Genomic DNA, 136,628 nt, shown 5'->3' on the forward strand with positions numbered 1-136,628 from the left:
TGTGAAAACGCGTTTGAAAGAACCAAGCAGAGCACGCAAGCATCCTGCAGACCGTCCGCCCGATGCTGCCCCCTACAGCCGCTGGACGCAGGCGGCCGGGCAGAGCGCGCAGGTGTCACGCCCCACCCTCGCGGTAGACCAGCGGGCTGGGCAGTGCCCGGTCTCTGGGCAGCGAGCCCTCGGCTGGAGGCGGGGACGCGCGGCCTGGCGGTGGAGGGGACCGCGAGCAGCGCCCGCTCGGCCGCGTGGGGGACGTGCTGGCGGAAGCGCGGCCTTAGCCCGCGAAGGTCGATCCAGGCCGCTTCTGGGGGGTGGGGAGTGGGGTGCCGCTGCACCTGCGGACGCCGTGGTCCCCCAGCCCTTCCAGGACGCTGTCGGCCGCATCCCTCGGAATCTGGGGCAGGGGGAAGGGTCCGGGGTTGAGGGAGGACAGAGCAGCCGAGCCTCCTCCGCAGACCACGTGGGAGAGGGGGCGACCCCGCTGCCGAGCCCGACGGTCCCTTTAAGAGGCCGGGCCGGCTCTGCGGCGGTTCCCGCAGAACCCTGGTACTGCTCTGCGGTCCGCGTCCCCACGCAGAGAATCCGAGCCCCGCGTAGCGGCGGGACCCAGCGCAGGGGAGGGCGTGGCCCCGCCGGGGATCTGGGCGGGGTCAGAGCTGCCGCGGCCAGTCAGCGCGGCGCAGAGAGCGGAGGCCCCCCCTGGGAGGGCGGAGCCAAGGGCCCGTGGGCGTGGCCCGGCGCTGCGGGCTTCGGGGCGGGGCCTCGGGCGCCGGGATCGCCGCAGAGGGAGGAGGAGGGGGCGGGGCCCGGAGGGGGCGGGGCGCGTGTCTGCAGTGGGCGGGGCCACCGCAGAAGGGGCAGTGCCGGCGGAGAGTCCCCTGCGTGCGGCTGCCGCGGCCCCTCCACAGCGCCTCTGACAGCCCCGGCGCCCGGACTCGCGACCCTCAGCGTCCTCGCGCGGCCGCCTCGGCCTCCACCGCGTCCCGGAGCGGCCGGACCCCTCCCTCGCCTGGGCGCCCGCATCCGGGGGGCAGTCGGCCCGCCGCCGCGAAGGCCGCATCTGGCGCGCATCTGGGGCCGCCCGGCCGGCCGCGCTGGAGCCCGCGCCCGCCCTGGCCCGGCCGCGCCGGGATCCCTGCCCGGAGCTGGAGCCGCACCTGGAGCCGCGGGCCCGGGGCCCTGAGCCGCGCAGCCGGCGCATGGTCAACTCGCTGCTGTTCGGGGAGATGGCCTTGGCCTTCGGCTGCCCGCCGGGCGGCGGCGGCGGCGGCGGCTGCCCCGGCGGGGGCGGCGGCGGCGGCGGCGGAGCCGGGCCCGGGCCGTCGCCCGTAACGGCGGCGCTGCGGGACGACTTGGGCTCCAACATCCACCTTCTGAAAGGACTCAACGTGCGCTTCCGCTGCTTCCTGGCCAAAGTGCACGAGCTGGAGCGGCGCAACCGGCTGCTGGAGAAGCAGCTGGAGCAGCAGCAGAGCGAGCGCGAGCGGCGGCTGCGCTACAAGACCTTCTCCCGCGAGCAGGCCGTGCAGACCGGGCCCGAGCTGCTGCGGCCTCCCGCGCCGGGCGGCGGGCCGGGGGTCGGCTGCGCGGCGCCGGGCGCCAACGCCAACGCCGCGGCCCCGGTGGCCCCCGGCGGCGGCTCGCACCCGCAGCACTACGGCCGCCTGCCCGGGACCATCTGGAGCTACACGCAGGTGCGGCGCACGGGCGGCGGCGGCGTGGAGACGGTGCAGGGCCCCGGCGTGTCGTGGGTGCACCCCGACGGCGTGGGCGTGCAGATCGACACCATCACGCCCGAGATCCGCGCGCTCTACAACGTGCTGGCCAAGGTGAAGCGGGAGCGCGACGAGTACAAGCGGAGGTGAGCGCTCCCCGGGAGGGGCGGGCGGGTGGCGCCGGCGGCAGCTGCTGCGGGCAGATGGGCCCGGGGCTGGGGGTGGGTGCTGCGCGACCCTGGGCCTGGCCCCGGAGTCCGCTGATGCGGGGTGTGCGACAGGCCCATCCCTGGCCTGCAGATGAACACATTGTGGGGCACGGAGCCCAGTGACTTGCCTGGGGCTGCCGGGCCGCTCGCTGGTGAAGCTGGGATCTGAACCGGCCTTGCAGCCACTCCTGGCTGGCTGTCTCCCAGCCGAGAAGTCGGGACTCTGAGCCAGCCCCCTTGAATCCCTGAGGTCCTGTGTTTGAAGATGCATGGCCCTGGCGTCACCCCCTGGAGCCAGGGTCTGCGTCTTGCTATGGCTCTGTGGTCCAGCTGCCTGCTTCAGCCTGGCCACGGCCTCCCTGCGCCCCTCTGCTCCCCACTCTGCGCGAGTTCATGGTTTATTGAGCCCCATCAAAGGGAGCCCTGAGCCCCCAGCCCACCGTGTGGGGCTAGGGGACTGGACATTGAGTGGACGCAGACCACCGTGTCTGGCAGGGCGGCAGATCACCCACAGGCCTGGCTACATGCTGCTGTGCGGCCTGGTGGACAGTCCTGGCTGCAGGGGATCTCTGATAAGGGGACAGGGGTCTGTCTGTGGCATCTCTGGCCCGAGTGAGGGAGGGACCCCAGGCCCTGGCGGCTGCCGTTCCAGGCACAGGCACCCGTCCGTGCCTTTGGAGACGTGGTTCTGAACTGAGAGGGGCCTTGGCTCCCATCCTGCACCGCCTGCCCAGGGAGCGTGGGTCTCCTCCCTCCGTCTCGCACGGGGCAGGTGGGTTCAAGTGTCCGCTCCGTCACTTGCTGGGGGCGGGGGGATTGTTGGAGGCCCTGGCACGTGTGTTTGCCCACAGTTGCTGGAGGGGAGGATTAGTTATCTCCTTGAGGACTTTGTCTCCAAGTGCAGTCGCATTGGTGATGGGCACTTCAGTTCAGTCCCACCCCAGGGAAGAAGGAGACGCTTGGGAGGGTGGTGCCTGGGGGAAGGGTTCAGGTCCTCAGCCGAGGTTACCGTGTGGAACAGCTGGGAGCAGAAAGGCTGGAGTGTGGCCTTCTGGGGCGGGTCCTGCCTGCCTCTCCTGGGGCACCTGCCCCACCGGAGGACTTGAGAGTGGCCTGGAGCCTTGCCGTGGGGAGACCACCCGTCTGCCCCTCGTGGTCAGCCTCATTGGTGCGGGTGAGGGAAATGGGCATTTGTTTTGGCCTGGACTGGGCCTCCCCTCTCCGCCGCCGTTGACCGTGTCGTCATGCCGCAGGCGTTTGTTCTGTGTTTATTTTATTGTGTGTGTGCTTTCTGGACCTGGCTGCTAAGCAGATGAAAAAACCGTGCCCAGTCTTAATGGGAGACGGGCTGGCCTTGCGCAATGGTCTGTCCACGCTGCACCCGGGCGTGGGGTGTGATGTCAGCTTCTGGTGCTGGCCCGGCCTGAGCTGGTGCTGCTGAGGCAGGTGGGGGGCAGGTGTCTCTCTGCCCGCCCTCTGGGGTGCACACGCACCTTCTTTCCCCTTCAGTTGTTGGTTCTGTGCGTGCACTGGAGGGGCCTGTCTTTTCCAAAGTTGGTTCAGGGCAGGCACATGCTGGATTTTTCTAAATTGAGCGTACGGTTTCCTGGGTCTCAGTCTCCCTCCCTCTCTGTGGAATGAGGCGCCTGGGCCAGAACCGTGCTCCTGAAAGACCAAGGCTTCCTCGGAGATGCCGTGGGGTTCCGTGAACACTTAGCAAAAGTTATAATTTAGAAATACATTGGGCCGGCGGGCTCCTAAAAACGTGCTCGGTTCTGAGTACGGACCCCCCGGATCTCACTACCAGGCTACCTGGTTAGCAGCCGGCCTCCAGTGACAGCCCCCTCCTCTCCTTTGTCTGAAGAGGGTTCTGGGTTACCGAGCAAGCTCCTGCAACGGCTCCCATTTGTAGCTGCTTAGCTGTGCGCGTCAGGCCCTCCTTGATGTCCTGGAGCCGGGTCTGGAGATAAATTTAACCGGGATGTGGCTCTGTCGTCAGAGTGGCCGCATCCGTCTCGCTGATTGGAGTTGGATAGGTGGGATAGGTGGTGGGAGCCCACGGTACGGTTATAAGAGTCCCATTCTCTTTTTGTTTGTTGTGCATTTGGGCTTCTTAGAAGAACTGTTTTGGGCGAGGAGAGTGCGCAGACAACTTTGAAAAGTGTTTAAAAACTGCCGGTGAGGCGAGGGTTGTGGCGCAGCGGGGTAAGCCAGGGCCGCCAGCATCGCATATCTGGAGCCTGCTTCCAGGTCTGGCCGCTCCACTTTCCACCCAGCCACCCTGACGGAGTTCCTGGCTCCTGGCTGCTGTGGCCATTTGGGGAATAAACCAGCAGATAGAAGATCTCTCTTTCTCTTTGTCTCTCTCTCTCTCTCTCTCTCTTTGTCTCTCTCTCTCCCCCTCTTTCTCTGCCTTTCAAATAAATAAATAAATAAATACAATAAACCTGAGAACCACCACCGGCCAGCTGCTCTGTGAGCTTAAGGGGACTCCCCAGCCCGGCTCCCCTCTGACCCCACCTGTGAGCCTGTCAGGCCTGAGAGCGTGTGCCCGGGCTCCTGAAGCCTGATCCTTGCAGGACGTCTCGCTGGCACCCCGGGCATTGAGCAATGGACGGGGCCTGGCCAGGGAAGGAAACTCCCAGGGTTTCCCCTGGTCCACCTGGATGCGCTCCCAGCCTGAGAGACCCCCTGTGTGCACCCCCAGGGGCAACCTGGGCTGTGGTGGCTCTGTGTCCTTCCAGCTGGAGGCTTCGGGGTCCTGCCTCCATGATTTGGGGCCGTATCCATGCACCCCTGCACTATTCCCTATGTAAAACTCTCACAGCTTCCTTGAGGTGTAGCTTCCGTGCCATGCAAGCCACTCGTTTTGGTGTCTCAGTGATTTTTGGTCATTCACAGAGTTGCACAACTGTCACCACTGTGCGGTTTTAGAGCCACACATCCCCTCCCCCAACATGTGCCCAGGTGCGGGCGCTGTCTCACATCTGGTCTGTTCTCCAACTCCGTACACTGGCTTTCTCTGGGCACTTCCTGTCAACGGGACCCACGGCACCCCGTCTTAGGTGCCTGGCTGCTTTCACTTTGCTCGTCTTTGAGGCTGCTCTGTGTCGTAGCCCGTGTGTCCCCGGTGTGCCCTGCCTACCACGGCCTCCTGTGCTGTCAGTGGGACCCGGACAGACCCCGCGTGGAGCCCCTGGCTGGGGTGCCCAGGCCCCGGCCCCGCCCACCACGGCTTCGCTCTCCCCTCCGCCGAGCCCACTCTTCACCACGTGGCCATTGTGGTTACTGAAACCCTCCAAAGGCAAGGTTGTCAAGCGTTGATTTGGAAACCAAAACAAACAGCTCTTCTCTGTCACCACCCAGTGCCACCGAAGCGTCTTGTTCTGAGTGTGCAAGCGGGGGCTCTTCCCCGGGGCATTCCTGCCGAACCCCCGGACTTTACACACCTGCAGGGTTCTCTGCGTCGGGCGGCCTGGCTGCAGGTTTAGCTCCGCTGTCAAGCGCTGTGCAGCCTCCAGCCGTCCCCTGCCTTCTCTGGGCCTCGGGACCTCCACCTTCACCTGAGGGGCTTCCTGGGAGATTCCTCCCAGCTCGCTCCACACTTCAGGTCTGGGACCGGAAGGGGCTTGGGGCACAGCCGACCTTTCTGCCTCCCGAGACCACAGTGGCCTGCCTCTGTCCTGGGGCCCTCGGGCCTCTGCCTCAGACGGCTCAGGGTCGGGCAGGGCTTCCCTGCCATCCCCAGGCAGGACTATGTCAGGACTTTCTTCTCTCTTCATTGGCCCCAAAGGAAGCAGGGACGCATTGAGCTTGGCAGGCGTGAGGTCCCGTAGCTTGGTGCCTGGGAGGAAGCTGCCGTGGTTGGTGGAGGAAGTTACCCCATGCTGGCTGTGCCGGCCTGGCTGCCGGGGGCACGGGGTGGTGCCCTGGGTGCAGCAGCCCCTCTTGGTCCCCGCAGGTCCAGTGTGCTATGAGCTGCTGGCACTCCTGGTTAGTCACCTGGTACCCAGCTGACGGGAGGGTCTCTCTCTCTTTTTTTTTTTTTTAAAGATTTATTTATTTATTTGAAAGGCAAGGGGTGTGTGTGTGTGTGTGTGAGAGAGAGAGAGAGAGAGAGTCAGTCCATCTGCTGGTTTACTCCCCAGATGGCTGCAGCAGCCAGGGCTGGTCCAGGCCAGAGCCAGGAGCTCCATCCGGGTCTCCCACGTGGGTGCAGGGGCCCCAGCACTTGGGTCATCTTCTGCTGCTTTCCCAGGCGCGTTAGCAGGGAGCTGGGTCTGAAGCCAAGCAGCCAGCACTGATACAGGATGCGGCCCCCACAGGCTGCACCACAGTGCCGCCCCCCGGGGGTCCTTTGAGAGTGTGGCGGGACCACCACGATCGGTCAGCCTGGTGGTTTTCAAGTGAGTTCTTCATCCTGGAACCCATGGCTGGCTGCCTTGGGGCCATTTGGGGACCGTGGGAGACTGAGCACCTGGGATTTGTCCCGTGCCTGTCCCGGCCCAGCCCCCACCCAAACCCAGCTATTGCGGGCAGCTCCGTTTCTGCCGAGCCCCCAGATTGAGATTCTTAAGGGGATTAGAAAGAAAGGAACAAAGAACTGCTGATTTGGCATAGTGCGTTCATTTCAGAGATGGGGAAACTGAGGCCCAGAGGGGCGGATCCACAAAGCTGAGCTGGGCAGACCTTCATCCTGCCCGCCCCAGCGTGGTGCTCGCACCGTCTGCCTGCAGCCGGCGCTTGGCAAAGTTCTCGCCACCTCTTTGTGTCTGTTTTAAGCATTTTCTAAAAAGCCACTTCTGGGATGGGAGGGATTTTGCCACAGCTGTTTCTGACCGGGAGCCGGAAGGGGCTGGGCTGGCGGCGACATGGAGGTCTCCCAAAAGGGATGGTGGGGGGTGGGGGCGGTCAGCTGGAGTGTCCCCTGCCTTTTCCGGTCACACCCAGTGGAGGCCTGGGGCAGGTGGGCGCTGGCCCCTGAGAGCTGGCCCAGGCGACGGACACTTCTGTGGTTCCTGAAGCGGCCAATCACGGGGACTCTTTGTTTCTGACTCCCGAGCAGGCAGCCCAGGATGGTGGGAAAAGGGTTCGGATCCTGGCTCTGCCGGTCTCTGGGGCTGGGGGCAGCGTGCCGAGCCCTTCTGGGCTGCCGAGCCCCCTCTTCCTCCTTGGTGAGAGAGGGACAGGAAGGTCGCCCTCCCAGGGATGGGGCAGGAACCAGCGAGGCACCTGGGCTGGCCGGCGCCCTTCCCCCCACATCTGATCCCTTCATTCTCGAGGATTTGCAGGCGCAGCCCTGGACTGCCCAACAAATCCATTTCGGGACACGTTGCGGCTCCCTCTGTCCCGTGGAAGGTGCCAGGGATGGCACTGGGGGCGGAGGGAGAAACACGGCTTCTTTGTCCGGCATCTGCGAGGCGGGTTTGAGCCGCCCTGAGCGGGTGATTTGTGCCTGCGGAAGTCTCCTGCCACCCCAGCCGCCTTCAAAAGAAAGCCCCCTCCCCGCCACCCCCAGCCGGGTCCTGGGTTCCCTGGAGAACCGGATCAGCAGTCCTGGGCCTGGCTGGGTTCTCACTGGGGACAGGCTTGGGGGAGGTTCTCAGAGCCTCAAGAGGGAGGGAGGGGAGTGAGGTCCCAGAAAAGAAAAGGAAGCAGGGAGACAGCTGACGCCTGCTTGGGAAATTCCTTCTCCGAGGAATGCGGGGCGGGGCTTTGCCCGGGCCCACCGGATGCCCCCCAGCGTGTATACACACACACACACACACACACACACACACACACACACACGTGCACGGCACGCGCATGCACACTCAGATGCGCGCGCACCCCGGCTCCCCGTCCAGGCTCACAGCCTGCATCCCCACGTGTCCGGGTTTGAAGGCCGCCCAAGGGTAAACCCAGAATTTGAACACGCCCTTTGCCGCAATGAGATGCATCTGCTGGGAGAACTGATGTGTCCGCGGTGCTGGAGCCCCGGCTTTGGCTGGCTCTGGGGAGGTGGGAGCCTGGCCACCGTGCCCTTTATTCCCCACGTCTGGATGGCAGAAGGCCCGGGATGGGGAAGGGTACAGGGTACAGCCCCGCTGGCCCCTTGTGCTTGGGGCTGCTGATGTGTGGCTGTTCCCTGAGCGCCCACTGCCTCCCTACCCCAGCCTCCCACGCCCTGAGTGGGAAATTGCCTGGGGTTGACGGAGCTCTCTGGGGGCGGCTCTGGGGCTGGCTTTGTCTGGTGCCTGCACAGTCCAGCCCGGGCCTGCCAGAGTCCAGGCTGTGTGAACTTTGTGCAAGGGGGGGGGGGTACTCTGGCCGCCCAGGGGGCTGGGGCTATACAACAGATGACGTTGATGGCACTGACACTGACCACCCCCCCCGCCCTGTTTCCAGGGAACCGTCTGTGTGTGGAGGGAAGGGGCTGGACCTGACATCGGAGGACTTCGTGCTGAAGACTCGGGCCCGGAATTAAAATTTCTAGTTCACTAAGCCAAAAATTTTGATAAAATTGTAAATGCTTTTGTTGGGGCAAAAAGCGGGATGAGCTTGGACTGACCCCTTTGTCTCTCTGAGTCTCAGTCTCCTCGCCTGCAAAATAGGGTTGTGGGAGGGGTAGATGGGCGGACACAGGAACAGCACAAGCGTGAAATTCTAGGGGAGCTGCCTGGAAAGTCTCTGGGGGCCCAGGGTGTGAGCCCGGCCACCTCCCGAAGGCAGGCAGAGACGGGGCGGGGGTGGGGGGGGCCGGCAGGGGTCCGGGGAAGGTGGTCGCTGCCCTTGGCTGGAGGCCAAGGTCATGGGGCCGTCTGGGCGTGGTCAGAGTGTGAGAGGCTGGTGGAGACTTGTGATGCTTCTGCCCGCCCACCTGGGGCGTGGCCTCCGCCCTCGCTGGGCACGACGTGGTCGCCCAGTCCCTTCCCTGGGACAGACAAGGTGGCTGTCACCCAGCAGTAACCCCAGCGAATGCCTCCGGCTCCCTCAGTGGCTGTGCAGTTGCTGACCCCCGTGGGTGGTGGCACAGGAGTGCGGGAGCCTGGCCGAATCCCCACCCTTGCCCAGGTGGAGCTCCACTTTGCCCCCTTGGGAAGGGGAGCTTGGCGGGGTGGACTTGCCCGTGCCCTGTGAAGACTTCGCTCTGTGGCTTTCCTGGAGTGGTTGGATTCTGGGCATGCCATTTGATCTCACACCTCAGTTTATTGGTCTGTAAAATGGGTGTAACGTTTCTTATGAGTTCAATCAGTTGATAGAATGTAGCTGAGAGCCAGCAGTGAAGACGCTGCTTCAAGCACACGCATCCCGTATCAGAATGCCTGGGTTCAGGTCCCGCCTCTGCCCCCGCTGCCAGCTTCCTGCCGATAACGGTGCATGCTGGGAGGCAGCAGGTGAGGGCTCCAGGAGCTGGGTCTCTGCCACCCACGTGGGAGACCTGGGTTGAGTTCCCAGCCCCTGGCTCAGCCCCAGCTGTAGCACTGGGGGAAGGAGCCTGTGGATGGAGATCTCTGTCTGTCTGTCTCTGCCTTTCAAGTAACTAAGTTTTTGAAACATGGGATGAAGAGCTTCGGGAAAAGGGTTTAAAAAGAAGTCAATGCCGTGTAGCAGCAGCGATCATTAAGCACCTACTATGCGCCAGGCTCGACTGCCATCTTTAAGGAAGTGATAATTGTTTAAGAGCCCCAAGAAGTAAGACTTGATTCCGCTCATCTCACAAAGCAGAGGTTCACAGGGGAAACAGTGTGTCCCAGAGCGCGCAGTGGGCCCCGTTGGGGTCTCCAGACCCCACGTGCAGGGGTGGCCTTGTCCCATGCCACCCGACAGCTGACCACGGGTGAGGAGGCAGGCAGGCCGAGTGCGGGGTCTCCCCGGTGTGTGTCACCATATTGCCACGGCGGGTGGCAGGACAGGAGACTTGCTGCTGTCATGCTGTGGTAATTATTTCTTGAGAGGCAAATGATTCAGCGGCAGCACAGGCAGATGAGGCTCCGGGCCACCGGGGCAGCTCTGCACAGCTGTGCCCCAGAGAAGATCCCAGGTGGGGGCCGGCGGGACCGGCAGGAGCGCATGGGGAACCGGGAAGGCGGATTGGTGCCCGCCCAGAGCTTTCCTGGTGGTCTCTGGAACCCTGTGGCGAAGCCGGGGCTAGCTGTGGGTCTTGAACTCCAGGAAATGGTCCTTTGATGCTGCCCAGGGCGTGCCCGGAGGTCGCCATCGTCGTAACAGCAGCGGAGAGCATGGGGCAAGCCGGGGACAGGGCGGAGGCTGGCTCCGCCCTGGGCCAGGTCGCCCCCACTTTTGCTTTCGGTCGGCGCTGTGAACTGTGCCTGGGCACAGGGAACTCAATGCTGTTGTGTTGTGCCTCTGGTGTGGGGAAGAGGAGACCAGGGTTCCCCCGCCTCTCCCTGTGCCAGGTCCCCCTGCTGGGCCCCGCAGGGCGGCACACAGAGTCCCGGTCCTCTGGAGCCCAGAGTCCGGGCACATGGGCAAATGCACCCTGCCGTGACAGGTGCCTGCCGCAACAGTGCTGTGCTCATTCCAGGAGCACAATAAACATGTAGTAGTTGATTAATAAAAGTAGTTATACCGGCTCCATCCAAAGCAGCTTACAGATGTTTAATTCAGGGAGCCCGGCTGTCAGTGCGTGAGCCCCAGCGTCTCCTTAGCCCACCGTGGAAATCCTGAAACTGAGCCCCGGAGACCCCGAGGGAATGGGGTTGCATCACAGCTCCAAAGAGGCAAGTCCCGATTCGAACCCAGGAAGTCAGGCCCCAGATCCAGTCTCCCCGTGCAGGGGCTGGAAGGGAGCATAGTCGGTGCAAGTAGCCGAGCCTCGAAGTTTGCTTCTGTGAAATGGGGCTACGCTGACCTCACGAGGCTAGAAAGGAACCGATGCCGGTGGAGACGCTTTGTGAACTGAGGGTGCTGCCCGTGGGGACTGCCTCTCAGGAAGCCCAGGCCTCACCCACACTGCAGCTACCCAAAGCCCCATGGAACGCCCGGGGCCAGCCGGGGTGGGGCGGTGGACAGAAGCCTGCTCACTAACTTAGCTTGGGGCAGAGCATCCGTGTGGCACTCGGAAATTGGGGAGCGAGGATGCCACAGGGCGCTTCTGCTTCTTTTCAGCTCTGAGACCTTGGGACACGCACTTTGCCTTTCCGAGCCTCAGTTTCCTTATCTGGAGAATGGGACAGTCGTGCTGCCTGGACTGTGTGAGGAAGCAGATGAAGTGTCGGTGCTCAGACACCGGCAGCTGCTCTGTGCTGTGAAACAGGGCTGGGCTTCTGGGGGACCGGGGTAGGGGCGAAGAGTGGGCATGGGGTGGCCGCTGGGACAGGGGCTGGCTCTGCACTGTTCCCGGCCTGCGTGCCTCGACTTCAGGATGTGCAGGTTCGCACGGCCCCCCACTCTTCTGCTCTCCATGGAGAGAGGCCCCTGCAGCCGAGACACTGCCTTCCGCCCTCTTAATTGGCCATTTTTATTACTCAGGGTGTTTAAGACAGTTCTTGGCTCGCTGCCCTGGTTTGCTGCCGGGGGGAGGGGCAGAGCCGCTGGGCTAAGTGCACCTTGTGATTCCCCGGCACACAGCTCCTCTCCGGGCCGGGGCCGGACACCCCCGTTTCGCCCCAGCCCCTGTTGTAATGGGCAGAAGGCCATCGTGGGGGCAGGCGGTGGAATAGCCTTGGGGAGGGGTGGGGGAGCTTCTTGCAGTCAGGACCAGAGCTCGGTGAGACCCCGGGTGCCCCAAGACCCAGGGTTCTGGAAGACACCGGATCCAGTTCAGGGCTAGGCAAGGAGGGCTTCCTGGAGAAGACGTTATCTTTGTTGTGTTTTGAAGGCCAATGAGAGTGGAAAGAAGGGGGCTGGGTGCTCCCAGCAGAGGGAGGAGCTTGTGCGGGGCCTGGCTGCAAGGCAGCTGTGTCAGGGCAGTCCGCAGCCTGTGGCCGTGCCCACCTGTGAAACGGGCACACGACAACCTGAAGTTGTGACAACAACTCGGGGAGACAGAGGCTGCTGGGTGCCAAGTGTGGTGCGGTCACCTTAGCTGTCCCTGCCCTGTGCCCTCTGCCCCGGGCCTCCCAGGCCCCCAGGCTCCAATGCGATGAGACCCACCTCCCGCGTCCAGCTGCAGAGTGGCCTGTTGTGCTCTGGGCACAGCGTCCAGCGAGGAGCCTTGGAGGCTGTGTCCCGCACAGGGGTCGCCTGGAGCCTGCAGCTCCCAGGTGGGCTTGGCGGAGCCCAGGTGGTGAGACGGTGCCTCTGTCCTTGTCCCTGCCCTCCTGGGGGTCAGAGAGCGGCCGAGCCGCCTCGATGTCCGGGTCGTGAGTCTCCTGCTGTGTGGTGTCCGTCCCAGGAGGTCCCTCTTAAAGGCAGGAGCAGAGCCGGGATTCGAACCCGCCGCCAACAGTGTTCACCCAGAGTGTTTTCCCCCTGGTCGTGGACTCCATCTGCCGGCTGCAAAGTGGCCTGTGTCTTCCTGGGCCTGAGACCCAGGAGTTGGAAGTCGGGGGTCCAAGCCTGCCCTGCCCCCAGCAGTAAGCAGCGAAGCAGCTCCAGTTCTCAGAGTGGGTGCCAGGCTCACCGGGCAGAGGGGTGCCGCTGAGGGCTGGCCTGGCATTGTCTCTCCACGGCTGACGTCAGGGCGGCTGGTTTAGGGTTTCCTCGGTGAGACAAAGGCTGCTTTGTAGCTTCTGTTGCATCCGGGCACTTCACCCCCCACGGGGGGAACGAGGTGGAAGGGACTACAGGGACCAGGCTTTGCTCGGCTCCTCCAGGAAGGCAGACGGGATCTCACATCCGAGGCGCTGCCACGGCAGGAGCGTCCCATGTCCCCCCGCAGTGCCCCTGCAAGGCAGCTGTGACCATACCCATTGTGTGGATAGGAAGACTGAGTCTCAGCAGGTCACATGACCCGTGGCGGGGCTGGATGGGAGCGCGGGCCTCTGTGGCTTCAAAAGTCAGCACTGAGTTCACTCCTGGTGACTCATTTCCCACCCAGCCAGGGGAGGGCACCTCAAACGCCCAGAGACCCCAGGGCGAGGCTGGGCGCCATGGCTTAGACCCTTCTCTCCGCAGGAGTCAGAGCTGGGTCTCCGTGCTCGGAGCACGTGCTGCACACGTGTGTCTGTGTGGGTGGGTGTGTGCATGCGTGGGTGCACGAGTGGAGCCGGAGAGGCCTTGTGGCAGGTGGGAGGAGCTGTCCCGCGGAGCCTGGACCCTGTCTCTCCCCGGGTCAGCTGCTTGGTCATTCACGCCACACTTCCTGGGCCCCTGTGCTCAGGCCCCTGTGTGGGCTTTGGGGGCAACACTTAGGAACCCAGGACTTGCCGGTCCGTGGAGCCCGGGGGCTCTCCTGGCCCCATTAATCAGAGAGGGCTGGTGACTCACCTGAGGCTGCACAGCAAGCAGGGGGGCTGTGCATCCGGCCTTGCTCCTGGGCGGCAGCCCCCGCCCCCAAGCCCTTCCCTGCTCGCGCTCTTGGACTTTTCGGGAGCCTCTGTCCGGAGACATCCAGAGACGCCTGGAGGAGCAGCGCGCAGGCCCCAGGCAGGGACTGAGCCTGGCCGTGCTCTGCCCACCTAGAACCCCGGGCCGGCCGAGCCCTTGGCGCACGTGCCCTGGCCAGACGCTGCTTTGCTGTCTGTGGCCCTCACCTCCTCCTCCCTGGCCTTCAGCCTGGGGCTATTACAGAGCCTGCTTGGAGGCCTCACTGCCAGCAAAGAACATTCCAGAGCCTCCTCTGGACGCGACTGGCAGTGTGTTCGTGGCCTGTCCCATTGGGAAGTGCTTCCTGATGTCTAGCCACGATCCCGACGGCTGCACCTTCTCGTTTAGCCGTCCATGGAGCGTGGAACAGCCTGGCTGTTCTCCAGCCCCAGAAGCACTCCCTCTGCCCCCTAAAATCCCTCTTTCTTCCTCCTGAGAGGCCCGGATCTTGACTCAGACACGAGTCGAGGCTCGCGCCCCACAGAGAAAGGATCGAGCGGTCCCTGAAGGACCCGGCACGTGCCGGGAAAGGAAGCAGGTTCCTTGTCCTGGGCCCTCTGAGCCGGAAGTGGCCCTGGGTCCCAAGGATCGGTCCAGCCCCCTACTTTCCTGGTGGGGAGACTGAGGCCCCCAGGGGCTGACAGCGTGTGGTGGCCTCCCTGGCCCCCGGAGGTTGGGGGCCTCCTTCACGGGCCTGGCTGTTTCCGTGGCCTGGGCCCCGGGCTAACAGCTCCGGCCTCCTAGCCTGGTGGTGTCCACCCTGGTCAGGTGTCCTGGAAGCAAAGCCCCAGCCCCGGGTGGCACCACAGGGCTTCCTGGTCCACAGCCCATGGCCGTGTGGATTCCTGGCGGCTCAGGGCTGCCCTTACCTCCTCCACTCCCCATTGGCCTGAGGTCGCTCTCCCCTCCCCCTGTAGCCCCGGGGACAAGGCTGGAGGCTGGGGGCCTGGCTTGCCAAGGACAGGAAGGGGTTAAGCCGTTCTGTCTGCCAGGGCTGCACTCCCAGCTGGTGTCCCCCAGGCCATCTGGCCTGACAGCCGCCCCTCTCTGACCCATCTGTCCCAAGGCAAAGTCCCCAGCTTGTGCCTTTGTGGGCCTGCCAGGGTGGGCTAGGCCGGGCCAGCCGGTCCTCTGACCCGCTGTCCCCGCTGCCCTGGGGTGGCCCCGTCTCCCCGTGACAGGAGGAAGCAGAGTTGGAGCTTCCTGTAGGGGTGGCTTCCGGGTCACCAGGCGTCAGAGCAGGACTCACACCCGGGCCCCCGGGGTCCCTTCAGCCGCGGCCCCCAGAATTCTTCCCAGAAACGAGTGCAGCCTAGGCCATCGCACAGACGAGGTCCTACTCCAGCGCCCACCCCTTTGTTGGGGGAGCGGAAGCAGGGGGGTCTCTGCAGAGCTAGACTCCCGGCACTCAAGTCCTGGCTCTGTGCCCTCGGCCTCAGTTTTCTCATCTTTACAACGGGCATCATGGTAGTGCTACCTCACACTTGTCGTGAGGACTAAATGAGTTACTGGAGCCTGTGCGTGCTGTCAGTTCATAACGTGACCTGGCACGGTTAGGTGGCCCTGGACCCGTCACCGCAGCTCCGCGAGCCTCGCTCTCCCCATCTGCAGAATGGGGACGAGGAAACAGGAGCTGCCGGTGGCTTCCCCCTCACAGAGGGGCCTCTGGGGTCTCTGTGCTCTCGCGGCCCCTCCCCAGAGTCGAGGGGACTGGCCTCTGTCTCCCCTGAGTAGCCCGGTGACAGGCAGAGCGGATGTGTGTTGGGGTGGGGGGTGCCCGGTGAACACCGGTGGGGGCTGGTGCCAAGCTGAGAGTCCTACCCCGGGGCCGTGTTCAGTGGCTAATCACACTGCCGTGCGAGTCCTTCGAAGCCGGGTAGGCTAACGTTGGGGCTGCCCCGGGACCGCTCACAGCCGCACCGACCTCGCGCTGGGTCCGGGTCACTCCTTCCTCCGTGCCCCTGGCGACTGCTCAGGGGTGCTCCCTCCCCTACCCCGCTGCGCCTGGTGGGGTGGGTGACCTTGGGCACTCCCTGGGCCCCTCGGACTCCTCATCTGCAGATGGCCCGGACTTCTGAGCGTCTCCCCGTGGGCTGGGATCCCGGGGTCTGTGCCTGTAGGCACCAGCGTGGGCATGTTGTCCAGCTCATTTCTCCCCCATTTCACAGATGAGAAGACTGAGCCCTAGGAGATGACTTGGCTCAAGGCTGCAGTTTTGAACCAGGGCAGGGCGGGGGGTGTCCCAGGTCTTGCCTGGTGGGCTCTGCCTGGCTGCTTGACCCCCTCATCTGTTGAGGGACATTTGAAATGCATGGCAGTCGGCCCCCAGGCTTGGTCATGGTGACAGACGGACAGATGGACGGACAGACGGATGCACGTGGCCTGGCTGGGAGATCGCCCTGAGCCGCGGCCACAGTGCCCTGCGTTTACCTGCAGGGCCGCCCATGGCCAGGAATAAACAGAGAGACCCAAGTGCATATTAGTTTTCCAAAATAGCCCGGGGAGCTGCTGTTTTCCTCAGAGCTGTAAACACAGCTCTGGGCGGGGCCCCACCCCTCCTGGGCACAGACCCCTCGGGCCTGGGCACGTGGGCCTGGGCGCGGGACCCTCTGCCGCCCTCTGGGTCTCACAAGAGCTGGCGCCCTGGCGGCTGAGAGCTGGCTGACGCTGGTGAAGGGGCAGAGGGGGAGGCTCCCTGGCAGCTTGGGCAGAGCGGTGGGCTCCCAGGGACAGAGAGCGTGGCGCCAGCCTTCCCACTGTGCGCCCCGACGTCCAGGGGGACACTGAGAGCTGGCCTGCCCTGGAGCTTGTCTGGGGAAACTGAGGCTGGCAGGGAGGGGCAAGGAGGGGGCCATCTCCAAGGCCACAGTGGGTCAGCGCTGCGCCCGCTGCAGACCTGGAGGTGGATGAGTCGTTGCATCCATTGAGCATTCATTTGGCGCCTGCTGTGTACCGGGCTCCGGGCTGGCACTGGAGTGGCAGCTGTGACCCCGAGATGGGCCTGACCTTGTGAAGAGCTGGGTGGAGCGGGGGGACCGGCAGGTAGGAGGAACCTCAGTGCCAGGCGGCCTCAGCCTGTGCAGTCAGAAGAGGGGCATTGACTCTGACCGAGGGCTCAGGGCCTCCTGGGGGAGAGCGTTTACGCTGGGATGTGACGCCCAGGGGAGACACGGGGGCGAGGGAGCAGTGACAAAGGGAAGGAGGCGCTGCCAAGGCTGCAGCTTGGCGCACGCTTGGGCGGGAGGTGCTGGCTCAGCCTGCCCCGCCCCACACGCGGCTGCCTGCCCCAGAGCCTGTGGCCGCCCGGCTGGGACAGAGCCCTGCTCTTTCGGGGGGGGGGGGCGTCGCTCCCTTTCTCAGGGGAGCCTGCTCTCCTTGCTCCTTGGGAAAGGGTGGGTGGAGGTGGGGTCTTCCTCCACTCAGGGGAGAAGCAGTGTTTAAGAGGGAAACTGAGGCACAGAGCAGTGTTGCTCAGGGGCTGGGGTGAGGGCCTGGGGACCCAGCCGGCTTCTCTTGGGCTCCCGGGCAGAGCTGCTCCGGGCACCAGCAGCTTTGTCACCCGCAGCCCTTTGGAGGGGCACACGAGCCTGCCCTGAGCCCGTGCCCTTGGGCCAGCAGCCCCTCCCCCAGGGATTGACTGGACGAACGTGCACGAAGTGTACCAAATGTCCCCGGCAGTGCTGGCTGCTGGGACTCGGGACGGACAGGGACAGGTGCATCGCAGCCTCCTGCGTGTCACCTGCCTGGGAGGATGCTGCCGTAGACGTGGGAAACGCAGGCTTGAAAACCACCCGCTTTTACTTCGGAGAGTCTCATTAAAAAAATAAATGAAAAATCGCAAAGAGCTAGGGAAGGAGAGACAGTGCCTTCAGGGCTCGTTCAGGAAGGGGCATTGGGTGGGTGTTAAATTCTTTTTGTTTGGTTGACTTGACTTTTTTGTTTGTTTGTTTGCTGTTCTTTCATGTAAAATATTCATGCAACTTAAAACAAGGGAAAAATGAGTGATATTTTCTTAAAATTCACACCTGATCTTAGCCAAAAGACTGAGAAGCAATTGTCTTTTTTTAAACACACACAAAAAAGGATTTATTTATTTATGTGAAAGGCAGAATTACAGAGAGAGAGAGAGGCAGAGAGAGGTCTTCCATCTGCTGATTCACTCCCCAAATGGCCACAACGCCGGAGCTGCTGGGCCGATCTGAAGCCGGGAGCCAGGAGCTTCTTCTGGGTCTCCCACGTAGGTACAGGGGCCCAAGGACTTGGGCCATCTTCTACTGCTTTCCCAGGCCACAGCAGAGAGCTGGATTGGAAATGGAGCAGCCGGGTCTCCAACCAGCGCCCATATGGGATGCTGGTGTTGCAGGCGGCAGCTTAACCCTCGATGCCACAGAAGTGGCCCTACAACTGTCTTCTTAAACTTTTAAATTTAGGGGCCAGTGCTGTGGTGTATCGGGTAAAGCCACTGCCTGCAGTGCCAGCGTCCCATATGGGTGCTGGTTCGAGACCCGGCTGTTCTACTTCTATTTAGCTCTCTGCTGATGTGTTCGAGAAAGCAGCGGAAGGTGGCACAAGTCCTTGGGCTCCTGCACCCACCTGGGAGACCTGGAAGAAGCTCCTGGCTCCAGGCTTCATCCTGGCCCACCCCTGGCTGCTGCAGCCATTTGGGGAGTAAACCAGCAGATAGAAGATCTCTCTCTCTCTCTCTCTCTCTCTCTCTCTCTCTCTCTCTCTAACTCGACCTTTCAAATAAATAAAATATATCTGTTTAAAGAAAGTTTAAATTTTTAAATGTAAGTGGTTTTCACTCTTTGGTTAGTTGTGCATGACATCATTCTGTAAGGAAAAGGGCTCAGAAACAGGGAGGAGACAGGGCACGAACTCACCGGCAGACCGAATTTATTCAAAGAAAATAAACTCGCAGAGCTCGACCGACTGCCGGTGTGCACACGGACCGAACACATGGCAGAGGCCCCGACCCCAGCAGGCTGGGCCTTTGCATATCGTAGGTGGGCTGGGGTGGGGGAGGCGAGCTCTTCATACGGGTTCTTCAAGTTCGGCGCACCTGCTCCCAAGCCTGGGGAAGAAGGCAGGGGCTGGGGTGGGGAATGGGAGGGTGTGAGACTGAACTGGTCTCTGGGAAGAAGGGCAGGCAACAGAGGCTACGGTGGCTGAGGCTCCTGTCCTTGATCCATCACACGCAAAATTAGAAAGATATGCACACAGGGGGGTACCGGTCTGTTTTCTGCTGCTGAGACAAAGTGTCCGAGGCTGGGCACTTCATAAAGAAAAGAGGTTGCTTTAGCGCAGGGTTTGGGAATAGGGTGGTGCTGGCTGTGACCCATCCCAGAGGATGGCACCATGGTGGGGCGTGTGCAGGAGAGAGGGCAAGACAGGAAGCCCGCAGCGGCTCAGGGGAAGTTCCCGGAAAACTAGCTCAGTCCCTTGCAGGGCTTCCCCCAGGGAAGATCCCACCACCTCCCACATGGCCACACTGGGAGCCAGGCGGACGGCACAGGAACCTCTGGGGAGCACACCGCACCCACACCTAAACCATAGCAGAGAGGGGTACCTGACAGATGGCGTGACGCGTCCCAGCCGTGAGGACGTCAGGCCGAGGGAAGTGACAGCATCCCTGTGTGGTGGGAGCAGGAGTAGGATCGAGACCCCCACTGTCAGTGCCATCAGCGCCGGGGGTGCTGAGGACAGACAGCAGCCACCACGCCACCCAGCGGTTCCATGGTGCAGCAAGCCAGCGAGGACAGAGAACAAGGGCGTTATGGCGGACCCCAGAGCCAGCTGGGGACAGGGAAGGCACCGGGCCCTCCTTTTGTTGTAGCCTGCACCTGCCATCTCTCTTACAAACTGTAGCAGCCTCCAGGGCCCTTTACAACCCCCACCCTCTGCCTTCCGTGGGAGGTTACGTGGGGAGACTCAGAGATAATCGTTCGCCCAGGAGCATTTGGCCAGGAATGCTGGGATTTGAACCCCGTTCCATCCGACTCCAGAGCTGTTTTTTTTTTTTGAAAGGCAGAGTGTCAGAGAGAGTGGTAGAGATGGAGGGAAGGAGAGATCTTCCATCTGCTGGTTCACTCCCCAGATGCCTGCAGCAGTCAAGGCTGGGCCAGGCTGAAGCCAGGAGACAGAACTCCACCCAGATCTCTCATATGGGTGGCAGGGGCCTGAGTACTTGGGTCATCATCAGTCGCTGCCTTCCCAGGTGCACTAGCAGGAAGCTGGATCGGAAGTGGAGCAGCTGGGACTCAAACCGGTGCTCTGATTTGGGCTTAGCCCGCTGCACCACAATGCTGGCGCCAAAGCTGGTATTTGTTATGCTCGTCCTGTGCCAACCTCGGCTGATTGCCTGGGCCAGCGGAGGCGGCAGCTTGCTAAGGTCTGCATCGCCTGGTCCGAGCACCCTCAGAAGTGAGGTCAAGGGCAAACCAAGTCCTCTGGCTCAGTGGCTCTTCCTCCAAGCCAGTGTCTGTGACCCAACGAGTTCGCATGTGCGTGTCCGACCCTGCCAGTGTCACCTGTGGGGCAGCGCCCGCTCAGGTGTGATGTCCAGCCAGGTTATGAGCGTCCACAGAACTGCTGAGGGTGTTTTCAGTAAATGACACCCGGTGGGAGTGACACCAGAGCCCTGGGCAAATAGGACACTGGGTATTTGGAACAGGTGGCTCACAAAACAGCTGAAACCTCACCTTGGCTCTGGGGCGAGCAATCAGGGCTTCTCTGGACCCCGTGTTGCCCACAAGGCCTGTTGGTGCCTTGTGCCCGTTGGCTGGTGGCATGAGACCAGCTGGGCTGTCCTGCCATGGTGGCCCCTGGCTGTACAGGGCTCCAAGGGCTCAGCGTGTGCCCATTAGTTCTCGGGGTACACTGAGGGGCATGGGGGGGCTGAGCAGGGGTTTGCTGGAAGGGGGAGTTGGTGGCATTAGCGTCTGCTTCTCCCGCTCTGCCCGGGGCGTTGATAGTGTGGCCCTGGAGCCCTCAGGCGGTCTCTCCCGACCTCTCTGGGGTCACGAGGATGAGGGGGATGACGCTGGCTGCATGCTCACGGTGTGCCCGGCACTGGGATTCCAGGGAATATTTGCAGAACACCCGACGAGTGGGCGTCAGGAGCGAGGCTCGGAGACGGTGGGGAACTTGCTGGGGTTTGATCCTGGGACCTCGGCTCCAGAGCCCCCACCCCCACCCCGCCCCTTTGCATTGCACCTGCTGCTGAACCCAGGGCCGACCTGCACTGCCTGAGCTGGCATTGTCGTCAGCGCGCGGCGTTTGTCCAGGGACCGTGCTCCCCTGGCTCGGCTGAGTGGGTCCTGGGCATCCATCGTTCGACACCACTGCATTCTTCCTGGGACAGTGGGGCTAGCAGAGCGGAAGGGACTTAGCTGGGGTCACACAGCCAGTTAGGGGCAGAAGCAGCCCTCAACACTGGCCGCCTTGTTCCTCGGAGGTCTGGGGGGCTGGGGCGGCCTGGGGGCTTGCCAGTCTCTCTCCTGCCTCTCTCAGGGCCTGGTGGTTCCCCAGGGGGAGCCGCAAGACCACCCGGCTGCACTGCAGGGGGCACGAGGAAATAGGCGGGGGCACGAGGGTGACTCCCTGCGGCTCCTCCTCACTGCCCATCCGCTGCCCCTGCTCGCACCTCCCCGCTGGGGGAATTACCCAGCAGCTGATTTCATTGCCACCGCTCGGTTGCTTCCGGATCCCCCAGAGGGTCAGGGCAGGGTGCAGCCGTGTCCCTGCCTTGGTGCTGGGGACCTTGGCCTGCCCAGCTGCCTCTGCTTCCTTCCCGTAAGCGTGGACAGCCAGGGAGAGGACAGCCGGTGTCCACTCAGGGCGCCCTGTGCCTCTTCTGAGCCTGCTTGTCTGGTCCGTCGTGAGTCCTGCAGGGGAGGGTTGCTACCCCAGCAGACAGAGGTGGGAGCTGAGATCCTACCTCGAGAGAGCAGGCCCTCCGGGACCACCGCGCGGCAGACGGCTTCTCCGTTTGCCTGCCCTTCCTAGTGGGGTTGGCAGAGATGCCTGTAACCTCTGTGTGTGTGTGTGTGTGTGTGTGTGTTTAAATTTGTACTTTGAGTGAGAGAGAAGGAAAGAGAGAGCCCCCATCTAATGGTGCACTCCCTGAATGCCCACCATGGCCAGGGCTGGGGCTGGGCTCAGGACACACGGGCTGGGAATGCAACCCAGGTCTCCCTTGTGGGTGGCAGGGACCCAATCACTTGGGCCATCCTTCCTGCTTCCCAAGATCTTCGTGATGGGAATCTGGAATCAGGAGCTGCGAATCGAATTCCGGCACTCTGAAGCGGACCGGGGCTAGCAGACCTCCTGCTTGTATCTTTTTTTTTTTAAATAAAAAAAAAATTGAAAGGCAGAGTTAGAGAGAAAGAGGGAGAGAGAGAGAGAGAGAGAGAGAATTTTCATTTGCTGGTTCACTCCCCAAATGGCTGCAATGCCAGGGCTGGGCTGGGTCAAAGCCAGGAGCCAGGAGCTTCTCCTGGGTCTCCCACACGGGTGCAGGGGCCCACAGACCTGGGCCATCCTCCACAGCTTTCCCACTGCCTGTAACCTTTGATTCTGCATCACTGTGCGGCTTGGGGCAAGCCCTCAGGAGCTGTTTGTGAGAGGAATGAGGGAGTGGCTGGAGCCAACCCAGGGGGCAGAGGCCTGGTGTACCCAGGAGAGCGGGGCTGGAGCTGGTGACCCTGGGGCTGTCGCCTGGTCCTGGGCTCCAGTGGGGACAATGCCCAGGGTCTATGGATGGCAAATGTCCTGGCCAGAGGGGTTCTAGGAGATCATGTTGCAGGTGAGGAAACTGAGGCCAGGGCCCTTGGGAGGACTTCTCTGGGGTCACTGCCACAGCCCCAAGGCCCTCTCCCACTCTGTACTTCCCCGAGCACCCTGGACCCCAGCCTGCCCGCTGGACAGCTCGCACAGACCTGGCCCGCTGGGGCCCCTGGCTGAGGCTGCTGTTGCAGGTGGAGAGGAGGCCTGGGTGTCCATCTGGGCAGGTGGCAGTGTGGTGGGTGGGGGCACACTCGCGCGGTGCCCATCACCGGCTCGCAGCCTGTGCTCCGGCCGCCCTGGCCATTACCGCCCGCCTGTAATGGACTCAGCTGCCCTGGTTAAGTGTGCACATTAAATTAATACCTCCTCTGCGGAGACAATCAGTTGGCATTTAATTTGTGTTTCCTCCTGCGAGCTGCGGAGTGCGCTGGGCAGCTGGGCTCTGGGGGGCATGGGCGAGATGCGCACCTGCCCGGGATCAGATGGCAAGGTGCCGGCAGGCGGGAGGCTGGGGATGATCCCCGGTGATCCCCGCAGGGAGCTGGGGCTGGGTGGGCAGGGTCCGCGGGAGCCTCGCCTGCTCGCCGCCTGCTTGGGCCTTCCCGGAGCTGACATCTTGGCGGGGGGAAGGGAGGCTCCCAGCTCGGCAAGCAGGAGAAATCCAGGAGGCAGAGCTTTGCAGCGGGCCTGGTGTCAGCGCTGGTGGTGCCGGGTCCTCCTGTCTTCCTGGCCATGCCTGTGTGCCCAGCCTCTTCCAGACACTTCCAGACAACGCTCTGCTCAGAGGTCTTGGGCAAGGCCAGGGCGGCACCTCCGTGCACCTGCAGGTGGGCACACAGAGCTGAGGAGCAGCGGCCTGGCCACGTGTCCTGTGGTCAGAGCCACAGGCTCCAGCCCACTGCTGGCCGGCCCTGCTGCAGTGGGGGTGAGCTCCCTGGGGCCAGGGTGGAGCAGGAAGGGCACGAGCTGTCAACCTGCCAGGAAGCAGGTTTCTGCCCCCAGCACCTGCCTTCTGCCAGGGGCCAGGCCCACGCTTGGCCCGGAATGAAGTTGTCCACTGATGGCTCCAGTCCAGCCTCACCTGAGTGAGTCAGCCTGGGCGTGCCAGCTGCTGGCCTTCCTGGGCTAGCTGGGGACACTCCTGTGACCCCCTCCCAGCTCTCTTTCTCTCTGGCTCTGCGATTCCCTGGGAGCTGCCCAGCCTCGGTTGTCTGCTGGGTGCCTGGGACAGGACTGGGTGTTGTCACCCACACTGTAGTTCTCAAAAGGAGCTGATGTGTGTCCCACCTCACAGATGGGACCGAGGCCCAGAGAGGGTCACTGACTTGCCCAAGGTTGCACAGCTGGCAAAGGCCGGGTCTCTTCCTGCCCAGGAGTCTCAGGACTCTGGCCCCAGGCTGTTCCTGGGGCCCTAATCCTGCCCGAGCCCAAGCCTGGCGCTGGAGCCCCAACAGAGCCTTCTGCGCCTCCTGCGGCCGGCACAGGAAGTGAGAGGTCTGTGAGTCAGCCCCTCTGCCAGTGACTTCAGCGTGCATTTCCGCCCCTCTGTAGGCCTGGCTTTGTGGGCCCTTTCTCTGCGGGCCTGAGTGTCCCCTAGAGCTGACGGGGGAGGGGGAGCACTGACCTGAGTGCCGGGTGGGGGCGGGGGCTGGCGTCAAAGCCGCCCACCCCTCCTCCCAGCAGCCAGCTGGGCCGGCTCCTCCCACACGTGGTCCCAGCTGAGGCACCTCAGGAATGCGGGGGGACCACATCGGGTTGGGTCGGTGGCTGCCCGCTCCTGTCTCCCCCTGCTGTCCCCAAGTGCCCCCACTGGTTCTGCCAAGACGGTGGCGGCCCCAGATCTCAGCTGCTGTGTGGAGTCATTTCCTCTCCCTGCGCTCTTTGTCCTGACATCCCAGCCTCTGCTCCCTGGCCCCAGGGCTGCGGGCTGCGGGCTGGGAAGCTGTCTCTCCCTCTCCCTGCCTGCTTCCTGCCGGCCGCCCCTCCCCCTGGCCTGGCCTCTCCCCGGAGAGGCAGTGCTGGGAACTTGGCTCCCGGAGCCCCCCAGCCTAGGAAGGGAAGGCTTGGGATGCTGTGGGGGAGGGGGCCCAGGGCTGTGTGCAGCTTGGACTCATTCATTCATTCCACAGATCCCTTAGCCACATGCCTGACTCTTACCACGTGCCCGGTGGGGAGCCAGTGCTCCGCCCCGACCCGGCTGCTCCCCTGTGCCTCTCTTCCCAGCTAGGCCCCTTGCTTCCTCCTTGCCCTGTCTGACCAGGGCACAGGGGGCCCAAGACCTCCTGAGGTCGGTGCCTGCAGACCCTGGCATCCGGGAGACAGAGGTGGAGGCGGCTCCAGCGCCAGGCCACCTGGGAGGGTGAGACCTGAGACCCTGGGGCCTCCAGCCTGCACAGTGGGCACAGTTGCAGAGGCTTGGGGAGAGGTGACCCCTGAGACAGGCCGGGAGGAGGGCGGGGGTTTCAGGAGGCCCAGCCTCTGTTTCCGGACCTGCACACGGAGCCAGGCCCTTGGGGGGGACTACGGAACGTTTTATACGTGCAAAGGTGTGTGAGTGCCTAACGTGGTGGACAGCAGCCTGCAGGTCATCCGCGGGTGCCCCTCCGCTCCCCCCCCCCCCAGCACTGGGGAACTTGCTCGTGTTGGCAGCTGTTGGTTGAGGGTGGGCAGGGGCAGCCTGGAGGATTCAGGCCACGATGGCTGTGCTCAGGGCCTTCATTATTCCATCTGTAAAATGGGGGTGGAGCTTTCTCTGGGGCTTTCCAGCTCAGTGCCTGGGGGATGGGTGTCCTGCTTGAAGGCACCCTGCAGAGACCGGATGGGCCCCTCCCTCCCCACCTGACAGAACAGCTTCTGGAAACTGCTGAGGAAACCCACGCTCCTGCCCCCAAGGTGATCCCCCCCACCACCTTCTGTCCTTGCCGGCCCCTGTGAGCCCGGCAGCTCTTTCAGCCCTAGGGGGCCCAGAGGTTAGATTTGGCCAGACCTGGGCTGGGACTCACTCTGCCACACCTGGCTGTGGTGGCTTTGGACAAGTCGTTGGCTCAGCCGTGGGCTGGTGCTGAAAGGGGGGATGGAGAAGCCACAGCCCCTGACCCCCAGCGGGTGCGTGCCCTCTTGGTGGGAGAGCTGCCCGGGGCCTTGTTGAAGCTGATCCCTCCGAAACCTTACTGTATGGGTGGACCCAGGTCAGGGACAGACGGTGTCTGGGAAGCAGGTGTTGAAATCTCACAGCCAGCACCTCGGCTGACCAGTTTTCGGTGAAGCTGGGCGCTCCCTGGCTCTGGGCTGAATCGCAGTGAGTGTGGGGTGTCTAGAACACCTTGAGAAATGCATCACCCATCTGGCTCTCCGTCCTGTCGCCCGGAGCTGCTGAAGGGCAGAGCTCTTCCGTGCTGTCAACACAGGAGCCGGCTGAGCCAGGTTTTCCCCGCCTGGCTGCTGTTCTCAAACCCCTGGGAGCAGCAAAGTAGGTGAGCCTGCTCAGCTTTGGACATAAAACGTCCACGAAGGGAAACCATCTGTGTACGCTCATCCCTGGGTACAGCTCGGGAAACATAGGTGGAGAGGGGAGTGCAGGGCCTGGCTTCCCGAATTGCTCGCCAGGGAGCCGTGCGCTGCACCCCAGACCTGCAGCGTCAGGGTGTGCACGGTGACCAGACGGCCGGGCCATTCCGTGTACCTTGCAGAATCGCTGCCTTGGAACGGGGGCGAGGTTTGCGTCCCGGCTCCCTGCTTGCTGGCTGTGTGCCCTCAGACGAGTGCCTTCCCCCGAACCCCAGCTCCCTCGTCTGCTGCATGGGTTTGGGTAAGCACCTTGGCCTGAGAGGGTTAATAGTTCACATTCCAGCAGATGATGTGTCCGTACAAGGCACTGAGCCCCGTACAAGGTCCCAGACTGTGTCCGCCAGGAACCCGTCGCTGTTGCCGTGTCTGGAGATCCAACACACGTGCTCGTGTTTGCGCCCTGGGCTGATGCCGTGCAGGTCTCCTTCCTTCTTTGGGCCTCCTTTTCTCCATCTGTGCAGTGGGTCTGTCTGCGCCATTTGCTCAAAGGGAAGGCGAGGCGATGCTGTGCCTCGTGCACAAGGCGCATCTCAGGGATGGGGGCGTGCGTGTCGGTGAGCTGAGCCGGGCGCTTGCGTCCGTGCCAGCTGCCCCTTCCCTGCCGCAGGACACAGCATGGAGCCTGCCCCGGCAGCCAGGCTGCGGCCAGCACTCCTCCAGCTCTCCCTCGCGCCCGCTCAGCGGCGTGGGCACCGAGCCCCCAGCCCCTCTTGCTGCCAGCGAGGCCAGGAGATGACTCAGCATGGGAAGGCGTGTTCTGGGCCCCTAGGCTCCCTGAGGGAAGTCCAGGTGCCCCCAGGGTTGGGCGGGGGGCATGGCCTGGGAACTTCTCCCCACTTCGCCTTCCTGTCCCCACCCCTTTAGGCCTGGCCTTGGTGAGAGGAAGCCTGGGGCTGGACTCTGAGCCTTGATGTATAGGGTGACCTTGGACAAATGACTACACTCTGGGCTTCAATGTCTCCTTCTGTATGACGACAGGCACCCAGGAGGGTGGGCCAGCCCGGGACAGGCCCTGAGACTCCCTCCCTGCCCCTCCTTAGCCTCCTCTGTGTCTTTCAGCCCTGGCGGCAGCTCTAGCCACAGCCTCTTGGGTCCCTAGGTCCAGACCCCAGAGCCCATGGCGGACCCAGGCCTAACTGCGATAGTCAGGGCTGGCAACGGCCGAAGAGAACGGGAGAGGGAGCGTGGGTGTAATTCAGGAGCCCCCGCCAGGGCCGGCCATCACGTGTGGGGGAGGGAAGGACCTTTCCCCTGTGTGTGCAAACAGTATCCGTTTTCTCTCATTTCCCAAAGCTGGTGACATCACCGACTCTGCATCCATTCCTCCCCTCTGGCCTATTTTTAGCTGGCCCCGACTGCATCCTAAGAGGCTTCCAGACCTTCCTGCTCCGCGGCCATGTAGGGAGGGCTGCGCGCGGTGAGGAGACAGAAGCTGCGCTGTCTGTCCCAGGACGGGCGGGGGTGGGGGGGGAGGAGAGCGGGGCTCCATGGCTCCTGGGTCTCTTGGGAGCCCGCAAGGGGACTCCTAGCTGTTGGCCTGGAGCCTGCCCATCGGGGGCTGAGTCCTGGCTCCACCTTCCACCCCACCCCGACCCAGGGCAGGGTTCTATGCCTCGGTCAACGTTTGCATCCGTGCGTGGGGCTGGTGGGAGGACTGGATTGCCTGGGGGAGAAAGGTGCCTGGTGCAGAGGACATCTCAGTACAGAGGGGCTGGTGTCGTCACTGTCACTGTCACGCAGCCGCCTGTCCTGCGGTTCACGCTGGGGGTACCCTGTGAATCCTCTCGTGCCCTCTCCCCTCCGCCCTTCCCTGCTCACGCTCAGCCACTGTGCCTGCATGGAATGACCCTTGGACCAGGGCCCGGCCTGTCGCAAACTTGAAAGAAATGGAAGCTGTTTTACTGGACTTTGTTTTGATGGAATAAAACAGGCCTGGGCTTGAATCCCAGCCCAACACGCTGACTGGCCATGTGCCTTTGGGCGAGACATTGAGTCTCCCTGAGCCTTGGCTTCCCCATCTGTGAAATGGGATAACAGCACCTGTGTAGGAGATTTCTGAGTTGGTTGGGGTGGGCTGCAGGACAAATAGACTCCAAGCTTGGAGTGTTGGGCAGAATGGAAGTTTGCTTCCATGGCTGCAAAGCCGAGCCCGAAAGCGCAACTGACTGCAGCCTGGCCCCCGGGGGCCAGCTCCGCGCCTGGTGCTGCCCTTGCACAGCCATGGGCCGCCCGTGTGGTGGGGGTGGGGAGTGGTCCCTCCTGCCTTTGTCTTCCCATACCATGTTCATGGAAGGTGGCACTGTCGCCCTCTGGTGTTACGCATCAGTCTGCCTGTCTTCTGGCACCACCACCCCTAGCTGGGAGCCCCGGGGGGACGCAGGGATGGGTTCACCCAGCACAGGCCCAGGGTGGGTGCTGGGGTCGTGTCTGAGGGCTGGGCTGGTGTGGGGAAGTCGCCATCTGAGCATCTGTCCTTGGCTTTTGCAGGTGGGAGGAGGAGCTGGCCAAGCGCATGAACCTGCAGGCCATGGTGGAGACGCTGCAGGAGGTAAGAGCCCTAGGAGGGGCCGGCCGGAGGGGCTCCGAGGCGGGAGGGGTTTCTGGCGCAGCCTCTGCTCGGGTGACCTGCTGTGCACTCTGTCTTGCGGAGGCCCCTGCTCCAGGGCTGTAGACAAGCTCAGAGAGGGAGAGCCGGGGTTCCGATCCTGCGGCTGCCCCTGGCTTGCTGGCTGACCTGGGGCCGGCCACCCCCTCTCTGGCTCTGGCTCCCTCCCTGGGGTTGGACTAAGCGGTCCCCTCAGCTCGCGGGTCCCCTGGGGGGCACCCAGCTGGAGCAGAGCTCACGGCTGCCGGCTGCCGTGGAGGGCGCCCCCTCCGCAGCTCCGTCTGGAGGCGCCGCCCTGCTACTCTCTCAGCACCTGCTGTGCCGCCGGCACAGCCTCTGCTCTCTCAGTCAGAGGGGAGCCCCACGAGGAGGCGGGAACGGGTTTTTCACAGAAAAATCTTTAAAACGTGCTTCTGAGATTGAGAGCTTGTGTCGCCTAAGCAGGTTAGAGGTGGATTAAAATGGAGATGCGTGTGGGGAAAGCGAAGGATGACGTCCCCTTTTTATTACAACGAAAATCCTTTTCCGTCTACAAACCTTGCATGCTTGTGGCGGGATATTTGGAAAATTCAGAAAAGTGCAAGGTAGACGCTAAAACTCCACCTCCGGCTCTACCCCTCCACGGTGGATGAATTGGCGTGGGTCCTTCTAGACTTTTCTGTGCAGCCCCCTGCCCTCCATAGCCCCTGATGTACACTCAGATGTGTACATTAGGTTGATGGGCACCATGTTGCGTTTGGGCAGTGTTACGTGGAGCCTAATATTTTAACAACCACCCTTCTTTGGTATCCACGAGGGCGTGATTCCAGGACCCCGGCGATACCGAAATCAGCAGTGTTCAAGTCCATTATGTAAAATGTATTTGCATATAACCTTCGCATCCTCCTGAATACATCATCTCTCCATTGTTCCCAACATTAATACAACGTGGACATTGTACAAATAGTGTTGCACTGTTTAGCGAATAACAAGAGCAAAATGTACGTACTCAATACAGATGTAATTTTTTACAAAAAAAATTTTTTTTCACTTCAAAGGCAGAGAGAGACAGAGGGAGTCATGTCCCATCTGCTGGTTCCTTCCCCCAAACGTAACAGCCAGAGCCGGGCCTGGCCAAAGCCTGGAGCCTGGAGCTCCATCCGTGTCTCCCACATGGGTGGCAGGGGCCCAGGTGCTGAAGCCACCACCTGCCGCTGCCCAGGGCGCACATTCGCAGGCGGCTGGGATCGGAAATGGAGCCAGGACGTGAACCCAGCCACGCAAATGTGGGGTGTGGCGTCCCCAACAGCACCGTTACCACTGCACCAAGCGCTCGCCCTGGGTTGGAACATTTTTGGTCCAGGGTGGGTTGGCCCTGTGGGTGCGGAAGGCTCAGCCGTGGAGGCCCGACTGCACCCTGACCACTTAGTCACGCTTTTCTCTTAAAAACAGCATGACATTTTCCTTGCAATAAATGAGCCTTTGAAAAGTGTTTTAGGCAGTCAGTAGGGCTCCGTGGGGAGCCAGGCTGGGACAAGGCCCTTGGCGGCCCGCAGCCGCCCCACCTGGTTGGACATCAGTGCCCAGGGCTCTGGTCGCGGCCGTCCGGAGCCCCCGCCCCCCGGGCTGCCCGGCTTCTCTAAAGCGTCCCCATCTCCATCCCCACAGGCGGCGCAGGAGGCCGACGCCATCCAGGAGGAGATGAACGAGAAGATCGAGCGGCTCAAGGCCGAGCTGGTGGTGTTTAAGGGGCTCATGAGTGACGTAAGTGCCGCCGCCGGGCGTCACCCCTCCCCTCACGCCCATCATGCAAAATGCTTCATTCACTCGAGGAGCTCGGCTTCTAGTTAGAGTCCTGGCTGGCTGCGTTTGACCGCAACGATGACACGGATGCATCCAGACCAGGCGCCCTCCCCGCCCCCGCCCGTGTCCGCTTCCCCGTCTGGGTCTGAGTAGAGATGCATTAATCTGCGCTTAACCCATCCTGCCCGTCCGCCTGGGCCCTCCGATGTGCGTGCGCTCGCTCGCTCCGACTGGATCCGCCTCGCTCCCAGGGGCCGAGCGGGGCTGGGCCGTGATGGGGGGCGGGGGCTTGGGGGCTGGGCGCCGTCTGGTCAGTGCTGGCCTGGGGCCCTCCGCCCCAGGGCCAGCTGCCTGCCACAGAAGCCTTTGGAAAACCAGGGGAGGCCATTGCGTGTGTCCCTGGGGCAGTTGGAGGCCTCCAGGGTAATGATGGGGTAGGGAGCTATGGGGACCTTCAGCCAGTGGGCGGTCCCTGGGGACAGCCCCCGGAGAAGGAGCCACGGGCACTGCGGTGACAGTCTGTGCGGCGGCTGGTGCTCAGGGGTGTGGTGGGCATGGATGGCAGAAGCCTCTGGGGGCCAGGGGAGGAGACCCCCCCACCGCTGGCAGCCGGGGGTGGAGTCCAGGAGAGAGCTGCCTTGGCCGCCGCCGCCATGGGGACAGGTAGGACACGGCAGGCAGGGAGGCGCTGCGTTGTCTTTCTCTTTGCTCTAACGGCGACGGACACTGGCCTGCGTGTGCTGAGGCAGGGTGCCTCCGGGCTGCAGGGAGTCCAGCTCCCACGCTCCCACTGTGTCACTCTCAAGACCCCCCATCCCGAGCAGCACAGATCCAACCCCGCACGCACGCCCCTACGGAAGGCTCCAGAGCTCTCGGCCTCCCCCCAGCCCACCCACCTCCTGCTCCCCTCCCCGCCCCTGCTCACGTAACCCCTGCTGTCCTCCCTGCAGCCCATGACAGACCTGGACACAAAGATCCAAGAAAAGGCCATGAAGGTGGACATGGACATCTGCCGCCGCATCGATATCACGGCCAAGCTGTGCGATGTCGCACAGCAGCGGAACTCGGAAGACGTGTCCAAGATTTTCCAGGTGACCAGGCCGCCCCGCTCACCAGCCGCCAGCCGCCCTCCCTCCCAGGACAGCCCTCCCAGGACAGCCCAGGCCGCCCCCCCTCCCCCCGCCGCTCCCTCCACGCCCTGTTCACTGCCCCGCCTCCGCCCCCAGAGGCAGCGCCTCCGCAGGGAAGTCTAGGTCCTGGACCTGCCCTGTCCAGTCTGACTGCTTTGTCCTGTGGCCGAGGACATGGACCCCCGGGGTGCTGTGCTGTGCCCCTGGAAGGCAGAGGCAGAGCCAGGCTAGGTCAGGTCTCCCCAGCCTCCAGGGCCTGTGCTCTGGCCCACGCTGCGTCCGCTGCCCCACTTCCTGTCTGTTCCTACGAGTGCCAGGACTGGGCGGCGTCCCCATGCAGGGGGACCCTGGCCAGGCTAGGGGTTTGAGCTGAAGGAGCTGGCCTGAGCCCTGGCAGCTGGACCTCAGGGGCTGATGGAGGCGCTGTTTGCCTTCGGCTGGTTCTCATCCCCTGGTCTACTGAGCGCCCCAGGCACTTGCGAGTGTGGGTGCCTCTGAGAGAAAGGGGCTGGGTGCGCCGGCGAGGTGGTCCCCCGCGGGTGCTGGCCCCAGGGCTGTGTCGGCCTCCAGAGGCCGCCTCCTGACTTCCGCGTTGTGGTGTGGCTTTGGCTTGAGCAGAAGGGCCGGACGGTGTCAGTGCTTTCCGTGTGTGACTGGGCAGAGCTGGGCGAGACCGAGGCGTCCCCTGCCCTTCTCACTGCACGCCTGCCAGGAGGTGGCGGCGGGGGCGGGGCCAGGGGGTGGACGCCACCTGCATTCGCTCGTGTCGTGGCTGCTCGGAGTGGACGCTTGGTGATCGGGCCGCCGCACCCGGGGCGCTCTCTGGCCGTCCAGCTGCTGTCTCTGTGTCCTGGTCTGGTCAGCGGTTCTGCTTCTCTGGGGAAGGGGTGGGCTGCGCAGCCCAGGCGCCAGGCCTCCCGGGGTGAAGGGTCCGGGCCGTCCGCGTCCCCCACGCTGCATGTCTCCCGCCTCACGCTTCCCGCTAACGCCGCCTGCTTCGTAGAGGACCGCACGTCTCTCCTGGCAGTGGCTGGCCCAGCCACGCTCCATCCATTCCGTAGGCTGCCGGCCCCCTTCCTGGCCCACCCTCGCCCTCCCACCCAGCCAAGCCCCCCACCAACCTCCGTCTTTCCCTTTCTGGTTCAGGTGGTCCCCAAAAAGAAAGAGCGGAAGGTGGCTTCGGATGACGACCTCTCGGAGCAGGACGGGGAGGTGAACCGCTTCTCGGACGACGAGGTCGGCTCCATGAACATCACGGACGAGATGAAGCGCATGTTTAACCAGCTGTGAGTGCCCCGCGTGGCTGCACTTGTGTCTGGTTAGGCCGGCAGAATGTTCTGGAAGAATTGGGTTGTGTTTTCAACATTTCAACCACAGGGGAGGGTTTGTGTTTTTAGCTTCGCTTGGAAGCCCGAGAAATCAGGCATACCGGGCCATTGTTTTTTTTGTTTTTTTTTGACAGGCAGAGTGGACAGTAAGAGAGAGAGACAGAGAGAAAGGTCTTCCTTTGCCGTTGGTTCACCCTCCAATGGCTGCCACTGGCGTGCTGTGGCCGGCGCACCGTGCTGATCCAATGGCAGGAGCCAGGTGCTTCTCCTGGTCTCCCATGGGTGCAGGGCCCAAGCACTTGGGCCATCCTCCACTGCACTCCCTGGCCACAGCAGAGAGCTGGCCTGGAAGAGGGGCAACTGGGACAGAATCCAGTGCCCCAACCGGGACTAGAACCTGGTGTGCTGGCGCCGCAAGGCGGAGGATTAGCCTAGTGTGCCACGGCGCCGGCCGAGAGGGGCTTTTGAGAATGACCACTGGCTGAGTCCAGGCTTTCTGGAGCTTGCCTGGGGCCTGCCTCTGCCTGAGACGGGGCGGACGCCCAGGAGACCCCAGGCCAGCTGGGTTCACGGCTTCTCTGAGGACATCGTCACCCCTGTTCTCACCATGACCCCAGAGGCTTATTAAGCTGACCAGGGGTGGGCTGAGCTGCGGCGGAGCACAGCTGAGAGGCGAGTTTAGGGGCTGCACTGGCCATGGCCCCCTCGTGTAGAAAGAGCATTGTGATCAGAGCCAGCGAGAGCAGGTGCCGCGGCAGTGGGTACCTGAGTGCCGAGGGTCGAGTCGGGTTCAGTGTCTGATTGGATTTGCCTGGGTGTAAAGCTGCCCACGTTAGAAAGTAAAATGCTCTGATTATCTGGAGACACCCCCCCCCCCATCCCCTTCCTCGGCAGGGCTGCCCTGACCATGCTAGGTGGGGCCCTGGCCTCTCCCCCCACCAGTTCCAGGGAAGCCCTGGAATGATGTGTCCATGTCAGGGCAGGTTAGTTTCGATCCCAGTCCATTGCTTGGGCTTCAGACCGAGGCCAAGAGGAGCAATTCCCTACTTTGCTGCTTCTGGGGCCAGCCCCACCCTGGGTTGGGAGCTCTGCTCCCAAGACCCTCTCTTGACTGCCTCCCTGTCCTCTCTGGCTCTCTGTCCCTGAGCTGGGAAGGAAATGAAGTCACGAGTCCAGTATGGGATGCAAGGAACAGGGTCACCTCAGGGGCAGTGGCCAGGCCTCCCCCTCCAAACTCCCCCAGCCCTGGTTCCCATCTGTGGAGTGCCAGAGCCACCTACAGGCGCCCACAGGAACTGCTGTTGGGTGGGGAACCGGCCCGACCTGGCTCCAGGGGGCGCTCTAGACAGCGTCTTACCGAAGTTCCTTCTTCCTTGGGTCCTGCCCAGGGGTCCCCAACCCAGACCATTGTCTGATGCTTGGGAACAGTGCCCAGGAAGTCTGGGAGGGAGTTGAGGGGAGGCCCTTGGATGGGAGTCTGGAGGTGGAGCCACACCCTCCTGTGCCGCTGCTTCCTGGGGCGGGGGGGCGGGGGGGCGGGGGTCAGGCCATTAACCCCTTCAACCTCAGCCTTCCCTTGATAGCGGGTGTTCTGGATGGAATGAGTGCAAAGGTCCCCTCCAGTGAGGGTAACCAGGGCCTCCTGGGAAACCCAGGCCAACCTGGATGGTTCCAGGTCTAGCCCATGGCAGGGGCGGGGGAGGGGCTGAAACCATGCAGGCTGTGAGTTCACACCCAGTTTCCGGCTTGGATTCACGCAGAAGGGCCCCCACAGCCTCAGTTCCCTCACCTGTACAATGGGTGCAGAAACTGCGCACTGCAAGGCTGGTCTTAAGGGTGGCAGCGCCGCAGTTCTACACATGCCTTGTGGCCGGTCCAGAGCCCAGCACATCTGTGCTCGGTGGCATTGGGATGGGGGGCGGTGTCTGGAAACAGAAGAGGGGGCTCGCAGCCCCACCTTGTGCTGCAAGCCGGCCATGGGCCGTGGACGTGTGAGTTACTCCCGCCGAGCTTCAGTGCTCCTCCTCTGTGAACTGGAGTGCGGTGCCAGAGAAGGGGCTGCCCACGGCTTTGCTCCACGTAGGGGCTCAAGGAGTGAAAAAAAATCATGACATTGGACTTGGGAACTTTAGTCCCCATGAATTAAAACCTGCTGTCTTTAAAGATGTACATGGAAAATTGTATAAGTAACACCCAAGCACTTGAGAGGAGTTAAGCTCTGTGGATGAGACAGATGTCCCCTGTGGCCACCGCCCCCATATTGTTCGTTTGACCCTTCGGGTCCGTGATGGCCTCCGTGTCACCTCGCAGGCGGGAGACCTTTGATTTTGATGACGACTGTGACAGCCTGACGTGGGAGGAGAATGAAGACACGCTGCTGCTGTGGGAGGATTTCACCAACTGCAATCCGTCCATCGACCTGCAGGGGGAGGTGAGCCCGCGGCGCCCGCCCGCCCACCGCTGGCCGGGACTTCCAGTGACCCCTCGGCTCCCTCCTCCCCCCCCCCCCCCGACTTGAGGCTAAACCGTCCTCTTTGTTCTGTTTCCCCAGCAAGAGGAAAACTTGGGCAACCTGATTCATGAGACGGAATCCTTCTTCAAGACACGAGACAAGGAGTACCAGGAGACCATAGGCCAGATCGAGGTGAGGTCCGGTGGGGGAACCCGCTGAGTCCGCACAGAAAGACCCCTGCCCATCCAGGGCTCCCTGTGTGTGCAGGGGTGAGCCGAGTGCAGTGAGCCCGGGACTGGGGAGCTGGGAGGCCCTGCCAGCTCCCTGCATGGTGCTGGCCAAGTCCCGTCCTTCCCCGAGCCTCAGTTTCCTAAGCTGTACAATGGGAGTGGCGATTCCTGCCCGCCCTGGGACGTCTGAGTCCCCGTGAGTGGTGGGGGTAGCAGCTGTGCTTAGGCCATGGTGAGTGTCCCTTCCTCACATCCTGACCGCCCCCTTCGCTGTCCAGAGGAGGAGATGTTCTAAGAGAACAGGTAACTGGCCCAAAGCCTCAGACAGGAAGCAGCCTGCTAGCCAGCTGCCCCTGGCTCCGGGAACTCTGCACCTGCTGAGGGTTACTGCTGAGTTCATGCTGGAGAAGGAAGCCCAGGCCTTCCCTGACGGAAGTCATCGGGCCAGGGAGAAGGGACAGAGACATGCCAGAGACCCGAGGATGCTTCTGATCACATCTGTGGAGCCTGGGGACTGGGTGTGGTGCAGTGACCAGAATGGGTGGGGCTTATCAGAGCCGCTGCCTCTGGGGTTGCCCAGCGACCATTCCCCTTTGACCACACCGGTGCTGGAGGCGGGTAGGGACCAGTGAGCAGAGCAGAGGCTGAGGGAGGCGGATGTCTGGGAGGCAGGGTCCTGAGGGCCACGTGCGGGCCCCCCTGGAGGAAGTGAGGAGGGAGGGTGCCCTCCCCCTTACTCCCTGTCGCTTCCCCGCAGCTGGAGCTGGCCACAGCCAAGAGCGACATGAACCGGCACCTGCATGAGTACATGGAGATGTGCAGCATGAAGCGGGGCCTGGACGTGCAGATGGAGACCTGCCGCCGGCTCATCAAGGGCTCCGCAGACAGGTACTGGCCTGTGCTCCCTGGGGGTGCGGGGGTAGAGTCCCTGTGGCAAATTTCTGGGGCTGTAACTAACCCATCTATCCAGCCACCTACCCATCCCTCTATCCACCCACACATCTACCCATCCATCCATGCACCCATCCACCCATCCCCCATTCACCCATCCACCCATCCATCCATGCACCCATCTACCCACCCACCCACCCACCCACCCATCCACCCATCCATCCATGCACCCATCCACCCATCCCCCATTCACCCATCCACCCATCCATCCATGCACCCATCTACCCATCCACCTACCCACCCATCCACCCATGCACCCATGCACCCATCCATCCATGCACCCATCCATCCATTCATCCACCCACCCATCATCTATCCATCCATCTGCCCATCTCTCCATCCATGCACCTATCTATCCACCCATTCACCCATCCACCCATCCACCCATCCACCCACCTATTCACTCATCCATCCAAAGGATATCAGCACACCAACTATGTGCTAGATGACTTGCATAGCTAACCCCATGTAACTCCTACAGCAACCGTTGCGCCCTCCATGGATTCAACAGATACCCATTAAGTGCCTACTATGTACAAGGTCATGGGAATTCAGCAATGAGCAGAACAGCCAGATTCCCTGCCCTTGTGGCTTTAACCCTTTTTTGCCGAGTTGGGGGGTGGCGGGGGCGGGTGAGGCACTCCCGCATCCTGGCCGATCAGGCTCCTGTGTGTCCGCAGGAAGCCACTTCCCTTCCTTTTCCATCCCCCAAGCCTGGGCTGGATGGGTCTGGCCCCGGAAGCCTGGCGTGCACTGAGCGCAGCTCAGCAAGACAGAGCCCCCGCCCGGGACACCCAGCCTTGCCGGGGGCACAGACACACTGACAACCGCATGAGCTCACGCACGCACAAGGCCGGCCGCAAGGCACGAGCGCCCCCTGCCTGTGCCGTCTCCTCTTGCTGTGATTCCGTGTGAGCGGCTGGGCTTAGCCTGGCCCGCCTTCGGCTCCGGGGCCCAGAGCCCTCGGGGTCAACTCTTATGCAGGAGCAGACCCTCAGGCAGGTGGAGCCGGACTCTCCACAGGGTGCTGCCGGCCACGCCCCTGTGTGGCCTCCCTCTGGGCTGCGAGTCATTGACTGAGCCTACTCTGCTCCCAGACCTGGGCGAGGTCATCCCGGGGTAAGAACCAGGCGTGATCCATGGCCCCTGCTCCTGGGAAGCCAGAGCACCTGGGCCCGGCTGGGGCTGGCGGTGCTGGGGTCCGCGGAGCTGGGACAAGCTCTCTGGGTGGCACCCCTCCCAGGTGCTCAGCCTTCCCACGCCTGAACGCCCGGGGGGGGGGGCCCTGGCTGCTCTCTGAACGCCCCCCCACATCTTGTGCTTCCCAGGAACTCGCCATCGCCCAGCTCGGTAGCCAGCAGCGACTCTGGGAGCACGGACGAAATCCAGGAGGACTTCGAGCGGGAGGCGGACGTGGAGCCCATGGTCAGCTGATGACCGAGGACCCGAGCGTGCCTGGTGGTCCTGGAGATGGGGCCCCGCCCCCCCTTCTCCGGAAGCCCCGAGGGACCGCTGCTTCCTTCCAGCACCCCCACCACCACCCCCGGAGCCCTTCTCCGTCACCACCCGAGGAATGGTGCTGTCAATTTCTATCGTTCTCCACACGACAAACGCAGACTTCTGTCCAGATGCAGTGTGAACTGTGCCTTCTCCCTTAAGCTGAGCCACTTTGAGCTCCAAAGAATTATTCCTAGCAGGGGTTTTTATACGAAACTCAAGGGGAGGGCGGGGCCGGGAGGGGGTGGCATGGGGTGGGCGGCTGCCCCCTCCCCCGCCCACGGCTGCCCGCTCCTCTGCTCGGCCTGAGCGGTACCCTCCCTTGCCCTGTGCAGCCGTGAGCCCCCCGCCCCGCAACCTTTCCAGGCCTGGAGTGGGGGGGTCTCCCAGATGTTCTCAGTGGACACAGAGAAAAGTGGCAGAAAGGGAGGGAAGACAAATTTTGATGTTCTTTTTGGATGCAGTGGCCAAGTGGAGGGACAAGGCACAGTGGGAGCAGGTGGAGCCTCACTGTGTTCAAACTACTATGCAAAAAAAAACAAAAACAAAAACAAAACAAAACAAAACTAACACAACAAGCAGCTTGCCTTATCTCACGGTGGAAGGCAGGCCCTCTCCCAGGCTCCTGGGGTCCCCCTGGAGCTGGGCAGGCAGCCGGGGTCAAGGGGACCTCTCTCCCAGCCTCCAGGGGTGAGCACTGGCTGCGGAGGGGCCAGGGCCAAGGTTGCTGCGAGGCCCGGCCCGCTCAGCTGCTTGCTTTGGGACCTCAGTGGGTTGGGGTGGGGGTGGGGAGGGCTCTTTTATTGCCCTGATGACTTGATGTTCTCTGTGAGAAAGTCTGAAGGGGCCAGGCCTGGCACCGTCTCCCTCCTGCGGCCGAGCTCCGGTCCCGGCCGGCCCCTGGTGGCCGCTGGCAGCAGAGAGGCAGGGGGAGGCAGTGAGGGCTCCTGGCAGAGCAGCAGCCGGGAGTCAGACCCACCCCTGCTGTGCCCGCTTGGACCTCTGCACGGGGAGATCATCTGAGCCAGTGTCTCCCCCGGACTCGAGTGGTCCTAAGTTCAAGGGCACTGTGATGAGACCGTCCCCATCCCCCAGCCCCAGATCACTGCTGGAAACCAGCCCAGCCGGCTTCGCCTTTTTTTTTTTTTTTTTTTTGTGCCCACTGCAGAGGTGTAACGGCCAGTTTTTGTTTTCGTTGGCCCAGGAGCGCCCTCTGGAGATGAGAGGAGCTACATGTGCCGTAGGACCAGGACTGACTCCCCACTGTCTTGTCTGGAGGCAGAGGAGGGGGCCCCGCTCCCCCCCTCCATCTGTCCCTTGCAGGGCACCCTCAGCCTTTAAGGGCCTTCTCTTTCCTCCGTGTCGCCCACGTGTCTGCAGTCTTCAACCCGTTGTACATACTGTTTCATGTGTAGAGAGAATGTGTCGGGGGCCGCATGCGATGTAATATTTATCAGAATTTGGTGGCCTTTATCATGAGTTTTCCCCTTTGTTTTGTTCTGCTGGGGGGTGGTCGGGCCTCTCGTGTTTGCCAGGCAGGCCCCTTGGGTGGGTAGGTCCGTGGAGGGACCCTGGGCTTGGAAGGGGCCCTTCCTCCCCCTCCCCCTCCCCAGCCCTTGTTGTCAAGGTTACAGGGTTCCGACACACGTGATACTGACCGTTGTTCTCCTTGTTTTCTTTTTATTTGAACCAAAGGTTATCAGAGCCAGTTGGGCCTGGACCTCAGCTGCTGAAAAGATTTTCCGTTTAAATGAGGGCAGGGAAGCGGCTGTCACCAGGGTCTCCTCGGACCAGGGCCGAGGGCGGCAGGTGCACGGGGTGGGGGTGGGTGCAAGTCAGCCAGGGGGGTGACAGGTGCATCGGTAGTGTGAAGAGAGTCAGGGGGCTGTGTGCGTGCGGAGGTGTGGGGCCGCCGGCGGCGCCTTCCCCGTCTCCCTTGCATTCGTAGCTCATCCGTCTGTGGGGACCAGGGTGTTCCAAATCCGTCCATGGAGTGTGGAAATGGCCTGGGAGAGGCCTGGCCAGAGGGTTCCTTCCTTGCAGGCTTTGCACATCCGCTCTCCCCTGGGGAGCGAGGACTTGGAGCAGGTGGAGGAGGAAGAGGGAAGAGCCAGGTGTGGCCATCTCCTGCCTCCCGGGCTGGCTCCTGGGTCTCCCCCTGGCCGCCTCCCGTCCCGCTGAGTTCTTTTTAAGTTAAATGCCAGATGGCCCCGCTTGTCCCCTCACCATGAGCCCACAACTTGCCAAGAAAGACCCGAGCGCTCGCTGGGGCAGCCCCCGGCCCCGCTGGGACAGACCCGGCCCATCCTTTGTAAGGCTGTAAATACTTGGTTTTGGTTTTCTACTTCTCAGCCCGGTGTCATATTGACATTGGTATTTCCGGACTGCGCTCACGCAGGCTCCCCCGCTCCTATCCTGGGGGTGGGGGGTGTTAGACAAGCAGAGGATTACAGAGGAGCACAGAGAGGGGCGTCCGTTGTGCTCTCTGGTTGTGAAACACACTCACTCACACTCACTCACACTCACAGTGTCCTCTGAGCCTCTGACCTCGGAAGAAAACGTATCAGCAAGCAAATGCATTTTGCTGCCTCGTGGCCAGGTGTCTGGAGGCCTGCGCGGGTGGAGCGCAGGTGCCCCGCGGGGGGAGTCACACCACCTGGGCTTGGGATGGGGGGGAGGGTGCTGGGGTAGGGGCCATCGAGGGTGTAACTTAAGTGAAAAGTAATCTATTTATAAAGCAAGAGACTCGTCTATTTTTATGAAAGGAAGGGGTTTTTAATCCAGGGTAGGCAGTTGTGCAGCCCAGCGCTTTCCTGTGGACAGAGCAACTGTGCATGTAGCCGCCGGCGTGGACACCGCCAGCGCCCCTCTCCCCGCCTCACCCCTGCTCATGCACACGCGGGAGCGGCTTCGGCGGAGTACCCCATTTCCTCTTGCCTGGACTGGGGACGAGGGGCATTCCTCAGACCTGGGCTCGTCCCCTGAGACCCCGGCCTCTGGTGGCGAGGGCACCCTCCTAGACTGGGGGTCTGGGGCGCCGGCAGGTGGGGGTGGTCTGAGTAGAACCAGATTCTGTGCAGTGGGGCTTTTCCACGAGTAGGTTTCCAGGCTGGGGTGAGCCGGGTGTGGGTATTGGGGAAACCCCTCACCATTCCCTCTCCCTCCCAAGCCCTCAAAGAGGCCCCCGGCCACGCTCCCCCCACTTCCTTGTGGACACTTCAGCATCTGCCTGATTTGTAACCCACACCCCTCCAACACCTGTTGCTGTTGTCTGCCCGCTGGGTCTAACATCGCGGGGAGGGGTCTCCACTGCTGGAAAGACTACTGATCCTACCGGAAGCCCCCCGTTTACTGTACTGTTGTAAATATCATGCCTTTATATCCTGTATATTGGCTTCTTTTAAATAAAGTGAAATGTCTTCGAATTGACAGTCTTCATTTTTTTTGTTTGTTTTTTAAGATTTATTTATTTGAAAGAATTACACAGAGAGAGGAGAGACAGAGAGAGAGAGGTCTTCCATCCACTGGTTCATTCCCCAATTGGCCGCAATGGCTGGAGCTGCGACGATCCGAAGCCAGGAGCCAGGAGCTTCTTCCAGGTCTCCCACATGGGTGCAGGGGCCCAAGGACTTGGACCATTCTCTACTGCTTTCCCAGGCCATAGCAGAGAGCGGGATGAGAAGTAGAGCAGCCGGATCTCGAACTGGTGCCCATATGGGATGCTGGCGCATCATGCCAGGGCATTAGCCCGCTGTCCCGAAGTCCTCATTGTTAATTGAGGGCGACGGTGGTGGGTGGAGGAGGGGCAGGTGCACCAAAAACAAACGGGGAGACACGAGGGAAATCAGAACCCCCAGCTGGCTTCTGGACTCCTGGCTTGGGGCCTGGCCCAGCCCCGGCTGTTGCCGGCATGTGGGGAGTGAACCAGCAGATGGAAGTCTCTCCCACTGTGTCTGTTTCTGTCTGTGTTCCAAATACAATGAAAATCTGAGCAGGCGTCGAGGTGCACTGGGTGAAGCTGCTGCTCGAGGCCCCTGCATCCCGTATCGGAGTGCCTCGGAGGAGTCCTGCACCCTGTGAATCACCCGGCAGGTGGCAGATGGTGGCTCAAGTGCCTGTGTCCCTGTCACCCATGTGGGAGACCCGGATGGAGCCCCTGGCTTCAGCCTGACCCAGCCCTGCCTGTTGCAGTCATTTGGAGAGTGAAAAGCTCTCTCCCTGTGTCTCCTCTCTCTCTTACTCTGCCTTTCAAATGAAAGGCAGAGTTACAGAGAGGCAGGGGCAGAGAGACAGAGAGAGGGGTCTTCCATCTGCTGGTTCACTCCCCAGATGGCTGCAATGGCTGGAGCTGGGCCAACCTGAAGTCAGGAGCCAGGAGCTTCTTCCAGGTCTCCCACATGGGTGCAGGGGCCCAAGCACTTGGGCCATCTTCCACTGCTTTCCCAGGCCATAGCAGAGAACTGGATCAGGAGTGGAGCAGCCAGGACTTGAACCCACATGGGATGCCGGCACTGCAGGTCGCAGCTTTACCTGCTACACTACAGCACAGGCCCCTAAATAAATCTTTTTTTAAAAGCAAGCAAATGAGAATTTAAAAAATGTAAATGGGGAAATTTCACATCACTTGTTACATTCACATCTCAGATAATCTATTTGGGAAGAGACAAAGCAGGAGTTGTTACATTGTTACAAACAGGAGAAGAGCGGCCAGAGAGGTGGTGACTGAGAAGGAGCACAGCCAGGTTCGGAAGTGGGGTCCTGTTCACCTCAGAGTCCCCATTTCTCAAGCTTCCCCCAGAGCGCCCTAGGACTCTGGAGCTGCTGGGGCCCAGCGTTCCCATTCCTGACTGTCCATGGCCACATTCAGGGCACTATGGCTCCCGTGTGAATGGGTCCACCTGACCAGGGCCTTCAACCGAGAAGAGAAATGGCCACTGCCCATTCCAAGTTGCCTTTGCTGTCTCTTTATGTAGCTGTCTTTCCTTCCTCTGCACTCTGAACACTTCAGCTCCCCAAAGTGTAATGAGATGGTGTTACCTGGAGGAAAAGGGGTGGTCTGAGATGGGCATCGCCACCCCATTTTACAGACTAGAAAACTGAGGCTCACAGAGGCTATGGGACTCACCCAGCCTTCTGTCAAGGACCCAGAGGCAGAGCTGACCAGCTAGCCGGCGAGAAAGACCACAGCAGAACTTCAGGAACAGAGTGGGTCTTCAGGACCTATGATCAGGGAAGACTTAGGAACCCGACGTTTAGGAGCCTTTGAGTGTTCAAAAAACTTTGCATGAGAAACCCGAATTTTTCTCTAGCAGCGGGGAAGAGGTGGTGCAGGAACAACTGGTCGCGTGGCCACACCTTCGAAGGAAAAGCTAAGCGTGGGCTTGCTCAAGTATTAGTTTGCATTGCTGCAACCTGCAAACTGGAGGCTGGCTGGCCCCGCGCCAGGCCGGGTGGCGTAGGGCGGCTGGGCCCTGGCCAGGAAGCTGCAGGCAGGCAGGCGGAGCAGTCCCCGGGGCTGCAGTCCCCGGGGCAGAGGCCCTGCGCGGCCGGGAGACTGGGGCGGACAAGTGTCCAGCATTCCACCTGCCCATGGCCCGGACCCAGCTTCACCCAGGCCCGGGCGCAGCAGGGCCTTCCGCCAGCCTCAGCACGTGTCCCATTCCCGCCCTCTTATTGGCTTTTGCAGGCTGCAACAAGACGGCCCCGCTGATTGGTCCAGGAGCTTCAATGTGCTACTCTGATTGGTCGGCGACGACCACGCCCTCCCCGCCCCTAGGTCATACCATAAAGCGAGGAAGGGGAACCGCCTATGTTTTTGGACTTTCCTTTGGAGTTCCCTTGCCCCACGTCACATAATGCCCCCTAAAATGCCAACACAGAGAGGCTGGGACTAACATGAGGCGACTACATGGAGAGGGGCCGCGATCTCGGGGATCCTGTCCCCCCTTCTCGCCGGGGTGGTGCGTTCCGGGCGGGGCCGCGTGGTCTGGCAGCTCCCAGGCGGACGCTCCGGGGAAAGCCGTGCCGGGAGCTGGAGATGCTGCTGCCGCCGCCGCCCGCGCTCCGCCGCGCCCTGCTGGCCCGCCCCTGGAGGGGGGCCGGGTGAGTGAGCCCGCGGCTGGGCGGCCCGAGAGCGCACCTGCTGACCCGCGGCCCCAACAGTCGCTGGGCACCCCCAGCGCCCACTGGGTTCCCTGCCCAGGGGCGTCTCTCCGCCTGGGGTCGGAGCTGCCTCTCGTGACCCCTGGCCCTGGCCTTCTGAGATCGCTTAGCCCCCTTCCCCCTCGGCCTCAGGCGGTCGTCTTCCCGAATCTGTGGCGGGGGTCGTGCCGCGGGAGTTGTGCCTCGGGGGCCCCCTGCTAGCCACACTGGGGACTGCCCTCGGTGCTCACGCCTCTTCCTCCGGCCTCGCTGGCCTGCGGCAGGCAGGGCGCTTCTATTTTTAGCACATCACGCTTTGCGCCTCCGCATGGTCTTCTCACGCCCTGGACCTTCCCTGGGATTCCTGAGCCTTCCTCCTCCTCCTCCTCCTCTTCCTCCTCCTTTCCCCCACACCCCCCACCCCGACCCCGGGGGTCTCGCTTCTCTCTGGTCCTCTCCCCCGTGTTCTCCCTGCCGAAAGAGGGCCCCGGTAGGTGGCTGGTGGCGCTCAGGGAGCGCTCGTGAGGCACCACACTGCCCCAGGCACGTGGTGGGTGTCTCAGCGCTGAACGAGTTCGTACAAGGGGACTTGAAAAAGTTCGCCGAAAAGGGGAATTAAGTGTGTACAAACTTTTTTTTTTTTTTGAACATCCACACGGTTTTTATCAAAATACATGCTTCCCATGGAGTTTTGGAAGAGTCTGCATATGCTTGGATTTAAACATTTTTTTTGTACCCAAAATAACCTGGCCTTTTAATTCCACCGCAGTAACGGGGACACCGGGAGCAGCTGGGTGCAGCTCTACTTTAAACTCAGATTTGCAAAGCCCGATGCTGTTGGGTTCTTGGACTGCTGTCCCTTCTGTGGCGAAAGCTCACCTGGTGGGCTCCTGGCCCTGTCTGCCTCCCTCCCAGAGTTGGGTGCCTCCCGCCTGTTTCGCATTTGAGTTGTTTGCCTGACCCCTAGGGCCAAGACCAGCCTGCCGTCTCCCGGCTGCCTCTGTGCCCGCTCTGAGTTAATCAGTGTCCCTCTGCCTGCCCCCGCAGTGACAGGGCTGAGTTTCAGTTCGGCTGTGTGCCCTCTGCGGGGAGGGGGCGCGCTTGCCTGTCTCCTGCACCGAGCTCACCCCTCTCGGGCCCCAGGTGGAAGCCCAGGGAGGCGGGGTGTTCTAGATTCTCATGTTTACCCAGGACCTGCTATGTGCTCTTCTGAACACACTGGGGGCCAGAGGTACCCGGGCCTGCCAGGAGCCTTCAGCCGAGTTGGGGAGGCAGGCTTAGACATGAAAACATGCCAAAACCTGCTGAAAAGCAGTCCATATTCTAAAAGAAAAATCCCTAACAATAACATGTATCAAGTGGTCAATTCCGTGGGCCCAGTACTGTGCACTAGCGGCTGTTCCTGCACCTCGGGGCTCCTGGAAAACGGAATAAAAGGCGACTCCATCGTGGTGCGAGAAATGTTTGCAGCCCCTGCAGAGCTTTGCGCAATGCACACCCCCGGGAACTTTCTGAAGCTCCCCTGCAGGGCCCCATCTGCCAGGTGGGGTCCACGTGGGACTAATGCCCCATTTGCCCTGACTCCAGACCCAAGCTCCTCATTAGGAGGCCGCCCGAGCCGGGAGGGCGGAGAGTATTTTGCAACCAATCCCACAGCTCAGATTCCCCCTTCCAGTGGAGCCGCTGGCCTGGTGCCCTGGACACGGGTTCTCAACCTCCACACTTGGGGCCAGATAGTCCTGTTGTGGGGCTCACCTGTGCATTGTAGAATTTTTATTTTTATTTTAATTTTTTTGAGAGAGAGACAGATCTCCCCAGTCTACTCGTTCACTTCCCAGATTCCCCTGACAGGTGGGACTGGGCCCGGCTGAAGCCAGGAGCCAGGAACTCTCTCCAGGTCTTCCATGTGCGTGGCAGGGACCCAAGTATCCAAGCCATGGCCTGCTGCCTTCCATGGTGTGCATGAGCAGGAGACTGGAGTTGGAAGCAGAGCTGGGATTCAAGCCCAGGCCCTCCAGTATGGGATGCGGACGTCCCAAGCAGCATGAATGCCTGTCCCCGTAGAGTGTTGAGCTGCGTCCCCGGTATCTGAGGCTGGACAGCAGTGACACCCCCAGGCATGCGCTGTCAGAGGCCACCTGGGGGGCAGGACCCCCCCCACTCCCCGCCACGGTCGAGGTCCCTAGCTCCCAGATAACACTGGTTCGTTTGCTCAACAAGTATTCGGGGCACAGCTGCGGTGTGCGCGTGCGCGGCTTTCTTGATGGGGAAGCAGCAGCCAGGGAGGGCGGGCGACAGGCTTTGGTGTTGATCTTTGCTGCTGAGTGCCAGGAATCTCAGCCTTGGTCAATGTTTACTTCTAGAAAGTACAGAGAGAGCATAGAAGCATAAAAAAAAAAATCACCTGTTGTCTCAACACATGGAGGCAAGCGTGGTCGTCTTTGTGATCCATTCGTAGCCTTTGACCTTTCCACGAACATCTTAGCCAGCCTCAGTCAAGAGCCAGCAATGCCCTCGAGGTCTCCCTGTGGGTGGGAGGGACCGAACTGATGGGGCTCCCTGGGTGTGCATCGGCAGGCAGCTGGGATCAGAGTGGAGGCGGGATTCTGACTCGGGCCATCCAGTCCGGATGTGACCATCTGCGCCTCACTGCCACGCCACAATGCCCTGGCCCCAAAGCATGTGTGGGCCCAAGCATTTCAGATAAGGGCACTCAGCCTGGGCTTTTTTTTTTTTAATTAATTTATTTGAAAGAGTTTGGAGAAAGAGAGAGAGAGAGAGAGGTCTTCCATCTGCTAGTTCACTCCCCAAATGGCCACACTGGCTGGAACTGGGCAGATCCAAAGCCAGGAGCCAGGAGCTTCTTCCAGGTCTCCCACATGGGTGCAGGGGCCCAAGGACCTGGACCATCTTCCACTGCTTTCCCAGGCCATAGCAGAGAGCTGGATCAGAAGTGGAGCAGCTGGGACTCAAACTGGCACCCATTTGGGATGCAGGCACTGCAGGTGGCGGCTTTACCCGCTATGCCACAGCACCGGCCCCAGCCTGGAGTTTTAATGGAACCTTTTTGTGCCCCCTTTGTAGACTTGTCATCCCTCACTGAATGTGCCGGGGGCCCAGAGCTGTGTCTGGTACGTGCTAAGCCCCTGGCAAATGTTAGGTGAATGAATGAATTCACCATGCCAGCCCTTCCTTGTTCATAGGAATTTGTTGCAACCAGTCCCCACACAGTCACCATCACCACGTGGCCTTTAGCGATGGCCCAGGGATGGCAGCAGGTGACACGGTGACCTGTGATGTGCGTGGTTTTAGTCAGCTCCCTGTCCTCATTTCACAGATGGGACAGCTGAGGCCTGGGGACATAGGACGACTTGTCCGAGGCCTCCACTAGCAGACGGGGCCTCCCGCTGGCTGCCTGCTCTCTCCTCTCTCCACTCTCGTCCGTGTCCCTTGTTATACATCTGCACATTCTCTTTCAAAGTGGGCAGGGCATAGGAGCACTAACCGGGCACTTAGCAGACCCCAAGTCGATGCTAATTTTCCCTTTCTGCCCTAGTGCCAAACCCAGAGAAGGGACGCACGGGCTGGACCGGCACTGCCCTCTGCCTGGAGGTTATCCTGGGTGACAGGGGACCCCTCTCAGCCCACCTGGCTACTTACTTTTTGGAATCTCAAAACCACCTGAAGCTTCTCCTGCCTGCCCATCCTTTGCCTGGCCATTTTCTTCCCTTCCCATCCGTATTCCGTTCTCTCCTCAAAGAAGGGGTCAAGAGGGCAGGGCCTGTAGCCTGGGCCGCCTCACCTTACCCAGTCCCTTCTGCCCACGGGGAGGATGCCGTTAGCCACGGTGCCGTGATTGCCAGGGTAGGGGCTGCGGGGACCAGGGGCTTGCGGAGTGCCTGGTCCCTCGTGTGTGCCCTGTAAATATTTGAGCCATCGATGGGACCTACGCGATGGCGTGCTGGACTTGCTCAGGCCCGTGACCAGCAGGCGTCGGCCCCAGCGCCGAGCTTCCTGTGCCCGGCCCCTGGCTTTGTTACCACTGGACAGAGCATGGCCTGGGTCCTGGCCGGACCTTCTAGCAGCTCTGTGGACCAACGTGTCTGCTGCCTGCGGTTGTCCCGTGGAACAAAGATGCCCCTGGTGAGCACCTCGTGGCGTTATCTTGGGGATTAAATGATCTCCTGTAGGGGAGCCGGAGAGCTCAGTGGGCGACGCTGTGTCTCCTCTCCCACCCTGCGCGGTCCCCTGGGGCCGCTTCTGATAGGAATGCTAAGGACTGGCACCGGGAGTGGAGCCCAGGTGTCCTGGTCCCTTCCCCTGTTCCTATCAGCTACCCCAGATCCAAAACTCCTTCTGTTGGGGTTGACCGTGCTTGCCCCCGGGGAGGGGAGATACCTGCTGCTCTCGGGGCTCCCTACCCCCCAGACTCCCCTTCCTGCAGAAGCTGCATCCTGGAGTGGACAGAGCCCTGGGCCTGCGGACAGCCGAGTGACCTTGGGCAAGCCGCCGCCTTTCTGGGGCGGGAAAGAGGAGGCTCTGGCTGTATGCGAGGAGGACTGACCTGTCTCACCGGTCCCTGCTGCCCCGGGTCTCAGGCCACAGCGCGTCTGCACAGTGAGCAGGGCCTGGGGTCAGGTCCTGCTCTATCACTTAATGGGCTGTCCCATGAGCCGTGATCTGAGATAATCCAGCTATCTCAGTTAGTCCTTGGCACACACACAGTAAGTGCTTAATAAGCGCTCCTTACTGTCTCCTGCCGGCCCCTCCTGGGCCCTGCACACCTTCTCTCTGGCCTCCTTATCTCGCTGATAAGGGGGATTGGTCTTATCAGGCCCCAGATAAGGCGGGGAAAGCAAGAGGTGAGAGCAAGGTTTCCCTCTCATTTCTCCTGTCTTGGGGTTGGCCGTCCCTGACCCTGCTGTTGGGGGACCCCAGGGGCCTGTGCCCGGCTCCAGGTGTTGGCAGAGGAGCAGTGGCCTGAGTCCTGTCCTCGGGCCTGGGGTTGGCTCCAACCATCGTGTGCCCCTTGCTTGTTTCCAGAGGATGCTTGCTGTGGGCTTGATAGGTCGGTCAGGAAGGAAGGGGTGAGACTCCGGGTGTCCAGCAGGGAGGGGAGTGGACGTGGGCCGTGGACAAAGGCTGTTGCGCGGAGCTTGTGGCCGGCAGAGGCACTGCAGTGAGGGTTATTGCCAATGCTTGGGGCAAAGGGCGGTGCGAGGGTCCATGCAGAGAGGGGGTAAGAAAAAGCCAGGCTGGGGGCCGGCGCTGTGGCGTAGCGGGTAAAGCCGTGTTTGCGGGCACCGGCACCATAGGGGCTCCAGTTCAAGTCCCAGCTGATCCACTTCTGATCCAGCTCCCTGCTAATCTCTGGGAAAGCAAAGAAGATGGCCCCAGTCCTTGGGTCCCTGCACCCACGTGGGAGACCTGGAAGAAGCTCCTGGCTCCTGGCTTCAGATCAGCCCAGCCCTGGCCACTGGGGCTATTTGGGGAGGGAACCCCAGTATCAGCACGAAGCAGAGTAACTGTGCTGCCTGCCCTGGGTGAATGAATGAGGAAGGCGCTCCCCCTGGAGGACTGCAGTGCTGGGAGCGACCCCTCTCCAGGGCGCGGCTCTCGTCCTGGGTGGCCCACCAGCCGCAGCTGACTCAGGCTGAGTGCTAACAGGTCTCCGTGCCCCAAAGCCGCACATGGCCTGGCTGGGCCGGGGACAGTGTGAGGGTCCATGCAGTGCCGGGCCAGGGCCTGGAGGCCTTCCCAAGCACAGAGAAAGCCACAAGGGCTTGTGAGCCCCGGGGCCACGGTGGCCTCAGGTGGAGAAATTCCCTCTCTGACACTCCCTGGGGGGATGCAGGGGCGGGGAGCTGGTGGCCTCTGCATTTTTAAACTGCAGGTGGAACTGGGACTGAGCACCTGGGCGCCTGTTCGCCTTTGGAGGCTTCCCAGCGGAGGGACCGGAGCCGTGTGTGTGCTGCTGGTGCCCCGCGGGGGACACAGCGGGGACACAGCGCCACCCGTTCTGCAGAGGCTGGCCGAGACCAGCAGGTGTGGCTTTGATCTCAGATTTGCTTCCAGGCCTCTGTGTTCCCCCTCTGCCAGGATCTGGGCTCCAGGAGGGGGCTGGGCGGACTCAGTTTCCCGGAGTCCTGCCTGGCTCTTTGCCTGCGTGTGAGCTGCAGGAATGCGCTGCCATCAGCAGCCAAGCTCAAGTCCTGGCAGAACCTTCCAGATGGCCCCAGCTGGGAGGCTGGGAGACCTGCGGCTGCCTCTCCGTCCTCCAGGACAATGGGCGGAAGGTGCCGCACGGACTGTAACTCCCTGAGCACACGCAGAGCTTTGCAGCATTGTCTCCCTAACAACCGGGAACAGGTGACTTGCCCAGGGTCACTTGGCGTTGGTCCTCCTTTCCTTTCTTTTGTTAAGGGAAGGGTGGGGCCGAGGAATGTGCCCTGGCTCCTTTAAGTGTGTGGGGGTGGGGTGGGGGCTGGGGGTGGAAGGAGAAGGCCCCAGTGCGCCCTTTGCTCTTGGGGCCCTTGGGTGCCCTGGCCTCTCTCTCCTCCGCTGCTCCCCACAGGCCCCTTCTGCTGTTCCTCTCCTTGCTCCCTGCCCTGGGTCTTGGCACCTGCTCTTCCCCTGCCTACAATGCTCTCGCCAGCTCTGCTCAAACGACCTCCAGGTCTTGGTCCCAGGTTACCTTCCCCGGGAGGCCCCCCTTGACCACCCTGGTGAAGTAGCCCCACTGCCTCCTGATTTCCTGTTTCCTGTTCACCCTATGGGATTATCATCTTCAAAAGGTTTTATTTATGTGAAAGGCAAGGAGACAGATAAACAAAGAGAGATGGCAAGTGAGATCTCCCATCCTCTGGTTCCCTCCTCGGTTGCCTGCAACAGCCCGGGCCGGGCCAGGCTGAAGCCAGAAGCCCGGAACTCCATCAGGTCTCCCAAGTGGGTGGCAGGGACCCAAGTACTTGAGCCATCACTGCTGCCTCCCAGGGTCCACGTTAATAGGAAGCTGGAAATGGAAGCGGAGCCAGGAACTTGAACCCAGGCACTCCGCCATGGGCCGCAGGTGCGCCAAGTGGCGTACCAAATGCTGTGCCAGTGTCGGCCCCCTGCAGTTGTGTCCATCTCCCGAGTGCGTCACCAGCTGCGCTTGGCTGGGAGCAGCCCGAGGCCTGGCACCGAGGTGCCTCCAGGGTCTAGAATGGCGCCCCCTGTAGGAGACCTGTCGTAAGCCTGTGCAGTGCGCCCGGGACGCGTCTGCACTGTCCTGGGTTCTTTGACTGTCACAGCCAGGCCACTTGGTTCTCTGGCTGGACACAGACACCCCTGGCGGTGTCACCTGTGGCCCGCGATGGGGCCGCTTCGTAGTTTTGTCTCAGTGTAGACAGAAAGCGAGGTCTCTGTGCATCTTGCGAAGTGCGGGCACCCCCTCTTGCGCGATGAAGGACCACTGCTTTTCCAGGCAGCCGTAGGATTGACCCCCATCTGAGTGCATCTGATGCTGAGCAAACCCCTCCTCTGGATCTCCCAGCCAGTGCCTGAATCCGTCCCAGGCTTCTCCGGGTCTCCCTGGGGCCGCATCTAAACCAGAGGGAGGCCACGGGGCTTCTTCCAGACTCAGATCCGGTGCCTCCTAATCTTGGTCTTGAACTAGTCGGTTTCCTCTTAGGAAACACCCTCATTTCCCTAGACAGAGGCTGCTGGTGCCGCCCGCCCAATGCCCGCCTGGTGCCGGGGGCGTTGTCAGTATCCATGTGCTATGTCGTTACTGTCATCCTCATTTACAGAGTAGGAAACTGAGGCCTGGAAGGGGACATCCCAGTGCTGGGGACTGACCCGGGGGGTCTCAGCTCTGGCCCTGCTGTCCCCCTGCCTGGTAGGGGTGGGGGTCCCTTGCCGGCAAGGTCGTGGGATTCCAGCGAGGTGTTCTTGAGGCCCAACACTCTGGAGTCCGACACAGAGCCCCCCCCCCCAGCCCTCCCTGTTGCTGTGGACTGAGCTCCAAGTTCATGGTCTGCATCTTGGATGTTGCGACTCAGCCCTCTGTGTCCGGGGAGTCCCAGGCTGGTTCACGTTCGGAGCAGGCTCTCCTCTGCTGCGTGTGGCCTTTTCAGCTTAGAGAAGGGTTCCCCGGGGGTCAGTTTGGGGTAAAGGCCGCCCCGTGCGGAAGTCAGCCTCTCCCTGTGCAGGATACGGCTCCGTGGCTTTGCATCCGTGCGTGCAGACTTCGCACGGCCTCGTGAGGCTGGCGGGGTTGGTCTCACTGAGCAGGCCCAGGGACCACAAGGCGGCTTTCCTCCTCTAATCCCCGGCGCAAACCCAGGGCCCCAGGTGGGAAGCAGAGGGGCTGCCACGGGCCTGACTGTGCCTCTGTCCCCGCCCCCGTGTCCAGGCTGTGGTGGAAGCACGCGTCCTCGCTGCACGTGGCCAATGAGCCCATCCTGGCATTCACCAGGGGCAGCCCCGAGCGCGAGGCGCTGCAGAAGGTAAGGGGGTGCAGGGCGCGAGTGGAGACGGTCCCCACTTCCCCTGCCTCTGGAGGTGGCTGGGGGAGGGCTGGGCTGGGGGGATCTGGAGTGGGGGAGTCGCAGGACCAGTGGGGTGGCAGCGGGGGTCGCTTGCGGCCTCTTAGGCCAGGTCAGAGGTCATAACCCCAGAATCTTTACACTTAACAGTCTCCGATTTGTTGCCAGTATACAGAAAACTGTGAGATTTCACATCAATTTCAGATGCAATTGTTGATCTTTTTGCGATGGGAAGACCTGGCCACATCGGCCTCCGCTTCCCCTGGGGTGATAACCGCTGGGGAAGCACTTGCCTTCTGTCCCCAGGGGACAGCACATGCCTTCTGATGTCCCCAGACCTGGCCTGGTCCCCCCTGCAGACCCATGTCAGGGTCTCCGGGGGAAGAAGGAGGCAGGAAGGGCCCAGCTATGCACCTGCCCCTCTCCCCAGGCCTTGACAGCCCTCAAGAACCAGACGGAAGCCATCCCGTGTGTGGTGGGGCATGAGGAAGTGTGGACGTCGGACATTCGGTACCAGCTGTCGGTGAGTCCGGCGCGGGGCAGGCCCGGCCCTTCCTGCATCTGGGGGCTCTCGCTCTCGGTCTCTCTCACTGACAGCTTGCAGGCATGTCCCAGGTGGTCTCCCTCTAGGCACTCCTAGGTTGTGAAGGCCAGGGGTAAACTTCCCCAAGCAAAGTGCTGGGCCTCTCCGTGCCAGCTGCTAACTGGGTCCTGTCCACAGGTGGGAGGGGCCATGTGGAGGCCCCAGCCAGCCTCCTCCATTAGTCCTGATGGGTACCCCCTGCAAGGTGGCCGGCAGCCAAGGGCCCACCTGCTCAGAGTTTATCCATCCAGGAGGTGGCACAAGCCTTATGCAGATGCTCCAGGGAGCTCGGGGGACAGTCATTCGGGGGAGAGTAAAGGTTGGCCCCTCTGCACGCCAGGTCACCACATTCTGGCTCTGTCCCGGTGGAACCCTCGGCAGGTGCTTGTAGGGTGGGGGGTGGGGTCCGTGCCTGAGAGAGGAGCCCGGTCCTGTGCCCCAAGGGTTCCAGCAGCAGCCTGGGGCAGAAGCTGCTCCCTCGAGCTCACAGAACGTGGCCGGGGCCTGCAGGGTCCTCAGCCTGCACCAGGCATGTGCCCAGGGGCCAGCCGAGAGCAGCGCCCACAGCCTGCTGTCTGGGCTCTGCGATGGCCTGGCCCAGGCAGCTCCCGGGAGTCCGAGGCCGCTGGGCTTCTTGACAGTGAGACTCGGGGTTTGGGGTTTGGTCACCAGCCCTTGGTGAGCTGTCTGCTTCCCGTTTTCCTCTTTGCCACACCAGCCACGTGGGCGGCGGTGGGTGCGAGGGTGGATCTGTGTGTGACGTGGGCGTGGCCTGCTTGAAGGCCCCAAGTCCTCCACACCTTCTTGGCCTCTGAGTGTTAAAAACCAGGCTCAGGTACGGGCAGGACACAGGTGCCTGTGCCAGGGGTTAGCATGATGGGAACAGGCCGCTTGCTACTCCAGCCAAGCCCTGTGCTGTCCAGTAGAACTTTCTCTTTCTTTTTAAAAAATTTACTTTTAATCTACTTGAAAGGCAGAGTGGGAGAGTGGGAGAGAGAGAGAGGGAGGAAAGGAGGGAGGGAGGGAGGGAGAGGTCTTCCACCTGCTGGTTCACTCCCTAAATGAGTGTAATGGTTGGGGCAAGGCAGATCCCAGAACTCCCACCTGGCTCTTCCAGGCCCTTCCAAGCCCTTCCCTCTTGTGCTGTGTCCCAGACTCATGAGCAGGGAGCTGGGTTCGAGGTGGAGCGGCTGCTCCAGGGTGGGATGCCAGCATCATGTAGCGGTCGCTTACCCTGCTTGTGCCACGACGCTGGCCTTGCGGTCAAACTTTGTGCAATGGTGATGAGACACTGTGGCCACGCTGTCCACCAAGCAGCCACCAGCCACGTGTGGATATTAGGCACAGGCTCGTGGCTCCCAGACAACCTGTTGGTGGATTAGCAGATGATAGAAGTGTTGCCGGCGATGGCACAGTCCGTCACCCCGTCTGGGCCTCCTTTGCGTGCTGTAAGGTGGGGAGCACACACCCCATTTTCCTGATGGGACCTGGAGAAGGGAAGTGAGCTGGGATTCGAACCCCTGCCTGCCTGACCACAAAGTACACGTGTTTTTCCTGGACCCTGACCCTTCCAGGGCAGGAACGGCGTGCATTGTGCAGTGGGTGCCCCTACCCCACCCACAAGAGTGCGGAATGGGTGTGGGCTGGGGTAGGGGGCGAGCACGTCCCGTGTTCCTGGAAGACAAGTCCTGTTCCCTGTGTGCCCGCACCTCCCTTCTGGGCAGTGATCCCGCCCTTCTCTCCTTTCAGCCCTTTAACCACAGGCACAAGGTGGCCAAGTTCTGTTACGCAGACAAGGTGAGTGCGTCCCTGCCTTGCCCTGCCCTGCCCTGCTAGCTGCTGATGGGGACCCCGGGCCTTGCTTCTCCCTCCGGCCATAGTGGGTAGGTAGGGGGAGCGGAGGAGGGGGGAGGGCGTGCCCAGGCAGTGTCCTGCCAGGACCAGGCGTGCCGCCGTCGTTATTTTGAGCCAAGTGCGAGTTGCCTTGGCCAGGGGCTGGTACGTTCCTGGACATGCCCATGGTGCTGGGGCCGACCTGGTGTGGAGACAGAAGATTCTAGAAGGCTGAGTCAGAACAGTTGGAGCCATCGTGGCTGGAAGGCCAGGCGAGGCGTTGGCAGGCATTGGGGTTAGTGGGCAGGGATGGGGCGACCTACGGCAGGGGCCCTTGGCGTCTGGGATGTGGCAGCACGTGTGCGTCTCAGGCTGCCTGCTGACCTCAGGGTGGGCTCGGGGCACCAGGTCCCAAGAATTAACATGAGGCTTTTTTTTTTTAAGATTTTATTTATTGGGGCCTGTGCTGTAGCCTAGCGGGTAAAGTTGTCACTGACAGTACCTGCATCCCATATGTACTCTGGTTCGAGTCCCGGCTGCTCTACTTCTAATCCAGCTCTCTGCTATGACCTGGGAAAGCAGTAGAAGATGGCTCAAGTCCTTGGGCCCCTGCATCCATGTGGGAGAAGCTCCTGGCTCCTGGCTTCTGATTGGCACAGCTCCAGCCGTTGCGGCCATTTGGGGAGTGAGCCAGTGGGTAGAAGCCCTCTCTCCCTCTCTGCCTCTGCCTCTCTGTAACTCTGCCTTTCAACTCTGCCTTCTATTTATTTGAAAGGCAGAGTTATGAAGTGAGATGGAGAGACAGAGGGACAGAGAGAGAGAGAGAGAGAGAGAATCTTCCATCTGCTGGTTCATTCGCCAATTGGCTGCCGTGACCCAGGCTGGGCCAGGCTCAAGCCAGCAGCCTGGAGCTCCATCCGGGCCTCCCACATGGGTGCAGGAGGGGCCCAGCCCTCCTCCCCTGACTTGCCAGCCACCTCAACAGGAAGCTGGATCAGTTGTGGAGCAGCCAGGACTTGACCCGGTGCTCCTATGGGTACCAGCGTCTCAGGCTGTGGCTTAAGCCACTGTGCCCCAAAGCCAGCCCCAACGTGAGGCCTTGATTAGACCATGAAAGGAGAGGGGAGCAGGGTTAACAGCCAAGGGCTGGGGCCAGCTGAGTCCCCGGCCTGCTGACCCACCTGGCAGGCCCCCGCGAACCTGATTGGAACAGCTGAGGGGCAGGGGTGCTGAGAGCCGTGGGAGCAGGGGTGCCCCTCTGGGCTCTCCTTGCTGCAGGAAGCAGCCCTGAGTCTTTGCTCTCCCGTCAGGCCCTGCTCAACAAGGCCATTGAGGCCTCCTTGGCTGCTAGGAAGGAGTGGGACCTGAAGCCTGTGGCAGACCGCGCCCAGATCTTCCTGAAGGCAGCGGATATGCTGAGCGGGCCGCGCAGGGCAGACATCCTGGCCAAGACCATGGTGGGGCAGGTGAGCAGCCTGAGGGCCCGGCCATGGCGGCGGCGGCGGCGGAGGGGCAGGGAGACCCTACCCGCTTCAGCAGAGCCAGGCTGCCCGGGCGCCAGCGGTCCTGTTGGAGACCAGAGATGTCCTCAAGGGGACAGACATTCTTAAATCATCAGACAAAGCAGATGCCGCTCAGCCCTTGTCCTGCCGTGGATGCGTTCCCTCCCCTCCATGTCCCTTGTCCCTGGGCCTTAGGCTTTGCTTGGACTGGCCATGGTCTGATGCCGCCATCTTGCTTCCTGGCTTGGTCAGACCCCTTCTGAGTGCCCTTGCTGCCACCTCCAGTGGCTCATGAGCCACCATGATCTCGGCATCACCGAGAGGCTGGTCCTCGTCCTGACCCCTGCCTCCAGGGCCCTTCTGTCCACTCTGTGTCCAGCGCCCCAGCCACCAAGGCCATCCAGCCCCTGGGGATGCCCTGGGAGCCGCAGGTGTTCCCTTGGCCTCTCTGCCCTGGGCCGGCTGCCTGGGATGCTGCTTGCCTCTCTCTGCCCGGTGAACGCCTCACCACCTGCTCTAACGCGGCTCTTCCCTCCTCCGTGAGGTTCCCTGAACCTTAGCCACGCAGAGAGCTCGTCTGGCCCCTGTTTTCCCAGAATGTGTGGTCTCGGCCACAGCTCAGAGCGCCCTGGGGGCACTGAGTTCCTGTGCGTTGCTCTCCCTTTGCACGCTTTTTGGGTGCAGTAGTCGTGTCTTGTACCAGCAGTCCAGAGTGTGCAAGGGAAAGGAGGCCAGGGAGGAAGGGCCAGTTTCACCACCTCCAGGCACTGAGCCGTAGGATGTTGGCTAAGCTGGGCTCCCAAGGGCAAATGACAAGAGGCTGAGCCCTGGTAGACCAGCGTCTGCTCCCTCATCCTTGTGGTGAGAGCTCCCTCTGCTGCACAGAGCTGGAATGACAGCTCCCACCTGTTCAAGGCCTCTGATGGGCTCAGCAGCCTCACACGTCAGCGGGAAGACAGACCCGTGGACATACACACTCATGCACCCTGTAAGATCATCTCTGGTTCTCATTATTTGGCTTAAGATTCAGAAGCTTCCAAGCAGCAGCTACACCTCAGCTCAGCTTCCCTGACCCGCGGGATGTGCACCTGCTATGCACCTGGGTGGCACTGTCATCTGGAGAAGCCCGTACCTAGTGTCCAGAGTCCTTGCGTGTGGCTCCCCACGGTCGTCGGGGAGAAGGGAAATCAGCCACCGGCCTCCAGGTTCTCAGCCCAAACCGGCAAGGCTGCGCCATACGCATCCCGGAGGAGGGAGCCGTCCGCATCCTGCCCACCGCGTCTCTGCCCTGCTCTCCCAGCGGCCGGCTTCCCCGTTCATGCCCGTGTGTCTTGGTGTCTGGAAGGTTCTGACCCCGAGTTTGGCTTGAGGATCTCATTCCTGTGGCTGTGTCCCCCCCGTTCAGAGTCGCCATGAAACCAAGGCAGCAAGTGTGAGACGCCTGCCCCCACGCGGCAGCAGTAAACGCTGTGGATCCTGCCGCAGCCCGGGGGGTGGGGGCCTGGCTGAGCGAGGCAGGGCTCAGCGGCTTGAGAAGCGAGGTCCTCTCCCTCCTTAGCCCCCGAGAGGGGACCTGGTCAGCTCCCTGGAGGTTCTAGTCCCTGCCAGGCACTTGCTGTGGCTGTGGGTTCAGATGTGGGAAGGGGGCTCACCGGGGACACCGAGCCTGCTCGCTGCTGATCCCGCCCCCCGCCCCCGCAGGGTAAGACGGTGATCCAGGCGGAGATCGACGCTGCGGCTGAGCTCATCGACTTCTTCCGCTTCAATGCCAAGTTTGCCATGGAGCTGGCAGGACAGCAGCCCATCAGCCTGCCGCCCAGCACCAACAGCGTGGTGTACCGGGGGCTGGAGGTACCCCGGGGCGCCAGGTGGGCGGGGTTTGCCAGACCGCAGGAGCCGGGACTCACCGTGGCTTCCTTCCCCAGGGCTTCGTGGCGGCCATCTCGCCCTTCAACTTCACCGCGATCGGCGGCAACCTGGCGGGGGCGCCTGCTTTGATGGTGAGATGTGGGTGCGGGGGGCCCAGCGGGGGCTGGCCGTGGTCCTCGTCCCAACCAACAAAGGCCGTCCTGAGCCCCTGGAGCCCCAGCTCTTGGTTGTGGGGAGCAGCGTGAAAACTGGAGGCAGCGCAGGGCCGCGGTTAGGTTACCCCTGGTCTGGGTCCCAGCTTTGTCCGTCTGTGTCTGGGAGACCCTGGGCGAGGCCCCGAGCAAAGCTGTGCTCCTGCGGGATCCACTGCAGCGGGCCGAGGAGGCGGCTCTGTCTGGGCTGAAGGCGGTCGCTCCCCGTGAGTGCTCACTGTCTGCCTGCTCCTGCTAAGACCTGCTTGCCGGTGATCCCACCTGTGCTCCCCAGCCGGAGGCTGTGATGACACCCCCTGGCCAGGTGACCGAGCTGTCACTGGGGGGACATTTGTCAAGGTTGAATGGCTTAGTAAATGGTGGAGCAGACACGGGGGTTTGGAGTCTCTGCCATTGTCAGAGTGAAGGTGGCTGTCCCTGAATGAGCTGCCAGTCTGATGGGGGAGACGTAGGCCTGCCCTCAGACAGGCTGGGTAGGAGGACAGCTGACACAGTCATTGACTGGGAGGCCCGAGCCTCAGACGGGGCAGGTGGACACGGATGCCCAGCTATGTACCACGTGCCTGCACGGGGGTGTCCTCCAAAGTGCCCGTGCCCCTGACCCAGCACAGGTGCAGAGAACCCGCGGGCACGTGCCCAGCTGTGCCCAGAAACGGTGACTCAGCGGGGGGGTGGCTTCCAGAGAACGGGGTCCTTGGCTAGAGAGTGGGGTGGGCAGCCAGACCGGGCTTTGGGGTTCAGTGCCGGCCACTCGGAGGGGTGGGGTTGGGTAGGGGACATCCAGGGCAGCACAGGGCCTGCTGGTTGCAGGTGAGGGACCACCAGGCTGCGGAGCGGGGTGGAGATCGGAGCAGGAGGCTCCTGACCTCATGAGTCGTCATCTCCCTTCCGGGCAGGGCAACGTGGTCTTGTGGAAGCCCAGTGACACCGCCATGCTGGCCAGCTACGCTGTCTACTGTGTCCTCCGCGAGGCCGGCCTGCCCCCCAACATCATCCAGTTTGTGCCAGCTGACGGGCCAGTGTTTGGGGACACTGTCACCAGCTCAGAGCACCTCTGCGGCATTAACTTCACAGGCAGCGTGCCGTAAGTCCCCGGCAAGTGCCCCAGGCCACCCCTCGGCCAGCTGCTTTCGGGCTGGGGCTGGGAACCCTGATGCTGTGTGGCCATGGGTGAGCCATGCACCTCTCTGAGCCTCCATTCTTTCATCTGAACAATGGGCATGGTGTCCCCCATAGAGGAACGAGAGAGTGGACAGACAGGAAGGAGCTGAGTGGGGGCCGAGTGGGGGGGCCTGCAGGTGCTGGGCCATCTTGAATCCAGTGCCACCTGGAAAAGGCATGAGGGGGCAGGAGTCAGGGTTTCTTCTTGGAGGAGGTGGTACCCAAGCGGGAGAGCAGGCGAGGCAGAGGGGAGAGGGTGGAGGAACCACGGGCCCCGGCAGAGACCCCAAGGCAGAAGCACATGTGCTCTGTGGCGTGGCCAGGTCCCACGTGGCTGAGTGTGGCGTGAGGGGCTACAGGGCCCGAGGGTGGGGCAGGGCTTGGTGGGATACGAGGCAGGGCAGGCGGCAGCTGCCGGATCCTGGCAGTCATCTGTTTACTCACTCACTCACTGCCCGTCCAGGGTTTGCCGAGGCCCTGCTGTGCTCGGCTGTGCCCCTGCGTGCTCTGTGGTGAGGGAGCGCCACGGTCAAAGTCCCGGCTTCGGGGGACGAGAGCCCCTTAAGAGTCTGCACAGGTGTCCAGACTTGAACCTGAAGGTGATGGGAGCCTCCGAAAGATTTTTTTTTCTTTTTAAGATTCATTTTATTTACTTGAAAGAGTTACAGAGAGAGAGAAAGAGAGAGAGAGAGAGGTGGAGAGAGACAGAGAAAAAGAGGTGGAGAGAGAGAGAGAGGGAGGGAGGGAGAGAGAGAGAGAGAGAAAGAGGGAGGGAGGGAGGCCGGGAGGCCTTCCTCCACTGGTTCACTCCCCAGATGGCCTCAATGGCAGGAGCTGCGCCGATCCGAAGCCAGGAGCCAGGAGCTTCTTCTGGGTCTTCCGCATGGGTGCAGGGGCCCAAGCACTTGGGCCATCTTCTATGCTTTCCCAGGTGCATTAGCAGAGAGCTGGATTGGAAGTGGAGCAGCTGGGACTTGAACAGGCGCCCATATGAGATGCTGGCGCTGCAGGCTGGGGGTTTAACCTGCTGTGCCACAGCGCCGACCCCGACCACAGAAAGTTTGAACAGGGAGTGGCTCAATCATTGAGGCCTGCTTCGAGTGGCCACGGCACATGGTGGCCCTGGTGTCAGCTGGCAGGTGGCTCTGTTCTTTGACTCCTAATAGTGATGGCCTGACCTGTGTAGTTGAAGCAACTTCATATAGAAATTCAAGTGTTGGTTCCCCTGGGAACAGGGACGCTCCAGGCACCCTGGGGGCTACCTTCCCCCATGCCCCCTTTGGCTGGCTAGGGGCAGGCACTGTCCAGTCCCCCACTGTCCCCACCAGCCCTGGGGCTGTGCGTCTGGGCTGCACTGTGTGCTTCCCCTCGCAGGCCTCACCCTGCACCCTCACTGATGCAGGAGAAGCCCCTGTGGCCAGGGCAGGTGCCTGGGGTGATGCGCTGGGGTCTGGGGCAGGTGATGACCCTGGGCTGGGCAGAGTGAGGTGACAGCATGGCAGGGGGGCCCGTGGCCGGTGCCCACCCGACTGTGAGGTCAGGATGAGGAGGAGAGGAGGGGTCAGTGGAAGGCAGGCACGCGTGGGTCCCTTGGCCAGTGGGGTGCCCCCCGATCATCTCGGGGTGATGTCTGAGGTGGCCAGAGGGCCAAGGTCTGCAGCTTCGGTCCCTCCGGGTGGGACACGGGCAGTGGCTTCTCCCCTCCACTGGCCTCAGGCTCCGCCAGCCGCCTTCCCGCCCAGGTTTGCTGGTGACAGTGGCCGCGTTAGAATTGCTGAGCAGGGCCATTTCCGAAAGGCCCGCTCTGCCAGCCGCGGGCCCCACGGGGCCCTGCCTATTAGCGGGCGGAGCGGGCCTGGCCCCATTTGCCACGCTCTGATGAGCAGCGGGCTTAAAGGTAGGAAAGTCATAAATTAGTATTAGCTACTGTGGCGCCGGCTCCCGGGTGATTAGCATTTTTATTGTTTTGTGGTGCCGAGGTTGGTCACACTCAGAGCCTGGGGAGGAGGCGCGGACCTCCGGGGCGGCAGCCCGGGGCAGGCGCCTGAGTTCCCCTCCTCGGTTGGGCCTAGGGTGCCCATCGCAGAGCCCGGCGGCGTCAGTGTGCCGGCAGGTGCCTGTGGCGTGCCCAGCGTGGCCCTGGACACTCGGTTCACGGTAGAGGTCATCGGGACCCTGCCCGGCCAGGTGGGCATTGCTTGCTCCCGTTCCCAGATGAGACGCAGAACTCGGGGTGCAGAGTGGTTGAGTCATGAGCCCACGGTCACAGAGCCCTATAGGTCTTGAGTCAGAACTGGAACCTAGTACCCGCCGCCTCCAAAGCCTGGGCCGTCTCTGCATTGCGTTGCTGCCCCACCTCCCTCTGCTGCAGCCCCTCCCCACCAGCTACCACCTGCTTGGTGCCCCACCCTCCGCCAGCTCCTCACTGCCGGCCCCAGCCCACCCCCTGCTGGGCTGCTGACCCCAGCCTCCCGCCCCAGGGTTTCTGGACCCCTTCCGGTAGGGTCTGCTCCCCGCCCCTCCCCTGGCCCTGACATTCACCCACCTGGGTGCCTGAGCCCAGCTCCCTGATTCCCTCCCTGTCCTCTGGTTCCAGCACCTTCAGACACCTGTGGAAGCAGGTGGCCCAGAACCTGGACCGGTTCCGCACCTTCCCACGCCTGGCTGGAGGTGAGAGCCCCCTTTCCCACCCCTCCCCCTCTGTGGCCTCAAGGACCCCCCCCTTCCCCTGGCTGTCACAGAAGAGGAGGAGGGGGAGGCATGCAGTCCTGGGTGAGGGGGCTCAAAGCGTCTTGGACCCCAGCACCATCTGCCAGAACTTTCTGTCGGTGTCCACTCTGTCCAGCACAGCAGCCGCCAGCCCCATGGGGCCATCACGCACTTGAAACGGGGCAAGGGCAACTAGAGACTCGAGCTTTTGTTTCATCACGAGTTAAATTCCAATAGGGACACCCACGTGTGGCTGGCTGTGCAGAGGCCGTCAGTGGGAGTGAACTTGAATTTGAAGATGTGAAACCAGGCCAGTTAGCTAGAGTGGGGGTGGGTGGAGGAGGGGGCAGGGCCAGGTCTTGTAGCCACAATCTTCCCACAGAGAAGCCGTCCCGTGGTCCGGGAAATGTGGCAGGCGTTGTGGTCTGGGAAGTGTGGCAGGTGTCGTGGTCCGGGAAGTGTGGCAGGTGCCGTGTTAAACAGAGCACAGTGTGGTCCTCAGGGCTTCTGCTCTGAGAGGTGTGGCAACGTCCAGGGTCTGATCCTGCCGGAGCCCCATGGAGCAAGGGTTCGGGCTCACACGGCTTATAAGTGCCCCGCCCTAGAGAGGGGAGGGGCTGCCCCGGGCGCAGGGCAGGGGGTCTGAGGAGGCCACGGTGGGCATCTGGACCCCACTCCTGAGCTGGTGGGAGCTTGGATGGATGAGTCAGGGAGGGAGCCCCCTCCTCAGGGCCAGCCCCGCACAGCCAGTGCATCCCCTGTGAGCTGGCGAGCGCCGAGCCCTTGCGTGCAGCCTCCTACCTGCCACCTCCCTGGTGGGCAGAGACCACTGGGCAGCATCCCAGCCTGGGGCACGTGGCTCCATCTCCCTGTGCCTCTCTTTTCTTGTCTTTAAAATGGGACTATGGAGTGAGCATTGTGGTGCGGCAGGTTACGCCGCTGCTCGGGACACCCACATCCCGTAGCGGAGTGCCTGGGTTCGAGTCCTGCCTCCGCATCCAATCCAGCTTCCTGCTAATGCACCTGGGAAGTTGGCAGGTGATGGCTCAAGTGCTTGGATTCCTGCCGCCCTCATGGGAGACCCTGATGGAGTTCTGGGCTCCTGGCTTTGGAGTGCCCAGCCCTGACTGCTACGGGCATTTTGGGAGTGAACTAGCAGGTGGAAGATTTCTCTCTGTCTCTCTCTCCTCACTCTGCGGCTCTTTCAAATAAATGAAAACTAAACAACATTTAAATAAAGAAGTAGGCGTGCTAGTGGGAGGCTCTGGTGGGCTTCAGAGGGGGCTTCCCGCTGCCGTTGGCTGATGGTTCCCACAAGTGAGGAAAGTGGGGCTGGGGTCTTGCTGATGTGGTGTGGACTCCCCTCTCCCTTGCTGGCTGGGGGCACCTGGGGAGACTCAAACCTGTGCTTGTGTCTGGGACCAGCCCAGCCCCTAGGAGCCCTGGATCCTGGTCCTTCCTCTGACTTTGTGTTGCACAGTCTCAGTTTTGCCATCTGTGTAATGGGGGTGTTGGACCTGACCACCTTGTACCCTTCAGCCTTCTCTGGCCTGCTTCCTGTTGTGTAGAGCCGGGGAACAGGCCTCGCCGGGCCGCTTCTGGGAGGGTGCTCAGCCCTAGCTCTGCTCTGTGCACTGCTGGGGGCCTGGCGCTGGGGCCCTGGGCGGCCTGGGGAGCCCCCTTCCCCAGGTCACTCTCCCCCCTCCCCGGCCCTGTAGAGTGTGGAGGGAAGAACTTCCACTTGGTGCACCGCTCGGCCGACGTGGACAGCGTGGTGAGCGGGACTCTGCGCTCAGCCTTCGAGTACGGCGGCCAGAAGTGCTCAGCCTGCTCGCGCCTCTACGTGCCCAGCTCGCTGTGGCCGCAGATCAAAGGGCGGCTGCTGGAGGAGCACAGCAGGATCAAAGTGGGCGACGTGAGTGGCGCCCGCGTCCCCCGCCGCGGCCCAGCGGGTGGCTGATGGGATTGAGCGAGCCTGCCTCTCCGGGTGGGGGTGGGGAGCGCGGGGAGGGGCTCCCTTTGTCTCGGGCCTGCGGCCATCCTCTCTCCTGGTGCCTCCCGCCCTGGCCTCCAGCCTGCAGAGGATTTTGGGACCTTCTTCTCTGCTGTGATTGACGCCAAGGTAAGGGCCAGGAAGCAGAGCGCTTCCTGTGTGTGTGTGTGTGTGTGTGTGCTGGGGAGGGGGGCGCTGAGCCCTGGCCTTGGTGGGGGCGGGAAGAGATGGGGAGCCCTGACTGGGGGAAGACCCCGGCCCCGCTGTGTGGAGCGAGGCCCGTGAGGAGCCACAGTGCCCCCCGTAGCTTTGGAATGGGCAGAGTCATCCAGAACCAGAGAGGCAGGCGCACCACACACAGGCGTGCGCAGAGGAGCGGGCCTGTGTGTGCGTGCAGGTGCCTGTGTGTGTGTGTGTGTGTGTGTGTGCACGCGCATGCGATGTGCCTATCCGAGAGCATGTTCACGTGGGTCTCGGTGTGGCCGTACATGCAGGTCTGTGCACACACACACAGCCACGTCCGTGTGCACCCAGCACACACACGCACACCACAGACCTGCCGGTACCGGCTTGCTCGCACGTGAAGTCCTGTGGCTGTGTACTTTGCCTGTCTGTGTGTGTCTGTATGTGCACCTACAGTTGTACCACATGCACACGCACACACACACACACGAGTGTGCACGTCTGTCACGGCTCTGCCGGACACTGGCTTTTGCCCCCGCCCCCACTGCAGGACAGGGGTCCCTCGGGCACAGGTGTTTAGGGGTGAGCGCGTTGGGGCCACCGCTGCAGGGAGTGACCTCCCGCCTTCCTCTCCACCCACCCAGTCCTTTGGCCGCATCAAGAAGTGGCTGGAGCATGCGCGCTCCTCGCCCAGCCTCACCATCCTGGCCGGGGGCAAGTGTGACGACTCGGTGGGCTACTTCGTGGAGCCCTGCATCGTGGAGAGCAAGGACCCGCAAGATCCCATCATGAAGGAGGTGACGGGGGCGTGGCCTCGCCTGGCCTACACGCATGTGCACACTGGGCACTGTTAACTTCTCGAGACGTGACCCCATTTCTCAGATGAGGAAGGCGAGGCCCGGAAAGAGCATCTCACACCTGGAGAGAGCAGAGAGCCGGGTCGCAAGCTCAGGCCTCCTGACCCCAAAGCCGGGGCTCTGTCCTTGACGCCCCTAACCCTGGCTGGGGTCCTAGCACTTCCACTGCCCACAACAGCCAGCATCGGTACCAGCACAGAGGCTGGAACAGCTAGCCTTTGCCGACCCCCGCGTGGACTGGCCACAGCTGGGCACTAGCCTGAGCTGAGAGGCAGGCCATCATTCCCATTTTACAGATGGGAATCAGGTTCCCAGAGGCCAAGGCGCCTGTCCAGGGAGGCAGGGCAGGGCGGGGCTACCGCGGGGCACCAGGAGTGGGGTGGTCACCAGCTACTGCCAGAAGCCCCGTTTCCTGGAGTTTGGCAGGGAGCACCGGAGGGTTCTTGGGTCTTTGCCAGGTTGGAGCAGGGTGGGCGGGGTGAGGAGCTGGACACGTGACTGTGTCGGAGGGAGCCAGGAAGAGCCAGTCCCTGGCCCTTCGTGCGAGGGCTGAGGTGGGGGACTGAGCACTGGGGAGAGGGAAGACAGAGTGAGGAGACTGGGAGGGCTCTGGCCAGGAGGAGAGACTGACCCCAGGGCCTCTCTCTCTCTCTCTCTCTCTCCCAGGAGATCTTTGGGCCAGTGCTGACTGTGTATGTCTACCCAGACAACAAGTACAAGGAGACGCTGCAGCTAGTGGACAGCACTACCAGCTACGGCCTCACGGGGGCAGTGTTTGCCCAGGATAAGTGAGTGTCTGACCCAGCTCAGGCGCACACCGGCAGCCAAACTGTTTGTTGAATGTTCAGATGCCGGGGCCCTCTTGCTGACCTCAGAATTGGAGTCTAGGAGAAAGGAGGCCCGGGCCGGGGGCACCTGCTGTCCCGCAGAGGCCAGGCTCAAGCCAGGCCCCACGGTGCTAACCCTGGGGCTTTGCCTTTTCCTTCCTCCATGGCGCTGGTTGCTACCTGTGTCTGCCTCTGAGAGAGAGAAGGGCGGTGGGGCTGGAACCTGAGAGGGACCCAGAGTCAGGGTCCCCCACTCCTGGGGACAGGAAAATTGGGCCTGGATAGAACCTCCCGTGCAGACCTCAGCCTAGTGAGGCGGTACGCCAAGCCCCTACCTGGAGGAGCAGCCGGGCTCAAGGCCACCACTGGCAGCCACTCCAGTCTTCTGTCCCAGCTTGGCTCCGCCCCTGACCTGGAAAGCCAGTGTGGGCCGGGCAGGGGTGCTGGAGGGGGATGGGCTAACTGCCCTCCCACTGCTCCCCTGCCTGCAGGGATGTCATCCAGGAGGCCACGGAGATGCTGAGACACGCCGCCGGCAACTTCTACATCAACGACAAGTCCACCGGCTCTGTGGTGGGCCAGCAGCCCTTCGGGGGGTCCCGGGCCTCTGGTGAGTGGGTCCCCCTTTCCTGATTCCTGTGGGGGACTCTTGACCCTTCATCACCTCGAGGGCACGGAGAGTAACTGGGTCTGTGCACCCTGGGCTTCCACAGGCTCCTGGGAGAAGGTGCCACACCCCCTCCCCACTTCAGAGAGGACACTCGCGAGTGTAGTGGGGGCACCGAGGGTGTTGGTTCCAGTAAGGATTTTATTATGCAGGGGGAAGTCCCACATTGTAATTCACACGACACACTGGGGAAACCGAGGGCGGAATTCTCACGGATCTGCATGGGAGGGGCCTCTGAGTGGCAGAACGCAGGTCTCCAAGGGCGGGTAGAGCCCTGGCGTTGGGCGAGCTCAGAGCCTCGGCGTCGGCAGGCGCAGGGCTGGCTGGGAGAACTCTTGGGAAGGTCTGAGGGCGGTGGGTCAACCCGAGCTTTCACTCTGCCGCTGTCAGGCGAGTCTGTTCAGAGTCCCCGGGCCTCTGTCCCTGTGTGATTTGGGGCCCAGCACCCTCCTGGCACGTGGAGGTGTTTTACCAGCCCGGAAGCTCCCAGAACCCTCTTCTTTGGGGTTTGGTGGTGGTTTCATGATGTAGGCGTGGCTGACACGAGCATCAGGGATGAGGGCATCTCCAGCCGCTGCAGTCCCCTGGGACGGGGAGGGCCCGGGAGCCGAGCAGTCGGACCCCTGGCAGCCGCTCCGCAACTGCCGGCGCATCCCGAGGGCTGCAGGGGCTCTGGCGGGGGCACAGGACGCTTCCCACTGCAGCTGCAGCCCAGACCCCAGCCTCTTCCCGAGTGCTCCCGGTCTCCCAGACGCCCTTGCTGCTGGCGCCCCAGTGCTGCGTTCTCGGCACAGGTGGGCTCTGCACTTCCTGCAGTTCATGGGAAATGCGTATCGGGAAAACCAACATGGACTGCAAGAATTTTATTCACCAAAATGAACTTATTCTTTATTTGAAAGGCAGAGTTACAGAGAGAGGGAGAGGCAGAGAGAGAGAGAGAGGTCTTCCATATGCGGGGTCAGTCCCCAAATGGCCGCAATGGTTGGGGCTGGGCCAGGCTGAAGCCAGAGCCAGGAGCTTCACCTGGGTCTCCCAGGTGGATGGCAGGGGCCCACGCACGTGGGCCATCTGCTGCTGCTTTCCCAGGCCATTAGCAGGGAGCTGGGTTGGAAATGGAGCAGCCAGGATGTGAACCAGTGTCCACGTGGGATGATGGTGTCACAGGCGGCAGCCTTGCCCGCTGTGCCAGGATGCCAGTCCCAAACTTATCTTTTAAGTCTGTTTTCCATGAACTTGTAGACGGCCCCTCGTGCGTGTGCTGGAGCTCTCAGGGCCCCTGGCACCCTGCAGCCTCGAGGCGGGCTCCCCTGTCCCTCTGACTCTCCTCAGCCCCAGGCCGGGTCCGTCTGCAGAATGAGCCTGGCCTTGCTGCTGTACCAGGTCCCTCTGTCGGGCAGCTCCCCCCTCCTCCTTCCCCTGCAGCCCAGAATCTCGGTCTCCTAGCTCAACAGGACTGTCTTCCACAGGAACCAATGACAAGCCAGGGGGCCCCCACTACATCCTGCGCTGGACGTCACCCCAGGTCATCAAGGAGACGCACAAGCCGCTGGGGGACTGGCGCTATGCGTACATGCAGTGAGCCCTGCTCGGTGCTGCCGCCACCCGCCACCCGGCCCCCGTCCATCTGTCCAGGCCACCGATGTCCCTGCACCGGCCCCGCCAGCCCCTCCGCCGGCTCCTCATGGGCGGCCCCTTTCTGGAACCACGGTGACCCCCTCCTTGCCCCTGGCCTGCCCCACCCTGGTGTCAGGTGCCCGGCTGTGGCTTCAGAGCAGGTCAGGCCCACGCCCCCCTTACCTTAGAAATTCCCCAGGGGGCAGCCCTGGTGCCTGCAGGCTCTCTGTCTCTCCGTCTGCCTCTCCCCAGCACTGGGGCTCCTGGCTCAGGGGCCTGGGGAGTGGCGAGGGCCCAGGAGAGAAGAAGGAGGCAGCTCTGGGCCCCGGCAAACCTCGGCACTCAGGGAGGCTGCTGGCCTGGGCTCCAGTGCCAGGTGTCCAGGCTGTGGTGTGGCTGCAGGGTGTGGGCTGCACCTGCTGGCCTTGCCCTGTGTGGCCTGGGCTGCCCACCTCACTCACTGTACCCCTGCCCAGACCCTGAACCAGGGACCCGCGCCCAACCGCGAGCCTTACAGAACCCCGGTGCCTTCTGCCCCACACGGCAGGGCTGGGGCCGCCAGAGGCCACCTGCCGGGCTGCGGGCTGCGGCAGCCCTTCCTGCTGGAGCTGTGATTTGGGAAAACCAAGGGTGGGCTTCCTTTTGCCAGGAGTTCGCCCGTCCTCCCTCGAGAGGCGTCCCCTCAGAGCCCTTGTCAGGGCCTGCTTTCCAGGTGCTGTGGTGGGACGCACCCCGGCAGGAGGCACCAAGCCGTGCCTGCAGGACGGCCCCTCCCCGCCTTGTGGGCCATGCTGTGTGGCCGGGGCGCCGTCTGCTGGACGTGGCCAGCTGGTGGCCGGGGGCCCCTCCTGCTGGTTGTGTTCCGGGCGGTCAGCAGTCTCTCAGACATGACTTTCAAGATGACTGTCAGACCACCGTGAGCCCCAGGTGTGCTGTCCCCAAGTGTACCCATTTCACGCCGTGGGCTGCAGCCAGGAGTGGGTGCCAGTGCCGCCCGGGCCCCGTGGACTCTGCTGTGTGCTGGGGTCTGTGCCGGGGAGGGTGTGGGCTGCACTGTGAGGGGGCGGTAGGACACAGCCAATGCCACCCAGTAAAATCCTGTCGCGGAACCCAAGCGGTGTCTTCATGGTGCGGTGGGCGGCCGCCAGCGACTCCTTCCAAGTCTGATGGCATCGATGATGTGGGGGGGGGTGGGGGGGCGTGGCACCCTCAGTGTGTCCGGAGAAAGAGTGGAGCCTGACAGGGGTGAAGGGGGGAACGCAGGACCCGGATGCCCTGGGTTTACATCCGGGCTCACTGCCTCCCAGCCAGGGGCTCTGCAGCCCCCCCGAACTTCTGTCTTCATCCGTGATTCAGGGCTGATCCTGTCACATGCATACACGCTGGGTTCATTCATGTCGGTGCTGAGGAAGGCAGCAGGCTCTGTCCTGGCTCACAGGTGACCCCTCGGCCACAGCTGGCCCAGCCACTCCAGGGGGCTGGTTTCCTGTGTCAGCCCAGCTGGGCCACCAGTACAGGACAAAGACGGAGCTCCCCCAAGCAGGAGAGAGGGCACCCAGACTGCCCTTGGCCTTGGACTGCAGTGTGTGTGTGCACACAGCTGTGTGCGCATCCTGTTATTTCTGTCTCGGGAGCCCTAACTCAGGCGCCACGGACTCTGCCTGTGTCCTCACTCACAGCGGTCCCAGAGGAGGCTGAGTTCCGGGGGAAGTATCGCTGCGACACAAACCCGAGTCTCTGCTTCCAAACCCCGTCTCCTTCACCCCATGGCCACACACCGTGCAGATGGCCTTGGAAGTTCCTGCTCGGCTGGCTAAGTGACGACTTGGTGGTGGTGGTGGTGGGGACCAGCCTGTTGAGCCCAGAATCTCTGGGTGGGAGCCCGTGCAGGAGCTGACTGTTGGGGCTGGGGGAGATGGGTGTTTGGGCCTCTCGCCACCTGTGGGTCACAGAAGAGGGGCTGTTTCCTGAGACACCTCCCTGTCCCGGGGCCCCTCCATCAGGGCTGTGGGCATGAAGGGTCTCCGTCCAGAGGCAGGCAGGGGGACACTCCGCCCCTTGGCAGAGCCGCTCCTCCCCCGGCTCTCTCAGCAGCTGCCAGGGGTTTATGTAAGAGGGAGCTGGGCTCCAGCAGGGAGCCCATGGGTGACTGTGCCCAGGCCTGAGCTTGAGGGAGGGGAGGGCGGCGACATGTAGGCTCTGTCAATGGAAGCGGGTGGGGCTGGCTCAAGGTCATGCTGAGGAAGTAGTGCAGTTGGCCAAGGTCACGCGGGGGGATTGCTGGCCGAGAGCTGACCCGCCTGGTCTCCTCTCACCTTGACAGTGACCTAACATGGCAGCCTGTGTCGGGGCTGATGGAGGGGTGGGTAGAGCCCCACGGCGGTGACTAGGAGGCGGGTTGGGACCCAGCGCTGTTGGACCCAGCTGCTCCATCAGGTCCCCGACCTCCAAGCCCCTCCTCTACCACTGTCTTCTTATCGCGCCCTCCCCCAGCCCCCACCTTTGCTGCAAAGCTGTTGGGCTCTGTTCTCTCCGCCCTCCCTCGGGCCCAGACTCAGGCCCTCATAGGCCCCCTTCCTGCTCAGAACCTGCGGCTTCTTTGCATGGTTACCACAGTAAGTCCCCGTGTGTGCGGTGGCCCAAGGAGCCCCTCATTTCCCTGCTGTGGCCAGGGACCCAGCCCTGGGCCTGGAGCGTGAACCATTTGACTGAGGCCGGATGCCGCCGTCACCGCTGTCCCACAGGCCACCAGTTGAGCGTGCACTCTAAGGAAATGAGAGGGCACCTGTGCTGGCTGCTGGCCACCAGGCCGGCCTGGAACTCCTGGGGGGCTGGAGGAAGCAGCAGGTGCAGAGCCACATCTCCGTCGCGATCGTCCCCACTCTTGTTCTGCTGGGGGCGAATGGTAACAGGTAACAGGCGCTGCTCCTTGAACTTGGGCTGTGTGCCGGGTGTTGTGTAGGATGCTCCTCGGATCCTAAGCAGCCCCGTGGCGTTCGTCCAGCCACTCCCCTTTCACAGGTGAGGAAAATGAGGCACAGGCTGAGTAACTGGTCCCTGGGCAGGAAATGACCCAGCTGAGTTGCGGTCCCACATCTCCGATGGCCAGACAGGCCTGGGCTCAAGTCCCAGTCTTCACGTCTCTTCCTGCACCTTTCCCGCTCCAGCCTCAGACTTGACCTTCCTCCTGGAGCTGGGGATCAAATGAAATACTCAAAGTGCTGGCCCAGTGAGGTGCTCAGTAACGGAGACTTCTTAGTTTGGACCTCGACACGTGCGTGCCCAGGAAGGAGGAGAGGTCCTGCTAACTGGCCAGGTGCCCCCACCAACTAACCTGGAGCTTCCCCACCAGCCTGGGAGGGAGGAGGTCTTGTGGTAGCCCCATTTCACAGATGAAAAACTGAGGCAGGGGCAGAAACAGATCTTGTGCCAATGGCTGCACCTGCGCTGCTTGTCCTGGTCCCTGCCGGGCACATCAGAATTCTGTCCAGGCCTCTGCCGTGCCTGCCTTCAGCCCCAAGTGCCCAGGCAGTGGGCCTCAGTCCCTCGTTTGGCCCAGCATGGCTGGAGTGCACTGCGGGGGGCGGGGCATGGTCGGGAGGCGAGTGTGGCTCAAGGAGACAGATGCCTGGGGGAGGCCAGCAAGTGGCAGAGCCAGGACTGGGATCCCGGGTGGTCAGATCTTAGCGTCACAGAGTCACCCAGCCTCTCATTGGAGCTAAAACTGAGGGACCTGTGCCAGGCAGGAAGCCTCCAACACTGTGGTGTGATACCTGCCATCATTTATCCAGCAGGGGCTCATGTCTCATTGTTTGGGGGTGGCTGTGAAGAAGCTGGGAGGAGTCAAAGCCTGCTGGCCGGCCCCTGACCAGGCTGGGCCCTCTAGAGCCCCACACAACGTGCCCACCCCCTTGTCCCCATCCCAGCCCTTCAGGCCCCTGCCACAAGCTTCCTGCCCCTCCCCCCCCAGGCTGGACGTCCCCAGCTCCGTCAGGGGCAGTGTCTGAGTGCTTTCTGTCCAGTGACCTCCTGTCGGGGTGCCAAGGACAGCAGCCTGGAGTCCTCCTGAATCGGGATCCTGGCTGGGTGACCTTGGCCGAGTCACATGACTTACTTCTCTGAGCCTCAGTCTCTCCGGGTATAGAATGGGGATAGAGTGCTGACCGTGCTCTTTCCTACAGTGGAGCCGGCTAAAGGTGAAAACCAGCTTCACCCTGGAAGGGCTCAGTCACCGTGAGCTGTTACTTGTACGATCATCCACTCACGGGAGGGCTGATGACCTCGCCACATAGGGGGTCAGCTCCTCCCACGTCTGCTCCTTTTTTTTTTTTTTTTTTCTGGACAGGCAGAGTTAGAGAGAGAGAGAGAGAAAGGTCTTCCTTTTTTCTGTTGGTTCACCCCCCAAGTGGCCACTACGGCCGGCGCGTGTGGCCGGCGCACTGCACAGATCCGAAGCCAGGAGCCAGGTGCTTCCTCCTGGTCTCCCATGTGGGTGCAGGGCCCAAGCACTTGGGCCATCCTCCACTGCACTTCTGGGCCACAGCAGAGAGCTGGCCTGGAAGAGGGGCAACCGGGACAGAATCCAGCGCCCCAACCCGGACTAGAACCCGGGGTGCTGGCGCCGCAGGCAGAGGATTAGCCAAGTGAGCTGCGGCGCCGGCCCTCGTCTGTTCCTTTTAATCCAGCCTTCGACTTGGTGCAATGGAGAGCGTGTGAGCCCTGGAGTGCCACCAGCCCTGTGTTCAAGTCCCAGTGACCCTGGGCCATTCCGCCGCCCCACTTGGCTTCCTTGCCTGGACAGTGGGGACGGCAAGCCTCCCACAACTCTGATGGGCAGGTGCGGGGCCGCTGGAGCCCGCCTTGCCAAGGCTCCCCAGGGTCGCTCCCTTTCCTGTAGGCCGGAGCCTCCACCGCCCTTTTGGCGTTAGTTGAACTTGTGGTCATTCGAAACCTCCAGATCTCTTCCTGGCTGAGATGCCGCCTGCTCCAGGACAGCAGCCAAGAGTTTGGCGAGGAGGTGTTGGTGGGTCCTGGGCCCAGGAGGTGTCCCCACCACAGCAGAGTCCCCCCCCCCCACATGACCTTAGCTGACCCTGGGGACCCCCAGAACGCTGGCTCTTTGGACTTCCAGTCTTCCTCCTGCAAAGCGAGGGGCTGGGGCTGTCTCAGAACTGTCTCACAGCCCGCTGTCCCCACCCTCAGCTGCGCTGGAGCTGCGGCTGTGCTGCTAGGAGCAGGGGCTGGCGGTGGCCAGAGAACAGAGGGCAGGGACAGGTTGTGGGGGTGGAGCTCATGCAGCCCCCAGCCCCACTCCTGTGCCCCTGCCCTGGTCCAGCCGGCAGGGCGGGGGGAGGCAAGCGGTCGGGGAAGCCCCTCTGGGTCTTGAGCCCCTTCCTGTCTGGGAGCACCGGGCAAGCATTTGCCAAGGAAAATGGGCAGCTCCCGGGCCTGCCCTGCCGGAGCGGCCCCTCTGCCTAGGCCACGTGCTTTGCATAGGGCTGCCACGGCTGTCTGCTCTCTCTGCAGCCGGCAGCCACACAGATGTGTACATAGGGACCTCAGCCCTGGACTGGACCCCGAGGGGGACAGCTGTGTGGGGCCACACTGGGGCTCATGGTCTGTGTGTAGCACTGAAGGAAGATGACAGTGACGTGGCACTCCGGGTCCTTTAACACATAGGATGCATCCACTCGCCCCTCCTGGTTGATGTCAAGGCTGGAGTGGCCTAGAGGTCACCTGAGCCCACAGTCCGTGGACACGCCCCGTGGGCTGGCAGCACCCTGCACTAGGATCCACAGCCGTGTTTAGGGGGTGGTGTGTTTGTGTGCAAGGCTTTCCTTGGGATCCCAGAAGGGTCCTCACTCTCAGCGTGTTCAGAAGCACCGAGTCCATTTTACAGATGGGGACACTGAGGTTGGGAGAATGGAAGTGACTTGTCTGCACACTGGGGCAGAGCTGGACCAGAAGCCAGGTCCTCGAAGCTCCTTCCAGAGCTGTGCCCTCAGAGACATTGTCCATCCACAGCCACAGGAAGCGGCTCTGCACCAGTGGGATGCCCCACTCCTGCCCTCACCACTCCCAGGAGGACCCCATGAGGGTCTTAGCTTGCTCCAGTCCGCACACTCGATTTGGGGCTTCGAAGGAGTCACTGCTGCTCTCTGCACCTCTCCTGCAGGACGGGGAGATCGCAGAAGCAATCAGGCAGAACGGGGGCAGGTGTCTGGCCTGGGAGGTACGACGCAGCTCGGGCCGCCCGCATCCCAGATGGGAGGGCCTGGGAGTGAGCCCCAGCTCTGCTCTGGTCCCAGCTTCCTGCTAAAGAGCACCCTGGGAGGCAGCAGGGGACGGCTCAAGTCCCTGGGTCCCTGCCACCCACGGGGGAGACTCAAATTGAGTTTCTGGCTCCTGGCTTTGGCCTGACACAGTCCTGGCTGTTGCGGGCATCAGTGGCTGGGGGCTCTCTCTCTCTCTCCCTGCCTCGGTTTCTATCTCTCCACTAAAGCAGTTTTTTTCGAGGCAGAGTTACACAGGATGGTGGAGCCCACTGCACGTGCTCACGGGCGCCATTTATCTCCTGCTTCCCCTAGGCTGGCCCTGCCCGGCTTCCTCCTTACCCTGTCTCGGTGACACCTTGGGGCTGGCCTCACATACTTTTGATCGACTTAGCTGGGGCTGGGGGGCAGCCACCTGAAGTCCAGACAGGAGGCTGCCCCTGTGTGGGCCTCAGTTTCCCTCTCTGCGATGGGAGGGTTGGGGATCTCTGCAGACCCTCTCGTCAGCCACACTCAGCACCTTCCAGTGTGCACTGCCCTCCCCGGAGCCCCAAGTTCTGCTCCAGACACAAACCTGGCCCCCGCTCTGCCTCCTGTGCCACACGGGCTGACACAAGTCTGCGTGGAGCCGTCTCTGTCCATCCGACTCCCTGGGGGTGGTCATCCTTGCCTGTAGGAGTTTCTAACTTTCCTTTCTGCCTCTGCCCCATCTCTGTCCCTTGTCATGAGGTCCAAGGGGGACACCCAGAGGGGCTCGGTCCCCGTGGGCTCACAGATGGCAGCCGTGAGAGGGAGCAAGGCCAGCCCTCCCTCCTGGCCACCACCCATTCTCCCATACTCTTGCTCCTATTGCCTTTTTTTTTTTTTTTAATTTTTAAACAGTTAATGGATTGGGCTGAACTTTTTTAAAATATATATTTATTTTATTTATTTGAAAAGGCAGAGTTACAGAGAGAGAGGGAGAAACAGAGAGAGAGAGATCTTCCTTCTGCTGGTTCACTCCCAAGTGGCCGCAAATATGGGGCTGGGCCTGATTGGAGCCGGAAGCTTTATTCGGGTCTCCCACGTGGGTGCAGGGGCCCAAGCGCTTGAGCCATCTTCCATTGCTTTCCCAGGTGCATTAGCAGGGAGCTAGATTGGAAGTGGAGTGGCCAGGACTGGACTGGAAACAGGTGCCCATACGGGATGCCAGCATTGAAGGCAGTAGCCCTACCTGCTGTGCCACGGCACCGGCCCCCCTGCTGTTGCTTTTTAGTCAAAGCAATGACCTGGAGGTGTCACATGGCATGGCAATTAAGTGCCAGCCCTGGGGTCAGACTGTTTGGTTTGAATCCCGGCTCTGCCAGTGGTGCAGCCTGGGTGTTTCTGGCTTCTCGGGGCCTCTGCCTGCTCCCCGTGAAATGGGGTTGGGGACGGTCCCAGCTACTGTGAGCCTCACACGAGAGCCCTCGCAGGAGGCCTGCTTCTTGCTGAACACGGTTTCTGCTTTCTGAGCATCTGCACGTTGCCACGTGCCAAGCCCAAAATGGAGTCGCTCGAGCCAAGCCTTAGCAAAACAAAAATAAATAGAATCCAGGGGGTTGTGAAGCTGGGGGCCTCACAGTCCCCAGAGACCCTGCTGGGACCACAGCCTGGTGCCCAGGTCTTTCTCCCGTGAGCTCACACAGCGAAGCCCCAGCCGGGCCGTGCGCCCGGCTGACGCCACCTTGGCTATGGATCGTTGTCACCAAAGATAATTGCTTCAAAATAACTTATGCAATCCTTCTTATTTTGGCTTTGTCTTATTTCTTGAAATGACTGATTGTAGCGGTGAGCACGCCCAGGGTTCGCAGTGGCCTGCATGAGCCCATGCAGTGCTTCTCCGCAATGAATCCAGCAGTCCTGGGAGACTCTGTCTCTGTTGGCTACTTAGGTTGAGCACCTGTGCCTTTTTCGCAAATGCTTGAAGCAACAGGGGCACAGGCCCTGTTCTCAGCTGAGTGGCAGGTGGCTGGGGTGTGGCCCCTCAGCAGGACACCCAGGCCTCAGTGTGTGCCAGCAGAGGATCATCCCACCGCTGGCCTCCTCTCCACCCCTCTCCCCTGCCCCGGAACCTTCACCCGGACCGTCACTATGTAAATGTCTGTGCAAATGCCCTGGTGTCCAGCTGCCTGGTCTCCAGCGAGGCAGAGTCCCTCCTGAGACTGCCACTGGCCAGCCATGGGGCCCCAGGCCAGGAGAGCCTGCTCCTTCTTCCTCCTGCTGCAGGTCCTGGCTGAGCCGGCTGAGAACTCGGACTTCTACCTGGGTGGGGACTACCTCCTGGGTGGCCTTTTTACACTTCATGCCAACGTGAAGACCACTGGCCAAAACCAACTGCATGTGCCCAAGTGCGAGGAGTGAGTGTCCGGAGTGAGGGTGGGGTGGGGGGAGACGCCTCGCTCAGAACACTGCTCCTCATCCCTCCCAACCCTGTGTGCTGGAGCCACCCTGCTGGTCCCCGGGGAGGCCCCCCACGATCCATGGCACCACAACTTTGGCGATCAAGTTCTGAAACACGGAGACCTGGTGTTCCCGAGGGCGTGTCTGTTTATAACGTGGCGAGACGTTTGAGCCTGGAAAGGTTTTAGGTCTAATCCACCTGCACCCGCTCTGGCAACTGGGGGCTCCTGTGAGCCCACGGCCCAGGGGCTCTAGAATGCGGGTGCCAAGGCTTTGGGAGGAAGAGCGTGATTTTCTGCAGACTGGGGTGGGGGGAAGGTTTGTATTTTTAAAGTCCTGGTGGGGAGTAGGGGTGCTCCCAGGACTTGGAGGGGGGTCTCCTCTCCCCCCACTTTTCTGTAGGACTCTTGGGATGGCAGCAACTTGGAGACTGGGTGGCACGCTAGAGCCAGCCTGGGCTTATGCAGTATCTGTCCGTTCAGAGAAGATGGAGCATTCTGGGAGACAGACAGAAAGGAAGGAACGTGTAAAAGACCAGAAGCGCTTGCTGCACCATCTGTGTGGCGTCGGGGGTGGCGAGGGTGGTAGTGCCAGAGATGGTGCCGAACATGACATGGCATCTCCTGACACGTGGCGTAATGGCGGGGAGTCTAAGGAAGGTAACAGTGGTGATGGGGTGATGGTGGTGCTGATGTTGACACTGTTGATAGCAGTAGTACTGGTGATAACGAAATGGTGAAGAGGATAGCGATGGGGTGGTGATGATGGTAATGATGGTAATTGTGCTGGTGGTGGTGGTGGTGATGCTGGTGGTGGTGATGGCCGTGGTGGTGGTTGTGATGGTGGTGATGTTGATGGTGATGGTGAAGGTGTTGGGTTGTGATGGTAATGATTGTGGTGATGATGGTGGTGATGGTGGTGATGGCGATGGTAGTGATGGTGATAATGATGGTGGTGATGGTGATGGTGGTGGTGGTGATAGTGATGGTGGTGATGATGGTGGTAGGTATGATGGTGGTGATGGTGATGGTGGTAATGATTGTGGTGATGATGGTGATGATGGTGATGATGATTGTGGTGGGTATGGTGATGGTGGTGATGGTGATAATGATGGTGGTGATGATGGTTGTGGGTATGATGGTGGGGATGGTGATGATGGTGATGATGGTGGTGATGATGGTGGTGGGTATGATGGTGGTGATGATGGTGGTAATGGTGGTGGTTGTGATGGTAATGATTGTAGTGTTGATGGTGATGATGGTGGTGATGGTGATGGTGGTGATGATGGTTGTGGGTATGATGGTGGGGATGGTGATGGTGGTGATGGTAATGATTGTGGTGGTGATGATGGTGATGATGGTGGTGATGATGGTGGTGGGTATGATGGTGGGGATGGTGGTAGTAATGGTGGTGGTTGTGATGGTAATGATTGTAGTGTTGATGGTGATGATGGTGGTCCTGATGATGGTGGTAGTGTGACGGTGGTGATAGTGGAAGCTATGCTGGTGGTAATGATGGTGTGACCATGGTGATCATGGTGATGACAGTAACCATGGTGATTGTGGTGATGGTGGTCACAAGAATGTGGTGACATGATGATGGTGGTGGTGATATTGGCAATAGGGGTAGTGGTTGATCGTAGAGCTTATTTGGAGTAATAGTAGTCACATTAGCAGACCTCAGGAGAGGTGGCAGGAATCATAGGGGTGGCTGCGATGGTGGCCACAGGGATCCTGGCACCAGTGATGGTCACAGGGGTGATGGCGACCCTAGAGAGGTGGTATGGTGACAATTATGCGGAGAAAATGCCGGGATCTTCTGGAGCGGCTCTTTCTCCGTGGCTTTCCTGTGCTGGGCGGGGGGGAGCAGGCTGGCTGTCCCATCCCTGCCCCCCTCACCCTGCACCTGCTCCCACCCCACCCTCGCTGTGGCACCGACAGGTACGAGGTGAAAGTGCTCGGCTACAACCTCATGCAAGCCATGCGCTTTGCCGTGGAGGAGATCAACAACCAGAGCGGCCTGCTGCCGGGCGTGCGGCTGGGCTACGAGATGGTGGACGTCTGCTACATCTCCAACAACGTGCAGCCTGTGCTCTACTTCCTGGCCGGAGACGACTACTTCCTGCCCATCCTGGACGACTACAGCTCCTACGTGCCCCGCGTGGTGGCCGTCATTGGCCCTGACAACTCTGAGTCCACCATCAATGTGGCCAACTTCCTCTCTCTCCTTCTTCTCCCCCAGGTGAGGCCCCGGGGCTCAGGCAAAGAGGATGGGCAGGGACAGGATGGTGCTTGTGCGCAGGGTTCAGAGCCGCTTCCCCCTGTCAGTCATGGGGGAGGGGCTAGGGACTGTGCAGGGTCAGGACATCCATCGCAACCTTGGGAAGGCAGCCCAGCCTGTGGGTCAGTTCAGGCTTTGGGGGTTTACAGACCTTTGGCAAATCTCTCAACTCCATTGGGCCTCAGTTTCCCTACTTGTAAAGTGGGAGCCTGAGAGCTGCATCCCAGGACGGTCGGAAGAAGGAGGTGTTCAACTTGAAAGAGTTCCTGGCACGCAGTAGGCTGTTGTTATTATGTAAAGCGTCTTGCCCGTGAGTGAAAACTCAGAGAGTATTCCACGTTGTCCGTACACTGGCTCAGCCCAAGAGCTGCCTCATAGGAGGTCCTCCAGGAAGTGCTGTTAGGGTTACTCCGGCTTTTCTAACTGCCACCATCAGCCTGATTGAAAGTGCCTCATCTAGCACCGGTGGAGAGCATCTGTCCACTAGAGCGTGGCCAGCATAGACTTGGCACACAGTAGGTCCTGACCACTGCTGGAGTTACTGCTGCCAAAGCTCTCACACACAGTGGGTGCTCAATGAATATTGTAAAGTATTTCTTGACTTTTGTTTATTTTCAAGGTAACACACACACACACACACACACACACATACATATACACACGCATCTTCCATCTGCTGATTCACTCCCCAAATGCCCACAACAGCCATGCCTGGGTCGGGTCAAAGCCAGGATCCTGGAGTTTCATCCGAGTCTCCCATGTGGATGGCAAGGACCCAAGTATTTGAACCAGCAGCTATTGCAGGAAGCGGGATTGGAAGCGGAGGAGCCAGGACTCGAATCAGGACTCGGATAAGGGATGCAGGAGCCTCAGATGATGTCTGAGCTGCTGTGCCCACTGCCTGCCCCAGCGCTGACATTTTTATCTGAAGCATCCAGACCAGGGCTGAGTTCACTCTTTTGTTCCTGTAGCAAATATTTACTGAGTGCCTACTGCATGCCAAGTACTGTTTTAGGTGCTGGGGACAAAACCAGCCAGCATCAAGGAGCGCCCCCGCGGGTGGGGAGAGACAGCCTCGCCAGCCTGAATACATCAGTGGCCCAGGGTGTTGGAAGGTGGGTCAGGCAGGAGATGGAGGACAGAGTTGGGGCTGCTGGGTGCTGGAAAGAGGACTGGAACGGCTATAGGGAAGGAGCAGTTTGCAGCCGAGCGGCAGGTGGGGCTCACTGACAATGAACGGGACAAGGACGGGAGAGCGAGAGAGGGAGCTGGCAGGTGTCTCAGGGAAGAGCCTTCCAGAAAGGGGTGTCACCAGTGCGAGGGGATGAGAGGTGCCTGGTGTGTGCATGAAGCCAGGTGAGCAACCCAGGCGGTGGAGGGGAGAGGGGGGCTAGGAGGCCAGGCAGCCTGAGGGGGGAGGGCTGGCATGTGAGGAAGCCCCTCAGGGACCACCGCGGGACTCTGGCTTTTCCTGGGTAACCCGAGAGGAGCACCGTGATGGGACGTGGGCGTGAGCAGGGTCAACGCAGCTGCCCCGTGAAATGCAGATTGTGGGGCACGAGGCGCAGGGATCCTCTCACCTCCAGGCCAGGATGGGGTGGGGAGGGGGCAGGCTCGGGAGGGACACGCACAGAAGGTGGATCCAGAAGGATTTGCTGGCGGATGGAACGTGGCTGGCGTGAGAGAGAAGATCCAAGGGTGACACCGAAAGTTTTGGTCCGAGTGACTGGAAGGGAGGGTTTGCTGTCCGCCGAGCTGGGTTCAGAGGAGAGCAGGACCTCAGGCTGGGATGTGTTCCTGTGAGACGTGTGTCAGGCAGCCGTGAACACCACCCTGAAGTCCTGGAGAGAGGCCCCAGGCCGAGGCCACCAGGGGCAGTGGCACGGAGCTGGTACTTCCAGCCAGGAGACTGGATGGGACGGCCACAGAGGGAGAGCGGGTGGACAAGGGGGAGAGGAGACCCTGGCAGGGGGCTGGGAGGCCAAGGGGAGAAATGTGGTGAGTGCTGGGCTGATGGTGATGGTGAAGGTGAGGAGGAGCTGCTCTGCTCAGAGATGCACACAGTAGGCGCTCAATAAGTGTTTCTAGACGATGGGAATGAGAATGATGTATGCCACCTCGCCCAGGGTGTGGCATACTGTAGGTGCTCCCCACGCGTTGACCGTGCCGATGTGGTGCACCCAGCCTAGAGTCTGGCCCACGGTGGCTTCCTGTCACAGGTCACTGCCCGATGGCCGTGGTAATGGTGGCGTAAACTGAATGCCTGCCAGGAAGGTGACGGCGGGTGGAGTCCTGTGGCGCCCTTGCTAACGCCGGGCCCTCCTGTCGGCAGATCACCTACAGCGCCATCAGCGACCAGCTGCGTAACAAGGAGCGCTTCCCGGCCATGCTGCGCACCGTGCCCAGCGCCAGCCACCACGTGGAGGCCATGGTGCAGCTGATGCTGCACTTCCACTGGAACTGGATCATTGTGCTCATAAGCAACGATGACTACGGCCGCGACAACAGCCAGGCGCTCAGCACCCGCCTGGCCCGCAGCGACATCTGCATCGCCTTCCAGGAGGTGCTGCCCACGCCGGAGCCCAACCAGTCCCAGACCCCGGCGGAGCGCGAGCGCCTGGCCAGCATCCTGCAGAAGCTGCGGCAGAGCACGGCGCACGTGGTGGTCATCTTCTCGCCCGAGCTGTCCCTGCACAACTTCTTCCGCGAGGTGCAGCTCTGGAAATTCAGCGACATCGTGTGGATCGCCTCCGAGTCCTGGGCCATCGACCCCGTCTTGCACAAAAAGCTGAGAGGCGCCGGCACCTTCCTGGGCCTCACCGTCCAGGCAGTGCCCATCCCGGGCTTCAGCGAGTTCCGCGTGCGCCGCACCAAGACCAGGCCACCGCCACCCAACAGGACCACCTGCAACCAGGACTGTGACAACTGCCTGAACACCACTGCGACCTACAGCACCATCCTCACACAGTCGGGAGAGCGCGTGGTCTACAGCGTGTACACGGCCGTCTACGCTGTGGCCCACGCCCTGCACCGCTTCCTCCGCTGCAACCAGACCGGCTGTGCCAAGGTCGTGGTCTACCCGTGGCAGGTGAGGGCCCCCACAGGCTGACAGGTGCAGGCTCCACGGTTGCCATGGAAACGGCAGGGCACCCTCTCACTATGGGGGCGGGGTGGTTTCTGGACACAGGGGTGGAGAGGTGATGGGGGCGTCCCTGCCCACGTCACACGGAGCCAGAGGTCCTTCCTAGTGCCAACCCCAAATTCCCTCTACAGTGAGTCCAGGAGAGTGCGTCCTTGGAGATTCAGCTGGGACTCTCTAGAAGAAGTCCGATGGCTCCCGCTGTGGGGGATGGGCCTGTGTTCTCTCCTGGGCCAGCATCAGGCTGTGGACTCCGCACTGCCCGGTTCTGCTTCCTCTGGAGTCAGATCTGGAGTTTGCATCTGTATCTTCCTGACCACACATACGCACACGTATGCACACACATGCACGCATGTACACAATGCACAGGTGCACGCACACATACGTGCAGGTACTTACACACACGTGCATGCACCTGACCATGAAGACTTGGGCGGCACAGGGGCACAGGGGTCCGTGAGCGATGCACACTTCAGACTTTGCCGCTCGTGTCTCTTCTCTGAGCGAGTGCCATGGCTTTGTCACAGTTTGGGACTGGCTTCCTACGCTAGCCCTCAGCCACCTCCCCCTTCTCCCCTCTTTCCAGCCCCCTCTCTGCTCCCCAAATAGCTGTCCACTTCCTTAACAGAGCACTTCATTAGCACTGAAGAATTCTCTCTCCTATTTTTTTTTTAAGATTTATTTATTTGAAAGGCAGAGTTACAGAGAGACAGAGGTGGAGAGAGAGAGAGAGAGAGAGAGAGAGGTCTTCCATCCACTGGTTTACTCCTCAGATGGCCCCAACAGCTGAAGCTGTGCTGATTTGAAGCCAGGGGCCAGGAGCTTCTTCCAGGCCTCCCATGGAGGTGCAGGGGCCCAAGGATTTGGGCCACCTTCCACTGCTCTCCCAGGCCATAGCAGAGAGCTGGATCAGAAGTGGAACAGCGGGGACTTGAACCAGCGCCCATATGGGATGCCAGCACTGCAGGCGGCGACTTTACCCACTACGCCACAGCGCTGGCCCCTTGCTCCTATTTTAATTGCCGTTTCTACCCTGTAATCTCAGGGCCCAACCTGGAACTATGCTCTTATCTCTAAAAGTACACAGCTACTTTTGGAAAGGAATCCTTGTGCCAGCAGGGAAAGCTACCTGTGGCCACGTGTCCTGCCGCCTGGGGAGAACACGTGATTATCACGGGGGCTTGACTGTGTCCAGCACACAGTGTGTCTCTGGCTGGACTGTCAGGCAGCCGGGAACCTACAGATAGGGACCCGAGGGGCAGGGAGCCGAAGTGACCTGCCTGTGTTGGCCCAGTGGTGAGTGACCATGACCTTGAACTTGGGCCTGGCCCACTGTGCCATGGTTCTCCCAGCCACAACTGGCAGGACTGTGCCTTCCTCTACAGCAGCCCAGACCAAAGGGCACACGGCACAGCAGTCAGGATGTCCTGATTTCCTGAGCACCTACTGGGTGCCAGGCCAGGAGGAGGTGAGGATGGTTACTATGTCCGTCTCTGCCAAGTGCAGCAGGAAGTCAGAGCCGCTGCCGGACAGGGAGGGCAGAGGCCGTCGCGGGGCGGAGGGTGTCAGGGAAGGCAGGACTGGAGTAGACGGGAGGGCGGGCACTGGCTCTTCCTGGAGGAGAGTGGGAGAGCAGTAGCCTGGCCCCCAGGTCAGGCCAGCATCGTGGGGAGCTGCAGGTGACGCTAGAGGGAGAAGCAGGGCTTTGTCCCGGAGGCGGACACGGCCCTGGGAGGGCACCCCACTTGGTGAACCACATGTGGCATCTCTGCACGGCACTAACCGCATCCCCTTGTGCAGGACACAACCTGTGCGACTGTATGTAGCACTCACACACTGCCCGGCGTTGGGCCATGCCATCTCTAGTCCTCATGGGCTCAGCTGGTTGCCAATGTGTTGATTTGCCTATGTGCGTTCTGTCTCCCACCCCAACTCCCAGCCTAAGCCTGGAAAAACAGAGCCCTATCAGCCTTACCCAGGGCTGTGTCTCTGGCTGGCAGCACTGGCCTGGCTCACAGCTGACTCTCAGGATGGGGGAAGGAATGGGCACTGTCCACGTGTCTGTGCCGTGCTCCCCCGGGAGTTGACGCTCTCCCTAGGTGCTTGCTTTCCAACGCACAGATGAGACTGTCAATCAAAGAAGGGACAGTGGCAGGTGCAGGGCGGCAGCTATGAGAGGCAAAGCTGAGGGGGTGACGAGGGGACTTAGGGTGGCGGCTGGCTGCGTGTGCTGCTCCCCGTGCTACGGGGACAATCCTGGAGGGCAGTCTGGAGGGGCCGTGATTGTCCAGGTGAGAACGCCCAGCAGGGTGCTGAACCAAGGGTCAAGGTTCGAGGTCCTCTCAGAATCCCTTTAAACCCAACTGGGCCTCCGGGCCTTCAACGGGAGCCAGGATCTGCAGCTGGGTTCGCCTGCTCGCCTCCATCGTCGGCGCTTCTCCTTACCTGTCTGCCGCCACTGCTGGCGCTTCTCCCGCGTGTCGCCCTCGTGGGCCCTCTGTCCACGTGGTGACAGGCAGGTGGGGACGAACTGAGCGGAACTTTACTGTCACGTGGTCCGGGCCTGTGGTGGTTGGGGTTTTTGTTCATTTGAAAGAGCAGGAGCGAGATAGCAAGAGCTCTTCTCTCCTTGCTCACACCCCAATAGCCCTCAACAGCCAGGGCAGGGCCAGCCCTAAGCCAGGCGCTCAGAACTCAGTCTGGGCCTCCCATGTGGGCGGCAGGGACCCGAGTATTCAGGCCATCCCCTGCCGCCTCCCAGGGTGCGCATTAGCAGGAAGCTGGATGGGAGGCCCAGACGCAAACCCTGGGCACTCCTGTGCAAACTTGGGCAAGCGATGTGATGTCTCAGAGCCTCACTCGTCCTATGTGTGGTGCAGAGGGGGGTTATTGAGCAGGCAATAAGGAATGCATCTTGTCTGCTGACAGTGCACTTCCTCCCCCTCCCCCTCCCCCCTCACTTCTGACTCCAAGGCCTGGCCTCGCAGGGCACGGCTGGAGAGGTGGACCTGACTCTGCCTGGGATGAGGAGCCAGTGCTGCACATGGGTGTGGGGCTGGGTGAAGGAAGGGAAACGGGGCTCACACCCAACTGGGGAGCCCCCAGGTGCCCAGGCCCCTGCCCACTTGGGTGAATACAGGGACAGTGCTTCCCCACCCCTTTGGGGGGAGGAGTCATTTATTACATCCCTCCAGTCCCGGGTTGCTCAGCTCTGCTTGGCCCGGCCCCTGCAGGGCGGTGACGTGGACACCCAGGGTCTGAGCCCCGAGAGGCTTCCGCCATGCTGATGTCCACCAGCAGGCTGCCCTCCTGGTCAGAGCGCCTTCGCCCCTGCAGCCCCGAAACCACTGCCTGGCAGCCTGTGCGGGTTCCGGAGAGGCTCCTCAGCCAGCGCCTCTCCCCCGGGCAGGGAAGGGAGGAGGCGAGGGCCCCGCTGCTGGGGCGGGCTGCCTGCCTGTCTGTGCGTCATCCCCCCAGGTGACGTGGGCTCTGGAGTCCAGAACGATGTGTCATCTGAGCTGGAAGCCTTTTGGAGGTTAGCTCAGAGAGGCTGAGTGGGCTGCCCGGAGTCACACAGGAAACAGAGCAGGGCTAGGACTGAAATTCAGGCTGCAGGATGCCCTGTTGCAAGTGTGTTCTAGTGCATACCAGCTTCTGCCCCGACAGGGCTGGGGTGGGCTGGGGCGAGACTGGAGGGAGAGCTGACCCTAAGGTGCAGGGAAGCAGGAGGGGCCCAGGAGCAGGAGCAGGTGCAGGGACAGTCCCCGGGAGGGGGTGAGCTCCCGCTGGCCTGAGCTGGGGCAGGGTTCTCAGCCCCTGAGATGAGCCCATGTTGCTTCGGAGCCCAGGAGATGGGCTCCTTCCTGCCCTCATTTTGCAGAAGAGGTCAGGGGTTCAGAGAGGCTGAGCAGCAGGTCCAAGGCCGCACAGCAAGGGTGGAGCAGAGACCCAGACTCAGTGCGTTGGACCCCAGAGCAGAGTGCGCGGCAGCCGCTGCCCCCCGGGCTCGCTCCTTCCCGAATGCTTCCGCCCCATTTGACAGTGGTGCAACCAAGGCTAGCGGGAGGGGCCGGGCTCTGATGCCAGCTCTGCCTCCCTCCCCTGCCACCCTCCCAGCTACTCAAGGAGCTCTGGAACGTCAGCTTCACCCTCCAGGGGCAGAAGATCTTCTTCGACCAGCAAGGGGACGTGCCCATGAGCTTGGAAATCATCCAGTGGAAGTGGGACCAGAGCCAGAACCCCTTCCAGAGCATTGCCTCCTACTACCCCATGCTGAAGCACCTGACAGTCACCCACAGCGTCTCCTGGCACACCCCGGACAACACGGTCAGCGGGGGGTGGCGTGGGGGGGGCAGGGGCGGGGCTTGGGGCTCATGCTGGGGTGCCAAGGGCCCTTGTCATCCAGGAGGATGCCCAGAGATTCAGGACCAGTAGCTGCAGAGTCAGGATCAGTAACCGCAGAGTCAGGATCAGTAGCCGCAGAGTTAGGATCAGTAGCCGCAGATTCAGGACCAGTAGCTGCAGAGTCAGGATCAGTAGCCACAGATTCGGGATCGGTAGCCGGAGGTTCAGGACTGATAGCCAGAGATTCAGGACCAGTAGCTGGAGATTCAGGACCAGTAGCTGGAGGTTCAGGATCAGTAGCCGTAGATTCAGGATCAGTAGCTGGTAGGGTCACCATCTGCACCTGCACAGTCTCTGGTCCTGTCTTTCCTGTGTTTTTTTTTGTTTTGTTTTGTTTTGTTTTGTTTTTTTTTTTTTCCTTTTTTACAGGCAGAGTGGACAGTGAGAGAAAGAAACAGAGAGAAAGGTCTTCCTTTACCGTTGGTTCACCCTCCAATGGCCACTGCGGCCAGCGCACTGCGGCTGGCGCACCACGCTGATCCGATGGCAGGAGCCAGGTGCTTCTCCTGGTCTCCCATGCGGGTGCAGGGCCCAAGGACCTGGGCCATCCTCCACTGCACTCCCTGGCCACAGCAGAGAGCTGGCCTGGAAGAGGGGCAACCAGGACAGAATCCGGCGCCCCGACCGGGACTAGAACCTGGGGTACCAGCGCTGCAGGCAGAGGATTAGCCTAGTGAGCCACGGCACAGGCCCTGTCTTTCCTGTTGGTTCGGTGGAAGCTCAGGGTTGGTAAACTGCCACCAGTCTGTCCATTTTACCGATCAGGAAACAGGGCACAGAGAGGTTGCGGGACCTGCTCTGGGCCGCACAGCTTGGCCGCAGTGGAGTTTCCCTACGTACAGCATTCACGCTGTCACCTGCTGTCTATAGCTCCTGCCTTGGGACTAGCGGCTGTGCCTTCCACTGCCTGTGCCGGTGATATCTACAGCCGTCAGCTTCCCTCTGGGTACTATGTGCACAGTACCCCACATGTTTTGCATTGTTTTTCAAAGTGGCTTTATCGTTAACTGTGGCAGAAGCACGGTGCGTGGAATTCGCCACCTTAGCTTAGCATTCGGACTGTGGCACCGCAGCGCTCAGGGAGTTTTCGTCCCTAAACCTGACACTCTGGGCTGGGGGACAGTCAGCCTAAAGGACGCGTTGCACCTCCCCTCCTCCCCTCCTCCCCTTCCTCCCCCCCTCCCCGTTTCCTCCCTTTTGTCGAGGTCCCTGGCGCTAACCAGACCCTTCTCAACTGCCTGCAATGCGGACGGCAAAGCCTTCTGCCGCCTCTCCTTTCTGGCCAGAACCCCGAGCTGTTCCACACCGAGCCCGGCCCACGGAATCACTGGGTCCGGCGCTGCCAAGGCAGTCGCAGGCGGGACTCCAGACCCCGTAAATCTGTAGCAGGTGCATCTCTAAGCTGAGCATTTGTATGGCCTGGAAATGTCGATGTCCTGAGTCTCCAACTCTCCGAGTGGCCCTGGGCAGGAAGAAGGTCCCCGCCCCTCCGCACCCCTGACACCTGCTCTCGGTGTCCCTTCCCACAGCCTCACTCCTTGCTTCTGCGAGTTTGACAGCTTAGACGGCGCGTGGCTGGAGTCGTGCAGTAGGTGCGAAGGCGTCTTGTGTTTCTAGCTTTGTGGCTTCTGTAATCTCTGCTTTCCCTTGTGAACCCCTCTCCGCCCCGTTATTTAACAGTGGGCTTCGTTGCACAGCCGTGTGGATGCCCCACGTATCTTTCTTTTTTTAAATTTTTTTAATATTATTTATTTAACAGGTAGAGTTATAGACAGAGAGAGAGAGAGAAAGGTCTTCCTTCCATTGGTTCACTCCCCAAATGGCCAGTACTGCTGGCGCTGTGCTGATCCGAAGCCAGGAGCCAGGTACTTCCTCCTGGTCTCCCATGCGGGTGCAGGGGCCCGAGCACTTGGTCTATCCTCCACTGCCTTCCCGGGCCACAGCAGAGAGCTGGACTGGAAGAGGAGCAACCGGGACTAGAACTCGGTGCCCATATGGGATGCCAGCGCCACAGGTGGAGGATTAACCAAGTGAGCCATGGCGCCGGCGCCCCACATATCTTTCCATCGCTGAATTCTGACTCCGTTGTGCTGTGGTTGGAGAGCATGGTTTCAATCCTTTTACATCGGTTAAACCTCTTTTTTTTTCTTTTTTAAAGATTTAGTTATTTGAAAGGCAGAGTTACAGGGAGAGAGAGGAAGAGACAGGAAGAGAGAGAGGAGAGGTCCTCCATCTACTGGTTCATCCCACAAATGGCTGCAACAGCCAGGATGGGCCAAGCCAAAGCCAGGAGCCAGGAGCTTCTTCCAGGTCTCCTATGTGGGTGCAGGAGCCCACATGGTTTCCCAGGTGCATTAGCAGGGAGCTGGATCAAAAGTGGAGCAGCCAGGACTTGAACCGGAGCCCACATGGGACGCTGGCTTCACAGGTAGCGGCTGTACCGGCTACGCCACAGTGCCGGCCCCTAAACCTTGTTTTCTGGCCGTTTCTACGTTAGTAGAGTTCATGCTGGACAGCGTTCCGAGGGCCCTGGAGAAGGCTGTGCCTCCGGCTGCTGGGAGCGACGGCGGTCTGTGGGGGTCAGCCTTAACTGGTTTATATATGTGCTGTCCTTATCCGTCTCTGTGTCGTTCGATTCAGTGCTGCAAGTGGGACATTGGAGAGTGCACTGACTACTGCTAACTTATCCATTCCTCCTTCACTCGGGATCTCTGCTTCTCGGATTTTGGGGCTCTCCTGCTGGGGCTGTATGGATCTGGTGGATGGACTTTTCCGTCGCTACAGACGTCTCTTTTCCTCCCTCCCCACCTCTTCTGAGCTTTCCCTGAGCCTTCACTGTTCGCGCCTGACCATGACGCTGCAGGCGTCACTTACTTGGTATTTTTTCTAGTCGGGGTCCTCCGCGCTCCCTGGGTCTATGGTCTGGTGTGGTCATTAACGTTGGAAAACTGACTGCCATTATTAGGTCAAATCTCTTCTCTCTCTCATTCTGTTTCTCTTCCTCTTCTTGCTTCTTCTTTTTCTATTCTCATTGCGAGTATTTATAGCTTTTGTAATTGTCCCATAACCCCTGGATATCCTATTCTTTTTCCTCCACTTTTTCTCTCTGCCCCCTACTGTGGGGATTTCTGCCAACACGGCTTCCAATGCACCGATTCTTCCCTCAGCCACGTCTGGCCTCTGTTGGACCGGCATTGCTCATCCCTACTAGCGTGTTTGTGGCCCTGGTTTTACAGCTGGCGCTAGTGTTTAGAATTTGCATGACGCATGCTTTCTTTCATGGTTTCTGCTTTTACAACTGGGGTCCTTGGCAAATGAATCACTTGCCATAACTTCTCCACGTGATGGTTCCCAAGGAGAGGCCACGCGTGAGTTTGCTGCAGAAGCGTGCTTCGCCTCTTCCGACGGTGTTTTTTGGCTGCTGTCCTGCCTCGGGATTTGGGGTTGAAAGTCTAAACGGGGTGCGTTTGGGCAAAGAGAACTGAGGAACTTGAGAGGGAGGGCTTCTGTTGACTTGGGTGGGAGACCGACCACAGGTCCCGTTTCCTGTAGCTGTGATCTCCCTGCTGTCACCTCTGGGTTTCCCTAGACGCCTTCCGACAAAGTCTGAGCTTTGCCAACCTTTGTGCAGGGTCTGATGGCTGTGGTGGAAAGGCGGGGCGGGGGAGTGTCCTCTAACCCTGGCTTTCAGGGAGTCCGTGCCCCTGGGCTAGCCTTTCTCAGTGCCCCTCCCCCTCCACCCTTGGACAAGACCGGAAGGCTCAGGAGGAGCTGGAACTGGGAACCTGTAAGGAAAGAAGAGCAAGACACAGAGGAGGCAGGACCAGACCCACAGCCGCACCAGTCTCTCCGGGAACGAGCCCGAGAGGGGCTCAGGGCCAGTGAGACACAGCAGAGGGCCCCTGCGGTCCCCCAGCAGAGAGCAGGCTCTCATACAAGCTGCAGGCTGATGGCGTAGGCAGGCTGGGGGACTCGGGGCTGAGCTCTTCAGAGAGCGGGGAGCACTTGGGAGAGTTGGCTAACAGTCAGGGCAGGGTCCAGCTGGTCGAGGAAGAACGCAGGGTCTGGGGTCTGCTCTTGGTCACGCAGGCAAGGGACCAGCCTGGATCTAAGGCTGTTGCCCTTGCCCACCCGAATCGCCCCTCCTCCGTGTCGGGTAAGCTCTGGGAAAACCCGCGTTTGCTGGGCTATGGTGAAACAGCTCTGCTCGAAGATTCAGCCCGAGCTGTGGCTCAGGATGGTGACTCCTCCCCTCCTCCCGCTGGAACCCATGGGGGGCTATGAGTCTCCAGTTCCACCCCGGAGAGCTGGGGGGCTGCTGGGTGAGCTCACGAAAGTGGCCACACGTCCTCACCTCCGGCCGGCCAGCAGTCCTCACCTCCGGCCGGCCCGCATGCAGCCCCCGTGCTGAGCGCCTTATTTTTCAGGTTTGTTTGCCACTCGCTATCTCAGAGGCAGCTTCCGCTGTGGGACGCTGGACCCCGCTGTCCTCCAAGGCGCGTGGCTCCAGCGTCTGAGGCTGCGGGTTGCCCTGGGAGCCCCGTCTCTGATGGAACCGACAAGAACTCAGGTTTCCGCTTGTGAGCCCCGGAGTCAGGGCTCCCCGGATCCGTGCACGTGGCCCCCAGTGGCTCCCACACCCACCCCGGTGAGGCCATCACCCACGCCACTCGTCTGAGCTTGCTTCTGTCTAGATGGATGCTGTCTGCGTGTGGCTCAGCCAGTGGTGACCGTCGCAGTGGACCCGTGACTGCCACGTGACACAGTCAAGCTCATCTCTTCGGGCGCTGTTTTTATTCGGCTTCCGGATCATTCTCTCGGTTCTTGTATGCCCGCAACTCCCCTCCCCGCGTCTCCTTTTCCAGCGCCTCAGTGAGTGCAGGAAGAGCGGCCTGCTTTATTCTTCCTCTGCTCTCACACCACAGTTCTCAAGATGGAGGGGCCGGCGCCGGGCGTGGCTGGCAAAGCCACTGCCCGCGATGTTGGGATCCTATGTGGGTGCCGGATTGTGTGCCAGCTGCTCCACTTCCAATCCAGCTCCCTGCTAACAGGCCTGGGGAAAGCAGCAGAAATGGCCTAAGTACTTGAGCCCCGGCACCCGCGTGGGAGTCCCAGATGCAAGGTCTCCTGGTTCCTGACTTCAGCCTGGCCCAGCCCCAGCTGTTGCAGCCATCTGGAGAATGAACCTGAGGATGGAAGACCTCTCTCTCTCTCTCTCTCTCTCTCTCTCTGCCTCTCTTCTCTCTCTGTGTAACTCTGACATTCAAATAAATAAATACATCTTTAAAAAAAAAAAGGAAGTGGAGCAGCCAGGACTCGAACCGGTGCCCATGTGGGATGCTGGCGCTGCAGGTGGCTGTTTAACCTACTGCGCCACGGCCCTGGCCCCCATCAGTGTGGTTTTCACACAACCCAGCTCACTCCCCATTCAAGAACCTCACTGACCTCCTGCTGGCCCCGTCTCAGGGCACCCATGAGCAGCCTTGGAATGGGGCTCCCCTACCCCCACCTTCCCCTCCCTCCACTGTGCACCCCAATTCCCGCCTGCCCCACCCACTCTGCCTTCCTCCTCCCTGCATCTGCTCCATTGCGCGCGCTCTCTCTCTCTCTCTCTCTCTCCCTCTAACACTTGTCTTATTTATTGAAAGGCAGAGTTACTGGGCGGGGCAGGGGAAGGGCTCCTCCATCCTCTGGTTCACTCCCCAGGTGGCCACAACACCCGGAGCTGGACCAGGCTGCAGCCAGGAGCCCCGTTCTCTTTCCCCATGTGGATGCAAAGCCCCAGCCCTTGGGTCTCCTTCCTCTGCACCCTCCCCCTCTGTGTGTCATTCATTCACTCCTTTAGGGCCCAACGATCAGACACGTGTGTATGCTTTAGGCTCTGGAAATAGAGCAGGGAAGACCATAGGCGCGGCCGCTGCCCGCCTGCTCTCGTCCACCTGCAGAGCCGTGTTAGCTAGGAGCCTGGGCTGCAAGCGGCAGAGAGTGACACAAGCACAGGTCATGGATTGCCCGGATCACTGAAAATGCTCAAGGTAGACCAGGAGGCTGCAGGCCAGGCCCCTGCCTGGGTCTCACTCAGCTCTGATGGCGATCAGGCATCCAAGTCCTCCTGGGAGGGGCTGGGCATCCTGCCAGGGAGCCGGAGTGCGAGAGGCGGAGCCTCAGGGTGTCCTACACACCTGCCCCAGGTGCCGGTGTCCATGTGTTCCAAGAGCTGCCGGCCCGGGCAGAGGAAAAAGCCCGTGGGCATGCACCCCTGCTGCTTCGAGTGCCTCGACTGCCTTCCCGGCACCTTCCTCAACCAAACTGCAGGTACAGCTCGCACGCCCCTCCCCTGCCCGCAACCGCCCCTGTGGTCTCTGGGGCACCTCCCTCTGGCAGGGTCTCTGGGGTCTCCCCGGGGGCTGTAGGTGTCTGAGGACCAGCGGCCATGTCTGTCCAGGGCCCACTGGACAATGAATGAATGAATGAATGAATGAGTGGATAGATCTCCCTGCAGGACGCTCTCTGGCAGGCAGGCCAGTGTCTGATTTAGGAGGGAACCTGGAAGGTTCATGAGAAACGGGATTAAAAGATGGGGCCGGCGTCGTAGTGCAGCAGGGTAAGCTGCCGCCTGCAATGTCAGCATCGCATTTCAGAGCGCCGGTTCTGGTCCCGGCTGCTCCACTTCCGATCCAGTCCCTGCTGATGTGCTGGGAAAGCAGCGGATGATGGCCTGAGTGCCTGGGCCCCTGCACCCACGTGGGAGACCCGGATGGGGCTCCTGGCTCCTGGCTACGGCCTGGCCCAGCCCTGGCTGTGCAGCCGTGTGAACCAGCAAATGCCCCATGTCTCCCCCTCTCTCAGTCACTCTGCCTTCAAGTGAATCAATCTTTTATGAATGAACTTGAGAGAAAGTGATTGTGGTGCAAAACATTTCTGATACAGTTTATTCACCACACGCGTTTCTCACAAACTTCTGGAAGGCCCCGCATATGTGTGGATTCCAAAATGAATTTTTTAAAAGGTTTGTTTATTTGGGAGTCAGAGTTACAGAGAGAGGAGGAGAGACAGAGAGAAAGAAGACTTCCATCCACTGGTTCACTCCCCCAGATGGCCACAGCTGGCTGGGGCTGGGCCAGGCTGAAGCCAGGAGTCAGGAGCTCCATCCGGGTCTCCCAAGTGGGTGCAGGGGCCCAAGCACTTGGGCCATCTTCCACTGCTTTCCCAGGTGCATTAGCAGGGAGCTGGACCGGAAGTGGAGCAGCTGGGATTTGAACCGGCGCCCATATGGGAACCTGGCGTCAAAACAGCTTAATCCACTGCGCCCAAAGATTTCAAAGACTTTGCACCAAAGAAGCCTGTCTCTTAATTCTGTTTTCCACGAACCTTAGACGTCCGCTCGTGTCCTGGTCTCCCCAGGGCCCAGCAGGGTCCTAGCACCCAGTGGCTGCTCAGCGAGACGGGGGGCGGGTGACTTCCGTGACAAGAACCGACAGCTCTTGGCAGGGTGGACGCCAACATCTCTGTCCGCACAGAGCAGAACCGGGGCTCAAAACAAATTCCTTCTCCCGACCTCACTGATTAGTAGATCAAGCGAACGCTTTCATCTCCCGTAAAAGCACCTACTGTGTGTCTGTGCCTGGCAGAGGCCAGGGCGCGCAGCAGGTGCTAGGCAAAAGCTGGCTAGTGAGTTCCTTGGCCTCCCTCCCGTGGCCTCCAGAGTCCATCCCAGTGGTTGAACGTCTCCCCCACCGGGTCGGAGGAGGAGGAACGTGGAAGGGAGGGGTCCTAGCTGGTAGGAGACCCGGATTCCAATCCTGCCTCTGTGACACATTGGCTTTGTGAGTTGGGGCAAAGTATTCCCCCTTGCTGGCCTCTGCTTCCTCACCTGTGACACGGGCTGCCGTGTGGATCTGACCAGCACGTTAGGAGGCTCCGTGAGGGTGGGCTGTGGGCGCGGGGCTCCGAGGGCGCGGGTGCCTGGCTGACGGCGGCGGCTGTGGGTCTCTGCAGATGAGCTTGACTGCCAGCCCTGCCCGAGTTACGCGTGGTCGCACAGGAACGACACCTCCTGCTTCAAGCGGCGGCTGGCCTTCCTGGAGTGGCACGAGGTCCCCACCATCATGGTGGCCCTGCTGGCCGCCCTGGGCTTCCTCAGCACCCTCAGCACCCTGGTCGTGTTCTGGAGACACTCCTCGACGCCCGTGGTCCGCTCGGCCGGGGGCCCCATGTGCTTCCTGATGCTGGCGCTGCTGCTGCTGGCCTTCGCCGTGGTGCCGGTGTACGTGGGGCCGCCCACGGTGCTCACGTGTCTCTGCCGCCAGGCCCTCTTCACCCTCTGCTTCACCGTCTGCATCGCCTGCATCACCGTGCGCTCCTTCCAGATCGCGTGCATCTTCAAGATGGCGCGCCGCCTCCCGCGCGCCTACGGCTACTGGGTGCGCTACCACGGCGCCTACGTCTCCGTGCTGCTCCTCACGGCCCTCAAGCTGGCCATGGTGCTGGGCAACGTGTTGGCCACGACCACCAACCCCACACACCGCGCGGACCCCGAGGACCCCACCATCATGATCCTCTCCTGCCACCCCAACTACCGCAAAACGCTGCTCTTCAACGCCAGCCTGGACCTGCTGCTGTCCATGGGGGGCTTCACCTTCGCCTACATGGGCAAGGAGCTGCCCACCAACTACAACGAGGCCAAGTTCATCACCCTCAGCATGACCTTCTCCTTCACCTCCACCGTCTCCCTCTGCACCTTCATGTCCATCTACGAAGGGGTGCTGGTCACCATCATGGACCTCTTGGTCACCGTGCTCAACCTGCTGGCCATCAGCCTGGGCTACTTCGGCCCCAAGTGCTACCTGATCCTCTTCTTCCCCGAGCGCAACACACCCAGCTACTTCAACAGCGTGATCCAGGGCTACACCATGAGGAGGGACTAGAGCCACCCGGAGGGGGAGGGCCTGGGCTCGGCAGCAGAGCGGGCCGGGGGAGGGTGTGCTTGGGCACTGCCTGGAGGATGCTGGGCGGCCACCCCCGGGACTCCTCCCCACCGGGACTGCAGCTGGGCATTATTTCTCCGCCAGTCTCTGCATCCTGGCTGTCTTTACCCGCTTATCAGCAGGTGTCCTCTGTTCCACTCCTGTGGGCTGTTTCGCTTGCCAAGTGCGGTCATCTCCTCTAGAAAAAAGGACCCAAGGTGACCTGTTGGTCGCCAAGGGCAGGCTGCGCTGCCAGCTTACAGCGCCATCTGGTGGCCACAGCAAGCACCTGTCGTCCCGGGCCATTTCCTTCACTCACGTTCAAGGTGGGGGCAGCCCTGCTGGTGGCTTGGGCGGGAGGGAGGGGGGTCCAGTGTGAGCTCTAGGAATGCAGCCTGGGCATCGCTCCCCACCTGTCTCTCGTGTTTCATTTTCCGATTCCCTAAAGGCTCAGACCCAGGCCTTTGTGTATCCCTCGGTGATGGCTGGGCACAGCGTGTGCTTAGTTGAATACCTATGAATAAACTCCCTTGGGTGAAATGAGTGAGCGTCTTGCCTTCAGAGGGGCCCTGAGAAAGGACATGGGGGGTCAGAGAGAGCTCGGTTTAAATCCCCGCATCGCCACTTCCAAGCTGTGTGTCCTGAGGCCAATTCCTACTGCCCTGAGCCTCCACGTCCCCACCTCCAACAGCTTCACGGGGATCTTAAAGGAGCAAAGACAATATGTGTAGAGTGTATACAGTAGGTGCTCAATAAGTGCCAGCCACGGAAAACCCACGAGTCCCCAGAACCCTGAGGAACATCAGGCTTGCCTTGTTTCCAGTCCTCGGATTCCGTGGCGCATCCAGGAGCTGGCCTGTTCCCCTTGTTATCCGGCAAATTCCGGGTGGTCTGGGGCGCTCAAGCCTCGGGGACCTCCCAGGGCCCCTGTGGAGCACCGTGCTGCTGGGCATGGCTGTGCCTGTGCAACCCCCTCCCCCCACCAAGCCCCCTCGGAGGGCTCCCTAACTTCTCAGTGTTGGGGGGCCAGGCCTGGCCTGTCCGCTCACCAGTGCAGAGGCCTCAGGGTGCCACAGAGAAGTGGCTTGCCTGGCTCAGGGGCACCCCCTCGCGGGTGGGAGAGCCAAGCTCAGAGCCTCCTCCGCTGTCCCCCGGGCCCAGGCGGGACCCAGGGGCCCTTGAGGGGTCGTCACTGCAGCAATGCTGGGGCAGCCCGGGACCCCTCTGGGGGTGATTTACGGTTTGCTCAGCACCGACCCTGGCAGGAGCAACTTCCACAAGCACACGGGCGGCCAGGCAGGCGGCTGCCTCTCCTTTGCCCTTGGTTTCCCTCTCTCCCAGTTCAAGGTCAGAGCTGGAAGGAACTGGGCTTGAATCTCTGGCTTTGGGGGCACGGCTGGGGCCACTTGTCTCTACTGGCAGGGCAGGGGGCTGTTTCCTCCCAGAGCCTGGCATGTGGCAGGTGCACGTGAGTCACCTTCAGGCTACGTCGCCATCAGCCCCGTCCCCCCACCGGCCGTCCTCGCAAGCCACTGCCTCACTGATTCAGGGCTTCTCGGAGCTGGGGCGCGGGGTCCCGAGCGGCGGGAACGACACGGGGGGGCAGGGATCTGAGGCAGGGGTTAAGTCGCCGCTCGGGGCACCGACATCCTGTCTCGGAGCCTCTGGGTTTGAGCTCCTCGGCTTCCGATCCAGTTTCCTGCTAAGACACAGCCTGGGAGGCGGGAGGTGACGGCTCAAGTGCTTGGGTCCCTGCTGTCCACGTGGGAGTTTCCAGGCTCGTGGCTTGAGCCTGGCCCAGCCCTGGCTCTTGCGGGCATTTGGGGAGTGAACCAGAAGGGAGGAGCTCTCTGTCTCTTGTCTCCTCTGTCTCTGTCTCTGTGCCTTTCAGATAAATAGACAGATCCTAAAATTCACAACAAATGCAGATTGACACCTGGGAACGTGAGGGACTGGTTCCAGGATGCCCTGAGGATACGAGCTCCAGGAATGCTCCAGTGCCTTACATAACAGGGCAGAGTGGGGGCGGGCAGGCGGCTGGCCAGCCAGGACGGGGCCACGCCCACCTCCACCTCCTGACTGCAGCTTCTGGCTCATGTGGACCCCAGGAGGCGGCAGTGACGGCTCAGGCCATTGCGTTCCTGCCACTCACTCGGGAGGCCTGGACGGGCTCCCCAGCTCTCAGCTGGAGCCTGGCCCTGGGCCCCGGGTGTTACAGCCAGAGGATGGGAGCCCTCTCTCTGTCTCTTTGCCTTTCAAGTAATTATATATATATATATATATATTATATATATATAAAATTTGAAAGTCAGAATTACACAGAGAGAGGAGAGGCAGAGAGAGAGAGAGAGGTCTTCCATCTGATGGTTCTCTCCCCAACTGGCCACAATGACCAGAGCTGCGCCAATCCGAAGCCAGGAGCCACGAGCTTCTTCCGGGTCTCCCACACAGGTGCAGGGTCCCAAGGACTTTGGGCCATCCTCTACTGCTTTCCCAGGCTATAGCAGAGAGCTGGATCAGAAGAGGAGCAGCCAGGACTAGAACCGGCGCTCATATGGGATGCTGGTGCTTCAGGCCAGGGCGTTAACCCACTGCGCCACAGCGCTGGCCCCAATATATATATATTTTTAAAAGCAAGTATTATTTTTTAAAAACGGGCTCACATTTGCATATTCCCTGAACACACCCGCCTGCAGCCTTCCGTCCCCTGATTCAGTGGAGGTGCTGGGCAAATGGTTTGTTGTATCCCTGATGTTTGGGGACTCGTGACAAGGACAAGTGTCTCTGTGTGGCACACGTGGGCCTGACCTAGTGCCCTGGAGTCTGCTTGGTGGGCAGGATCTTTCCAAAACCTCCTTCTCCGTCCCCTCCACCGGGTCCAGGGGAGCCCACAGCTCTGCCTCGCTCAGGCCCTGAGCGTCCATGGGACCACCCTGCCCGGTCTGAGCCTGGCTGTGGCTGCGCCCCGTCCCCCTGGCCCTCGGGACCAGATTGCCAGAGGCTCAAGAAGTTTTAAGCTCTTAATTCTCTTTTCTTGCCCATTTCTGAAGGTTTAATTTTTTTTAACGGAAAAGAGTTAATGACCTTATTTCTTGGTTCTGCCTCGTGGGCCACCATTAGAGGAAAGAGTCCCCGCATCCCACAGCCCTCCCAGGACACCTGCTCCCCACCCCCTTTGGCAGCTGCCCTCTTGACCACATGCCCAGAGTTCTTGATGGCTTTCTTGTTCCCTCCTGGCGACGGGAGGCTCACTGAGGATGGCACAGCGCACAGCGAGGAGAAAACTCAGAACCCACCTGCCTGGCGTTTCCACTCACGGACACCAATCTATCCTTTGGGACCACAGAGGAGCTCCACCTCCCCGTGCGAGGGTCGCCTCTCCAGGAGCGCCTACTGCATGCTGGGCACCCCCAGCCCCACAGTGACCCTGTGCCCCGAGCGCCAGGGTCCCCGCCTCCATCCTGTTCTCAGAGGCAGAGCTGGTGGCCTAGGCCAGCTGACGCTGTGTCCCGGGGCCAGCGGGGTGGAGCAGATGGCCCAGCCCAGGCCAATCAGCACGCGCCCTTCCTTGCTATGGGCTTGGTCGGTGCAAGTAGAAGTCGGCTCAGGGCCTGTGCTGGGACAGAGTCCTCCCGGAGGCCCTGGGGGCGGTTCTCGGTGGGGCGGGGCCCGCTCAGCTCCCACCTCTGTGACCTTGTCCTGGCCTCCTCTTCCCCCACACTGCTCTGCAGCTCGCCATCCTCGCGATTCCACACACATGCCACGTTCTGCCCCAGGGCCTTGGCACTGGCTGTCTCTCTCCTGGAAATCTCTTCCCCAGACGGTGGCACAGCTGCGGCCTCACCGGCTTCTTCCCACGCGTCCCTGTCCGTCACGCCATGCCTTCCACCTCCTTGTCTTGCTGATCTGCCCGGTCGGCCGCGCGCCATGAAGGCAGGGGTCGCGTCTGCTTTGCTCATGGATGTGTCTCGAGCACCGGGGAAGGCCCCCGGCACAGAGGTGCTCAGAGGCGGGAACAGCCAGCAGCGGGCAGGAGAGCGTGGAGGGCACGGCCAGGGGGAGTGGCTCAGGGCTGGGGCCTGAGCAGGGAGCGGCTCTGGGAGGCAGCACTCACCCATTCATCCACTCACCCACCCACTCATTCCCTCACCCACCCACTCATTCCCTCACCCACCCATTCATCCACTCACCCACCCACTCATTCCCTCACTCACCCATTTATCCACTCACCCACTCATCCACTCACCCACCCACTCATTCCCTCACCCACCCATTCATCCACTCACCCATCTACTCATTCCCTCACCCACCCATTCATTCCCTCACCCACTCATTCATTCCCTCACCCACCCATTCATCCACTCACCCATCTACTCATCCCCTCACCCACCCATTCATCCACTCACCCACCCACTCATTCCCTCACCCACCCACTCATTCCCTCACTCACCCACACATTCCCTCACTCACCCATTTATCCACTCACCCACTCATTCATTCCCTCACCCACTCATTCATTCCCTCACCCACTCATTCATTCCCTCACCCACCCACTCATCCACTCACCCACCCACTCATTCCCTCACCCACCCACTCATTCCCTCACCTACCCACTCATTCCCTCACCCACCCATTCATTCCCTCACCCACTCATTCATTCCCTCACCCACCCACTCATTCACTCACTCACCCACTCATTCACTCACTCACCCACTCATTCCCTCACTCACCCATTTATCCACTCACCCACTCATTCATTCCCTCACCCACTCATTCATTCCCTCACCCACCCATTCATTCCCTCACCCACCCATTCATTCCCTTACCCACCCATTCATCCACCCACCCACCCATTCATCTACCCACCCATTCATTCATTCACTCACTCATGCCCTCACTCACTCACTCATTCCCTCACCCACCCATTCATTCCCTCACCCACCAACCCATTCACTCACCCACCCACTCATTCCCTCACCCACCCACTCATTCCCTCACCCACTCATTCCCTCACCCACCCGTTCATTCCCTCACCCACTCATTCACTTACCCACCCATTCCCTTACCCACCCACTCACTCATTCCCTCACCCATTCACCCACCCACTCACTCACACATTCATTCATTCACTCACTTGCTCAGTCACTCACACATCCCTCAGCAAGTGTTACTCAGGTCTGGCCGTTTGTGGTTGCTTGCAGCCCTTCCCTGGACTTGGGACCGCCCGACGGAGTCCCACCCAGGCCGCGCTGTCATAGAAGCGCCAGATTCCTGGAATCCCCTGAGAACAATTCTCCCAGAGCAGGCCTCCGAGCCGCTGCCCCCTGGGGGCGTGGGGGCAGGGAGCAGAGGCCCACCTGCTTCCAGCGAGCAGCTCCCAGGGGTTCCTGGGTGGAGGAACCGCCCGACGTTCCGTGCAGGACGAGCAGTGAGGTCCGTCCCATGGAGCCTGGCGCTTCTGAACGGAGCCCAGACCTCACCGTGAGCGCTGCGGGGGCTGGGGCACGGATGCGGTCCAGGCCCCCCACGCCCAGAGGCCCCGCCCAGGAGCAGGAGGCAGGAGGCTGTGATGCCGACTCGGGCGCCCCGGGTGCAGGCCCCCGAAACTTACACTTGGAGGTTACGAGCAGGGAGGGGTCCCCAGAAGGTGGTTTTCTGGTGCCAGCCGTGGCTGGGATGTCCTGGAGCCCACAGCTCCTGTGCGGGAGGGAGACGCAGGTGAGAACAGGGCTCCACTTCCGGTGGGATCGCTGCGGGTCACAGCCACGCAGGAGCTGACGCCGTGCGGCTCCGCCTCCTGGAGCCTCTACTTCCCCACCCGTAAGGCGCAGGAGAGTCCTGCCTGCCCCACTCAAGGGGACAGAGGTGGGCAGGACCCGGCTTTGCTGCCAGGGACGACGCTGGGCACGGGTCTTTTTCCTTGTCATTTTTTTTTTTTTTTTAGATTTATGTATTTATCTGAAAGGCAGAGAGAGGAGAGACAGAGAGCGAGTGAGTGAGCGAGTGAGAGAGAGCATCCATCCCCAGAAGGCCACAGCAGCCAGGTCTGGGCCAGGAACTCCATCTTGTTCTCCCATAGGGGTGCTCGGGCACTTGGGCCACCCTCCACTGCCTTCCCGGGTGCATTAGCAAGGAGCTGGATGGGAAGTGGAGCAGCCAGGACTGGAACCAGTGCTCTGACACGGGCCACCAGTGTCACCTGGCCTCACCTGCTGCGCCACAGCGCCAGGCCCTGGGCTCAGTCCTTAACCCACCAGTACTCACCAACCCCATCTGTGAGGCAGGGTTGTGTGCGGGAAGCCCTGTCGATCCAGCACCACTTCCAGTGTTTTAAGTAACCCACAGTCAACCAGCCTGAAAATACTCCATGGGACGTTCCAGGCACACACAACAGACACGTTTTCATTTGCACGCTGTTCCGAGTGGTCTGATGGAATCTTGCTCCATCCAGCCCCGTCCCGCCCAGGATGTGAATGAGCCCCCTGTCCGGCGTCTCTACGCCGGGGACACCGCCCGCCCATGAGCCACTCAGCGGCCGTCTCAGCCATCAGCCTGTCGCAGTGCCACAGAGCAGGTGTCCAAGCCGACTTATTTTATCCAGCGTCAGTGCTGATTCTTCTCGCGGGCGGCCGGGGTATTTCAGGCAGGCCGTGGTTAGCAGGGCACTGTGACTTCCGTGGGCCACCCAGATCAGAAGCCACCCTAAAACCCAGTGACGCCGTCGTCATCGTAGGCTGCACCCAGCGGGCCACTTCCGGTGAGCGTGCACATCTCACAGCCCAGGTTTAAGGACTTCCCCGGAAATGGAGCGGCCGAGCGACTAGCGACCCATCATCGGAAGAGCCGCAGTGCAGAGAAGGAAGCGTCGCTCCTCGGCGGGCCGCTGTCTCCCTGGTGCCACCGTCAGGTCCCTGATCCTGTCACACCGGTGACATCTCGGGGGTTGGGTCCAGGCAGGGGTCTGCGTTGAAGGGAGTAAAGTTGACATTGCAGGCAGGCAGGGAGGAGGGAGGGGACATACAACCGGGTGCCGTTTTCCCACGCCATCGAGTATTTGTGCCATGGTGGCTGCACGTTTGTCAGCGGCAGGGACTCCGACCACCCGGAGCCAGGAGGAAATCTCTGAAATGAGACGGGCTGGGTGTCTCCCCCATGACAGCCCAGCCTGGAGGACGTCTGTGGGGAGCTGTGCGTCTTCCCCCCAACCAACAGTCAGGTGTTGGGGCCGGCGCCGTGGCGTAGGGGGTAAAGCTGCCGTCTGCAGTGCCAGCATCCCATATGGGTGCTGGTGTGAGTCCTGGCTGCTCCTCTTCTGATCCAGCTCTCTGCTGTGGCCTGGGAAGGCAGTAGAAGATGACCCAAGTCCTTGGGCTCCTGCACCCATGTGGGAGACCCGGAAGAAGCGCGTTAGCAGAGAGCCTGATCCTTCCTTCTCCAAGCCTGCCTGGGGGGTGGGGGCGGGGCTCCTTCCTGCAGTCCCTCACATCCAGGCCCGAGCCGGCCTGTCTCCTGCCCTCCAGTCCGCCTCCCTGCTGACCAGCGGGCCCCCTGGCGCTGCCGGGGCGCTGCTGCCTGGCCTCTCTCCCTCTCTCCGGGGAGCTTTCTGGGTTCAGTGTTGGTCTCCGGTTCAACCCAGTTCTGATCTGGCTCAGCCTGGGTGGTGGAGATGTCGGCGGTGATGACGTCGGCGGTGATGATGGCGGTGGTGGCATTGCCAAGGATGAGGCTGGCGGCAGGGTTCATGCTGGCGATGGTGCTTTTGCTGGTGATGGGGTTTGTGTTGACGGTGGTGGTGATGGTAGCGCTTATGGTTACAGTGTCGGCTGTGGTGTTGTGGTGTTGGCCACATGGGAAGTGGACCAGTGGGTGGAAGATCTCTTTCTCTCTCTCTCTTTTTGGCTTTTCCTTCTCTCTCTCTCTCTCTCTCTCTCTCTCTCTCTCTCTGTCATCTACCTTTCAAATACATCTTTAAAGAATTTTTTATAAAAGTAGATTCTGTTACTTCCCCGCTCCAAGTGGCTCCCGTTTCTGCAGAGCGGAGCTCCACCCCTACAGCAGCTCCCAAGAGCCTGTGCGCACTCCCTGCTACCCCCAATGTCTCTCCCCATGCTGTGCCCTCTGGCTTCCTTCCTGCTTCTCCGAGACGTAAACCGTGCTCCCGCCGCAGGCCCTTTGCACAGGCTGTCTCCTCTACCAGGAAGCCGCACGCATGGGGCTGGTCCCTCACCTCCCACGCTCCCTTCTCAGTGATAATTTCAGAAGCCTCCTGGCTATCGTCACCCGCTTGTGTCCCTCAGCACTGGGGACCGAACGTGGCACACGGTAGGTGCTCGGGAAGCACCCACGGATGAACTTCCGTGTGCTTTGTATTTGCATTGCAGGTGGGCACCCACACGCTGAGCAGGTGCAGGGCCACGAACACCGCCCTGCTCTGTACCGTGGGGCGGTGGTGAGGGCCTCCGACGCGCGGCCACTGCCGGAGAGCTGGCCGAGGCCCCCCGCGGCGTGAGCCTCAGTGGGTGAGAACGCCCCACCCTGCACGAGCAGCCTCCAGGCAGCAGCAGCCGCGGGGCCGGCGCGGTGACGTGGTGGTGAAGCCGCCGCCTGCAACACCCGCATCGCATACGGGCACTGGGCCGTGTCCCAGCTGCTCCACATCTGCCCCAGCTCTCTGCTGATGTGCTTGGGGGGGGGGTCGCCCGAGGCCCGAGAGCTTGGGCCCCTGCTGGATGAAGCTCCCGCCCAGCCCTGGCTGTTGCGGCCACTGGGGAGCGAACCAGTGGATGGAAGATCCGGCTCTCTCTCTCTTGCTCTCGCTCTCTCGCTCTCTTTGCTCTCTCTCTATGGCTCTGCTTTTCAAATAAACAATAAATCATTTATAAAAACACACTGCGGCCGGTGCCGCAGCTCACTAGGCTAATCCTCCACCTTGCGGCGCCGGCACACCGGGTTCTAGTCCCGGTCGGGGTGCCAGATTCTGTCCCGGTTGCCCCTCTTCCAGGCCAGCTCTCTGCTGTGGCCAGGGAGTGCAGTGGAGGATGGCCCAAGTGCTTGGGCCCTGCACCCGCATGGAAGACCAGGAGAAGCACCTGGCTCCTGGCTTCAGATCAGCGCGGTGCACCGGCTGCGGTGGCCATTGGAGGGTGAACCAATGGCAAAAAGGAAGACCTTTCTCTCTGTCTCTCTCTCTCACTGTCCACTCTGCCTGTCAAAAACACACACACACACACTGCCTGGGGGACCATGGTGTTAGTCGGCTCTGGCTGACCAGGGGAGGGCCCTCCTGGCCACACACTGCTGGCTTCCTGCTGTTCCCTCGGTGGCAGGAAGAGGGCGCAGGAGCTGTCCGGGGCCGCTCTTCAGGGTGCTCCCCTCTTGTGCCCCCTCCTGATCCCATCAGGTGGGGGCCGGGAGTGTGGGTGGGGGAAGGGACACAGATGTCCAGCCGCAGCAGCTTGACACCACTGCCCTGAGCCCCGCAGTCCCTGGGAGTCACCTGAGGGGGAGGTGGCAGGGGGAGGCGCAGCGGGTTTGGCTGGGCTTGGGCTTAGGAGCCTCACCCCCAGGCCTCGGTGCCTCCTCGGCTTGCCCTGTCTGGTGGGGAGGCCCCTCCTGCCGGAAAGGTGCAGCTGACCCCATGCGTGGGGGATGCTCCGGGCTGGCGGCCAGGGGACCTGGTCCCATTCCCCACTGGCTTCTGGCTCCTGTGCCCTGGGGCCCTCTCTGGGCCTCAGTCTCCCCGTGTGCCACACGAGCGCCAGGCCAGGACATGTCTGTGCTAAGGCTGCTGTCCTCTGCGCTCAGCACAGTGGGGCCTCGGCCCCCACGTGGTTTCAACCCCTCTGTAAGGGGGCACCCTTGGAGGGAGATGAGATCCCTGGGGCCTTCCTGTCCCCCAAGGCATGGACAGGGCCCCTGCTACCGCCCTTGGGTGCCTGCATGTCGGTCAGTGGGCACAGGTGAGCACAGGTGGGCACAGGTGAGCGCCGCCTGAAACCAGCTGAGGACTTGGAGAAGAGCACTCTTCCTGGGGCCACCCCTGGGTCTCGGCACCCCCAGTTCCAGCCTCCGTCTCCTGGCCCACAAAGGGCACGTGGTCCTGATGGCCACCCCGCTCCTTGCAGACCGTGGGACTGGGGTGTCCCGTGGCCCGGGCTTGGTCTCAGGTTCACGGCTTTGGCCTGGGGCCTTCTACAAAGGGAAAGCCAACCCGAGGGCCTGGCATGGGCTCTCTGAAGGGCAGTTCCAGAAGCCGACAGCAGATGGTGCTGTTGGCCCCGTTCCTAGCAAGGGGCGGCTGAGTGACTGCCCTGGGTTACAGCACCCGGGAGTCCTCGGCGGGGCCTGTGTCTGGGCCCCGGCCCTGTCCGCAGGTGCACGCCTGAGAGCACGCGGTGTGCAAGTGGGGGTGGGTGGGCACGCTCGTGCGTGTCCCGCTGGGCAGAGCCTTCAGTGTGTCTACGGTGGCTCACGCACAAGCCTGGACGGGTGTGTGGGTGCGTGCGTGTGCCGGTGCCATGTTCACAGACTCCCAGCAGCCTCCTGGCTGGGCTGATGGACCAGAGCAGGAGGGACGAGGCGTGGTTCAAGGAGCCAGGGGGCTGGGGGTGGACCGGAGAAAGACCCTTCTCCTTGTGCAGAGAGTGGGGGCTGAGGCAGGTGGGCCTGGTTCTCAGAGACCCCGGCCCAGCCCGGGCGGGGGCTCAGCGGGCATGGAGAGCTGGCCGCAGAGGGGCACTGGGCTGCGGTTAAATGGGTGACCGCTCTGTGTGACGTGTCCCCAATGCCGTGGCTTTACAGGTGAGGTCTGGGGCGGCAGAGGAGCCTGCTAGTGGCCGGGCAGCCAGGAGGGGGCGGTGCTGGGTTCTGAATGCCAGTCCAGTCCTAAGCCCTTGGCCCCCAGCCTGCCTAGGGTGTGCCGGGGTGGGCACTGGTGAGCACCAGGCAGAGGCCGAAGTGGGGCAGAAGGTACGAGGCGCCAGGACAGGCGTGGGGAGGGAGCCGCCCGGCGACTCCAGGGGTCGGGAAAACCTGGGCTTGGGCTGCAGAAGCTCCCCAGAGCCGTGCCCTGGCCCCAGTGCCTCAGTTTCCCTGTCTGCAGACAAGGGGTCAGTGCAGGCCGTTGGGCAGGAAAGCTTGCTGGGCGCTGCCCGCCCTGCCCATTCAGCGCGTGCACCCTGAGCACTGACTCCGAGGTGCCGGGGCCCAGTGGGGACAGCGCGAGGCAGCGCGGGAACCTCAGGAAGGCGAAGTCCTGAGCGTGGGAGAAGCAGAAGTGAGCGGTGCACGGAGAGGGTGCGTGACAGCCGCGGCCAGGGCTCTTGCACAGGGGGCACAGGGGTGTCCCCCTCAGAGCAGCCACGCAGCTGAGCCTGGGGGTGTAGGGGAGGGCACAGCAGGGGGCCCGGGGGTCACTTTCTGGGCAGGGGCAGGAGCTGCCGGAGCCTCAGGAGGTGGGGGGAGGGGGCCTGACCTGTTTTGTGCTTTAACGATGCAGGTGTGAGGGGAAGGAGGTTCCGCGGCGTGGGCCCAGCTGGCCCCGGGTTTCCGGTAAAAAGCCAGGCGGGGCAGCGGGGCAGGCGCTGGAGCCCGGGCAGCTGAGGCCCGAATGCTGGGTCCTGGCTCAGCCTCCTCCTTCCCCTCGGCTGTGGCTGCTTCCCTGGGGTGCTTCTCCCCTGCCGGGGTCCTGGGCGTGAGGTCTCCAGGTGTACACTCCCTCCTGGCTCGGGGCTCGGGGCTCAAGCCCTCACTCGTTTCTGACCGGTGCGACCATTTTGGTCACGCCTCCAATAGCCTCCGTTTTCCTATCTGTGCACTGGGAACAGTGACGCCTCTGGGGGCAGCAGCGGGGGTGGTGAGGACGGAACAGGACAGGCGCACACGGGGCTCTGGACGGTGCCGGGCCCTGCCCTGGGCGCGCGTTGCACACTCACAGGTACTGCAAAGCTACCCATCAGGCCTGGCAAGTCACCTAACTGAGCGCTGGTGTCCCGCCGCGTCCCGCCCCTGAGTCTTTGGGACGCAGAACCTGTGCCAGCCCTGCAGACGGGTGGCTCCCGGGGGGGAAGGGGTGCGGCCAGGAGGGTGTCAGGGTGAGCACGGGCCCCTGCCCCTCCTCAGTCTGCCCCCCACTGTGCTCCCCAGCCCCCGAAGTCTCCCCTCCTCTCCTCGCCGGTTGGCCCACCTAGGGTCTGTGTGCAGAAGCAGCGCCTCTTGGTCCAGCCTCCCTTCTCCGGGAGCTGCGCCAGCTGTGCGCACAAGAGCCCGGGGAAGCTCACCCCCTGCCCCTGCCCCCTGCCCCAGTCCCCTGCCCCAGCCCCACGGCCTCAGCCTGGCCAGCACGGCCGTTGCGTCGGGGATGTGGGTTTCCACTCCTGGCCCGGTGGGGCTGCGCTGGCTCTGCGGGGTGGGTGACGCTTTCACGCCGCGGCCTGACAGTTGGGCGTCTGTGTCTCTGTGCCAGCCCGAGCAGTCGATCCTCCCCGCATAGTCGCTAAGCACCGCTGGCCATGGCGTCTCCTCAGCCCCTCGCCCTTCGGCTGCCTCCTCCGTTCTGCACCCTGGGCTGCCTGCGCCCTCTCGTCTCTGTCCAAGTCCCTTCCGCTCTGCGCGGGCTGGTAGAGCTGCTCTGGTCTCTTACCCCCCCACCATGCCATCTTGCACCTGCCTCACTGTTCCCTAAGAGGAGTGCCTTCCCTGCCTCAGGGCCTTGGCACAGGCTCTGCCCCTCTGTACGGTGGAGAATGCCTCCAGTCCCTTAGCTGTCCAGTGGACTCACCGAGGCCCCACGCCTAGGGCACAGCTGGGAACAAGACAGGATGAGTGGACAACTTCCGGCCAGGCCTCCTGTGGCCTCGGCGTCACTGGTGAGGAGGACTCGGGGCTGCGTTTGGGGTGAGGGCGACGGACACGGTGACGTTGGTGCCTTTCCGGTGCAGGAGTGGCTGGCGATGGCGATGGCGGCCGTGTTAGCGATGGTGACGGTGACAGAGCGATCGTGATTTAGAATTCAAGCAACGAGCAGGTGTCTCAAGCCAGCACAATTTAGGGGGAAAATATAGAATCCTTGATTTGGGGGAACCATGAATAATAGAAAATCCACACGCTCATGTGCGTGCACACACACACACGCATGTACACGCACACACCTCACGGAAAGGACCAGGTGGCACACGCCCAGGTGTCAGGTGATGTTTTGTACCCGACACGGTGCAGGGCTTGGAGGATCAGGGCGGGGCTGAGGGATGGTGGTCCCAGGACTGGGCGTTCCAGGGGCGGGCAGGGGAGGGCACAATACAGTCTGCAGGCTCAGGGAGGAGGGGCTGGAAGGCGCCTCACTTTGAGAGCAGCTCCTTGAAGAAAGCAGTGGTAGAGGGGGCTGGCGCTGTGGCACAGCAGGTTAATGCCCTGGCCTGAAGCGCCGGCATCCCATATGGGCGCCGGTTGGAGACCCGGCTGCTCCACTTCTGATCCAGCTCTCTGCTGTGGCCTGGGAAAGCAGTAGAAGATGGCCCAAGTCCTTGGGCCCCTGCACCCGCATGGGAGACCAGGAAGAAGCTTCAGGCTCCTTGTTTCAGATCAGTGCAGCTCTGGCCATTGCGGTCATCTGGGGAGTGAACCATCAGATGGAAGACCTCTCTCTCTCTCTCTCTCTCTCTCTCTGCCTCTTCTCTCTCTGTGTAACTCTGACTTTCAAACAAATAAATCTTAAAAAAAAAAAAAAGCAAGCAGTGGTAGAAGCACCAGGTGGGACCCACGTCTGAGCCGTCACCCCCTGGGCTGCTGGAGCTTCCTTCTTTCTTCTCGCTGTGTCTTTAAGATGCACCTGCTGGGGCTGGCGCTGTGGAGCAGCTGCTTAGGCCACTGCCTGCGACACTGGCGTCCCGTATGGGCTCCGGTTCAAGTCCCAGCTGCTCCTCTTCCGATCCAGCTCTCTGCTGTGGCCTGGGAAAGCAGCAGAAGATGGCCCAAGTGCTTGGGCTCCTGCACCCACGTGGGAGACCTGGAAGAAGCTCCTGGCTCCTGGCTTTGGCCGGGCCCAACCCAGCCCCACCTGATGCAGCCATCGGGGGAATGAACCAGAGGATGAGAAATTCCCTCTGTACCTCTGCCTTTCACTAAATAAAAAAAATTTAACGATGCATTTGCAGGTCATGGGTCTCACCCCTGCACCCGCTGCTGGGAGCTCAGCTGCTGGCACTCAGAGGAGCCCGGAAAAGCACCCGCACTGCCACCCTCCTGCCGCGGTGCCAGTGTCCTGATGTGGCCAAGGCCGCACGGCTCAGAGAGACACAGCAGCAGCTCACGGAGCAGGGGAAAGCCTTGCCCAAGGCTCTCCCCACGCCGGGGCACCAAGAGCAGGTGTAAGGGAGGGCATGGGGAGCAGGGGTGCAGCAGACATGTAGTGTTTGGAACCAGAAAGGCCGGCGCCCCAGCTCTGCCACGCGGCAGCTGTGTGACCTCAGACCAGCCAGTCGCCCTCTCTGTGCCTCACTCAGCTTCCTCTCCTGCAGAATGGAGAGAACCGGAACAGGACTCCACTGCCTCCGGGGCTTCTTGTAGGACTCGGCCTGTGGCCCAGGCTGCCACCATCGGATCAGCTACTAGCAAGTGCCTCTGCCTCCTCCATCAGACCTGCCTCACTGGCTCTGTCCCTCCTGGGAATAGGGATCAGCCCACTTGGCGGGGTGGAAAACTGAGGAGGGGCGTGGAAGGTCGTCGGGCGGGATTTGTGCCCGGGCTGGGCTGGCTTCCTGCCCGCTGAGCCGCCTTGGCAGGGGCAGAGGGAGGGGGTGGGGGTGGGGGCCGGGGAGGGAGTGGGAAGCCGCCAGCCTGACATAGGCCCTCAAGAATGTGATGGCTTCCTCCTGGGCCCCCGCGAGCCTGGTAACTCTGGATGCGGGGAGACAGCTGTGCGCGGCCTGGGGGAGCCTCCGGGAAGCGGCCCCCCACCCCCCCGCCTTTTCTCTGCTGTTCCTGCAGGGCTGGGGGCTGCGGGCCAGTTAACCCTGGCAGGGCTGGAGCCGAGAGGCGGGGGCTCATGGGAGGAAGACGGGCAGAGGCAGCTCAGGGCGGCCAGGGGCTGGCGGGGTCGGAGACAGGCCTGAGGCTGAAGGCCTCGGGTCCACGCAGCTGTCTCCACGCGTGGCCAGCTGGGCCTCCTGGGGAGGCACCGAGAGGGTGCGTTTAACCGTCACAACCAGCAGGGCCAGCTTACACAAGGGGAAACTGAGGCCCAGAGGGGGCGAGCAACCAGCTGGAGGCCACCCAGGGCCAGGGGCTGCCGTGGGAGCAGACCCAGAGCCAGAGCCTCCCCTGCTGTTCCCCGGGGTGGACGCCCCCCACCCCTGAAAGGAATGGAAACGTGGACTCCGTGGGGTCTTAGCTGCACCAAGCATGGCCCCCGCCCCCGCCGGCTGCACAGCCTCCTGGCCCGTCGGCCGCACCCCTGCCACCCCCATAGTGGAGTCAGACTGCGTCTCGCACCTCGCAGCCCCTCGGTGGCTCCGCTATGCTTCCCAGGAGCTCCAGGCTTCCTGCTGACCCCGCCCGGCCCTGCCTCCCTCCACGGGGCTCCCGTGGCCACCTTCTCCTGCCCGTCACTCTCTGGTTGCTTCAACCTGCCAGTCTTGCTCCCGCCCAGGGCCTTTGCATGTACTCTCCTGCTGCTGGTGTGCTGTCTCCCTGTCAGTCCAGCCCAGCCTTCGCCTGCCAGCATGGCTGACGTTGGTCTCCAGTCCCGACACTGGACTTGACTTCTCAGCACTGCCCGGCACCTGACAGCGTCTCTGGTTTCTCTTGGTTGTGAGTTTATGGTCTGTCTCCCCAGCCTAAAGTGTGGCTGTTCTGAGAACAGGGCCTTCACCTGTTGTGTGCGTGCTGTCACGATGGGACCCTGCCGCTGCGTAGTGGGCGCTCAGGAGGTGAGCGAGTGACCGGTCGCACGACCGAGTGACCGAGCGTGCGGTGAGCTGCCTTTCCTGGCCGCCAGCTTCCTGCACTCCACCGCCAAGTCCCAGACGGCGGCCCCTCCCCCGGGGGCAAAGGACACCCAGGACCCAAACCCTGGTGCACGGCCACGCGTGCTTCTTCCTTTAACGTCCAAAATGCAGGCTCCTTGCCGTCTAGGCCTGGGGCTGGCGTCGCGCCGCCAAGGGCTGAATCCACACTTCGGACGCCCGCATCCCATAGTGCGGCACCGGTTTGAGTCCCGGCTGCTCCACTTCCAATTCAGCTTCCGGTTAACACACCTGGGAAGGCAGCAGAAGATGGCCCAAGTGCTTGGGCCCCTGCACCCACGTGGGAGACCAGGGCGGAGTTCCTGGCTCCTGGCTTCAACCTGGACCAGCTCTGGCTGTTGGGGGCATTTTGGGTAATGAACCAGCAAATGGAAGATTCATTCTCTCTCTCTCTCTCTCTCTCTCTCTCTCTCTCTCTTTCTCTGTCTGTGTCTTTCCCTCTCTCTGTGTCACTCTGCCTTTCAAAGACTTAAGTGTTTTTTAAAAATTGAACTAAAATAAGATGCTACTTTGAGGGAGCTTAAGATGTAGAGCAGAGATAAGCAGGAGAAGCAGCAGGTGCCGACACAGGCCGGGCGGCGCCTACCGGGCACCTGCTGTGTGGGAGGGGCCCTGGCCACGCGATGACACGGAGCCCTTGCTGAGTCAGCAGCCATGAGGTGGCTCAGGGGGCACCTGCTCCCGGCTCTCCATTTCACAGGTGGGGAAGGTGAGCGGCTCGCTCAAGCCACGCAGCTGCCATGCGGCAGAGCCAGGTTCGAATCCCGGTCGGTCTGACTCCAAAGTGCAAGCCTAAGAGATAGAGGGAGGTCGCGGGCTCCCGCAGCGGAGCTGAACCTGAAAGCGCTGGCCCCAGGGGAAACGGGGGGGGGGGACTCTGGCAGGGGAGGCAGGACCGCACAGGCTGGCCACTCCCCGGGAGCACAGGGTGACAGCGAGAGGGGGCCGAGGGCTGGGCCAGCCACAGGGGTGCCCAGAATACCAGGCCCTTGGAGTGTATCTCAGTAGCGCCGGCCCCTGGGGCCAGAGTCAGGGGCTGACACAGCGGGACAAAAGCTGCCAGTGAGTCGGGCCCCGGGAGCGAGGCCGGGCAGGAAGCTTCTCCAAGCTTCCAGGAGCTGTGGGGAGGTCGCTGCACAGACTGCGGAGATGGGCCAGGCGGGCATCCCTTTGGACAAGAAGCCGCCGGAGCTCGGGGTGTTGCAGGGGCTGGACCTGGGTCTGAGCTCAGTTCTGCCATCCCCAGCCTGTGGCTCTGGTGTGTGCAGGGCCGATCACCCTCTGGGTCTGGCTTGGGACTTCCCTTCACTGTGAGTGTGCAAGGTCTTCAACGACGGGTGCCCGGAACCACGGCGGTGCAGGGTTTCAATGTCCTGCGGGGCCTCCCGGGAGCCAGGCCACCTGTTAGCTTCAGGGGAAGCTAAAATCCTGATTTTATTGTGAAGGCTCCCACAGATCACCACCCTACCCCCACCCACCCCAAACTAAATGCCTGCACGCCCAGAGCCTGCCAGCTTGGAACCCCTTCCCCTGGGCACCTGCTGGAGAGGACGGGGTGGGGGAGAAGGGTCAATCCTGGGCCCTGGAGGCAGCATGCACTGTTGGCCGAGCAGTGTCTGGTCAAGGTCACGGTGAAAGATGACGAGACGGTGCAGGATGCAGGGTGGGGGGCCTGGGAGTAGAGAAGCCGGGATCTGGCCTCGGTCTGGACCGAACTGCTGTGTGACCCTGGACAAGCCCCTCGCCCTCTCTGAGCCTCAAGGACAAGCAGATGAGCTCTGTCAACAGTCCTGGCTTTCTGGGCTCTAGGGGCATAGGGCTGAGCCTCTCGCCCCAGAGCAGAAGTTGGGGGTGGGGGGGAGCGGTAGACTCGGCAGGGAGAGCCCCGCCCGTGCGCCCGTCTCAGATCCTGGGAACCGTAAGCGCCTAATCTGCTGTTGACATTCCGCTGGCTCCCAAGGCCGCAGGCCGGGCTTGGGTTTCTCCCCCCCTGTGTGATCCTTGGGCGGCACAGCAGGCGGGCGCTCGGCGGGAGCACTTGCTTCGTGTCACTCTGGGGTGGATTAAGGACCCCAGGGCCGGGGGATCGGGGGTGCTGAGAAGAGGGGAGACGAGGGCAGGGCCGGGGCCAGCTGCCGGGCGGGGCTCTTCTTCCCCCGAAGTCCCCTGGCTGCTCAGGCCGGGGGGCAGGGGACAGGTGCTAACCGAGGCCCCACGACAGGCTGGGGGCGGGGAGCTGGAAAGAACAGTGCTGCCCCCCACTCAACAGGGGGAACCGGGCCCCCGGGGAGGGGAGCTGGCTGCCCGAGCTCACGTGGTTCCTGGGTCACGGAGGGCAGGGGAGAGGTTTTCAGCCTGGTGATGGCTCTCGGGCCTGCTCGGTCCCTCCCCTGCTGCCGCGTGGCCCGACACAGAGGACAGCATACAAGGATGACGGAGGCCACCGAAGTGTGGTGGCCCCGGGGTTTTGAGGGTGCGAGGTGGGGGTGGTCGGTGTGGCCGGGGAGGGCCCCCCGGGGGCTGGGAGTGGCATCCTGCTGAGCTGGGGCAAGGAGTGGGGGGTGCCCGTGTTGCACGGCCAGTGTGGCCCCTGGCAGGCAGACCCGGGACCCTGCCTTCCTAGCGACCTGGGCACATCCTGCTTTTCCAGGGGCCGGCCCCGTGCTCCGTGCTTGTTCCAGGGACTCTGAGCTGCCTGGTGGCCGGGAGAGGAACCTGGACAGGCCCTGGGAGATGCTGCTCCTTGAGCTGCCCCTGGAGTGGGGTCCGGGGCCGGCTGGGACCCCTGCCCCTCTCTCTTTCCTGCCCCCTCTCCTCTCATGCCTCCTGCGTGCTGGGAGCTAATCAGTGAGAGGCGATCTGAGACCGATGTGCCCCGAGAAGCTTCGCTGTTGACTGGGAGGGCGAAGACGAGGCCAAGTCTCCCTCCAAGGTCACAGCCAAGTCTCCAGTGGAGCAAGGGATGTGTTCTAGGACTCAGTATTCGGGGCTAGCGCTGTGGCGTAGCAGGTAAAGCCACCTCCTGCATTACCGGCATACCATATGGGTGCTGGTTCGAGTCCTGGCTGCTCCACTTCTGACCCAGCTCTCTGTAATGCACCCTAGGAAAGCGGTAGAAGATGGCCCAAGTCCTTGGGCCCCTGCACTCACGTGGGAGACCCAGAAAAAGCTCCTGGCTCCTGGCTTTGGATTGGCCCAGCTCTGGCCATTGCAGCCGCTTGGGGAGTGAATCAGCAGATGGATGATTTCTCTCTCTCTCTCTCTCTCTCTCTCTCTCTCTCTCTCTGCCTCTCTGCAGCTCTGCTTTTCAAATAAATCAATAAATCTTAAAAAAAAAAAAAGACTCGGTTTCCCCGTGTTGCCCCATCATAGTGAGAGTGAAACGTGACATCCCATAGAAAGTGCCGGATGCAGGGGCTGGCACTGTGGAGTGGGGGCAAAGCCACCCACCTCCTATGAGGCCGGTGTCCCATACGGGCGCTGACTTGTGTCCTGACTGCTCCACTTCTGATCCAGCTCCTTGCTGACGGCCTGGGAAGAGTGGCGGCAGGTGGCCAAGTGTTTGGGCCCCTGCCACCCATGTAGGAGACCCAGATGAGGCTCCTGGCTCATCCTGGCTTTGGCCTGGCCCGGTGTTGGCTGGTTGTGATCATCTGGGAAGTTCTCTCTCCATCTCTCTCTGTAACTCTGACTTTCAAATAAATACACCTAAAAAAAGGTACCTAATGCTGCCTGGCACACTAGCTTTATCCATTCGTTCATTCATTCATTAATCCACAAGCAGAGGGCCAGGCACCCTTCCAGAATTCCAAGTCATAATGGGCAACATCAATTATGAATTTTTTTAATTTAATTTAATTTAATTTTTTTGACAGGCAGAGTGAGACAGTGAGAGAGAGAGAGACAGAGACAGAGACAGAGAGAGAGAGACAGAGAGAAAGGTCTTCCTTTTTCCGTTGCTTCACCCCCCCAAATGGCCGCTATGGCTGGTGCGTTGCAGCTGGCACACTGCGCCGATCCAAAGCCAAGAGCCAGGTGCTTCTCCTGGTCTCCCATGCAGGGCCCAAACACTTGGGCCATCCTCCACTGCCTTCCTGGGCCACAGCAGAGAGCTGAACTGGAAGAGGGGCAACCAGGACAGAATCTGGCGCCCCAACTGGGACTAGAACCTGGGGTGCCAGCACCGCAGGCGGAGGATTAGCCCAGTGAGCCGTGGGGCCGGCCAATGGGCAACATCAGTTATGAATTACTCAATGCCAGCCCCGTGTAGAAAACTTGATTCACTCTCATTTGCTCCACACCAGAACCCAAGCAGCGGGCGCTGTCATCACGCCCATTTTATAGATGAGAATGGAGAGGCTCCGCAGCACGTCCGCGGTCACCTAATTCCCGAGCGCCAGAGCTGGGCGTTGAATCCGGCTCAGCCCAAGTCCCAGACTCGGCCCTGAGCCTGCAGACGGTGAGCGGGAACGGATCTCAGAATTCTCCTCTCCCGGCCGGCTGCACTGAAGGCTCCGTGAGGTCAGAGATGTGTCGGCTTCCGCACTCACCTCTGGCGCTCCTCCACCTGGCGCACAGTAGGCCCTCGGAGACGGAGGAGCAGCTCAGACCAAGTCTCCTGGGGTTTTGGGAGGGGACCCCGCCTTGCAGCTTGGCCTTGGGTGTCCACCGCCCAGCCTCCCCCGTGCCCCCCAGGCTTCGTGGAGATGGACCCGGCCCTGGATAGAATGTCAGTGGCTGAGCCCTTGAAAATCCGATCTCCCCCAGCCCATCCATCAGCAGCGAGACACGATCGTATTTTATAGCCGGGCTGGGGTGGGGGTGGCATGAAACCCAAGCCCCGCTCTGCCTGGGGTCCTGCCTGAGAGGGGATCAAGGCAGACCCTGGGCAGAGCCTTAACCCTTTGTGGTCTTGTCCCTACCAGCCACGGGTGCAGCTGCTCTCTGCCACCAGCCTTGCCCCAGCAGGTCCCTTAGGGTGATGGGGGTGGTTCATACAGGAAGGTGAGCAGGGCCTCTGGGATCCTGACTGCACCGGGGATCCACAGGGAGGCCAGTGGCTCAGAGGATGCTTCTTGGCCAAGCTGTGTCTGGCTCCAGATCTGCCCCCCGTGGCTGTGTGACCTCGGGCAGGTGGCTTCCCCTCTCTGGGGTCACACCTACGTCTCTCACTACCAAGGTCCTACTGTGTTCAACATGGCAAGAGCTCGACTCTTGGCTGTGGGTCCCATCCCGGCAATGGAGAGTCCAGTGAGACTCCAGTGTCTTCTAGGAATTGTTGGTTCCATCTTGGAACCTGCAGCCCAGACCGGAATTTCCAGTACTCCAGGTCACAGCCCAGGGTGGGTGCTCGGGCAGCCCGCATCCCGTATCAGGTGCCCGGTTCAAGTCCTGGCTCCTCCACTTCTCCTCCAGCTTCCTGCGGACGAGCACCCCTGGCCGGCGGCAGGTGATCCCTGGGCCCCTGCCACCCACACGGGGAACCAAGAGGGAGTTCCTGGCTCCTGGCTTCGGCCTGATCCAACCTGGACAGTCCATATGGGGAGTGAACCAGTGGATGGACGATCTCTCTCTATATCTCCATCTGTCTCTCTCTGCCTTTCCAAAAAAAAAAAAATAATAATAATGATCAAAATAAAAAAGGTCACACAGGAAGTTGCCTAGAATTAGCTGGGGGTGGGTTTCCTGTGCCCCCTCCCCCTCGCCCGGGGCTGCCCAGCTGCCCACGTCCCTCCCGGCCTCTGTCGCTGGAGAAGGAGCTGAGAGCATCCTGTCCCCATGAGTCAGGGCGCAGGGCAGCCGACGGCTGTCCCGCCTCACGGTCAGCAAAGTCTGGGGAACCCACAGTGGCCTTGGAGCCCCTGCCCCAGCTCTGCTCCCTGCAGGGGTGACCTGGGGGAGGAGCCCAAGGGCCTGCAGGGGAGCCAAGGACTCGTCTACCACCCTCCTCCCCAGAAGGGGGTGTGGGGCTGCAGGGGTGACGCCCCCCGCTTGGGGTGAGCCAGCCCTGGGGAGCGCCCCGAGCCTGCAGCCTCCACGTGATCATCTCTCGAATGGGGCGGAAAGCACCAGCTGGCCTGGTTGTCCGTGGACTTCAGTGCTGTGGCGACCTCTCGTGGGTGCCCCACCAGCAGGGGCCAAGTTTTCACCGCAGTGGCTGGAAAGGGGCTGAGCACCCCATCACCGAGGTCTATGCAAGCAGCCCCGGCGTTGTGAGGCTGGTGAGGGCCTCCTGAGGGAGGGGTGGATGGGAGGAGCGGGGTGGGGGAGTGGAGGGGGGAGGAGGTGCTGTCTGGGAGCCCCTTCCCCGCCCTTGGAGTGGCGGAGGTCATTTTGGGTGTGGGGTCAGCGGCTCCAGGAGCAGCTTCATCAGGTGGCTGAGGCCCTGGGGACGCGGGTGTCACACCAACAGCTGGAGGTGCCGGGCTGATGGATGACTGTTAGAAAATCAATTTTCTGAAGCCCAGTTAGTGGGCAGGCCCTGGGGACCTCAGGCTGCGGTGGGGAGGAGCTGTGTGCCCGGCAGGTGGGATGCACCCCCCCGCCACGCCCACTGCCTCGGCACAGGCTGAGCCTCAGGCTCAGGGACCCTCCTCCTGGGCTCCTGCAGGGGGAGGGGCAGAACCCAAGCCCTGCGATGGCGGTCAAGCTTCTAACTGGTCGTGTGACCCCTCTGGGCCTCAGTTTACCTGTCTGTAAGGAGTTGGCTCTAATTCCCTCGGTCTCTGGGCAACAGTAAGGCAGCCGGCCCCTGCCTGCTGCCCAGGTGCCCGCGGCATTCCCCTCCCGCCCTGCTCCAGCCTCCCCGTGGCTCTCTGCACACTTGCCCCGACACTCAGCCCTGTCCCCAGTGACTCCGTCTGCACCTGTCCCTCCAGCTGGACGCTCAGCTTCTGCAAGGGGCAGCCAGAGGCTTGGTACTCACTGTGGGAGCTCTCGGGCTTGCTCAGGCCCCGCACCTAGTAGGTCCTCAATCAACGCTCACTGAACGGACGAAGGGCGGGCCTTTGCTAGGAATCCTGGAGGTCCAAAACACAGCCCGTTGCCAGTTCGAGTCCTGGCTGCTCCAGCTTCCTGCTCTGGCCTGGGAAAGCAACGAAGACGGCCTAAGTCCTTGGGCCCTTACAGCCCGTTGCCAGTTCGAGTCCTGGCTGCTCCAGCTTCCTGCTGTGGCCTGGGAAAGCAAGGAAGACGGCCTAAGTCCTTGGGCCCTTACAGCCCGTTGCCAGTTTGAGTCCTGGCTGCTCCAGCTTCCTGCTATGGCCTGGGAAAGCAACAAAGACGGCCTAAGTCCTTGGGCCCCTGCACCACGTGGGAGACCCAGAATAATCTCCAGGATCCTGGCTTCGGATCAGCCCAGCTCTGGCTACTGTGGCCATTTAAAGAGTGAACCAGTGGATGGAAGACCCCTGTGTGTGCGTGTGTGTGTGTGTGTACCTCTCTATATAACTCTGCCTTTCAAATAAATAAATAAATCTTAAAAAAAAAATACGGAGGCTGGTGCTGTGGCATCGTGGGTAAAGCTTCTGCCTGCAGTCCCAGCATCCCACAAGGGTGGTAGTTCGAGTCCCGGCTGCTCCACTTCTGATCCAGCTCTCTGCTGTGGCCTGGGAAAGCAGTAGAAGATGGCCCAAGTCCTTGGGCCCCTGCACCCGCGTGGGAGACCCGGAAAAAGCTCCTGGCTCCTGACTTCGGATCAGCTCAGCTCCAGGCGTTGAGGGCATCTGGGGAGTGAACCAGCGGATGGAAGATCTCTCTCTCTGTCTCTCCTTCTCTCTCAAATAAATGTTAAAAACAAACAAACAAACAGAGCCCCTGTCCTCAGGGGCTAAAAGCTTGGGGGACACTGAAGGTGGTCCCACACGAACTCAGAAGGTCCGAGAGCAGGAAAGGCACGGAGCGGGGCTGGGTGGCTGTGCGCAGAATGCGGGCCCTGTCGTGGCCACGTGGGAGCCCAGCCCTGGGAGCTGGCTTGCTGCTGCCCCCGCCCCACTGCCCGCCGCTGCCCGGGGGCTCCTTCTCCTGGATCAGAGCAGCAGCCCTTCCTGCCCCGCGGCTGCCAGGTAGGGCAGTGCTGCCGGGGTCCACACAACAGACTCCCTCCCGTGGCCCTGGGCGAGCGATGGCTCCTTCCCAGCCCTGTGCGGCAGGGGGCCCAGCAGCTGCAGGCAGTGGGGGCTGTCACGGCGGACCCCTGGGATCATCGTGCCCGGCACACGGGCGGCACTCAGGAGTTCAAAAGAACATCCACACCCACACCCCAGCATGGAGAAGCGAGACCCGGAGCCGGGGGTCCCACATGGACCAAGCCTTCAACCACGTGCCCGCCTACGGTCCCCCTGAAGATGTCCAACTGTTCTCGCCTTTACCCCTCAATGTTACCTACTTTCTCCTACTTTCAGGCACAGCTTCTTAGGACCCTGCAGGAATCCTGTCTCTGCTCTCCACCTCCCAGGCTTGGAAAACTACAGCCAGAGGGGCCCGTCCTGAAGGCTTGTCGCCCATGCTCCCAGCGACAAGTCCTCAGACCCCCCCGCCCCTGCCAGAGGGAGCAGGGCCCAGGGCCCACGGCTGACAGCCGGCCAGAGGCCCGGAGAGCCACAGGTGCAACCTGGCAGTCTCTGGGGAGCTGCTGGAAGGCTTTTCCTCTCTCTCTCTCTCTCTCTCTCTCTCTCTCTCATTCTTCCTTGAAAACACACACACTCCCACACACACACACACAAAGGAACAGATCCCACAGATTGGAAAAATGGCCCAAATCCCGCATCTGGCCTTGCAACGCCTCTATGGCCCCTTCGGGCAGGGACACAGAGCCCGGGGACATGAGCGGCAGCCCGGCCGCCGCTGGGGAGGCCCATCCATCTCCCCCAGCTGGCGGCTGATGTGGGAAAGGCGCGCTGGCAGGGGCTGGCACCTGTTGCTCTCGCTCTCCCGAAGCTCACGGCGAAAGCCGTTCCAGTGTGTGTGTGTGTGTGTGTGTGCACGCGTGCGTGTGTGTGGGGGGGGCTCTCTGTCAGTCACCGACTCGAGGACTCCTGACATTGCCAGGGTGACAAGCCTGCTGGGAGAGCGTTTCTGCTCCAACGCCACATGGTGTCTCCCCACTTCCGGAAGAGGCACCAGGCCCCGGCGTGGGGGTCAGAGAGGAGCGAGAGCAAGGGAGAGTCGGCGGGCGGTTACTGTGCAGAGGGCGGCACAGGCAAGGAGGGGAGGGGCAAGCTGGGCTGAGGGAACAGCGTGTGTGCAGGTGCAGGGGCGCGGCAGGGCAGGGCTGACTGGGGGCACTGGTGGGGTGCAAGACGGGGGCTGGATGGCAGTGACGGGGGTCACTCCAGGACAGGGACACGGTCCAATCTGTGCTCAGCAGAGTCTGCACTCTCAGACGGAGGGGGCACTGACGGGGGTGGGCGGCAGGGCAGGGAGTGCTGAGTGAGGCTGGAAGCATGGTGGGTGCAGAGAGCAGGCTCGGGAGCGGACCCCCCTGGGCTATGCCCAGCCCCGCACTGCCAGCAGCATCCACCGGGAAGGCGCCTGCCCTCTCCGGCCTCAGTTTCTCTTCCTTGTAACGAGGGAGCTGGACGGGCAGGTGGTGGCAGCCCTCAGACCACCCCAAGTCACCGCCCAGCTCTGGCATTTATCAGCGGTGGGAACCTCTCTGAGCCTCAGTTTCCCTTGTTATACAATGCTCAACTCCTGAGGGCGTCGTGAGCATCGGCGTGCCATTCGGAGGGGGCCCGAGACAGGACTCAGCCCACAGGAAGTGGTCAGTGATGGAGAATGTCCTCTGTCTCAAGCCCCTCCCCAGTGGAGGTCACCCCACTGCTGTGATTGCTCCAACTGGGGGTTGCTGGGAGCCCAAGAGGGCTTGGCACATCTTAGGACCCTCCCTGGGGGGGAGGGGCACTCAGGTTTCAGAGCCGATTGGGACCTGCAGAGCTGGGAGGAGTTTTCCCAGGCTGGGGCGGCGGCAGCTGGAAGCCATCCGTCCCAGGCAAGGAGGGGGGATCAGGGGTCCTGCCAGGTCCTTGGCTGGGAACAAGCGCTCAGGAGGGGGCAGGACCCCCCCCCCCCAGCCTGGAAAGATGAAATCCTTCTGCCAGGCAGCTGCTTGTGGGGAGGCAGAGCCCCAGTCAGCCTGGCCCTGGGCTCCCCCGGGGACGCGGGCCGTTTGCAGGAGGCGCTTGGAGCCCCATAGGCCTAGGAGCCAGGAGGGCTCTGCCTGGGAGCGGCCACCCGCTGTGCCTGGACAGCCTTCGGCACAGACCTGCCCTGGGCGGGTGGGGTGGGGGGCGTCTGAGGACTTGACCTAGGGTACTGAGGTTTCTCCTGGACATCCAGGGGCCACGCCCTAGGAGGCAGGGAGGTGGGGGCCCTGTGGCACAGTGAGAGCCACACTCTGGACCTTGGCAGACCCCGCCCTCCATTGCCAAGTTCAAGTTCATCTCAGGGCCGATATTATCCAACACAAAGTAGGTGCTCATTTATATTAAAGACATTGCTGGAGAGGCCAGAGATGAACACTTAGGACAGCGGAGTCCAGATGCCTGGGTTCCAACGACCCCTCAGCCACTGCCCGGCTGGGTCCATTAATTCGCATGCCTGCACCTCCATTTCTTTGAGGGCCACCCCCTGGGTGTGGCCAGAAAGGCTGTGAGCTCTCAGTGGGCCCGGGCTGGCCGTGTTATGATTGCTGCTACCAACACCGTGTTAACCAACACTGTTGGCCCAATCTGTGGAATGAGAAACTTTTTTAAAGTATAAAGATTTATTTATCTATTTGAAAGGCAGAGAGAGAGAGAGAGAGAGAGAGAGAGAGAGAGATCCTCCATCTGCAGCTCACTTCCTAGTGGCCAGGGCTGGGCCAGGCTGAAGCCAGGGGCAGCTGCCTCTTCTGCCAGGCCCTCTGTGCCCGGGGGACCCCACCTGTGCTGTGGGCGGAGTCTGGGGGGTCCCCGGGCTCACGCCAGCTGTGGAAGGAGTGAGTGTATGCTAACGCAGTGGCGTTACTGCTGATGCTTTGGTGGTGATGGGTGTGGGGTTGGCTTCGGGGTGCTGGTAGTGTGGGTAGTGGGGATTGGCTGGGCACGGGTGGAGGGGCCGTAGATGGCAATGGTGAGGTCAGCACTGCTGGTGTTGGCGCTCACGCCGCTGTCCACGGCAGTGCTGCCGGTGCTGTTGGCGCTGTTGGAGATATCGGTGTTGGTGCTGAGATTCCTGTTGGGTCACCTGAGGGGCGTGCTGATGTGGGTGCCGGTGCTGTTACAGGTGGTGGGGGTGATGACTGGCTCGCGTGGCCCGGCACCTGCCAGCCTTGCCGGAGCAGCCCGGGGGCCCAGGCCCCTCCCTCTGTCCCGCCGCACTTCCCCTAAGGGGTCTGACCATGTGCTTTAACATCTCGCTTTCCCTGTTTTCCTTCTGAAGATTCCAGCCTGGGCTGGAAAAGCACGTGGCCACAGTTCTGCTGGGTGACAGGGGGATCAGAGCGTCCGGCCAGGCCATCCAGAAAGTTCCTCCGTGGGCCGAGGAATTGGAGCCAACTTGGGATGGAGGCGAGACTTGGGAAGGCGGGTCCCAGAGCCTGTCCCGCTGGCTCTCCCCCCCCTCCCTCACACCCAGTCCCTCAAGCTCTCCCACCCCCCTTTCTGCCACACTCTTCCAGGGCACGCAGGCAGCAAGACTCCCCGGGGACCCTCGGCGCAGGCTGAGCTGAGGACGGCAGTGCGACTTTAGACTGGGGTTCCTTGAGAGCAGGACCCGTGGTCCCAGCAGCTGGTGAATGAATGAATGAATGAATGAAGGCTCAGACACAGCAGTGCCAGCCCTTTCTCAGGCTGCCACCGACTGGCAACATGACCAGTGGGTGCAAAGAAGTGGCACTCAGAGCTCTGGGGGAAAGGGAGAGGGGTCACCTCTGCCCAGGGGGCCCGCAGGAGGCTTCCTAAAGAGGTGACAAATGGGAGCCGGTGTTGTGGTGCAGTGGGTAAAGCCACCACCTATGTGATGTTGGCATCCTATATGGGCACCGGTTCGAGTCCTGGCTGCTCCGCTTCTGATTCAGCTCCCTGCTAATGGCCTGGGAAAAACAGCAGAAGATGGACCAAGTGCTTGGGCCCCTGCCACCCATGTGGGAGACCCAGATGAAGCTCCTGGCTTCAGCCTGGCCCAGTGCTGACCGTTGCAGCCATTTGGGGAGTGAACTAGCAAATGGAAGACCTCTCTCTCTCTCTCTCTCTCTCTCTCTCTAAGTTAAAAAAAAAAAAAGTAGGTGACAAATAATGCGCACCTTAGGACAACATCACTGGGAGGCTGGAGGTGGGGACACGCCTGGAGCTGAAGCAGTGGCCTCCCCTCGGGCCAGCGGCCTCACCTCCCGGCCTCCCCTGCCTGAGACGGTGGCTGAGTTGGGGCCAAGGCCCTGCAGAGCCGCTCTGTAGCAGGGGATGTGGTGGGACTCGGCCACTGCCTTCTGTGGGGGGTCGGGGGGCCGCTTGGGCCTGTCCTACAACACTCCCAGAGGCCGTCCGGTTTAGTGGCTCCTCGGGGGCCTGGGGCTTCCACTGAGGCCTCTTTGGGGAGGAGAAGAGGCCTGAGGGGCCCTGCCCCAGGCACAGCCACGCCTCTCCCCTGCATCTGCTCGGCTGGGCCTGGGAGGAAGTTTTCAAAAGGCGGGGCTGTCTCAGCTTCACCCCCAGCAGGCGGCTACTGGTGAGTCTTCCTCCAGTCATGATCAAACTCCCTGCTGTGGCCCACGGGGCTGACATGGCCAGCCCCTGCCCACCCCTGCCGGCCCCTGCGCCTCGTGATCCCGCCACAGGCACCCTCCTGCTCCCCGAGGCTGGGACACCCAGCAGATCCGCGCACATCTAGGGCTGTGAGGCCTCGTCCTGTGGTTCAGGTCCAGGCACTGGTGCCTGCCCGTGGCTCCTGCCTCGATGGGCCACGGAGAAGGCCCGTGCCCCTTCGCTACTGTGTCCCTGGGGCCCAGCACTCTTGGGTTATGGACGGAGGAGCCGAGGCCCAGAGAGGGCTGGGACCACCCGGGGGGCCACAGAGGGTCCGTGACAGAGGCTGCTGCTGTGTCCCCAGGCCCAGGCCCTTCTCTGCCTCTCCTGCGCCCGGTCCCCACCCTCTGCCCTAATCCTCGCCTTCCTCTGAGTGCTCCCTGGGCCATCTGCAAGCTGGGGTGGGCATGGGAAGCTGGCAGCGGCCTCGCCTCCTCGCTCCCGCCCCTGGGGCTGTGGCAGGAAGTCCCCCCCTCCCCAGCCCTGGCCACTTGGCCCGGATCCCTCTCCTCTAAGCCCCAGCCTGGGAAAGGCCCCCTGGCCCCAGTGTGGCATTCCAGGACCAGCTTTGCCAAAGGCCTCAGCTGGGACGGTGAGGACAGGAGGGGCTGGCACCAGAGCCTCAGGGTGGGGGAAGGGTCACAGGAGCCCACTCCTGTCCCTGTCACCCCCTTTCTCCATCTCGGTCGCAACAGAGGTCCCAGCTGCGAGAGGTGATGGAGGGGAGAGGGTCTGACTTGGGGGTGGCACCCGGCCAGGGAGGGGCGGTCATGGCACGACGCGAAAGAGGCCAGGCCACTTCTGGGCGACGCCCCTGAAAACCGATTCTCCGGGTGCAGAGCCAACAGGCGGGCTTAGCGAGGTCCCTTGGGGTCTGCCCGAGCTTGTGGGCTCAGCCCTGTGGGGCTGCCGTTCCCAGGGAGGCTGGGCTCCCCCAGTGCCGTCAGGTTCCAAGGAACCGCCGCCCGTCTGAACAAGCAAGTCTGCGGCCAGTTAGACAAGGGCGGGCGGCAGCAGCCGTATCAACCGTGACGCTGTTTACCTCGCAGCTTCTCTGCGCTGTGTTCCGGGGCGGGACCTGAGCCGCCTGCCCGTCACACTTGTATTCCGGTTCGCAATGATGGGGTGCACTCACTCTTACCTGGTGGGAGTGCCACAAACAGGAAGGTGTTACGCACTCCCATTTTGCAGACGAGGAAACTGAGGCTCTGGGGCTGGAGCTTTACCCAAGGGCTCCCAGCTGGCATGCAGCGGGCATGGGGCTTTGAAGGCAGAGGCCACGGCCTGCAGTGGGGGAGTAGGTGGCAGAGCGCCCTGCAGGCAGGGCCCACGGAGCCAGCGGCCAGGAGAGGGAGTCGCCGAGCCTGAGAAACTGCAGACTTGCAGTGCCATCGGCTCCAGAACAAACAGGCAAACCACCAAGGAACACTTTCTAGAGTTTGCTTGTTTTTCCTTCTGATGGTCACAGTCGGGCAAGCTCATTATGGAAAAGACAGTCACGGAGAAAGACGAAAATAAACAGCCCCGCCCGACGGCGGGAGCTGCGGCGGGGGGGGGGGGGGCAGACCCCCGTTCTGCTCAAATCCCCTGAAACGCAGATTCCTGCTTTGCAAGGTGGGGAGATGAATGACCCCGTGGACATCGTGGAGGGTGCGGGGGTACAACAAGGAGGCGCTGGCCGAGAGTCGGGGCTGGGGGCTGCAGCCGGCGACTTCTTGCAGTGTGGCCGGGCGGGGTGGCTCCCTGCTTCCCTGTGACTGCCCGGCCGCTCCTGCCTTAGGCTCCTGCTGAGGGGACTTTGAGCCTTTTCCCCTAGAGTTACGTCCTCCGTAGCTCCAAGTTCAACAGCAAAGCCAGGTTGACCTTGGACCCATGTGTGGTGCAGGTCTCTGCCATTTCATCACATGTGAGATTCGCATGACAGCTGGCACACAGCGGGCAGAGACCCCCCCCATCCATCCTCCTTACCCCTGGCAACCGCTGACTCTTCTGCATCTCAGTGTTTTCATGGTTTTGGGAGAGCTGTGTGGCATACGGCCTCTTTTTCCCTTAAAAAAAAAACCTCCTTTTTAATGAAAATATTTTTTAAAACTTTTATTCATTTTATTTTCTTTATTTGAAAGGCAGAGAGAGAGAGAGAGACAGAGACAGAGAGAGAGAGAGAGAGAGTTCCCGTCTGCTGATTCACCCCCAAATGCCTGTAACAGCCAGGGCTGGGCCAGGCCAGAGCCAGGAACTCCATCTGGGTCTCCCACGAGGGTGGTGAGGTGTCGGCTACTTGAGTCATTGCCTGCTGCCCTCCCCTGGAGTCATCATTGCCCCCTCCCCACCCAGCCGAGTGTGTGCTAACAGGAAGCTGGAGGCAGGAGCTGGACGCGGGACTCTGACACGGGAGGGAGGATCCAAGGCAGCAGCGGAACTGCTGTGCCAAATGCCCACCCTCGCACATGACTTAAACAAAGAAGATTTTATTTATTTATTTGAGAGGTAGAGTTACAGACAGAGAGAGGGAAAGATAAAGAGAGAGGTCTTCCATCTGCTGGTTCACTCCCCAGATGGCCACAACAGCCGGAGCTGGGATGATCCAAAGCCAGGAGCTTCTTCCAGGTTGTCCACCTGGGTGCAGGGGCCTAAGCACTTGGGCCATCTTCTGTTGCTTTCCCAGGCACATTAGCAGGGAACTGGATCGGAAGAGGAGCAGCCGGGACATGAACTGGCGCCCATGTGGGATGCCGGCACCATAGGCGGAGGCACAGCGCCAGCCCAGAATATGGCCTTGTGAAGTTGGCTGTCGAAAAGTCAGCATGATTGTCCAGAGAGGCACCAAGAGCCTGTTCCGTCGGATCTCTGAGTGGCGGTCCGTGGTACTGTGGCACCACCATGAGCTGCCCCGTTCGCCCGCAGTGGACACCTGGGCTCCTTCCAACACCGGACCGCTACAAAGGAAGCTGCTCCTAGCGTTCGTGTCCAGGGCTTCCTGTGGCCACCACTTTGCACCTCGCGTGGTCAGAGCAGGTTTCAGCTTTTTAAGAAACTGCAGACTAGGGGCAGATGGCAAGAGAGGAGGCAGCAGAAAGAGAGTCTGGGGAACAGGACGTGGGTGGATTTGTGTTAGAAAGACCACTCCGGCCCTAGTGGGCCAGAGTGGGTGGGAAAAGAGGCAGAGGGAGAGTGGCGGGCCCGGCAGGGGCCAGGCAACGTGGAAACGCAGGCAGCCGGGACCTCAGGGGCTGGGAGACCCCCATCCGACATTGTGGAAGTGGGACCCCCACAAGGCTCTGACCGGTGGGCAGTCACACAGAGCGGAGGTGGCAAAGCCAGGGTTTGGGTGAAGAAGGGAGACGTTGAACGAGCTCCTGGCCCCCCGACAGACGACCCCCTTCCCCAGGATTTCCCCCAGCCCCCGGCTTCCGTTACCTAGTCCCACCCCCCACACCCCGAAGCCTGCCCAGCACACTCAGACAGTCACATCCCCAAGGCTGGCCCAAGCCTCTCCTGAGCTTCCTCCCGCACTGGCCTCTCTGGAGACCACCTCGCTGGCCACCAGCCAGACTTGGCAGCTAAACTCGGAGCGACTAATGGAAGCTGATGGCCAAAGGGCCGCTCTGTTAATTGGGATCTAATCAGAGGCGGCTGCAGCCACAGCTGGGCCGTGGATGGCTGCAGCCCATGGCGCCCGTGCCCCCAGTACCCCGCCTGCCCCTGCCACAGAAGAAGGGGCCCAAGCTCCAGACGGTGGGGGTCTCCATGGGCCCTCATGTACGTGTTCCATAAGGATTTATGGAGGTGACCCCAGCCAGGAGTTGACAATACAGCTGTGACGGAGACGGAGGTGAACCTGAGGGTCCTAATCCTGCGTTCCTGGGCTGGACAACCTGGGTGCAGGGCCAGGGGCAGGAGTGGGGCAAGACCATCTCAGTGCGGGGCGCGGCGCACCTGGAGACGAAAGCAGGGAAGGGCATGGGGACTCCCGGCCAGGAGGTGGACCTGTGCTTGAGCTGACGCGACTAAGGACGTGGAGAAGGAGGGGCCAAGCAGAGATCTGGGAGGAGAGCATTCCTGCAGTTGCAAGACCAGGACTTGGAGCCGGGAGTCAGGAGTCACCGGGTAGCCCCAAGTAAGGGCCTTTTCCTCTTGGGGCCCTGTTGCTCTCGGGATGGAGTCAGACTCACTCACGCTCCCAAGCCTTAGCTGCTGTGCAGGTGGAAACTGGGAGGGCCACGCGGCTGTGCAGAGCAAGGCTGAGGTTTCGTCTGGGGCAGCTCTGGCAGGGGCGTGCAAAGTCCAGCCGGAAGCCTGCTGGGCCGAGCTGCAGACGGGCAGCAGGCCCAGGTTTCACACAGCCGGGCTAATTGAATTAACTCTTAGCACTTCTGCAGCTCAGGCCCCCAAGCTCAAGGCTTCTCACATTCAGCCAAGTGCGGCGGTAATTTAGAAAAAGGTGTGATTTCATTTCTCCACCGTGGCTGGACAGAGTCATCCTGCAGGTGCTACCCCTGAGGAGGTAGACCAGATGGCTCCAGGAAGAGCCTTGCCTCAGATGGGAATTGGGGGGATTAAGGACAGGCAGGTGCAAAGCTGCAGTGAGACTCGGGGCTCCCCCTCCTGTCCTCACCCCGGGAACACTCAGAATGGCGGGGAGCATTGGCCCCTGCTTGAGGGTCTCACTGTCTGATGGAGGAGGCTTGGCCGTTGCCCTGGGAGAGCTTCCTGTCTGATTTCAGAAACTAAAGCAACAAACTTGCAAACACCAAGGAGTTCATGAACAAAATGGGACTTGTTCGCTGGGGCTCTGGGGCAGCGCGGCACAGGCTTTGCTTGGCATGAATTTGGTGGCGGCACAGGCACCTGTGTGTTTGGGTGGGAGGGGCTCGTGAACCTGGGGGCTGCCAGCGGTGGAGCAAGGGGTACAGGGAGCCGGTTCCAAGGCCAGGCTGCGTGGCTTCACACCTGGCTCCAGCATCTACGGCGGTGTGACCTTGAGCGGGTTATCTGGCCTCTTGTGTTTCAATTTCTTTTGTCTGTAACATGAGCAGTTGTGGGACTTCGATTAAGCCATCCAAGGAGGGGTTGGTGCCCATTATGCAGACGGGGAGACTGAGGCCCAGAGAACCTGGACGACCTAAAGGCAGGCGGCACATCCTGCTCACCGCGGCCTCCTCAGCACGCGGGTTTCCATCAGGCAACAGCCGTGGAATGGGCGATGAGAGGAGGCAGGAATGGGGCTGGAGGCAGCAGGGCACTCAGGACACTGCACTGTCCCCTGGGCTGGAGCGGAGACTCTGACCCAGACATCGTCTGCCTGCCCCGCCCTGCCCACCCCATAGGCAGACTTCCGGACGGGGCCCTGCGCCAGGGCTGTCCTCTCTGTTCCTAAGCCAGGCAGGTTTGTGTGATGGGCGTGGACCGGGGGCCCATCCAAGGTCTCTGCAAACCTCGTATCTGGCCGGGAAGACAACAAATGCAGCAGAAGAGGGTCTGTGACGTCCCGTGGATCAGTCTGAGCGTCCTAGGCCGGGGGCGGTACAAGCCGAGGCAGCGGGGGCGGGGCTGGGGGGGGGAGCTGGCTCAGCCCTGGGTAAATCACAGCAAGCGGCCAGTCGCTGCCCATGAGCCCAGGCAGGGCGGGCAGCGAAAGCGGAGACGACGGAGCTGACAGGTGTGGGTGCACGGTGAGGCGGGGGCTCTGGGCGGCTCCCCCAACCCCGACTGCTCTCAGGAACCTGGTGGTGCGAGCTGCTTCCAGATGAGCCCTGCTGAACACACTCACGTAGTCTTTGCAGACCCCAAAAGCATCCCTTATTTTGTGTGTGGAGAGGGGGCTTCTTGAACCGGGCATTGCCTGCTGAGTAGGAGATTCTGGGCTCACTCCCATGGGCCTTGTCACCCCCACCCCGCCCCCTGTCGCTGGCTGGCTGACACCTATGTGCCTGGGCAGGTGCTGTTCGCTCTGCTTTCTTCCTGCCCCTACTAGGCCACCTGGCAAACACCTGCCCTTGTGGCAATGACAAAAGCAGCCAAGAGAGAGAGAAAGGCTGCTTATTGGTTTTTTTTTTTTTTTTTTTTTTTGACAGGCAGAGTGGACAGTGAGAGAGAGAGACAGAGAGAAAGGTCTTCCTTTGCCGTTGGTTCACCCTCCAATGGCCGCCGCGGCCGGCGCGCTGCGGCCGGCGCACCGCACTGATCCGATGGCAGGAGCCAGGAGCCAGGTGCTTTTCCTGGTCTCCCATGGGGTGCAGGGCCCAAGCACCTGGGCCATCCTCCACTGCACTCCCGGGCCACAGCAGAGAGCTGGCCTGGAAGAGGGGCAACCGGGACAGAATCCGGCGCCCCGACCGGGACTAGAACCCGGTGTGCCGGCGCCGCTAGGCGAAAGGCTGCTTATTGTGATCCGCGTCTCGCAGGGACTCGAGGGCAGGCGAGGACAGGAGGAGCTTTGGCGGGGACCCCAGGGAAGGCTCCGCTGTGCCCAGATTGGAGGCTGCAGGTGATTGGTTGGGGGGGGCATGTGTGGCTTTCTCTGGTTGGTGCTAAGTTGGAAGCAGGAAATGCGGGGAGCTGATGATAGCGAATGAAGTCCTGGCCACTGTGGAAGTCATTTCAGCCCCCTGGGGTGTCACGGAGCTTGCCGCAGGCGCGCCCGCCCGGGCTGTGTATGCAGAACACAGAGCTGCTCTCCCACCGGAGCGGGGGCGGAGGGGTGTGGATCGGGGTCTGTGTTTCTACATTGCCCTGGCCACGGTCCGCTGGGTGTGCAGGCTGTCTACGCCCTTCCAGAGCAAGACCAGGGCCCCTCCTGCCGCACGCCTGCCCTGGACCCCGGAGCCGGGTCGCCCGCCCTGGCTCCCACGTGGATTTTCTGTGGAATGGTCAGGGCTCACTGCCACGTCCCCGTGGATTGGCAGGTTGTGTCTCGAGCCGGCTTCCTCTCCTGTGAGATGGAGAGACGATGGGACTATGGTGAGAGCAGCTGAGATAAGCAATGCACACACACAGTGCGTAGGACTATGCTGGCATCGCCTCTACTCCGGGAAGCACCAGCGGGTGGGGACTACCGTTTAAGAATCTCCTTCGTGGCCGGCGCTGTGGTGCAGTGGATATAAGATTGCTGCCGGAGACACCGGCATCCCATATGGGCGCTGGTTCAAGTCTCGGCTGCTCCACTTCCGATCCAGCTCTCTGCTATGGCCTGGGAAAGCAGTAGAAGATGGCCCAAGTCCTTGGGCCCCTGTACCCACGTGGGAGACCAGGAAGAAGCTCCTGGCTCCTGGCTTCAGATCAGGCCAGCTCCAGCCGTTATAGCCATTTGAGGAATGAACCAGTGGATGGAAGATCTCTCTCTCTCTCTCTCTCTCTCTCTCTCTCTCTGTGTGTGTGTGTGTGAGTGTGTGTGTGTAACTCTGCCTTTTACATAAAGAAAAATAATTTAAAAAAATCATTTTATTTATATGAAAGAGTTACAGAGAGAGGTAGAGCCAAAGAGAGAGAAAGGTCTTCCATTCCTCTGGTTCACTCCCCAAATAACCACAATGGCCAGAGCTGAGCTGATCCGAAGCCAGGAGACAGGAGCGTCTTCCAGGTCTCCAACATGGGTGCAGGGGCCCAGGGACTTGGGCCATCTGCTACTGCTTTCCTGGCCCATAGCAGAGAGCTGGATCGGAAGTGGAGCAGCCGGAGCTTGAACCGGCACCCATATGGGATGCCGGCACTGCAGGCTGGGGCTTTAACCACTGTGCCTCAGCGCTGGCCCCCCAAAATCATTTTTTTTAAAGTAAGCTTCTCCTTTGTGGGGTGGTTAGGTAACGTCAGCTCCAGGCCCTCCCCCTCCTCATCCACGCACCTGTCAACCTGACCCCCATTAAACTGGGAGCCTCTTGAAAGCAAGGACAATTTTTCTTTTTTTAAAAGACTTTATTTATTTATTTGAGAGGTAGAATTACAGACAGAGAGAGGGAGAAACAGAGAGAGAGGTCTTCCATCTGCTGGTTCACTCCCCAGATGGCCGCAACAGCTGGAGCTGCACCCATCTGAAGCCAGGAGCCAGGAGCTTTTGCTGGGTCTCCCACGTGGGTGCAGGGGCCCACAGACTTGGGCCATCTTCTACTGCTTTCCCAGGCCATAGCAGAGAGCTGGATTGGAAGTGGAGCAGCCGGGACTCGAACCGGTGCCTGCATGGGACATCGGTGCTGCAGGCGGAAGCTCAGCCGACCACGCTGCAGTGCCAGCCCCCACTGTGTTTTCTTATTCGTCTGTGTTGTTCATGTCTAGCTCAGGGTCAGCCCTAGCGATGGGAGCCCAGAGGAGCTGTGCCAAGCAGGTGAGTGAGTGAGTGAGTGAATGGGTACACAGGGTGGGCTCAGCTTTACTTCCCTCTGCTCACAGGTGTGATCTGGCCACCCCTCTTCCTGGGTCCCTGTGAGTGTGGAGTCAGGGGTTGTGGCTGGGACCCAGGCCCCTGGGGGAGTTTTATGGGGAGTGGGAGGAGGGGATGAGGCTGCACCCGCGGGCAGTCTTGTGCCGCCCAGGGCTCTGCCGGCTGGTCTGGCTTCCTCCAGAGGGAGGAGCTCCCCGTTGCTGGGGGCGTGTAACTCAGATCGGGGATGCCCAGAGCCCTTCACTCAGACATTGATCCTGACCTGCACCTGTCCACGTCCTGGGCATCTCTAAATCGTGGTGGTGGGAGGAGCAACGTGGGACCGAAAATCGAGCAGCCGGGTGATTCCCACAGCCTGAGGTCCCTGGTTCTCTCTCTTTCGCAGACATCACGGCAAAACACGCACAGGGAAAGGCAGCGGTTCCCGAAAGCCCACCAGCAGGGGTCGCTGTGGGACACCAAGGGGCCGCTGAGCCAAGCGCTGAAGGGAGCGGCTAAGTGTTCACTTCCAAGTTGGTTTTAAAGTTGTTAAGATTTACTTAGAGGGGAGAGAGAGAGAGAGAGAGAGAGAGAGAGAGAGAGAAACTTGAGAGAGTGGGAGGGAACTTCCATCTGCTGGTTCACTCCCCAGATGGCTGCAACAGCCAGGACTGGGCCAGGCCAAAGCCAGGAGCCAGGAGCTCCATCCGGGTCTCCCCTGTGGGTGCAGGGGCCCAGGCACGTAGGTTGTCCTCCACTGCTTTCCAGGTGCATTAGCAGGGAGCTGGATGCCAGCATTGCAAATGGCAGCTGAACCCACCACGGCACAACACCGGCAGTTCTTTCTTCTCCTTCTCCTTCTTAGATTTTATTTATCTATTTGAGAGGTAGAGTTATAGACAGTGAGAGAGAGACAGAGAGAGAAGTCCTCCACCTTCTGGTTCACTCCCCAGATGGCCGCAACAGCCAGAGCTGGGCTGAGCCGAAGCCAGGAGCTTCTTCCGGGTCTCCCACGTGGGTGCAGGGGCCCAAGCACGTGGGCCATCTTCTACTGCTTTCCCAGGCCACAGCAGAGAGCTGGATTGGAAGAGGAGCAGACAGGACTCGAACCGGCGTCCACAGGGGATGCTGGGGACGCAGGCGGAGGGTTAACCTACTGCACCACAGAAGCAGCCCTAGTTCTTCCTTCTAACAGAATTGAATTTAGAGTTGTCTTCTTGGATGTGCGGTGCTTTCTGTGAGCTGTTGAAGAAATTCTTGCCTGCTTTGGACACGAAGATGTCCTACTTGAAGTTGCACCATTTTACCTCTGCCCCTTCGGATACGCACTCTGGCTGGAGCGGCTTCCGGGTGCCGTGTGCCATGTGCTGCGTGCCATGTGCCATATGTGGGTTTGGATTCGCGTTCTCGGCTGGGTTCCACTTGTGCCGCCGCCGTGTCGGGGACTCCGATCATCTTCCTCTCGCTAGCAGAGCGGCACCTCGGGCCGTCTGTCTCACACCTCCCACCTCCGAGGGCTGGACACCGGCTTTGCCCTTGGACCACCTTCTGCCGGGGCCCCCGCAGGGCTGATCTCTGCTGGACTCTGCCGCTGTCCCCCCTCCCCCCACAGGTGCGGGAGCTCCAGGCGAATGCGCACCTCTTGCTGGGAGCACGTCCTCTGGCCCAGACACAGCCTTGACCCCTCATCCTCCCACTTCCTCACTCACTTATTCACTCCTTCTCCCTCCCCCTCCCCAAGACCCCCCAAGTAAAATCCCAGCCCCGCCCTGGCCTCCCCATAGGGGTTGGAGCTGTCTGGCCCTGTCTATGTTCCATCCATGCAGATTTCACCTCCTCTCTCCCGAGGCCGACTTGAAATCCACGAGGGAGCCCAGGTCGCACACGCACGGTTGGGTGCGTCCCCACGAGTGTCCAGGTCCAGGCTGCCCCTCCCAGCCCCTGCCAGCCGAGAGGACCCCGTGCCACCCAGCACCCCCAGGCCTCCTCCTGCCCACACAGCCCCGCCTTCCTGCAGAGGCAGCCACTGCTCAGATCTCCATCAGCGCGGATCGGCTTAGCCTGTCCTTGGCCCTCATGGGCCCCCTCGGTAACACCGAACCCTTGTCTGACGCCTCCTGCTGGTCGCCCGTCTCCAGCCAGAGCCTTTCGCGCTGCAGGGGCGGCTCCTCTGTTCACGGCTGAGCTCCCCCCGCCCGCCCCACGCCTGCAGAACAGGGGCCGACACAGACCTGGCCGAATACCTGCAGAACAGACAAATACAGAGGGTCTGGGGCGTCCCCGTCGCTGGGAGGCAGGAGGCGACAGGGACCAGGTCACAGGTGCCGGGGCTCCGCCTCCTGCCTGCTCCCCGGATGCGGCTGACTTGCTTCAGCGTCCTCATCCGTCAGGAGGGGACAGGAAGGGTTCCCGTGTCCCAGGTCGTGAGGATCACAGGAGTTAATTGTAGCAACCCAGGTGAGCGAGGGCCACGCGTGCTGACACCTGCGCTAACTGACCGGCCCTGTTCACTTGACCCTCAGGTCACTGAGGTCATTCATTCATTCACTCGCTCAGCAGGTGTTTACTGAGGCCCGCGTGGAGCAGGGAATAGCACCAAGTCCCCATCTTCAGGGAGGGGACGTGTGCATTAGTCAGCGTGCAGTCTAAGCTTCTAGAACAGACAGAATCTGATGGCTGAAATGACGGAGGCGTTTTCTGTTTGTTTTTATCTTGAGTGACTGCGCCATCCTTGACCTGTAGCTTCTATCTCCAAGTTCAGTGTGGCTGCTGGAGCTCCTGCCACCTCGTCTGCAACCCAGCCAGCAGGAAGTGGGAAAAGGCCAGAGAAGTGTTCTTTCTCTGCAAGGCAGGCCTCAGAAGTCTCTGATGTCACATTTTCCTACCTCCCATTGAGCAGAACGTAGGCCTGTGGCCACCTCTAGCCACCACTGAGGATTCGAATCTGCAGACGCAGTTTCTAAGAGCTGGGAACTAGCAGTCTGGGACACTAACCCAACACCCCCTGAGGGAGCTGGGCTCACTGCCGGTAGCTTGGGCTACGAGAGGTTGGCACTGTGGCACAGTGGATTAAGCCACAGCCTATGATGGGCATCCCATGTGGGCGCCGGTTTGAATCCCGGCTGCTCCACTTCTGCTGCAGCTCCCTGCCAATGCGCCCGGGAAAGCAGCACAGGGGACTCGAGTGCTTGGGCCCTGCCACCCACGTGGGAGACCCGGACGGGGCTCCTGGCTCCTGGCTTCAGCCGGGCCCCAGCCCTGGCCATTGTGGCCATTTATGGAGTTGGCCAGCAGATGGAAGATTTTCCCTCCCTCTCTCGCTGTAACTCTGCCTTTCAATCAATCAGTCCTGCTCCAAGAAAAGCTCAGACCACTGGATGTAGCAAACAAGGAGACAGGACACCAGCTGCTTCGATTCCAGCTCCACGGTGCCATTTAGGTCGTATTTGCGCATCTCTCATCGTCTCTTTGAAACGCTGTGATTTACGTCATCGCTGTTCTAAGCTCTCCCTTGGTCAGGGCCCACACCAGGCCTCCCTGTCCTCCTGTCCTCCCAGCTCTGTCTCCCCGGGCGCGCCCTGGGCACCT

At 61.5% G+C, this 136,628-nt stretch overlaps 3 protein-coding genes across 6 annotated transcripts; all 3 read left to right on the plus strand.

Moving 5' to 3' along the window:
- Positions 1 to 924: 924 nt before the first annotated feature.
- Positions 925 to 37,910, plus strand: IFFO2 (intermediate filament family orphan 2). 3 transcript variants are annotated; one of them, XM_008265794.5, is made up of 9 exons: positions 925 to 1,861; positions 28,238 to 28,298; positions 30,003 to 30,098; positions 31,088 to 31,228; positions 32,414 to 32,553; positions 34,906 to 35,026; positions 35,147 to 35,239; positions 36,035 to 36,165; positions 37,557 to 37,910. In XM_008265794.5, the coding sequence occupies exons 1-9, from the start codon at positions 1,200 to 1,202 to the stop codon at positions 37,660 to 37,662; spliced, it is 1,551 nt and encodes a 516-aa protein (XP_008264016.4). In that variant the 5' UTR covers positions 925 to 1,199; the 3' UTR covers positions 37,663 to 37,910. The 3 variants fall into 3 exon arrangements, with proteins under 3 accessions (XP_008264016.4, XP_051714007.3, XP_089155364.1); XM_089299238.1 differs by lacking the exon at positions 925 to 1,861 and adding an exon at positions 27,124 to 27,167; XM_051858047.3 differs by lacking the exon at positions 31,088 to 31,228 and having other exon boundaries at positions 1,066 to 1,861.
- A 5,821-nt stretch (positions 37,911 to 43,731) lies between these two features.
- Positions 43,732 to 69,518, plus strand: ALDH4A1 (aldehyde dehydrogenase 4 family member A1). Its single transcript, XM_008265808.4, has 15 exons — positions 43,732 to 43,827; positions 52,262 to 52,355; positions 52,825 to 52,917; positions 54,727 to 54,774; positions 56,121 to 56,276; positions 58,014 to 58,163; positions 58,238 to 58,312; positions 59,290 to 59,477; positions 62,151 to 62,224; positions 63,982 to 64,178; positions 64,338 to 64,385; positions 65,084 to 65,236; positions 65,963 to 66,084; positions 66,615 to 66,733; positions 68,257 to 69,518. The coding sequence occupies exons 1-15, from the start codon at positions 43,763 to 43,765 to the stop codon at positions 68,367 to 68,369; spliced, it is 1,695 nt and encodes a 564-aa protein (XP_008264030.3). The 5' UTR covers positions 43,732 to 43,762; the 3' UTR covers positions 68,370 to 69,518.
- A 7,208-nt stretch (positions 69,519 to 76,726) lies between these two features.
- TAS1R2 (taste 1 receptor member 2) lies at positions 76,727 to 96,426 on the plus strand. Of its 2 annotated transcripts, XM_051858054.3 has the most exons (6): positions 76,727 to 77,054; positions 79,038 to 79,338; positions 81,710 to 82,465; positions 86,633 to 86,842; positions 93,112 to 93,235; positions 94,919 to 96,426. In XM_051858054.3, exons 1-6 carry the CDS (start codon positions 76,876 to 76,878, stop codon positions 95,845 to 95,847), a joined length of 2,499 nt encoding a protein of 832 aa, XP_051714014.1. In that variant the 5' UTR covers positions 76,727 to 76,875; the 3' UTR covers positions 95,848 to 96,426. The 2 variants fall into 2 exon arrangements, with proteins under 2 accessions (XP_051714014.1, XP_089155365.1); XM_089299239.1 differs by lacking the exons at positions 76,727 to 77,054; positions 79,038 to 79,338; positions 81,710 to 82,465 and adding an exon at positions 84,552 to 84,807.
- Positions 96,427 to 136,628: the final 40,202 nt, after the last annotated feature.

The sequence above is a fragment of the Oryctolagus cuniculus genome, chromosome 7, assembly GCF_051225735.1.
Source record: "Oryctolagus cuniculus isolate XC-2025 breed Fujian yellow rabbit chromosome 7, ASM5122573v1, whole genome shotgun sequence".
Lineage (NCBI taxonomy): Eukaryota > Metazoa > Chordata > Mammalia > Lagomorpha > Leporidae > Oryctolagus > Oryctolagus cuniculus.

Coding starts and splice junctions, on each gene's coding strand:
- IFFO2 (XM_008265794.5), top strand. CDS start 1,200: ATGGTCAACTCGCTGCTGTTCGGGGAGATGGCCTTGGCCTTCGGCTGC. Junction 1,862..28,237: donor CGCGACGAGTACAAGCGGAG/GTGAGCGCTCCC, acceptor TGGCTTTTGCAG/GTGGGAGGAGGAGCTGGCCA. Junction 28,299..30,002: donor TGGTGGAGACGCTGCAGGAG/GTAAGAGCCCTA, acceptor CCATCCCCACAG/GCGGCGCAGGAGGCCGACGC.
- ALDH4A1 (XM_008265808.4), top strand. CDS start 43,763: ATGCTGCTGCCGCCGCCGCCCGCGCTCCGCCGCGCCCTGCTGGCCCGC. Junction 54,775..56,120: donor AGTTCTGTTACGCAGACAAG/GTGAGTGCGTCC, acceptor CTCTCCCGTCAG/GCCCTGCTCAACAAGGCCAT. Junction 58,164..58,237: donor TGGTGTACCGGGGGCTGGAG/GTACCCCGGGGC, acceptor TTCCTTCCCCAG/GGCTTCGTGGCGGCCATCTC.
- TAS1R2 (XM_051858054.3), top strand. CDS start 76,876: ATGGGGCCCCAGGCCAGGAGAGCCTGCTCCTTCTTCCTCCTGCTGCAG. Junction 86,843..93,111: donor GGCACACCCCGGACAACACG/GTCAGCGGGGGG, acceptor CACCTGCCCCAG/GTGCCGGTGTCCATGTGTTC. Junction 93,236..94,918: donor CTTCCTCAACCAAACTGCAG/GTACAGCTCGCA, acceptor GGGTCTCTGCAG/ATGAGCTTGACTGCCAGCCC.